The sequence below is a fragment of the Mya arenaria genome, chromosome 5 (assembly GCF_026914265.1).
Source record: "Mya arenaria isolate MELC-2E11 chromosome 5, ASM2691426v1".
Taxonomy (NCBI): Eukaryota; Metazoa; Mollusca; class Bivalvia; order Myida; family Myidae; genus Mya; species Mya arenaria.
The window spans coordinates 15,786,716-15,908,611 of NC_069126.1; the positions used below are offsets into that span (position 1 = coordinate 15,786,716).

The 121,896-nt window shown below is 34.6% G+C and overlaps 5 protein-coding genes across 8 annotated transcripts; 3 read left to right on the forward strand and 2 right to left on the reverse strand.

The window, feature by feature from the left end:
• Positions 1 to 44,854: 44,854 nt before the first annotated feature.
• On the reverse strand, positions 44,855 to 63,285 carry LOC128234113 (E3 ubiquitin-protein ligase Mdm2-like). Of its 2 annotated transcripts, none has more exons than XM_052948129.1 (10): positions 63,140 to 63,285; positions 59,936 to 60,049; positions 57,469 to 57,543; positions 56,597 to 56,730; positions 52,516 to 52,936; positions 49,885 to 50,191; positions 49,118 to 49,389; positions 48,432 to 48,605; positions 47,736 to 47,834; positions 44,855 to 46,866 (listed from the first exon to the last, which is right to left on the reverse strand). In XM_052948129.1, the coding sequence occupies exons 2-10, from the start codon at positions 60,011 to 60,013 to the stop codon at positions 46,141 to 46,143; spliced, it is 2,286 nt and encodes a 761-aa protein (XP_052804089.1). In that variant the 5' UTR covers positions 60,014 to 60,049; positions 63,140 to 63,285; the 3' UTR covers positions 44,855 to 46,140. The 2 variants fall into 2 exon arrangements, with proteins under 2 accessions (XP_052804089.1, XP_052804088.1); XM_052948128.1 differs by lacking the exon at positions 63,140 to 63,285 and adding an exon at positions 62,477 to 62,742.
• Positions 63,286 to 63,357: 72 nt separating this feature from the next.
• On the forward strand, positions 63,358 to 79,646 carry LOC128234114 (meiosis-specific coiled-coil domain-containing protein MEIOC-like). Of its 3 annotated transcripts, XM_052948132.1 has the most exons (9): positions 63,358 to 63,463; positions 67,589 to 67,739; positions 68,205 to 68,424; positions 69,120 to 69,349; positions 70,439 to 70,604; positions 70,806 to 70,890; positions 72,164 to 72,298; positions 72,935 to 73,115; positions 73,392 to 79,646. In XM_052948132.1, exons 2-9 carry the CDS (start codon positions 67,631 to 67,633, stop codon positions 73,598 to 73,600), a joined length of 1,335 nt encoding a protein of 444 aa, XP_052804092.1. In that variant the 5' UTR covers positions 63,358 to 63,463; positions 67,589 to 67,630; the 3' UTR covers positions 73,601 to 79,646. The 3 variants fall into 3 exon arrangements, with proteins under 3 accessions (XP_052804092.1, XP_052804090.1, XP_052804091.1); XM_052948130.1 differs by having other exon boundaries at positions 69,120 to 70,604; XM_052948131.1 differs by having other exon boundaries at positions 63,385 to 63,467; positions 69,120 to 70,604.
• A 537-nt stretch (positions 79,647 to 80,183) lies between these two features.
• On the forward strand, positions 80,184 to 83,023 carry LOC128233519 (BTB/POZ domain-containing protein 6-like). The gene is made up of 3 exons (XM_052947226.1): positions 80,184 to 80,406; positions 81,037 to 81,131; positions 81,777 to 83,023. The coding sequence occupies exons 1-3, from the start codon at positions 80,242 to 80,244 to the stop codon at positions 82,840 to 82,842; spliced, it is 1,326 nt and encodes a 441-aa protein (XP_052803186.1). The 5' UTR covers positions 80,184 to 80,241; the 3' UTR covers positions 82,843 to 83,023.
• A 459-nt stretch (positions 83,024 to 83,482) lies between these two features.
• On the reverse strand, positions 83,483 to 96,570 carry LOC128235025 (UBX domain-containing protein 4-like). The gene is made up of 11 exons (XM_052949706.1): positions 96,414 to 96,570; positions 93,838 to 93,966; positions 92,380 to 92,498; positions 91,204 to 91,349; positions 90,852 to 90,906; positions 90,227 to 90,396; positions 89,167 to 89,289; positions 87,586 to 87,688; positions 87,111 to 87,233; positions 86,180 to 86,385; positions 83,483 to 85,919 (listed from the first exon to the last, which is right to left on the reverse strand). Exons 1-11 carry the CDS (start codon positions 96,493 to 96,495, stop codon positions 85,820 to 85,822), a joined length of 1,356 nt encoding a protein of 451 aa, XP_052805666.1. The 5' UTR covers positions 96,496 to 96,570; the 3' UTR covers positions 83,483 to 85,819.
• A 4,721-nt stretch (positions 96,571 to 101,291) lies between these two features.
• LOC128235383 (STE20-related kinase adapter protein alpha-like) lies at positions 101,292 to 121,188 on the forward strand. Its single transcript, XM_052950193.1, has 13 exons — positions 101,292 to 101,386; positions 108,148 to 108,235; positions 109,687 to 109,767; positions 110,061 to 110,175; positions 110,577 to 110,695; positions 111,439 to 111,547; positions 111,938 to 112,061; positions 114,028 to 114,199; positions 115,293 to 115,397; positions 116,308 to 116,401; positions 117,315 to 117,447; positions 118,062 to 118,186; positions 119,948 to 121,188. The coding sequence occupies exons 2-13, from the start codon at positions 108,224 to 108,226 to the stop codon at positions 120,019 to 120,021; spliced, it is 1,263 nt and encodes a 420-aa protein (XP_052806153.1). The 5' UTR covers positions 101,292 to 101,386; positions 108,148 to 108,223; the 3' UTR covers positions 120,022 to 121,188.
• The last annotated feature ends 708 nt before the right edge of the window (positions 121,189 to 121,896 follow it).

A 121,896-nucleotide genomic window follows, 5' to 3' on the forward strand; every position in this document is an offset into this window, starting at 1 on the left:
ACGTCACCTTGACGTGTTCGAATGGGCCGAGAAACTACGTCACCTTGACGTATTCGAATGAGCCTAGAGACTTCTTTACCAATCTAGTTTCAATCAAGCTGTCTTCATGCTTCATCACTGAGATGGCATTATCTGTTTCTAGGTGTGCTATTTTACCCAAACGAAACTTACATGTTGGATTTAATATATAAACGGTTCGACGTTTGTAACTTAAGAGTTTATGAAGGTCTGCTCGTGGCCAATTGGCTTCATAATGATATCGTCGTCAAAGTAACGGCATCACGACTTAAAGGTGTTTTAAGTGCCATAAGAGACATGAGGTGACGATACTGAATCTAGCAGTGATATAAATTGATTAGTGAGGGTGAAACGTACTATGAGCTTTGCGTAACGAATATTCCGACGCTGCGTAACATATAGTTTTTATCACCTTAGATTCGACGTACTAAACTGTCAATGTTTAAGTTCCTGGGTATTGCGTCCCACCCTATCGCGTCCCTCCGTCTTGCGTCCCATCCTCTTGCGTCCCACCCTATCGTGTCCCTCCGTCTTGCGTCCCACCCTATCGCGTCCCTCCGTCTTGCCTCCCATCCTCTAGCGTCCCACCCTATCGCGTCCCTCCGTCTTGCGTCCAACCCTATCGCGTCCCTCCGTCTTGCATCCCACACTATCGCGCCCCAACCTCTTACGTAACAAATAACCCTTGAAAATCGTGAACAAAAAGGGGTTTCGGCCTCAGTTATATAACACTCGATTTAATAAATGCTGAAGTATTTTTCCCACGCAATGCAATAAATAAGCTTCTGAAAAGTGTAAACAACGATATTGCATACTAATACACTTTTATTTACAGCTTAAATGCCGAAAATCAATTGATTGTGACGATCTTTGTTCTAAATATGGATTTAAATTACATTTTAAAATATGTTAATTAAATAATTTCAGAAGGAAAACATGTATTGTATTTGATACCTGTCAGCAATCGTGTGATACTGAAATGGAAGTTATCCATTTATGGGGAAATACTTCATACACTCGACTGATTTGTTACCGCTATGCATACTTGATCACAAGGTCGCAATAAGAGGAAATAGGCAATAAAAATTCACTACATATTTGTAGTTAAGTCAAATAAGATGTTAAATGACGCTTTTGATAGTATAACGTTACTACAAATGATAAATACTAAATTTGTCACGTTTTTATTATAACATTTAAACCATATTGTGACCTTGTTCGCCTCTCGTTCAGAGCCTGAAAGACCATGTATTGAAGCGGTGTGTGTCTCCCGTTGAGTGTTCTTAAGACCATATTTTGAGGCGGTGTGTGTCTCTCGATGAGTGTTCTTAAGAAATTGCCTGTAGGACCATGTCTTGAGACGTGGTGTGTCTCTCGTTGATTGCCTGTAGGACCATGTCTTGAGACGTTGTGTGTCTCTCGTTGATTACCTGTAGGACCATGTCTTGAGACGTTGTGTGTCTCTCGTTGTTTGCCTATGTTTTGAGACGTTGTGTGTCTCTCGTTGATTGCCTATGTTTTGAGACGTTGTGTGTCTCTCGTTGTTTGCCTATGTTTTGAGACGTTGTGTGTCTCTCGTTGATTGCCTATGTTTTGAGACGTTGTGTGTCTCTCGTTGATTGCCTATGTTTTGAGACGTTGTGTGTCTCTCGTTGTTTGCCTATGTTTTGAGACGTTGTGTGTCTCTCGTTGTTTGCCTATGTTTTGAGACGTTGTGTGTCTCTCGTTGATTGCCTATGTTTTGAGACGTTGTGTGTCTCTCGTTGATTGCCTATGTTTTGAGACGTTGGGTGTCTCTCGTTGATTGCCTATGTTTTGAGACGTTGGGTGTCTCTCGTTGATTGCCTATGTTTTGAGACGTTGTGTGTCTCTCGTTGATTGCCTATGTTTTGAGACGTTGTGTGTCTCTCGTTGATTGCCTATGTTTTGAGACGTTGGGTGTCTCTCGTTGATTGCCTATGTTTTGAGACGTTGTGTGTCTCTCGTTGATTGCCTATGTTTTGAGACGTTGGGTGTCTCTCGTTGATTGCCTATGTTTTGAGACGTTGGGTGTCTCTCGTTGATTGCCTATGTTTTGAGACGTTGTGTGTCTCTCGTTGATTGCCTATGTTTTGAGACGTTGGGTGTCTCTCGTTGATTGCCTATGTTTTGAGACGTTGGGTGTCTCTCGTTGATTGCCTATGTTTTGAGACGTTGTGTGTCTCTCGTTGATTGCCTATGTTTTGAGACGTTGTGTGTCTCTCGTTGATTGCCTATGTTTTGAGACGTTGTGTGTCTCTCGTTGATTGCCTGTAGGATCATGTATTGAGGCGCTGTGTGTCTCTCGATGAGTGACCTTAAGACCATGTTTTGAGACGGAGTGTGTCTCTCGTTGATTGCCTGTAGGATCACGTCTTGAGACGTTGTGTATCTCTCGTTGATTGCCTGTAGGACCATGTCTTGAGACGTTGTGTGTCTCTCGTTGATTTCCTGTAGGGCCATGTCTTGAGACGTTGTGTGTCTCTCGTTGATTGCCTGTAGGATCATGTCTTGAGACGTTGTGTGTCTCTCGTTGATTGCCTGTAGGATCATGTCTTGAGACGTTGTGTGTCTCTCGTTGATTGCCTGTAGGACCATGTATTGAGACGTTGTGTGTCTCTCGTTGATTGCCTGTAGGATCATGTATTGAGACGTTTCGGTCTCTAGTTGATTGCCTGTAGGATCATGTATTGAGACGTTGTGTGTCTCCCGTTGATTGCCTGTAGGATCATGTCTTGAGACGTTGTGTGTCTCTCGTCGATTGCCTGTAGGATCATGTCTTGAGACGTTGTGTGTCTCTCGTTGATTGCCTGTAGGACCATGTCTTGAGACGTTGTGTTACTCTAGTTGATTGCCTGTAAGATCATGTCTTGAGACGTTGTGTGTCTCTCGTTGATTGCCTGGAGGATCATGTCTTGAGACGTTTCGGTCTCTAGTTGATTGCCTGTAGGACCATGTCTTTAGACGTTGTGTGTCCCTTGTTGATTGCCTGTAGGACCATGTATTGAGACGTTGTGTGTCTCTAGTTGATTGCCTGTAGGACCATGTATTGAGACGTTGTGTGTCTCTCGTTGATTGCCTGTAGGACCATGTATTGAGACGTTGTGTGTCTCTTGTTGATTGCCTGTAGGACCATGTATTGAGACGTTGTGTGTCTCTTGTTGATTGCCTGTAGGACCATGTATTGAGACGTTGTGTGTCTCTTGTTGATTGCCTGTAGGACCATGTATTGAGACGTTGTGTGTCTCTTGTTGATTGCCTGTAGGACCATGTATTGAGACGTTGTGTAACTCTCGTTGATTGCCTGTAGGACCATGTATTGAGACGTTGTGTGTCTCTCGTTGATTGCCTGTAGGACCATGTATTGAGACGTTGTGTGTCTCTCCTTGATTGCCTGTAGGATCATGTATTGAGGCGGTGTGTGTCTCTCGTTGAGTGACCTTAAGATCCTGTTTTGAGGCAATGTGTGTCTCTCGATGAGTGACCTTAAGATCCTGTTTTGAGGCGATGTGATTCTCTCGTTGAGTGACCTTAAGATCCTGTTTTGAGGCGATGTGTGTCTCTCGTTGAGTGCCTGTTTGACCATGTATTGTGACGTTGAATGCCGTTCGTTGATTGCCTGCATTTTGTATATTGTGACTCAAAAATTCTATACAATATTAAGCATGAGAATCGTTAGATATTTTCGAAATCATGAAACCAAGTCATTGTGAAGTATGGAAATTTTTGGCCGATTATCATATTTTAAACAATACAACCCGTTGTTTGTTTTGTGCGTTTTGAATGCATAAGAGCTACATTATTTCCACTTTAAGTGCACGATTTTGCAAATTCATCGGTCCACAATGTGTTTAAAAAACAAAGCCTTTATTAGAATGTGTACCCGCTCAGCACCAGTACCAAACCTATCAAAAAACGGAAAAAACAACGCCTTAAAATTTGTAATAGCCATAAAACTATTGACGCCATCTGCATTAGGCTTTACGATGCCGAGATAACAGAATAAGTAAATTAAACATATACTGTGGTATTTATATTACATCCACCCCCACAAATGAACGCTTTTATGGCGTGTTTATTAACTATGTTAAGAATTTCGAGCTAAACGCTTTATCGAAAATCAAATTTTTGTATCCGACAATAATGAAAAAGTGAGTTGTCGCAAACAAATAAAAGTTGTTTGTTTAAATTAAAAATAGAAATTAACAAAATATTTGTCTTCCCATGTATGAAGACAATTCAACCGTTGCGACCGTGTTGTTATACATTTAGCTACTTTTGACTCATATTTGTCAACATGTTACACACAGGTGCAGAATGTAAAGAGAAATGACTTGACAAAAGGCTACCTTTGAAAAGTGTTTAAATTTATAATAATATTATTCCCATATGTTGTGCCATGGACGTCACTTGTATGCGTCCACTTTTCTATTTAAACCCTTATATCCGTGAAATAAATCGGTCAATAATGGCAATGATCGATTGTTGATTGTTTAAAATAATACTATTTTGATACAAACATGTTTGTGTCTTCATTATATACATTTGGTATTCCAAATATTGGCATTTTATTTTATTTCGTGTCCTAATTTAAACCTTTGCAACCTAACTTATGACCAGCAATTCGCTTCTATGAAATAGAGGTCAGTTTGCGTTCGCCTGTTTTTGTTTTATTTAAGGACGTCGAGTTGGTGTTGTTGTCGTCCAGCAATGTAAGTCATTATGCGAGATCCCTTCAATGTGTTACTCTGGCACGTGATTGGTACACGTGAGTACAAGGTCAGTGTACCTATAACAAATGTGTAATACTATCGCGTACATCTAACTACACTTAAGAAACGCACACGCACCCGCACCCGCACGCACACGCACCCCCCCCCCCCCCCTACACACACACGCGCCCGCACCCGCACGCACCCCCCCCCCCCACACACACGCACCCACACCCGCACGCACACGCACCCCCCCCCCCCCCCACACACACACACAACACACACACAACACACACACACGCACGCACGTACGGCACGCACGCACGCACGCACATACACACACACACACACACACACACACACACACACACAGTATCAATACTGATATTATCCTTATCCTTAGACATGCCTCAGTGATTCCACTCAGTCTATTGGTCAGCTTAATATAAAGGCCAATCAAAACTCTTAGTTTCTAATCTTAAATTTAAGTTCAATCTATGTTGCTTATTGAATACGGCCTCTAAGTGGTGTTGTTAACGTTAATAACGGTTTTAACGTAATCGTTGTTCACTTTCAAATCTTGAGTGTCGTGGACGTTTCATTGATATATTTGAGGAATGAATTGCGGGGTTGATGTCATTATCGGGGTATGAACGCAATTGGGCTGGTCTAAGTGTGTGGAGTCCGAATGACTCCACGCGTACTTTGACCAGCACATTTGCGTTCATATCCCCGATAATGACATCAACCCCGCAATTCATTCCTTATATTTACACCAATAGTTCATTATTTTATTCAAGAAACGTTAAAAACATACTTCATTTCATTTCGGATTACCTTTCAGTAATCCTTTCTTACCCATTCTGTAAATAGGACTGGGTTACCGGAAACATTTTTTTTCAAATGACGTCACAATAACGCGGGAAAAGATCAACCACTTGAAATCACTTTTAAACGTAAAATTGAAACACTTTTGGCAACAAAACGTTTAAAATATAATAACTTAACACTTTCTAAAATGTTGATTTATATTTTACGGGACCTGCTGACACAATACAAACAATAACAAGATCATTAGTTTTCATGTATATTGTTATGCGATGAATTGCGATCCGAACATATCCGATGATGTTGCGTTCATCGATTGATGAACGCAATTGCCTTAAGGCAGTTCATTTAAGGAATGGAAATTGAGGTGTAAATATTGTTTTGTGATATGCAGTATGCGTTACAAGATTTGATTATATTAGCACAGCGTCAAATATTTCAAGCTTAAAAGTTAACAATTTTTATTTATTTTTTGTTCTTTATTTTAACTCACTTATACTAATCTCTTTTCTTTGTATTTAGGCCATGAATCGTTGTGGCCATACTGAATATTTATAATGTGTTTTTATTTTCTATATTTTGTCAAGAAATTGTTATATAACATGTTTACGACAATAAACATTTCTGTCTGTCTGTCAAATATTTCAAGCTTAAAAGTTAACAGCGATGTCGTTAATCACGTTGTTAGCCATAATTCTATGAAAATTAGGTCCTCTATTTACTCAATAGCCGATTGAATTTAGATTGTATCAAAATGTAAGTGCTACAAAAGCGTTTGGGATTATAGTGTTTCACTTTGTATTTATCAATTTTGAAAAAGCCTCTCTGAAATACGTTCATATTAAAGAGTTATTTTGGTTTAAGTCTCTGCGTAAAATATGACATAAAACATAATACTTGGGTATTGGAATAAAATTTGTTGAACGTTGATTGCAGAAGTATTAATGTTAAAACTAGACTGTTATTTCTTTTGTTTTATTCGCACGAATCATTGTTTTAAAGTCTTTATTTACATTTCAGGAGTATATTCTAGATCACTGAAATATTAGTCAGAAATAAAAGACCACGTTAAAGTGACTCGCTCATGTTTTTGGGCTAAAAATTAGTTTTCCCAGTATTGCAGTTTTACTTTATGATATCGAAATTGCAGAAAAAAACAGTTATAGCATAAACAGTATTTGTGTTCGAACCCAAGCCGGTATAATCAAGAAAAAATAGAAAACAGCCGGCTAGTCCACACGGCCATCGGGGCTTCAACATATAAAGCGGAAATGTTAACCTGTTAATGTTACATTGATAACATCACGTGATAATGTCAATCAACCAATCACGCAACACCACAACAGAAATTAATTTTCAATCGCGTTATAAACGCTAATGAAAAAATGTGGTCTTCAAAGACGATATTTGAGCAAATATCAACATTTGCTGAAGGGTTTCAGCTATTGGTATTTGTTTTAACACTCCTTATGATTTGCCACACTTTATTTCGTAATTAAAAAATTGCATTTAACAAACCATGAGCGAGTCACGTTGAGTAATGGTAGAACCGGAATGACATTTGGTTCAAGCTATTCCTTTATGGACGTCAATAAATTCAATTGACAACCAAACGAAGGAAATCCTAAAGTATTGTTTGATACATTTTTCAAATATTTCCAAAAGAGCAAATCGTAATGTTCGACATGTTTCCTCATAAGCCTTTTGTAATTCAGCAAGAAATTTAAGAAGCATGTTTGCCTGCTTTGTCATTAATCATGCTGTTAGTGATTTATTTTCACTTCTATTTAAATTTACGTTTCATATTAAATGGGATTATGTTAAAACCCGTTGTGCTCGTTCAATGGCCATTTTGTTATTTATAGCTCTTATTTGCGTATGGAATATGATACCATTTTTTAGCACTTTTGCTATTTAATAGATTAATATTCAATAGTTATGAGTTTAATTATATTAAGCAGCTGTTTTGTCTCCTACTTTTATCCTTGGGCGTTTTTACCACACCCTTGGGCTTGATTTTCACCTATTATATTATTAAAAAGAAAATTATAAGGTCGTTTTATTAAGTCTTTGAGACGAATACCACATCTTTGTTAAAGCTGTTTTTAATTAGCTCAGTCCTGTCATGTATTAATTAAAAGATAACATTGTAAAATAATAGGATACAGTTTAGCAAACTATTTAGGCTGGAATGTCATTGCTGACATAGATATTCATGTTTTGTGTTTACCTGTAGCAATGGGAACCAGAAAAAAATCACTCTACTCATCTAAAATAAAATTAAGATTGATATTCAAAATTAGAAATGATATTTTTTTTGGTAATATATTTAGACACCAGACAAATAGTTGTTGAATTAAGTACATATCGACTGTCAACAAAATAATGAAGGTAGAACTTCGTAGGCAAACGCCTTTCTATCATCATAAAGTTGAGCATATTTCGGTCACACTTACACTCACCTGGTAGAAGAATTTATGAAATGTTTTAGTTAATAGTTGTAAGCTGTTAAGAAAAAGTTAAGCTACTTGAATATCGACACATGCATTGAATATCTCAGCGTCCGATCAAAATAATATAAAAGCAATTAATTGTTTGAGTTTATTTTTGGAAATGCTGAAACTATTTCTAGCTTTGAACCGTAACTATTTGGTAATATCTAGTTGTAGGGAAGATTTTAAATACGTCTTATCGGAAATGTTCGGAATAATTTAGCTTCGTATTAACTATTTAAGCTGATTATCGGAAATTATGGGAAAAAGACATAGCTGCTAGCCGTAAAATACGGGAACTAGTTTAGTTTTTTTTATCGGAAAAGTAGGGCATATTTTAGCTACTTATCGTTAAAAACGGGAACTAGTTTTACTTTTTAGAAGTATGGAATGCATAGCTACCTATCGTAAAATACGGGAACTAGTTTAGCTTTTTTCGGAAAAGTAGGGAATATTTTAGCTACTTATCGTAAAATATAAGGAAATAGTTTAGCTTTCTACCGGAAAAGTAGGGTATAATTTAGCTACATTGTACTTATCGTAAAATACGGGAACTAGTTGAGATTTTTATCGGAAAAGTAGGGACTATTTTTGCTACATTTCGTAAAATACGGGAACTAGTTGAGGTTTTCATCGGAAAAGTAGGGAATATTTTTGCTACTTAACGTAAAATACGGGAACTAGTTTTGCTTTTTAGAAATATGGAATGCTTAAGCTACTTATCGTAAAATACGGGAACTTGTTAAGCTTTTTATCGAACAGGTAGGGAATATTTTAGCTACTTTCGTAGAAATATGGGAATTACACATGTAGGTAAGGTTCTTGACGGCAAAAGAGTTAATATTTTAACCGCTTCTGGTAAAATGTGGGAATAATTAAGCATTATTTTAGAAAACGCAGGGAATATATAAGCTTTATATGGGAAGATTATTTTCGAAAATATGCATGAATAGTGTACTTTGATAAGAAAACGAAAAGTAAAAAGAATATTCAAAATCGCTTATGACCTTAGTATTTGATACTGGCAGCTTTCTTAAGTAAGAAACAAAATGGAAACGTTGAGCTACTTTTTTCAACACGTGAATCTTTGATCATCCTATCCAAATATATACTAATTATAATTTATTACTTTCGTTCCGTCATTCACACCGGTATCTGTAGTTCGGTTTTTGCATTTCGAGGGTTGAACGCGAAAAGGTTCTATCTTCTTCCTTATTTAATGTCACTTAGAACCTAGCGCACCACCCTTCGATTTGTGTGTGGGCATTTGGCAATTGGTGATTTTTCAAACGTTTCGTTTATTAATTTTACGTAGTTCGATTCTGACGAATGCACCAAAAATAGATTCCTAGAGTATAATTTAGTCAGTCTATTGTTCTATCAATGCATTTTCATGTGGGCCTATGCCAATCGAGAATTTTTTTTTTCAAATTTTATGGGCATTTATTTTAAGTAGATCAGTTCTGACGAGTGCATCTAAGACACGAAGTATGTTAAGACTCCAATTTAGACGTTCTACAGGCCCTGCCGCCCCCAGCCACCATCCCCCCTTTGTAAAACCGAGGTAAGCCCACTCTATTTTCTGTTGATCGCCAAAATTGAACACCTTATTACAAATATTAACAGAATACTGGTAACACTCAAGTATGCTCCTTCACTACGTTCATATAACGTCAAAATTATATGCACATATTTTTGCGATACATACGATGTTTAAATTGCTGAACCATATAGATTTGTATTGTCGCGAGTAAGGAGCAGAGCCAGGGAAATGGCACAAGCCAGCGGCTATTAAAAACAGTCTTTAATGTAATGTGTTTGACGATGAGTACCCCTTTTTCTTAAACACAAACTATAAGTCGATATTCTGGTGTTAAAAACACTTGAAAAGTTGTATTATATATGACGAAATGTGATAAAAAATGTAGACTTATTCCCTCTAACAATACCGATGTAAACAGAAGAAAACTAGCAATGCATATCTGCGAAGCTTACGAGTTGAGAAAACCCTATAATAGTTTAATATACTGATACATATGAACTCGCCTCGCGCTCGATACGATATGTTTATTGTATTGTTAACTGATGATAATATGTGCAAACATTTAAAATTTGTATAACTTAATATTTGGCTGACCATCGGCCGATTGTTCAGGCCTTTGTTCAAGTCAACAACGTGGTCAACGTATTCGTTGTTAACTTTCGAATAGTAACTGCGCTGGAACTTTACTATCTGCTTCATTTCTTACAAGATTTGAGACGACTGTTTCAGCTGTACTTGTTAATATTTAAGTATATGAGCTCATCCTCAGATATCTCAAGTTGAACAATTAACAACGATGACGTTAATTACGTTGTTAACTTAAACACATCCTGAACTACCGACCCCGTGCAGTATAACATAAATCGTGTATTGATAATGTACGCATGCGCATATTAGCTGATAAATTAGCTCTATAATTATCATCAAAAGCTTCATACCCCATCCTACTGTAATGTAACGTTCAATCTTAATTTCATAGGTTTTATTGTAGGCGTCGTTAATGGTGATAGGTTGATCATGTCGCCACAGGTATACGCACTCAAACGCACGGTCAGCGCGCTGTGAACTATTTCAAGATGAGGATCTTCTATTTGCATTCATCAAATCTATTTGAAACGTATTGAAATGGAGTTTTTTGGTTTAGTCGACTGATGAATTATATGGTCATACGTAATTGCATTAAGCTCATATACTTATGATTCGCGTAAAACACAAGCAATTACCAGTTCCATTGACGAATGGCTGACTCATTTAAGATATAACAAATCTGCAATATCATCTTCAACAAAGACCAGTTTCCGCTGCATCTGAACAATGCTTTAATATAAACAGGTTTTTCATGTATAACTGATAACTTGGTTATACTTTTATTGATATTTTGGTTACAAATTAGCATTATTATTTATAGTTTTCAGAAATCAAGGCGGCATGTAAGGAGTTCAGAAGATGACTGCTATTTTATAGATTTTTAATTCCTTACTGTTATTCCTTTAATATTTTGTGGTAAATGGGGAATCATAAAACGAACGTTAAACTAAAAAATCACCGTGATACAGCAGATAATTCGAAAATATGTGAAGAATTCATTTTTAACGAAAGCTAGACCGCTTTCAATTTGAATTATCTTCAATTGCATTTAAACCTTTGACTATTTAAAGAGAATCGGTGACCGAAACGAAAGAGTTTCTTAAGTGACAGCAGTATCAGAATTGGCAAAATCATTTCAGTTGAAAGTTTATTCCATGTCATCGAGGTGAAATTCCTACACGACCTTGTGGTTGTTCTCACACTAAATCCGGTTAACCTTCACCAACTGTGCACCTTTAATTAGTATTTTAAAACTGCAGTGAGCAATGTGATTTATTATGACAAGGCTGTTCTTGGGTTCGATGTATCCATGAATTTAGCATACGAGATATTCTTTAATTAATCGAATTTTAATTAATGGTTTGATAAATGATAAACTCATCATCATCGGCAGCAGCAGCAGCAGCAGTAGTAGCAGCAGCAGTAGCAGCAGTAGCAGCAACGAAACGTAAAAAATATATATAAAATGTTAGTATTAAATAAAAACGTGGAACGTTGTCGCCCAGTAACGGTGCTTGACATCGGGCATATAAACTTCTATCTCATGTCATTTATAGTTGTAAATACGCTGTAAGTTGTGATGGCAAAAGGGGTAAAGTCATTGAGAGTCAATGGGCGAGGACTGACAAATATAAGCTTTTAAAAACGAAAGAATCACGAAAGTTGTTCAGATGATGCATGCGTCGTTCAACCTGTGTTTGTGTGCATTTTGTATCATTCGTGTATGAGGTGATTAGTTAAGCTTTTACTGGACTTTTTGTCCCCCTAGTTTCCTTTGTATTATCATACGTTTAATTGTGCACGTATTGATAAATGTTGGGGCAAGTATTAGGTAAAGCACTTGTAAACCGGCTTTACCCCCAGTTAGTCCTCATAAAAAAGATCCCTATACAAAACACATTTAACCTATTTTCTATACGGTTTAGAAGTTTGGGGATGTTCAAAGCGATTGCCAGTTAAAAGGATACACACTCAAATAATAAAATATGTACTCTCGGTTAAAAATAGTACACTTATTGATTTTTTTATATGCATATGCTGACAGACTAGCTTTCATGTCGTATTGTACTACTAATATTATTCAATACAGGTTTAAAGTATGCAAAAAGATTAAACTCTTAAGACTCTTCTTAACATTTTGGAAAGTATAATAAGAACATTGCATGCACGTTTTTGGTGTCTATAAATAGTAACAGAGAGCTGATAAGTATACCTATATCAGTAGTTGGCAAGAAATATTGTAGTTGATAAACAGCAAAACCTTGTAATTTTGATTTTGAAATAATTCAGTCATTTTTCTTTTATGATTAAATATATTGCATCATTGCAAAGTTCTTAAGTTCATATTTTGAATGCGTAATTCATTTAAAAAAACAACGTTGTCTTTGAAAGTTGCAAGAAGTTAAAATAAATACACTGCAACTAATATATCACCACAGTTTGAATCTTTGCTTACAACTTCAAGAGCTTTATACAGATATGAAATGCGGTCCACAAATAAAAATGTCAATGCATAAGAGTTATGCTGCTGTTTATGTTTATTAAACAATGGAAGGATTATCAGAAGCAGGTGCTTTTTACGTAACATATCAATTTGCTTATATCAGACTAAAAAAGAGTTGAATTCCAATTTTACCTTAAATGAAATAAGCTTAATATTGAAGTTGGTAGGTGGTAACAAAAAACAATATATCTGCGCAACGCAAACCTCAATATATATAGAGAGAGAAAAAAGAGCTGTTGTGAGAGTTGGCACGAACTATTGTAATGTATTTTTTCATTGAATGCAACCTTTATAAAGATATTCAACTAAATATCAAGATTCCATTTACTTCGTTCTCATATGTATACAACTATCATGTATAAACGTTTGCACGAGTACTCCTAAATCAATGGGCCGATTGTTAAGAAGTTTGTTTAAGTTAACAACGTGCTAAACGAAATCGATGTTAACTTTTAAACGTGAACTTTTTCATGATGTGCTCATATATGTAAATAAAACACGTACAGCTGGCACAGTTGCCTCAAATCCCGTTCGACATACTGCAGATCAAAACTGTATCCACTAAACTTCAAGAGCGGTAAAGATTTTACGAGTTACAAGTTACAAAGTTAACACAGATCACGTCAACAACGTTGTTTACTTTAACAATAAAAGTTCTGAAGGATCGACCCATCATATAATAATTTCTAATATCATTACTGAATTCTAATTGTTTACATACTTATTCAAATATCTTGTAAAATGAATTCCAGTTGCTCATGGATTTTATGAAAACAGTTGTTAAATAACTCAAATTAACTTGGATTTTTACTTCCTGTTTCATTGATGTATTTTTAATTTTATCTGTTATTATAAGTGTATGTTTTTTCTACAACAAATTGCAATAATAACTTATAATTAAACCCGTTCATGAATTAACCAAAGGCTATATTTGGCCAGATTGCGTATTTAAATGATTTGATTGGTTGATTGTAATTATTGAATACATACTGACCAATCAATAAACCGAAGGGTTAACAATTGGCTGCTGTTCTTACAAGCATGAGAACAGCAGTATATGGTCAGATTGAAACTGTTTATTTGCAGTAGTGTAAAATGGCACGGCTATGACGTTGTTCTGTCGGTTAAAGTTTACAGGTTGTTCTGCAAATCTTCAAAATTAAAAATATAACAACAACAAACAACAAAGTTCATTGCCGCAAACAATCCTGATGTTACCGGTTTGGCCTACGAATACCGAAATATGATAATACGAATTGATAGCTATATTTTTCATAGATAACGTAAACAGTATGATATTATAAGTTTTATTTTTCTTATATTGCTACAATAACAAGTAAGTCATGCCAGTTGCATTGTCCTTAAACATTCTCATCAATATGACACTCTTTGCTATATCACAGACACGTTAGTACTTGATGACATCTCTCATAAATCAAGCTAATATCTCGTTCTGGTAATACTAGACATCTTCAGTTCCGGAAAAAAGAAAATACTGATATTGAATACTCAAATGTCAAAACTGCATAATTATGTAGATTGAAAAAGACTTTATTGTTATGAGGTTTTATTTTAGAAATATCTGTTCTAAAAATATTCCCTCCGATATAAACAATAATGAAATGCATTCTTATGGTGAGCGTACTTTTTTATTCAAACATAAACTTAAACTGTTCGAAATAGGTAGGCCTAGTCCGCTATAGCTACTTTAAGCCTAACTATGAACTCATCCGGTCAACATCAGTGTTACTAAAAATAGAACTCAATAACTTGAGTAACTAAGGTCACCAAGGAGAACAATGTGAAGGTCACTGCTTGTATCTACCTAACCAACATTTCAATTTGCGAATTATTCTGGCTCTTTAATTTTAAAACCAGATTTCGACGAATTGTGGTGTTTCTTGTTGTGTTATGACCCATACCTCACACGTATTTAACTTAGGTTCCTTCTTAAATGACCAAACATTGTTAAAGTCTTGTCTAGGATCTTAAACATTGACGAGAATAGTTCATTTGTAAATAAAGCACTTTACTTTTTAATAACGTTACGATTCCTTCTTATCACGCTAATTCCGGTCTAAGATATATAACGACTCGTTAAATAATCATTTTGTTCATTTTACAGCTCAAATAAGGCTAATGGGGGGGGGGGCAACTCTATTTCTACATAGTTATTTTGGTTAATTCTCATTTGTGTATTATTCTATATATTGTATGTATATTGGTGCGTTTCTATTCGAATGTGCTATTTATATATTGTTTGTAAAATACAAACTTTAGAGTCTTGTTTACATTCGTAATAAAAATGAAATTTACCAACTACAAATAGCACTCCCTTACGCCTTCAAATTATATCAAGAAGTATTCAGACGCGATCTTAGAGTGAATGATAGCTTCCCAACAATACAAATTCTATCTTTGTCACGACGATCAAATATTGTTTCTCTAAATGTAGCATCATAAATAGTAAATTACATCTCCATATTCCATATATGTCTCCAGCGTACCCTGCGGACAAGCATGCGCTATTTAACGTCTTGTACGATGTTGAATCGTACACTAATTTGATCAGTCTTTCCCACATCAAACCAGTTGTCAACATCGTTATTTGCTCGCCCACAAGGTGTTCTCGGAAAGGCCAAGATTTCCATCAAATACGTATCTTGATAACGCGTCACAAACTTCATCAGTATTTGAAAATCTTGATTGCATCATTTCATGAAAAATAGTTACAGTCTATTGTGTTTTTCTCATACATATTCGCTCATATCGATAGTGACCTTCAGCGGCTGTTGCATCTATAGTAGACCAATACATTTTTTTCTTATTCCTGACGTCACTGGGGTCAAATTTACTTCGCAATGAATCCAGATATAGCCCTCTGTTCCCCCAAGGGAGTTTTGTGAGATGCTTCTTCATGCATTAATGAAATCATTCGCCCTTACTGTTTCCATTTCTCCGCAAATCTCGAGAATTACACTCAAGACACCAACGCGCTAATTCAAGCTTTGTAAAGTATCATGGCCTTTCCGTAATTTCAGAATGGGACAAACACAATTACACCCAAAGGACAGCATCTCAATAAAAGCAGACCCTCCCATAAGACTGTAGAAAGCGGGTAATTCAATATTACCTTCATGATAGGTCAACTAGCTATATTTAGATAACTTGCTTTATTTATAGTAACACAATAATCGGTTTTGTCTGCTTCGATCATAGCCAAATACAAACGTCCATGGTGCGAATAAAACAAAATTAAAGAAAATGACATGTCATTACAAGACGGGTCTTCATGGATTCTACTTATGGTCTGAAGGCTTAATATGAAATGCTTTCAGAAACTGTTGAATAATTCACAAATGTGATGCACCAGTCCTATATGTCATCTATATGTTGGTTCTAAATATAGGCTGACTTCAAATCTAGACAAGGATTCAACAGCTACAAGTCGACATATCATTTGTCTGCGTTTACCATGACAATTACTTTGTGTTTCAATAAATCTTTGTTATGTTGTTTGGGTATAACATGTGATTGAGAGTGTGTATATTAAGAAATGCCACGACAAATACAAACGGACCGACGGACATGAAAAACACGATGTAGCACACAATTTAACGAACAATATAACACACAATTTTAATGCACAATATAGCTCACAATGTCACACACAGGTAGCACACAAACTATAACACACAATATAGCTCACAATATACATAACATTCAACATAACACACAAAATGTCACGAACAAAATATCACACAAGATAACACACAATGAAACATCCAAACAGCAGACAACATAATATAGCACACAATATAACACACAGTATAGCGCACAAAATAATGCACCCGATAAAACACAAGATAACACACACACTAGCTTACAAGATAGCACACAATATAGCATACACGATAACACACAGTATAACGCACAGTATAGGATACAATATTACAAACAATATAACACACAGTATAGTACAAATATATAACACAATATATAGCACCATATAGCATTCAATACAGCACATACTATAGCACAGACTTTAGCAAACACGATAGCACACGACATAGCACACAATTTAACGCCCAAGATTACACACAATATAACGCACAAGATTACACACTATATAGCACACAATATAACGCACAAGATTACACACTATATAGCACACAATATAACGCACAAGATTACACACTATATAGCACACAATATAACGCACAAGATTACACACAATATAACGCACAAGATTACACACGAGATAGCAAACAATATAACGCATAAGATTACACACTATATAGCACACAATATAACGCACAAGATTACACACTATATAGCACACAATATAACGCACAAGATTACACACTATATAGCACACAATTTAACGCACAAGATTACACACAATATAACGCACAAGATTACACACGAGATAGCAAACAATATAACGCACAAGATTACACACGAGATAGCACACAATATAACGCACAAGATTACACACGAGATAGCACACAATATAACGCACAAGATTACACACGAGATAGCACACAATATAACGCACAAGATTACACACAATATAACGCACAAGATTACACACGAGATAGCACACAATATAACGCACAAGATTACACACGAGATAGCAAACAATATAACGCACAAGATTACACACAATATAACGCAATCTACAACACACAATACAGCATACAAAATAGCACACAAGATAGGACACAAGATAGCACACAAGTTTACACACAATATAACGCACACTATAACACACAGTTTAGTTCACATGATAGACTACAATATAGCGCAAATGATAACACACAATATAATGTTCATTTTAGCTCAAAAGATAGCACATTATATAGTGCACACGATAAAAAACAAGATAATACACTATATAGCGCACAAGATTCGTAGTTTGCTGATAGCATCTATTACAATAAACCGTGTCAAATCGACAATATGCCTGGACTACATTAAAAAGGTTCTAGAAAGTACATTAGTCAAGAAAAATAACTCACGTATTAACATCTTAATTAAGTACATTTTAAAAGGTTGGTATTTCGTTGATATATAGATATATATATATGGTATATACTAGTTTTATTTACATTCTATATTGCACAGTTTGCATCTTTTTCTCAATCTGTTTGTTTTTTCTCATCTCGAAAATATTGTCATCATCAGAAAAAAAAAATGTATCTTTTTTAGATACATTTTGCTTTCTCGTTTTCTTAAATGTGTCAAATATCGAATGGAAATAACCCGGTCATGACGCCAAGAATTCAAAAATATTGAAAATGATTTACGTACACTATAATACCCATCCTTTTTAAAATGCCTAATATCGAATAAAATTACCCGGTCATTTATGTACAACGAAGTGCCATCCTATTAAAACTGACTAAATCCGAATAAAAATGGCCCGGTCATGACGCCAATACAAAAAATATTGAAAATGTTTTACGTACAGTGAAGTGCCATCCTATTAAAACTGACTGAATCCGAATAAAAATGGCCCGGTCATGACGCCAACACACAAAAAAATATTGAAAATGTTTTACGTGCAAAGAAATACCATCCTTATAAAAGTAAGTTATATGGAATAAAAATGGTCCGGCCATGGCGCCAATACAACGAAAAATATTGAAAATGTTTTACGTACAACGAAATACCATCCTTTTAAAAATAAGTTAATATCGAAAAAAAAAGGCCAGTCATGACGCCAATACAACAAAAAATATTGAAAATGTTTTACGTAAATGAAAATGAAATACTATCCTTATAAAAATAACCTATATGGAATCAAAATGGCCCGGAAATGACGCCAATACAATATATTGAAAAATGTTCAACGTACAATCGTCTACCCATCCGCCAATTTAGTAGCAGTTGTGACCAGATGATGAGCCAAAGACAAAAAACAATCTTGAAAAAAATGTTTAACGTACAACCGTCCACCCATCCTCCAGTTTACTAGTAGGTGTGACCAGATGATGAACCAAAGACAAAAAACAATTTTGAAAAATGTTAAACGTACAACCGTCCACCTATCATCCACTTTACTAGTAGATGTGACCAGATGATGAGCCAGAGAAAAAACAACACAATCTTGAAAAATGTTTAACGTACAACCGTCCACCCATCCTCCAGTTTACTAGTAGGTGTGACCAGATGATGAACCAAAGACAAAAAACAATTTTGAAAAATGTTTAACGTACAACCGTCCACCCATCCTCCAGTTTACTAGTAGATGTGACCAGATGATGAGCCAGAGAAAAAAACAATTTTGAAAAATGTTTAACGTACAACCGTCCACCCATCCTCCAGTTTACTAGTAGATGTGACCAGATGATGAGCCAGAGAAAAAACAACACAATCTTGAAAAATGTTTAACGTACAACCGTCCACCTATCATCCAATTTAACAGTAGTTGTGAAAAGATGATGAGCCAAAGAAAAAAAATCAAGAAAAAAAATCAACGTACAACCCTCTACCCATCCTTCGTTTTACCAGTCACTTGAGGATATTGCGAGACACAATTTGTCAATTGTTACCTGTTTTTAAGCACTATTCCTCAGGGGATTCCGTGAGTTTGGTCATAACATTGTAATCGGAAATCCGACCTGCAAACTACCGGAATCCTTGTCATTTTCAAGGTATGGATATGTGCTTTATATGGTATACTTTTAGTGTATTACATATATAAAAGCTTAAAAACACTCCAAACAGTCTTGAAAGTCGGTTATTTTAGTTTTTCACAGGGGATACCGGTAGTTTGGTTCTACCATTATCGGCAATCCGACCTGCAAACTATCGGAATCCTTGTCACATGTATGAATATATGGTAATAAAGTAATACTTCGGGTATATTATATATATTAAACATTAACAACACCATACACAATATTGAATTATTATTTTTTTTATCTCAGTATGTCTTTGGGGATTCCGGTAGTTTGGCCATATTATTATAATCGGCTATTCGATCTGCATCTTACCGGAATCCTTGTGACTTTCAGTGTATGGATGTATGATTATAAAGGTATACTTTTAGTATAGTACGTATCTTTAAACTTTTAAACGCTGCAAACAGTATTGAAATGTAGCTATTTTAGTATTTCTCAGGGGATTCCTGTACAATCCGGTAGTTTGGGTAGATTCCGTTGCTTTCCGGTAATTAGCGGGATCCGGTAATTCTATGGACCGCTACACATGGTTTACTACCTAATTTTAACAGCAAGTGAGTGAGAAAAGTTGAGTATTTAATATTACTTTTATTTACACTGAATAACACGTTTAAAGTAAATTGACTTACTATACTATTATATTCATCAACAAAACACGGCCTTTTAATTCAACAGCATGTACCAATTATAAACTGTATAGCAGTTACACTAACATGTTGTGTTTGTTTTTACTTTCTTAAAGTTTTGGCACCAACAACTATGTTCCCGGTAATGCACATGAAAACATTATATAATGATTATTTTACTCTTTTATACCGAAATTGTAAACAAAAAGTATAAAAGAAAACAACCTGGTTATAGTGGGGAGATAACAAAAATGTCAAGAAAGAAATAGCAAACCGATACATCATCCACACGCACTCAGGGACTCGCACTGAGCTGACGGATATTTAAACCCTTATTGAAAAAGTATATTGGTAGCATCACGTGACAATGTCAATCAACCAATCAGGCTTCAACCTTTTGTTGAATCGCATTAGTAACGCATTTAAAATTATGGACTTCAAAGACATTATTGAGCATATATAAACATTTGTTGAAGGGTTCCAGCCATCAGAATTTTATTTTAACACTCCTAATGAGTTGCCACACTTTATTTCGTATTATGAAGAAAAACCGTAAAAAGTGCATTTCACAAATCATGAACGAGTCTCTTTAAAGGTAGGTATACTGTTATTTCCGTCTAAAGTTGGTTATTAACTGTCAGACATGAGTTTTCCTGACATACAATACATTTCTGTATGATTGGTTTATTCACTTTCCAATCCTTTCTTGCTCATGTTATATGATCTTATTCTATGAAATGAGAAGTAAAAATGATGAATTTTGCCAAACTTCAAACTGGACTGTAATAGCTTGTTAAACACTGCAGATTCGTTGTCTTTTATATACGAGCAATAAATCTTCCCCAATGAACTTTTTAAAATCACGGTTCTTGTGTTCGCATGATATGTCAGCTTACACGGTAATTTGTTAAAATTCAATTAATTGCTCATTTCTACGTAAGCTGGAACGTTGTTCATAACGCCCATCATGAGAAGTGAATGTTTTGCTGCCACCACTTTACATGTAGTGCGCCCAAACCATCATCGATAATTGAAAAAAAAATGAATTACAACTACCATCAATTTTATGCATTTTGCAAATCAAACGCTCCTATTTTTCATACATATGCTTTTATATTGCGAAATCCATATGGCTAGTATTCATGTTCAATTTTTCTACGCTTTTTGATTTCGAATGCGAGTTCCAAAGGGTAAATTAAGGAAGAAATGGTCATAACTTTATTCCATAAAAACGACAGTCGTCTGCTTTGACTTGTCTTTTTATGAGTCATATCAATACTCTAGAATCTATCGAACCTTATGATTGACGCTGACTTAAAGGATCAGCGTATTATAATAAAGGCGCAAAGATGGATAAAACCATTACAGAATACATCAATCAGAATATTATGAATAAATAAAGGCTTTCATATAGGCTTCTCCGGAATAACGTAAAGCTGCTGCATTCCTGTGGTTTCTTTCTTGCCAGACAACTAAATATTAATTCTTTTTTTCACCCGCATTTAACAACAGTCTGTCGCCAATAAATCGTAAATTTCCATTGATTTCTTTAAAACTGTTTTATCTCTAATCATTGTTTGAATGCATAAAAGTGTTTTCTCCACTTAGATATATTTAATTAATTATATTTTATTTGTTTGGAAGTCAAGAAAATACTTTATAATATGCGTTTAAAGGAGCTGTAAAATCCACATCGCACATAACAACTATACTGTTCGCAGGTAGATATAACTCTTTTTTATTACATGGAATAATTTCATGATTTCAATAAATAACATTAAATCCACACACACAGTCCATGCACTGGCGTTTTTAATGTCAAATTGCAATTGTTGTTTCAAGTTGCGTAAGGTAAGATTTTCTGATAACAAAAACAACACCTTCCCGACGAACCTATATTTACGTATTGGTAATGGTTTCCAATAGAAAATGTTGATGAACTTTTCCGTAGCGTTCAATGACTTGTTAGAGAAAATAGAAGCTATTGAGCATGGTGGACATTGTATAAGACTATCAGATTCCGATAAAGACGCATTGGAATATTGACGGCAGTGATGTCATCACTACTGTTTTGGGCATGTGGTGACAACTGGATCCAAATCAATCGACTATGGTGTAATCACATGCCCTTAACACTGTATGATCTCTCGCGCGTAGCTGTTGATATGCCCTACCCCAGTAGACAGCAAAATAAGCCGAATAGATCTAATTAAACATGGGAAGGAGCAAATCACTATTTTTAGTTCCATTAATCACATTCAATATTAGAATTTACCCGGAGGAAAATTCCTATCATTTTTTGAATACCAACAGATTATCGCTTCTTTGGTCCTAATAACACTTACTCACGTTATTATTTAATATGCAACGCAATCATATAAATCATTATGACAAGTGTTTTCTAAGTACCATCCACTTCAGTCACAGCCATTAATGATTTACTAGGCATGCATTCATAATTGAAACTAAATTTCAAATTCACCTGCATAAGTTTTATATTTTTATTGCAAAGAAGATGGGAAAGTTAAAATGGCAAAATACTTCATCTCGCTAAAATTCATGTTTCCCATGAGATTCAGTAAAGTACCTCAAGTAAAAAATAAAATAACCGAGGAAAGATAAAATCTCAAAATGCACATTCCTATATATCCGTCGTTTTAATTAGTTGAGAGTATTTCCTTAAAAGGCGACTTCAGCTTATCCTAATTTAAAATTTAACCTCAAATCTAGTGAACAGGAATAGAGTATTGTATTAGGTACTTCACTACATAACAGCTCAGGAGATAAACATTCGTTGGTATTTTATGAATGAAACCACGAAGAAATACGAGCTTAGACCGGGAACTCCCGATGTTAGACATTTCATTCCGAACTATGACTGACAGTAGTCAAGAGTATTAAATGGGCGTGAATAGCATATCTGAAGAGCTTTGGTTAGTAGTTACGTCGTGATATGGTAATGAGGTATCGGCCTTCTCCTATCGATATAGTACGAAGGCATGCGCGAAATACTATATAAGAGCGTTGAAGGATATGATCGATCAAAACTTACTACGAGCTCAAGCAATATTAAACTCTACGAAATTACACAAGCTACTACCAAGTTACGCTAGCGAACTTCACAAGAAGATTACGAAAGAGATTTAAAAAAGAACAGTTTGATACAAAGTTATTTGAAGTTACTACAAGCCAGAAGAAATTATGTCGATCGTTTTGCCTAACGTGTGTGCTGCCGTGTGTGTGTCTGAGGAGTTCCAGACCGCTCAAATGTTCGTCCGGGACGCTGACATGTCCGCAGTGATGTGTTCGTCAATCCAGGATTTCATCCCTAGGCGTCGTGATGCCGTGTCCAACTTCGGACTTTGTGCGGATACGGTGGAAAAGTTTTGTATCCATTGACACTCTTAACAGAACAATCTGGCTAAACTCTTCCAAATATGAGTTTGGGACCCCATACCGGGTGTTTACGGAGCCAGAGAGACACAATGAGTGGATAATACATACAACTCACATTCCAGTCGCTTTTCCCGGTTACGGAGAGAACGATACCTCAACCTGGGAGGACGACGTTTCACGACATGCCAACTGCTTGCCTTACAGATATATTATTATATTATTTAAAGTTTACAACGAACTTGTAGAATCGCTGGGGTCGGGCACTATAACCGGTCCCAACGTTAAGCTGGAATTTCTACACGGACGAATGCGGGTAAAACACATTTTACACTACCAACGAGATATTAAATCAACCGATGGCATATCTACGTTGACACTTGACTGCCATATCGAAAACGGCCGACCGATCGTGTGTTCATATCATGTGCAATAATTTTCATTATATACACACTTTAAAACGGAGGACTAAATCTCAATTTACACGAGTCGTTTATTTATCAACGTCTACGCATGGCTGTACAACATACCAGTGCTAACGAACATTTTACGGGAATCTCAGTAGCAATCTCGAGGGAAAGTGGTGTTCGCTCACCACTTACAATATTTCCACGTGGGTCCAGACTTTCGCCAGTTTCGAACGGATCGCACAATGGATATTGACTTTATTACGAAAACAGTCGAAAAACAACAGCTGAACATCATTCTGACTTTATTGTTGATGGTGCTTCGTCAGTATTATCATTACAGTGTATAACTAAACATTGTCTGTATATTTCTGTAAATAATCTGTTATTTATTATACTTAAACATATGTCATGTTTTCATTTTACTCATTTTGTGTTCTTTCAATGATCAAGCTTTATTTGTTTCTGTTTTGTTGAATCTCAATTGTTGATGTTTTACATGCTCTGTTTTGTTATGAAAATCAGGCAGTACGCTTCTATGTTTACAAGTCTTGTGATACAGTTCTCGTATTTTAACGTATGCCGTATCGGCTTTAAGTATTATGCCCTTCAACTGCTTGCAAGAATTTGGTACTTCGATCGTTTATACTAAGGAAGTACAAAATTCGCAAAAGGTTGAGGGCAATGTGAGAAAGGCGACTGAGCGAAAGGATGAAGATGAGAGCTTAATGTAATTGAATGAATGTAACCGAATGGAAACGTTTAAATGCGGCGGGAGAAACTGTGAGCAAGAAACATACATAAGTTTCGTTTGTTTTACACTGTTTAAGGATGAATTCAGTTGTCGGTATTATAAAAATAGAAAAATGTATGAAAATGCATAAAAACAGAAAAATGTAAAAAAAAATGTGTAAAAAAAAAGCAAAAACAATTTACCGTTATATGTACCTGCAATGTGATTGTTTAAGATCATTGAAAGTCATTCGCTATTGTTAATAAATTGCATTTATGTTATTTATGAATTTAAGTGAATTGTGGAAAAGAAAACAATAAAAAGAAGGAAACAAATATGTTCTCTTGTTTTCATTTTATGGAGACAGTTGCCAATACTGAAGTTGGTCAAATTGTTGAGTTGTCAAAAGCTTTTGAGTTCTTATCATGATACCCCCCACGAAAGCAGCGCTGACTGAATGCCACGGATTAGACCTTATATGATGGTTAGAAATATTTCTAAAATGGTAATCAAACTCAAAAAGCATGTTTAGTAGAGAAAACATCAAGGTTATCAAGTAATTCCAATGGAACCAAAGTATTGAAGAAAAACATAAAATGAAAAATACAGGGGTACTTTATATCATCGAATATAGTGTTAATATCTACACTACAGCGGCAACGCCAAGGACGATTATTATTAAATATCTTTCAATATGTAATATTGAATCACTTGCACAAGGCGAAACGTTCATTAATTTCATACAAATATGTATGTGATAATGAGAATCCAAGTCTTTGCAAAGATGCTCCAAAACCAGGGAGTACATACAGAAGTTTAAAACCATCAGCGAATGTTGTGTCCTACAGATTCTGGTCCTACTTGTGGATTAAAATTAAATCTTTAAAATATAATTATAAGTTTAATTGGTTTAAAATGCTATGCACATTCCTGACAGTATTATTCAAATTGTAAAAGTGGTTAAAATTCTGCTCTTCGCAGTGCGAATTGGATTAGAGAGGCATACCAATTTTGCACTGCGATTGTATACTGCTATCTAAGGCTTTAAAATGCAGATTTGAAACTTCTTACGGCTTATGACAAGACAGAAGAGTAGATACTTGAAATACCAATCATTCCCGCTGTAACCTTTTCTTGGCAGTTGGCTACACGATTATTACAGATTTGGTTATAAAAGAATCTCATCCCATAAGATTGAAAACATTTAACTGAAATTTAAGAACACATCGAATATTAACGGAAATATATTGAATATGCTCGTAAACTATGTTTTTGTACATAATTCTAACGCAGCTAAATGTTAACGCGGTCTTCAAACCCACATGAACGTATACCCATAATGTTAGAATTTCTTGGTTTTTGGCGAAAATAACACATTTGCAAGAAGTAGATGCACGATTATTTTCTCGTAGAGTTCTATACGCACTTTTAAAGAAGTGAGTAACAGTTTAATGAGCAACTTGGTCAAAATCGGAAATTTCCAACAATGGCTTACATTGATTTGTATTATTGAATGAATAGCGGGAGGGATTATTCCAAATTATGACTAAGCCAATGAAACGTCCAGAAAAAAGAAAGTGCAAAACTAATAAAACTAATGTCGATAGTGCAAATGTATATGTTTACGTGGAATAATGTACAGCTAATAGGTAGGTGGTTGGACTAAGAAAGAACAATATATTGTCTTCTCATGAGTTCATTTTCGTTTTATCTGAGTTATTCAAGTTGATGGTGACTCTAGTTGTCGTTTCTGAATTTTGATACAAGGTGGAAATGTGAGTTATGGGAAATAGGGTCAACAATCAAGAACCAAAATGACCATCTAAGATGCTAACCCCTTGTTTATTTTTAATGATCAGATACTGCTCCGAAGATAAATGTTTGCTCGTAGTACGGTGCATGTCTGCTAAGCCGGAAAAAGGATCACACTTGTTTCAACATTAACGTGCTTGAGTTTGTTTTTTTCATAATAGGGCCATGATATTTATTTAATTATTTGTTTGTATTCAGAAGAAGTGTAACATATGTATGTATACTCAAAATATTTTTCGTATATCGCTTAATGCGCGAACAAAATAACTAAGGGAAGGAAAACGAATGCGAATTCATTGGCCAATATTGAAGTAGTTGTCCCTGTATTTAAGTTGTGACTACATTACAAAGTAGCAAACTGATCTAAAAAAGAATGGTAACATATTTGTACAATAATTATGTTTTAGTAGCTCCTATCTTACGTGTTTCTAAACGAGTGTGTTGTGTTCAATATTGTGTAAAATATAAACAAATATTTGAAAGCATTGCCAGTTGCTGATAGTAACAGACTAAGGAAGGCCAGCATTCCCGAATAGCATTGTACGGGGATGGTCACGTTACCTTTTAAATCAAAACTTTAAAGCTACTACAAATCTAAGTCGCTGTAAAGAAAAAGAGAACATCCGAAATAATGTTTACTATTACTATTATGTTATGGTGCAAAAGATTTGTTCGTATTTTTAAGGTTTTTCATACGTACTTTAACATATGCATATCGCATAGTATTTACATGTATAAGAATGACTAAATTTACCTGTCTCTAGTCCTTCGCACATTAGATGTGAATTTTACCCAAGTCCAGAGCATTTCATTGGAAAACAAACATATATATGTAGCCAAAATATCATTACAAAAAACTGCTTTAAGAGGCTTAAATCATTGGCTTTGTATTTAAACTTTTGATTGCGCAAAAGAAGTGAATTTTACAAATTGATTACAAACATGGCGCCAGCACACACGTTGCTACTGTATCTCTATTGCGTTGTATGTTTTTTTTTTAAATTAAACTTCACTCGTTTGCTTTAATTCGCTGTTTCATTCTTAATGCATATTGGTTTAAGCGATACATGTTGATTGTATTTGCATAAAATATAATATCAAATCATTTCAAGCAGCTTAAAATAATTTCAAATAATATTTTACATCAATTAAGAAAAAAGTTCCACGAGGATGACCGTGCCCCGTGACCCCTATTACGGGAAATTAAAAGGGATTTCGTGGCCCAAAGAGATTAAGTAACTTAAACTAGCTATTTGATATAAACAGGCTTTAAACAGCAAACTTAAGTTGGGCTTAGACTGGGAACTCTTTAAGATTGATTTTTCGTAACAAACAATGAGTGACAGTAGAGGAGCGTTTAACTGGGCGTGAATAATATGTCTGAAGCGCTTTGGTTAGTAGTTCGTCGTGATATGGTAATGAGGTATCGGCCTTCTTCGTTCGCTATTGTAGCAAGACATGCGCGAAATACTATATAAGAGAGCTGAAACGATATGCCTGATCACAACTTACTGCAAACTTTCTACGAGCTACTTAACGCCTACTAAGTTACGCTAGCGATTCCAAGGAAAGGATTACGGAAAAGATTGTAAGAAAGAACACTTTGCTACAAAGTTACTACAAGCCAGAAGAAATCATGTCGATCGTTTTACCTAACGTGTGTGCTGCCGTGTGTGTGTCTGAGCAGAGCCAGATCGCTCCGGAGTTCATCCGGGATGCTGACATCACCGCAGTGATGTTTTCGTCAGGCCAGGATTTCATCCCTAGGCGTCGTGATGCCGTATCAATCTTTGGACTTTGTGCGGATACGGTGGAAAAGTTTTGTATCCATTGATACTCTAACCAAAATAATCTGACTAAACTTTTCCCGATATGAGTTCAAGAAATGAGGAACCCTATTCCGGGTTTTATGTGGCCAGATCTACAGAGAAAATCATTTGAGAATACATACAGCCTACATTCCAGTCGCCGGGGGGACGATACCTCATGTCAACAATGGAGAACGGCGTTTCACGACATGCCAATTCCTTGCCTTACTTATACATAGTAGTATATATTTATATATACATCGAACTTGTAGAATCACTGGGATCGGTCACTACTACCGGTCCCAACGTTAAGCTGGAATTTCTACACGGACGAATGCGGGTAAAACACATTTTACACTACCAACGAGATATTAAATCTACCGATGGCATATCTACGTTGACAATTGACTGCCATATCAAAAACGGCCGACCGATCGTGTGTTCACATCATGTGCAATAAGTTTCATCATATACACACTTTAACACGGAGGACTAAATCTCAATTTACACGAGTCATTTATCAACGTCTACGCATGAATTTACAGCGTGCTAGTGACTACGAATATATTACGGGAATCTCAATAGTAATTTGGCGGAAAACTGATGTTCGTTTTTTTATTTCCATGCGGGGCCATTCTTTCGCCAGTTTCGAACAGATCTCGCGGTGGACAAAAAACAAAACAGTCGAAAACAACAGTTGATAATCATTCTGATTGTATCATTGATTATGCTTCGTCAGTTTTATCAGTATATTAGATAAATTAAGCATTATCTGTATATTTCTGTAAATATTATGTTATTTATTATACAGCATACGTTTATCATGTGACGATTTCAGTTGTTGGTATCATAAAAATAGAAAAATGTATAAAAATCCATAAAAAAAGAAAAATGTATAAAATTGTTTAAAAAAATAGCAAAATATGTTACCGCCATTAAAATATCTGTTCCTGCAATGTGATTGAAATGAATGTTACGCATTTCGCTATTGTCAATAAATTGCATTTTATATTATGTATGAAAATTAATTGAATTGTGAAAAATAGAAAACAATAAAAGAAAGAAACAAATATATATTCTTGTTTTCATTTCATGGAGACAGTAATGTTGCAAATACCAGTTGGTCGAGTTAATGAGTGGACACAGGACGAAATTAAACCGAATGCACCATACGTTCCATTTGTAATCACGGCGCATTAATTCTTTTAACATGTCATGTTAAAAGGTAAATCTGAAAATACCTGATTTGGATTTGCGGAACAAAAGTCTGTAAGCCTTTCGTCTACAGCCTTAAAACGAATGAGTAAGGTATTTGCTAAGTGACGGCTCTTTCCACTGAACAATTGATACGAAAAAGGCGAAGAGTGATTCGTTCTCCATCAAATACATCTAATTCTACGTTATGAGTTTAAATTTTAACCGAATTCTTTCAGCACGTTTTTTACGTTTTAACGTTAACAAATGAATTGTTATTTCAGCAGTTTTTCTCCTGTATTCGTAAGAATCATTTTGACAAACACTTCAACTAACAGACCCTTGACGTGTCCCGTTAATTGACGACCTATCTTAACTTACTTAACACCAAGGCGCATATTTTCATTGATTAAGTGTTAATTTTGGTATGCAGGGTGGAATAGTAGCAACATTATTTTCGTAAACAATTATTTCTAAATAGTAAATTTCAATCTATTTATGAAATTTCTCCACGCTTCTGAAGTGTTCGCTAAATAAGTTTGTTTGATATCTACCCTCCCGCATCATTAAATGCTTTACTCTGGATTAAAAACCGATGATTTTTCATTCAAAGGAATTTAGCAAGGTATATTTCAAGGCACGCTATTACTAAATCATCCAATTGGTTGCTAATTACTAATTTTTGTGGAAGAATTACAAGTGAAGTACTCAAACATTCTTGAATCAAATTCTCGATCTAATAAATTTATTTCCAATGTGTGGCGTCGTCATAACAGGAACTTGTCGGCATTCCGAACATAAAACAAGTTTGAAAACCAGTTTTGATTGGTATATACCTGGAATTTTTGCAATTCAAAATAGTTTTGTTGCACATTGATAATGCGCAATGTAATTCCAATGGAACTCAAGATACAAATGCAGCAGCAAAAAAAGACAATCGCAACCATTAGTCTAGTTCAGTGACACAAACGCACTTGCAACTACAGGGTCTTTTCCGGTCTGTGGCACGATATCATACAACACATGCTTAATAAATGACAACGAAATTAATTGTCGGGGACGACGTTACTCGCAACCACGGGATTCTCGCGCCGTTTAAGCCGATGTACGTGGCGTTAAATGTCCGTCAATTATACGGTAACTTGATGTTGAATCATTCGGTTGAGTTGTCGTCACTGTCCCATAATATTAACAATACAAAGTGAACACAATAAATTGAAAATGCAGGGCGAATTTGAGCTGCTCCCACAATGCACTTACAAAACGAAAACAAATGATATCGTGTGGAATTCGTGAAAGGCGGTAGTTATAAAACAAAATGCACTTTCAAATCACATGCACAACGCGAAAGCGTCCTTCGATTTTACTAAACTGTATGCGCTCATGAGATTCATTTTTTATGTGCCAAACAACATAAGTTTAAAACCATCAGTGAAAGTGGTGTCATACTGGTTTTAGTTCCTCTGGCAGATTAAACTTAATTCTTCCAAATATATTTATAAGTTTAAAATTTTATGCACATTCCTGACAATATTATTCTGATTTCAAAAGTGGTTAATGTCCTGTTCTTCCAAGCAGCAATTGGATTAGAATTTCATACTAATTTCGCACCGCAAGAATATACCGCTATCTAATCCCTTTTAATGCATATTTAAAACTTCTAAAAGGTTGTTTCAAAATAGAACAATAGATACTTGAAATGCCAACCATTCCCGTTGTAACCTTTTTGTGGCTTCTGGCTTATCGAGCTCAGCCCATAAATTTAAAAACACTGAACCGCAATCTAGTCTAAAATTTATTGATTTTACAAGAACGTTTATTTATTTATGAAAAGTGACTGTCATTGACCCGATGTTGCGTGGGAGTGCGGTGGTGGGGGGGGGGGAACCGGAGCACCCGGCAATCCCCCCTTTTCCGGGTCGGTATCCATCAACCAAACTCACATCCACGAACCAAAATCACAATCGCAATGAAAGGGCTCATCGAACGTCAACGGGAAGATACTGAGTATACTCGTACATTTGACTTAAGTGACCTTTTTTGTCAAAATTCTAACCAAGCTATGTTAAAACACGGTCTTTAAACCTATGTAAAATGATCCCAATTACGTCAGAAAGCCTCGGATTGGATTTGAGTTGACTTTTTGTTCGAAGGTTACATATTGGCTGGAAGTAGATTTATGATTATTTTCTATTCGCACTTTCTTGAAGAGATCATTAAGAAAACATCAATCAAGTGATCTTTGATTATCAAGATGGGATCGAGGATAAGTGAGTAACAGTTTTATGAGCAACTTGGTCAAAATCGGAAATTTCCAACAATGGCTTACATTGATTTGTATTGTTGAATGAACAGCGGGGGAGAATGGGATTATTCCAAATTATGAGTAAACCATTGAAACGTCCAGATGAAAGAGAAGAAAAGTGCAAAACAATGAAATTTTATGACAATCGGGCAATGATATGAGTACGTGTAAGTGTATTATGTCCAGGGGATAGATGGTGCGGCTGGGTAAGAAGAATGTATTTTTGAGCTCGTCAAGTCTCATTTGGCCGTGTTACAGGAGCACCTTGATTTCCTCATATATTACATTTCCGTTTACCCATCTGGTATTCTTAACGAAAATGGGGCTATGCTAAATGCATATTTTCAATTCAAATTAAGAAACTTAAGTTTATCTAATGATAGAATATGTCCAGAATACTAGGCTCTTTTTTCAGAAATATAACATTTCAAAATTATCCCTTCTGATAAAGTTGCTTAAATTGAAATAATGCTTAAATTGCAACTGTGGTCCCAGATTCCATAACCTTTGTTTAAGTTGACGATGGCTCTTTTCGTGGTTTCATTTCAGTTCGAAATTTTTGGTACCCGGGCGAAATTTTGGCAAATCGATTTGTCATCCAAGAATTTAGTCAACATGCCATACAGGGAACGCTTATATTTAATCGTTTAACTATCTAATGCATAATGCTGCCTCGATGTTTGTGCGCTGTACGATTCGTGTTTGCTAGGACTGAGGATTAGATATGATTCATCCATAACTGAAGATGCTATTTATACTAGGTCCATTATTTAATTATTTGGTTGTATTCAAAGGCAATATTAGAACAATATATTTACAATGTTCCCCTCGTATATCGTTAAATGTTAACAGTAAAAACTGGGAAAACAGTAAGGGAAAGAAAGCGAACAAGAATCCATTGGACAACACTGAAGGAGTTGTCCTTGAATTTATCTTGTGAGTACAAAACAAGCAATGCGCCAAACTTATCTCACCCAAGAGTGGTAACATATTTGTACAATAACTATGTTTTGGAAGTGTCTATTTTAGGTGTTTCTAAACGATGCCGGTGTTTTGCTGTTATCAAAATTATGTCAACAATAAACAAATATTTGAAAGCATTGCCAATTGTTAATAGAAACGTCTAAGGAAAGCCACCAGTATGGCTTTTATCACCCACATTGATTGCGTAATTTTAACTTTTAAAACATAACATTAAAGCTACTATTGACCTGTTTCGGTGTTGATGTTGTTATGAATCCTTTTTTCAGTATATTTGTATAATAACTATGTTTTGGTAGTGTCTATGATGTTATCAAGATTGTGTAAACAACAAACTAATATTTGAAGGCATTGCGAATTGTTAATAGAAACGTCTAAGAAAAGTCTTTTGTTTTTACTTTTAAAACAAGACAATAAAGCTACTACAAACTCGTTTCTGTGTTCATGTGTTTACATCATTCTATCTGAAGTTTATTTCAATAAACGATCGAGACATAAAACATAGGATTGAAAAAATATGTTTGCATAGTAAATATTTTTAACGGATACTTTATAATTACGTGCTCATTTATAAAGCGCTGGTCCTTTATACATTGATTTTATTGTACGATGTTAAGTGGGATCTATGCGATCTAAAGCTTAATACCACTTTTTCATAATTTACCCGGTGTGTATCAATATCAGAAAATGTTTGATAAAACCATTTTATATTAGAAACCCAAGTATGTACAACTTTATTGAACAAATGGAATCGCAAAACATCGCCATAACAAGAAACCTAAGTAAATTTATAAACCAAGCATTTGTTCCAAGGAATTCAATAATAAATAATATGATTTAGATTGTAATAGATGATATTAGCCTTCCAAATCCGTATGATCCTGCTATCTCAGATATGAACCATTTACGTTTTGATTTCGATATTTTTAAGACATTTTTCTTCTCTGTTTGTTTTTCTCTATATTTTATTTCTTGTATTATACAATGAATCATTGTGATCACATTATTATTATTTTTTGTCAAGAAACTGTTACTAACATGTTAAACAATGATGTTTGTCTGTCTGTCTGTGTCTGTCTGTCTGTCTGTCTGTCTGTCTGTCTTTGCCAATGCACAGAACATTGCAGTGTAAAACAAAAAAAAAGATCAAATTAAATCATAATTCTTAGAGTACCTGAATAGTACGTTACATGTAAGTTAACTTTATTTTTAAGTTCCTGATTGCTCGTAAGCTCTCGTAAGGTAAAATGTGAACCTCGCTCTAAGTGCGCTGTCAGCCTATATAAGATAAACTCTAACCAAGGATATTTCAAAATATTTAAACGTAAACTTCCCAAATGTCATTGAAGTTCTATATTTAAAAATGTACTTTCCTAAAGATAAAGTTTGAAGGTTATATATAGATATGTTTCATAAGCTGATGAGTACTGTACTGACCCAAATCTTATGGAGGCTTTGCATTATAATGTATCTAAGATAAATCCAAAGAAAAAAATCGGCGAATATAACTTCACATTCAAGGACGTGTTTATTTTTACCCTTTTTAAACTTGTCAAAGATATAGATAAACTATTAATTCGTGAACTTGGATAACATAAAATAGAGATGACTAGGCCCATTAAAATAGCATAAACCAACGTATGATTTATTAATGAGAATTTATTTACTAGGAAATCGTAATATATATTTTTTTATTTCGAACCTTAGATTGTTTGGGGGGTTTTAATGCGCAATAGTCCAGACGCTGTTACTGCAATTCAAATAAATTATGGTGTGTTTTGTATTGATGTGCATTCGTTTGCAATAGCTTACTGCGTCATGTTAATTGGATGTTGGTTTAAATGATAGGTTTGGAATGTTTTACATAATAAATTAATGCAAATCATTTCAAATAACTGAAACCACTATATTCATATTTTGCAAGGATTCATTGAGTACACATACATGAGATACGCCTCGAAGGGAGAGAAAAGACCATGTTTTAACAGCATATATGAACATGCTCGCAAGTAGGAAATCATGGCATTTAATGAACATGTATGCATAAACGTCAAATAACGTTGTGCATTGAAATAAAAACAAACTTAATAGCAACTTTATTTTTACCAACAATATTGTCAAACATTCAACTTCCTCTTTCAATTTGTTCGATATATATGAATGGAAACAAATCGGTAACATACGTAGTCCGAAGTTAATAGGTGTTTTTGAATCGGTTTTCGAACACCAATAGTGTACTTTCCAAATTTTGTTTTGTTTCAAAATGTATTAAGAAAACGAGCTTTGTACTTTCTAATTTAGCTACTGTTAATTAACTTCAGCTCGATTGTATAGACAACATTTCAACTTTTTTGTCAAGTAATACTGCTGCCACTTTAATTGCAAATATAAAACATAATGGCCAAAATATACCCTTCATGGATTGCTATCAAGAAGCAGCTAAAGGTCAGAAACTACTTAAGGAATTTCCTGTATGTTCTATAGACAATTGACCAATTTGCACTCGGAATAGCACTGATTTCTAGTGCTTCAGGACCCCCAACACCATATGTGGCAAGATAGTTCCACATGTGTAAACATAAATACAAGGTTAGAAAAAATGTTTCTGAAATTGGTTTAAGGTAGCCACTGTGTATTCGGTAAAGTGACAAAATCCGGAGTAGGAGTACAAACAATGCGGTGAAAATGTTAACAAAAGTAGACCAAGTAGAACCAGCATGTTCAGCCTGTTTTTGAAATCACAAACCATTCAGTTTTAAAAGCTATAAAGATGGATGTGAATGTTCTGAGATGGTATAACCATGCTTTGATTCACTGGCATGAGTTATTAAAAAAAAATAGCCATAAACCAAAGTGTAGGCACTTCCGAATTGGTGTTATTTGCCCTAAAATCCTCGCTTATAGTTTCGATGCTTCAGTTTTATGTTTAGATACTGAATAAAACGTATTAACATTACAATGGGATATAAATGATGTGAGTTTCTGCATGTTATTCAATATTTATTAAGTATGTCAGTGTTCAATGGACAACATAGTAAAAAGTGATATTCAGATTCACGAACATTGTGGTTATATAGTTTACTTTTACGATCATGTCTGACAACACCATCATATCCAGTAAAACAGTAAAAACAGTCAGTTTATTATCTTAATTTAGAAAGCTCATTTCTACATTTATCGATAGGAATTCAATTAATATAGTGTCCGTAATTTGATCATTTTTATTTTTTAAACAATTTATAACTATAGAACCTTTCAGAGGGATTTAATGTTAAATCATTCCACTAATGTACATATAGGCCTCTAAGACTTTCATATATAATATATATACAGTCCAGGGCTTGAACACCAAGGATAAATAAATCAGTTACAGTGATATCGCTGTTTGTTTGTTGGTGTTTCGCTCTCTTTATGGCTACTTTCGACTCGAAATCATGAATAAAAGAAGTTGTAAAATGTTTTCTGAAATCCAAATTCACACCATGTCAATCCTTCATGAGCTATAAGTGATCAATGCTCTGGTCAATGTCCTTATTACGGTGAGAATCCAATGACCGTTAATGTCAAAACAATACCAACTTTATACACATGCGTGGATTGATAAGTGACTCAATCGTCAAATTAGATATGTCAATGTTCTGGGGTATGATGACTCTTTTTTTGTCCAATGTGTATAAGAATCATAAAATTACTCCTTATATAACTATTGTGAACATGGATGTTGTGATTGCAATTGTACATAACTTATATGCTCGTAATAGCATGGACATTAAATGATATGCCTTAAACAAGAATGAGTATTTAATTGTTTAGTTCATTCCATTAGACGTTAAGAATGCCTAAGGTTCACGATAATAGGGTCACCCAGCAGAGTCATTCTACGAGTCTTCTTGTAAGTTATTTCTTTATCGGTTTCGAATTTGAAAGTTTCCAGCTCTTCATTTTGCTTAATTTAGTAATTGTATAATGGTACACAGCCATTCAATTAAGACAGTTGAAATAGCGGACAATAGGGTAGATTTGCTAATAAAGCTAGAAACGACACGATCTACTTTACATTCATTATAAACCAACAACTCCCACGATTTTCATCAACAGAACTTACGGTATAATGCCACCTCCGCATCTCACGAGAAAAGCATTTGAGATGCAGCTTTTCTCGGAGATTCAAGAGTAAGGCAACAGGCGAAATGCCTGACGTCGCTATCACGTCTTTAATGATCGAATATAATACCAGGCTGACAGCTTTTCCATTAAAATCCTCCTATGATAACTGTGTCGACGCAGCACTGGAGGTGTACGAGGATAATTTGGTAGAAGAAGCGATAATGGCAGAGGCTTCTGTCTAATGCTCAAAACTGATAGACTGGCCTTTCCCAAGAAAGCATCTCGTCACTATGTATATGTAAGAGTTCATTTTGGCGATCTACAGAAAAAGGAGCGAGCGAAGCAAAGCCACAGGCCGAAAAAGCCCGCACAACGCACAAAAAGAAACATTATAAATCGACATACAAGCACGAGTCATGTTGGTACTTTTATCTTGTTAGTATTAGTCTGTCAGCATGGTGCTTCATTTTGTGAGAATCAACCAACGCCTATACTGCCAATACTCGTACTACTCAAGGTCAGATTGCGCCTCTGTTGGGACCACCCACACATGGACTGTGCTTCTCTCATGCACGGATTTTCGGGCTTTTAGAAATAATTCACAATTGTCATAAACAGAATCCAATCTAGTTACCTTTTGGGTTATTCAATTGAGTCTCATGTTCACCGTCGCCTCTCCGATGACTACTGGTTGCATGTGAAAATTGTCATGTAATTAAACATATTCCTATGGCAATATTTTATTATTTTATTGGATCATACTCCTGTGGTATTTCAATTTTCCTGGTGTTGGAGGGTCCCGGAGGGCAACTTAAGTCAGTTGTCTACATAAATGACTGCCCTGAAGTAATAATATGTCACATGACGTCTGCGACAATGAGCTATTCATTCTTTTCAAGATATAATTTGCCCTTCAAGCAGATTTACATGTGACGCCCCCTTTAATTTTTCAAATTTTATTTTAAGTACGAGTTTTAATATATAAATTACCCCATAATGCAGCGTTTTTACACGAAGGTATTTCGAATTGCTGTGTTATTGAAGAATAAACTGTTTCAACATTACACAAATCAATGAAGGGGGGGGGGGAGGGGGCGTGCAAAGAATTTTAAGTGTTGTTGTTTGTTTACACTTATAAACTATTCAATATTATAAATGTATACCAATAATGACTGAATGGAGATTTTCGCTACTAATGGCGGTTGCAATCTGCTTAATGGATACTTTTCGAAATGATGATTAAAAGTCAAATCTGTCCGGCAAAGACGTGACCCCGAACACTGGAGTCGGTTGCTATTAGTTTTAATAGTACTAGTTCTATTTAATATACACCTAATTTTATAAGCTCGTACGTTTTCAAAGGAAAACAATCGGGGCATATTGTAAGCATTGGTTTCGTCCACATGGTCGTCGCCGTAGTGCATATACTTCAACATCGGTCATAACTCAAACACTGTTGAAGGCAGTCGAATAAAACTTGGCATACGCTTTGCTAGAGACTTAACACGCAAGTACTGCAATGCACATACCGTTGGTTTCAAACGCTCTTGTGAAGAGTGTTATTGCCTGTGATATGTTTGATGTGATTGATCTGTTACGGGGATTGTGGGAGGGGGGGGGGGGGGGAATGATTCTACTATATATGTAGATTAAAATATTTGCACATCAAAAGTGTTTATGCTAGAGTGATAATATTTTAACATGTTCCAGATGTTTCCAAGCAACCTCGACTACTGGTAGAAGTGATGTTTGAGGTGATTGATCTATTACGGGGATTGGGGGAGGAAATGATTCTAATATATATGTAGAGTAACATATTTGCACATCAAAAGTGTTAATGCTAGAGTGATAATATTTCAACATGTTCCAGATGTTTCCAAGCAACCTCGACTACTGGTAGAAGTGATGTACGGGGATTGGGGGAGGACACAAGAATACCGTATATGTTGATATAGTTGCACCTCAAAAGTGGTAATGCTAAGATGATAATTTTTCAATATGTTTTGTGTTTTGCCAGGGGACATCGACTCAGGTAGGATTGATTTATTGCCAGGGGACATCGACCCAAGAAGGAGTGATGTTTAGAGTACGGTGTGGGTGCAAACAAGAGAATACATGGAAGAAGACATTGACTTTGAAATCAAACTCTAGAAACGTAAGCAACATGTTTTATTAATTAAATTGAAATGTTGTTACAAATCAAGTAAGTTTTTGTGTAATTAAATTCATATCATATTTCATTTTTTTTTTGTATGGATTTTAAAGAATTTTTCAGTTTTGAGTTCAGTTCATCTATACAAATTCAGATTTTAATAACCTTTATGTATTTTTTGCATTCGTCTTTCATGATGTATTTAAGTTAATCTGCTTTAGAAAGAAAAGAAGTAGGTATTGTCAACGCCTTGAAGTCGTTGTCCTTAGCGTCGACATTGTGCTATTACATTCAACACCATTGGCCGTAACTCAAATACCGTCAAAGATATTAAAATGCAGTTCATTGAGTTCATGTTGCAAGGATGATAATATGAAATGCAATATGGAGTTCATGTTGCTATATAAATACACGAACATATGTTGCATATAACACTTGTTTTATTAATTGTCGAGTTGTGTCACTCATTCGACTGAATAACAGACAGACGTGCATTGACGTTCCCTCAAGGCGTTCTTGTTTTAAGTAGGTAACTTCTAACTATCCAATTTATAATAATACACGCTTCTACAGTTTTTAATTTTTAAAATGCAATAATAACTTTTTTTTAATTACACTTCCATAGTTTAGTTGTACTGCAGTATAGTTTTTATGCTGCTTTGTGGCACACATATTTCGAGTTGTATATTCCCCCAGGTAATGTATTTTTTAGGAAAACATTGTGTACGAAATGCTAAAAGTCTAAAAGAAAATGGAATGCACGATGGCCATATCTGATGTACAACGTTGTGGCCTAACAGTAAGACACATATCGATATAGTTTTATCACAAATCTGCAAATATATGTCACGTAATCGTTTGTATCTGATAGTCAAATCAACAAGAAATACCAGATTAAAAGGAGTGACGTACTATCTGCACCTTGCTATGCTCCAAGATTATCCATTGTTTCTATTAATCCAAACAACTTGTGTCACCATTATCATATTTATAAGAACTGATCAAAACATGGTATAATTTATTATCATTTATAAGTTTATTCACTGATATCATTCTTAACGCAGTGTGTGTATACCACGTGAAATATTACGTCATAAATGCTACGTCGGAAGGATATATTTTGCATAAAATGAAGACTTTAAACAAAGATAACTTTACTATTTATTCACCATTTTAAATCAAACATGGCGTTGTCTACACCGCTTACATAACCCAGCCGTCGGTCGTTAACTAGAGTTTGGTTGAGAGTTTAGTTTCTTAAAACACTTTGACAAACCGTTTCACAAAACCGCCGCCTGACGGAGCACTGTCAAAACATTATTTTGGAAATAGGTTTGTCGAAGTATTTGATGAAACTTATCACCTTATCCAACCCCGACAACAAAAAAGAAGCGGCATAGACGGCCGTTTCATTTAAAATGGCGGAGACAAAGAAAGTTATCTTTGTTTTAAGTCATCATTTGAAGCTAAATGTTGCCTTCCGATGTAGTATTTATGACCTAATTTATAACGTGGTAAACACACACTGATCCAAGTTTCTGTTAGTGGACCTAAATATAACCCCTGATATGTTTCACAGGATCCTCATGTATACTAAGATCCATATATCTACATGTTACTGAGTAAAACTTGTTATTTTTTCTATATCTAATATCGATGACAAAGACCTTGACCCCACTGACCCCAAGCAATCCGAAAGTACAACTTGATATGAGTTTGCTACAGACCAAGTTTCATTGATATAAAAGCTTGCAGACCATAAACAGCTACAGTGGCCTTCATCCGACTGACACCAAAAGCAATCGCATGATATGTATTATTATAAGCTTTCGGCGCAAATGTATCATTGTACATCAATTTTATCTCAAGTTCTTGAGAAGAAACCATTTTAGATTTTTAGTCACAGCTACCTTGACCTTGACCCCACCAACTCTTAAAAACAATCTCAGGGTATGTCTTTACATCATATTCCTTTACAAATGTGTCATCACTACACATAAAGTACATCTAAATAGTCTAAAAGTCAAACTAGCGGAAGACATTTTTTTATTATTTTAACAGTGACGTTGACTCTAGGGACCCCAGAAGCAACCCCAATGTGTGTTTTACATAGTGTTCCAATACAACATATTCCATAACTAAACATCAATTACTTCAAGTTATAGAGCGGAAACCATACGTCTATCTTAATGACAGCAACCTTGACCTATATACCACTGACCCTAAATACAATGCAAATGTCTTTATATTACCATGCTCTATACATAGTTTCAACATTCTAATTTATACCTTACTGAAGTTATTGGGCAAAAAACATTATTTTAGTGTTAGCTGCAGCTACCTTGAACCCACAATCCCTGAAGCAATATCAAACTACGTCTTCATATAAGCTACCAACGCACCAAGTTTCATCAATATCCATTGATACTAATTAAATTTGTTGAGCGGAAACAATGTTTCTATTTTAGTACGTTTATCTTAACCATACCGTCTTAGAATTTAGAAGCAGCAACCTTGACCCCAGGTTGTGTCTGTTAGGCCTTAGCCATGTGTCGTTAAATTGTATAGAATAATTATATTCAAAACATCAATAGTTCTTGTATACGAATGTATAAGTGCGATGCAGATGTTTTATGATTTAACAATTGCATTTTGTTTTTGTTTGTTTATGTTTCTTCATAGAAGGCCACATTGTAAATATGATGTTGTTATCGTTGAACCTGTAATTATGTCATAATGTGTATATTCCTTCTCTAAATAAAGTTCTTTCAGTACTATTTTGTAGAAACGATGCCATTTCTACGGAATCCTATTAGGCACGTAGTTAGCCCATATCTCCCCTCATTATTTGCCTAAGAAAAATAAAACGGCGACATTTGTTTTCTATTTTCTTTCCAATTTGCAGTACTTCGTGTGGGAAAACTATTGTTTTCATTTGAAATTCGATAAAGAAAGTTGAGAGATTTGATATTTATCTCTTCACATCTTTGATAATAAGTCTGTCTGGAGAAAAAAACGCGATATTTATTGTTGCATAGGTGCATTTCTTTTCATTGACTACCTTAGGTTTTTACTATATTAAGTACTGTACAAATTCACTTTTTTTGTTCTTGGACATTTTCAAAAGGCAAGGGGCGGGATCGCGATGTTTCGCGATATTTCTCATGTTACTAAAATAATCAAGTGAATAGCTTTCGAGGATGACATTCTGAAATTGATCTTTTAAACGTTTTTGTATAAAATCAAATTAAAATATATCAGTAACATCGAGAGAGAATCGAGCCAGTTACAGGAGCTGAATAAGCACACAATTGTTCGTCAAGTGTTACAAATGTCCTTCTTGGTATGAAACATGTCTTCCTATCTTTTTAGGTGTGTTCGGTGTAAATCGTTCTCTTATGGTTCTGGTCCAAAGATCTAGTTTCACTTTGAATTGTTTTCTTAAACGCATACCAAATATAACTTTTCCAAAACCTGCCATATTTTAATTATAACTGCTATTTTTGCAATCTTAATAGGCTATGCAATGTAGACCGAAGAAATGATCAAATAAAACAGAGGCAAATAATTAAATAAAAATGAAGTAACAATCAATAAATCTGTAGCACTTATTTCTAACTCAACAAGAATGGTTTCTATGAATGTAAATAAACGCACAGCTGAGCAATAGCTTAGCACCGGGTATTCGATTGCTTTGTATCTAATAACAACATTTCAAACAACTGCTTTGTTGATAAACACGTTGCTCACGCTGTGGGGAAGGCGTTCCAGAATCTATGTATGACATATCTCCTAAGCCGCGCCCATTTTCAATATGACTGGAGATGAAAAGAACGGCTTACCGAACCACCATTCCTGACGCACAAATAGTTGAAATAATTATAATCGAAATTCAAATATTTACTAATCCAATTAAGCAAACTATGGTTTTATTATTTGCCATTCGCTCCTACAAGTATGAAATCAATTGAACTCAGCATTCCGCGGTATGACTAGGTGCCCTTTAAAAGGCGATGTTAATTTTATACAATGTAAAAGTGAAATTATCTGTGCGTATACAATTTAAACATTTTTTATAAAGTACGATGAGGATGCAAAATCCTTCTATTGAGTAAAGGTACTATGACTTAAGTAAATGCAAATAATGCTTGGTACTCATATGTCTTAAGTAAATGCAAATAATGCTTATTAATTTCAACAGAAATACAAGTATGTGGATAAAACAGAAGTTAAGTCGATTGTTTCGTTAGGCGGTGGCTTATGGGTCGTCTTCGTTTTGCCATTTAAAATGGGGTCGTATGTTTACGTACTCGATGTTCACTTTTAAGACTTAACTGCTCTGGAAGTTACATGGATAAACGTGTGATCAAAGAGTGAAACTGAAATTGGCATTGTCATTAATTCATCATGGGAAACAAGGTTTTGCAGAGAAACTTGCTATGACAAAAATACAATGAAACTACAGGGGCAAGCCGAGTAGCAAAACATCGAGAGGATGGCACTGACTGACGATGACGACGGCAATGATGACGACGATGATGATGATAACGACGAAGCCATTTATGAAAATGATGATGATGGTGATGATGATGGTGGTGGTTGTGGTGGTAATGACGATGATGATGATGGTGATGATGATGATGATGGTGGTGGTTGTGTTGGTAATGACGATGATGATGATGATGATGATAATGATGATGGTGGTTGTGGTGGTAATGACGATGATGATGATGATGATGGTGGTTGTGGTGGTAATGACGACGATGATGATGATGATGATGATGGTGGTGGTGGTGTTGTGTTGGTAATGATGATGATGATGGTGGTGGTGGTTGTGGTGGTAATGACGATGATGATGATGATGATGATGATGATGATGGTGGTGGTGGTGGTTGTGGTGGTAATGATGATGATGGTAACGAATGTCCCGTTTAAATGCACAAAGCTAAGGCTTAAAAATGCTTTTTGCTTTGATAATTTTAATATACAACATTTCCCTTGGAAACACGATATTAAATGGAAAAGCTACGGGCGGATCTATTGTATTCGAAAGGAACTCAAGTATCTTCAATATTTAACAAGTATCCTAATTTGAAGATAGAAAAAGAAATAGAGGCTTAATCCTGTTGACAAGCCGTATCATAGCCATTCAGACAAGGCCCATAACCAGTTTACCAGTGCATGTGCAGATTTGACTGATTCTCCAAATGAGCAGTGATAAAGTCAATACCTAACTACGGTACAAGTTTGATAAACATCGGGTTATAAATGGAGTAATCAAAACTCTTTAACAAAAGCAAGGCAGAAAACAAACTGCACTCTCTGAGTACTGGTTGTCTCTCTTAGAATGTAATGTTCACGTCCTTGATCCAAGGTAAGGGAGTGTATTACAAAAGGACTGCACTATTTCAGTACAGGTTATCATTCTTAGACTATAATTTTCACTTTGCTACAATAGAAACTTTTGATAATTTCAAGGGCCATAATTCGGTCATGCATGGGCGGATCTGGCTGGTATAAGTAAGGAACCCATCTCACATGGCTAACTCCTGACAAGTTTAATTACCATACAATCAAAACTTAAGACTAAATTGCGTTCACAAGCAATTGTTTACGGACGACGGACAACGCGCCATCACATAAGCTTCAGAGCTAATACAATACTTGGCGAAATAGTCATCTAATGCAACATGTTGTTGATTAAATAAACAACTTAAAATGAATATGAAAAACCAGCAGGAAATTCATTCGACTAGAAACCATAGCTGTTGTGCGACATGCCCTCCATATATACTAGTCCCAATACCTCAGAAATACTCATGTCGAATTTTGGTCTCTTGTACTAAATAAATTACGATTTCCAAATCCTCTTACACATGTACATGTAGGTTGCTGGGAACTGGGATAGGGTCTGTAATTTCTCTTGGATATATTGAAAACAAACATGAATTAGCACTATTTATTTATTTTTCAATACCAAAATAATACTTGGTTTACAGTGAACACAATATGGAAGTAGTGGTTAACAATCTTAATAACAAAGTTTATCAACATGGGCTTCTAATACAACATGAGCGCAACAGGGCAAAAGTCATTGCTTGTCTTGTTTAATCAGTAGAAAAAGGGGCATAATATATCAATTATGAAAGACAAAGTTGTGGGCATTGTAGTTATAAACATTTCCCTACCAACATGTGTACCAAGAGTCAGATGAATATCTTCAGCATTTTTTAGTGATGGCTGAGGTCAAAATGTCCACGACAACACCCAGGCCATCACAATACCACAACATTTTTTCTTCCAAAAAATATGTTTTATTAAAAAAAGTTTAATGGAACAAGGCATTTGAACCACATCAAATTGTTTTCTGTGTTTGTCAGATTTATTGCTATTCTTTTTATGCATTTAATTTTATTTTTTTGCAAGTGAATGTTCAATTTTTTTACGAGTATATTCAAATCAGTCAGTCCGATATTTTGACGGACCAAATAATGTTGCATCAAACAACACAAAAACATGTTCTTATGTCTCTGGCATACTCAGTTTTACATAAATGAAAATTTTGTGAGGTATTCCCATAAATATACACACTAAGATGGGAGAATAAAGTTATAATTGTTCAGGATTTTCATTTAATTGAATAGGTAAAAAAATTGTTTATGTTTCACCTGCTGCTATTTCTAAACTAAATAATAAAATTGTATGTTTACTTTTATTTTGCCTGCTTGATAAAATAATTTTCAGACAAAATCTTCCAACACAAAATAATTTGGTGTGGCCTTAATTACATGAACAGCAATCAATCTCAATACAATTTTTTATATTTGTACATTTGACTTCAGTGATATAAAATGCATGTGATAACATGATATAATCAAACCATGATGACCATGTGATTGAATCGATGAGATTGTGTCTTTGAACCTTAGTATGTATTAAATGCTAAAATGATCGAGATCCAATAAGAAATGTCCATACAGGAGAAACAATCATAAATATGGCATAAATACTAACTTACAAATAAAATAATTATACAGACATTTTATACATATACATATTCAAAACCATGGCCTAAACCTGAAGTCACAAAACAATTCATTTCGCTTATTACTATTATTCATTATCATATCAAAATTTACATCCAGATCCTTTAACATGATGATTTTTAACATAAGTTAATGTTAAAAAAAAGCCATCAAATAGTACAGAAATTGTTTCAGCAGCACAAAACTTATAAAATATAGTTTTTTATCACTTTTTGAATAGGCCTGCGGCACACCGGACACACTTTCCCACGTCTTCGTAGGCGTTTGGCACACGAAAAACAGCAGACTTGATGACCTGATGACCCATGAATCAGGCTTGCAGTCTTAGGACGCATCAAACAAATCATGCAGGGGTCGTCAAGAGCATTACCGCCAGTCACCTTTGAAGTTTGGGAAACCCCATGCAAGTCTTTACCAAGAACATCGGGTGACCTACTAAAACTCTTCCTTTCAGAGTCTAGCGATGTTTCAGATCCACTCTTCATATTCAGATTAAGAAGCGAGTATCTAGGCTCTAAATCCTGAGACTCTTTTTCCAAAGCCGTCAAATGTTTCCTTTTGTCAGGAGCAGACAACACATCAGGTAAATTCTTCACTTTCCTGTCATTTTCTCTAGCAAATGACGAGTTAACAGTGTCTTGACTGGAAGGCTGTGTACCTAACCCTGAGTCAGTCAAAAGCTTACTTTTTTCAAGCAATAACTCCTTCATACAAGTATCAGCAGGGTAAAAATCTATCTTTTCGCCACTGCCTAACCTCCAAGACTTCACTGCATCACTAGATTTTTTGCGTATTTCACCCATTTCTCCCAGGGGTTTGGGTAACCAATCACTCCTGATTTTCCAACACTTTCCGCAGTATCTCTGGAGCGGGTAGTTCACATTGCTGCATTCAGTACACGTCCAGTTGTCCTGAGATATAACATATCAGTAATGATAAATAACCAGGCATAAACATAGATATTACATTCATTCCACTTCTGTTGACTAACAAGATAATTTTTATTGAAGTCAAGAATATCCTAGTGTTATTTTGTATGCAATCACAGCTAGATCCCATTAAGGATCTATTCCTCTATTTTCGCTTTAAATAATTAAAGATATGAAACCACCAAGTAAAATCATGGTTTTCAGAATGTTTTTTTCTAATTATAATACATTTTTTTGCATTTCTTCCTACTAGCATACCAGAAGGCAGTCATAATAAATAGTTGGGGGTTTTAACAGCTGATTATTGTCAATTCTAAACATTAGTCGTGTATAACTATAAAAATGCTAGAAAGAGAATTTTATGAGTGGTCATTAAAAAAGAATTTTATCAAACAATTATTAGAACTTAAATTAATGAGCCTTCGAAGACTTCTTTTCTATTTTTTGATTTTCTTACTGAAAATCAAAGAATGTGATATTCTAATTAAATAACGAACTCTAATTAATGATTAATAGCGTTAAATGCATGAAACATCTCTATATAGTATTTACAATATGCTATTCATTTAAGATGTCACATTAAAAGTTATTACAGTACATTTGTTATATATAAAAAAACATTTGACATTATTTCCGTTAGTTTAGATTTACAGCAATTTTTTTCTTTTATAGAGATTTATGAGTTCTATTAAGCAACATCGTAGAAATAGCGTAATCTTAATCAAATATGTAAAATCAAATTTACAATTTTAAGGAGTGCAGCTATATCAAATTAAATCTGTATTAATGAAGATTTTATATATTTTGATTAATTCTTGTACATCATCTCATATAATGATTACATTATATACCTGTTCAGAGAGTTCCTGGTCACCGTCGTGGCTCTCCATGTCACTGTAGTCGGCAAAGAACTCTACGTCACTCTCCTTGCACACCACCAAAAACCCGCCCTGAAGGGAGAGATTGATGTTTTACACTGGGAGGTACTTATTATCAATATTATTACTATTTAAATCTGAATGATCTAGAAAATTGATGAATGTTTTTTATAAACCTTAAAATTGTTTTTCTTCATGTTCTGCCTCATGCTTCTGCCAAAGGGTTCCCAGACAGATTAACATTCAACCATTTAGAAGAGCTATGACAACCCAAAATCTATTAAGCAGATTACCAGCGCCAAATTATCTACAAATGAATTCAGACATAAATAGGTTTATTAATTGAGTTATTTAGAAGCTCATGCATGAGCACTGGATAGTATAGAGGCATTTGATAGGCTATTCATGATGAACACTAAAACAGTTGGCTTCTTTCAGTAAATTAGCAATAACATAGGGGCTCAAATTAAGCACTCCGAAAATCCATGGGCAGCTAATTCTAGTTTTAAAAGGAATACTTGAAATGTACATGAACTAATATGGTTTAAGATAAAAACCAAAAGCAAATTCAAAGGATTATGTTATCAAACACCATGAAAACATATTCCCTTCTGTTTATCAATGATTCTTTCAACAAAGCTATAAATTCTATCTAGTAAAAAAGAGTACCTCTGTTGACTTAATCGAGCTCAAATCAGAGTCTGACAAGAGTGATGTTTTCTCTGAGGTGACATCGTATTCCACGGAGAAGTCAGTATCTGAGGGCATCTCCACAGTAACGCTGTCTTCTTCCAGGAACCAGAGGTCGTCAGTGGAGTCCTCAACACGCACAGTCTCCTTATCCTGGATTTGTTATTGTTTGGTATAAAATAGATATATATAGGCTATATATCTTATACAGGTTTGTTTTATCTTTTTTTCCTCAAAGCTTACCTCTTTATAATCAGGGATTTTATCAACCTGGCAGCTGAAGGGCTAGAACTATTTCCCTAATTTGTTCTTGTGGGCTGCTTCATTTTAGGCCCCAATAGTGGTCAAATGGGCAACAAAATTTTCTGACAGGGAATTGTTATATAATACTCAATATCACTGAATATTTTCTACCAAGTAAATAATACATTGTAAATGCTCATGAAATGACCTTAATGCATTTCTTAAGAACTCACCAAATTATGACATATGGCAAAATTATACTATATTATACTATTATATAATTATATTATTGGTGCTACATGCTAGTTATGATCAAATTAACATTCTGAGTGTTGAATTCCTCACAAGAGTATAGAAATAAACTAGACCTTTTTTTCAGTAATATAATAAATGAAAATGAAAAGGATGAGAGTAGATCTTACCTGTATACTCAGAACCTCGCTTTCTGCATCATCATCCTCGCTGCCATCATCCAGCTCCAGCCTGATGTACCATGGAAAACCCTCCTCCCTTGAGGTCCCTTCAGGCCCTTGATCCTCTCCCACTGTGATGCTTAATGATGTGCCACGCCTACGGAGGGAGGGGCCAGGTTGGTCAGCTTGTGTGGGGGATTTGTTATTGTTGGAAGACGCTGTGTTGATTGGTTCTGTTTGGTGCCGTTTTCTGGAAGGCTCGGCCAACGATTGCTTTTTTTCTACAGAATTCACATTTCATCATTCATTTCTACCATATTGGAATCAGCGTCTTGATGCATTAATTTTGATATCATAAAAGTAACCAATAGGTGGAACTCCTACCATGCAATACGTCGCACAAATAATAAATTTCAACAATATTTCAATATATACTCATGCTACATATTACACAGTAAGATTCACATGGTACAAAACTACACCAAAGATTGCGCTCATTGTGTGTAATTTTAATGACTCAGATAGTGTGTGAAGTTTCCATTACAAACCATCACTCAAATGAGACTTTGTTCTTTCAAATATCACTAATTAACACCAGTCAATTTTACGTTCACCAGTAGAACATCACTCTTATATTATTTTTCTTCATATTTTTAAATGCTGTCAGAGCTTATGTAACATTAAAATACTTTTTATTTAATTGTCATATGATCAGATTTACAATTGTGAACATTCATATATTCTAACAATATATTACACAAAGATAACATAATTACCTTTCTTCTTCTTCCTTTTCCTGGTCTTTTTTGAAGACTTTGGTTTGTCCATGTTATTACTATGTGTGATGGCGGACTGAACACTGCTTGTACTGCAGCATTTAGCGCTCGAGGAATCCGACACTTTGTCACTGGAAGACGATGACTTTCGGACATTCCTTTTGTTTACATTACTTACTTCTGGAGTGTCTTTACAAGATGTTTTGAATTTGGCACTAGAATTTAGCACTTTGGGTGTCTCTGGAAGATCGACTGTTGATGGTTCAACACCAGAGGTAATTTCTGGTTGCTGGGAAAGATCAAAATGCTGAAAAATGAACAAAACTTCACATTATTAACTAGAGCTGTCACAATAGTGACGAATACCCCCAAATGCCGCCTGGACACAGGAATGGCAAACCATTCCTTTGAAAAGAGGCCATAACTCCAAGGTTACTGCAAACTGCATCTTCTTTTATCATGCATGTACTGTTTTATTTAAATATGTTGAGTAATTTAGAAGTTACACTGCTGACAAGAAACACTAGCCTTTCATGAGTTATCGTCCGGAAACTGTTTTTCTATTTTTAGTAACAGTGACCTTGACCTTGGCCCCAGCAGCCCCGATATCAAACTTGACCTGTATCTTCTGATGTTACACCTGTGTACCAAAAATTGTTCAAATCTGTCTAGCCTTTCATGAGTTATCGTCCGGAAACCGTTTTTCTATTTTTAGTAACCGTGACCTTGACCTTGGCCCCACCAGCCCTAATATCAAACTTGACCTGTATCTTCTAATGTTACACCTGTGTACCAAAAATTGTTCAAATCTGTAAGCCTTTCATGATTTATCATCCGGAAACCGTTTTTCTATTTTTAGTAACAGTGACCTTGACTTTGGCCCCACCAGCCCCAATATCGAACTTGAGCTGTATCTTCTGATGTTACACTTGTGTACCAAAAATTGTTCAAATCTGTCAGGCCTTTCATGAGTTATCGTCCGGAAACCGTTTTTCTATTTTTAGTAACAGTGACCTTGACCTTGGCCCCACCAGCCCCAATATCGAACTTGACCTATATCTTCTGATGTTACACCTGTGTACCAAACTGTATCTTCTGATTTTACACCTGTGTACCAAAAATTGTTCAAATCTGTCTAGCCTTTCATGAGTTATTGTCCGAAAACTGTTTTTCTATTTTTAGTAACAATGACCTTGACCTTGGCCCCACCAGCCCCAATATCGAACTTGACCTGTATCTTCTGATGTTACACCTGTGTACCAAAAATTGTTCAAATCTGTCTAGCCTTTCATGAGTTATCGTCCGGAAACCGTTTTTCTATTTTTAGTAACAACTAGACAAAGCTGTATAATTTTTGCCTATTTTAACTTATTCAGGGGCCATAATTGGAGACATGATCATGTGATTCCAACCACAATCACAGGGGCAAATGTTCTCACCATGGCTAAAAGTTTGAAAAAGATTCATTCAAAAATGACGAAGGAGTAGGACGAACAAAACTAATTTTACCCAATTTAACTCATTAAGGGGCCACAACTCCACTCAGGATCATGTGACTCCCACCAAATTCATGGAGGCAAAGGTTTACATCATGGCCATTAATATTTGAAAGTTTGAAAAAGATTTGCTCAATAGCTTCAAAGAAGAATCCTGGACAAAGCTAATTTTGCCCAATTTAACTCATTAAGGGGCCACAACTCCACTCAGGATCATGCGACTCTGACCAAATCCACGGAGGCACAGGTTTACATCATGGTCATTAATATTTGAAAGTTTGAAAAAGATTTGTTCAATAACGACAAAGATGAATCCCGGACAAAAAAAAAACGGACGGACAGACGGACGGACAACCCGATTCCAGTATACCCCCCCCAAACTTTGTTTTGGGGGGTATAAAAACGAACAATGTACATGTATGCTCATACGGGAATGGGTGAATATAAAAATGTTTAAACTATAGATTCTATCAATTTTTCATACAAAAAATATGTTCTATTGAAATAAACAGCAGAAACTGACTATACTTGATAGGAAAAGTGTTTATTTTAGAAAAACAATGTGCTTGGGGCACTTGGTTCTACAAACTTTAAAAGTTACAGTTAAAGTTGTGTGATCATTTTTGTCAATTTTTAGAGTTCATCGCAACTGGGATGAAATATGTTTTTTTTTATGCTTATCTCAAGCAGAGATTTTATGCATTTGTTTGTTAACATTCTAATTGTTAGTTTTCTGTGTTAACCTGAATAATACAGACTTGTTTCCATTAAAATCTTTGTTGTTATATGCCTGTTGTAGTGTCTGTAACCTTACACTGACCTGTATGTAAAAGTCGCCAAAAAAATAAATTTATAAAAGCGACTGTAGGAAAACAAATATCATTTCCAATGACTGAAACTTTAAACTAAAAATGGACAAAATTTCATGGCCCTGCATGGAAGTTCATTTTTCCACCTTGGTGAGACACTTAGGTGGACAAATACCGTGTTTTAGCCATATACTTATTTTATACTGTTGTTATGTCTTAATATTTTGTAACTTTAAAAATGAAACTTTACCAGACCCATTTTTTTGTATAAATGATGTATAGATTACCTTAATAAAGAAAAATACATTACAATGAGAATACAGCACCTGAGTGTCTCTGTTGCTGGTAGTACTGGATATCAAGCTGCTATCACATGGCAACTGCTCATTCTCCCCAGCCATATTATGTTCAACATTATCTTGACATTCAGTCAATGCGGAGGGTACTCTCTGCTCAGATACTTCTAGGTTTTTGCCAGTTGTCTTTACTGTTGAGTTTCCTTCAGGGATCACAGGGGCTGTTAATGGCCCCATGGTTACCCCTGCAGGACTTGTCACCTTGGTAACCGCAGCATGACAGCCCGAGAGTGTTTGTACACTCTCCGGTACCCGCGTCAATGCTACAGTGATGGTCGCTGGGGTCAGGGAGGCTGGACCGGCGGGTTGGGTGAGAGGCTTTGACACGAGGTGACGTCGTCTCTTCAGGCATGTATCCTGGACAGGGGTGCATGTCTTCTCCAACAGGGGCCTGAAATAAAGTGAACCACCTGTCTAAAGATTTGCCTTACAGTATTATACTAGATATTGGTCCTAGGTCATTCATCAATCATGAAAGTAGGTAAACTTTCTCTTTGAAGTTAAACATTGGTATGTTTGCATATATTTAAAAAAACAAGAGCTGTCACAGTATGTGACGAATGCCCCCGTATGTGACATTGACCAATGAACAAGGTCAGTACATGAAAAGTTGATCTTGCCTTTACATGTCAAATACATATGGCAAGTCATTTTAAATTGCCTCTGAACATAAACAAGAGCTGTCACAGTATGTGACGAATGCCCCCGAATGTGACATTGACCTACGAACAAGGTCAGTACATGAAAAGTTGATCTTGCCTTTACGTGTCAAATACATATGGCAAGTTATTTTAAATTGCCTCTGAACATAAAAAAATACCACCCATACTTGACAACCTACACTGTTATGTCCTTATATTCAGAATTCCCTTGTGAATAAACACTTAGTGTATCTTTCACCTAAGAGGTAGGGACATGGGTCTTGCACACGACACGTTGTCTTCATATGGGGAACACATGTAGCAAGTGATTTTAAAATCTGTCCATACAAGGGAAAGTAACAGCCCTGACACGACAACCTATACTCTATGTCCTTATATGCAGCACTCCATTGTGAATAAACACTAAGTGTGACCTTGACCTTTGAGGTAGGGACACGGGTCTTGCACGCGACACGTCGTCTTGGTATGTGGAACACATGTGTCAAGTTTTTTTAAAATCTGTCCATACAAGGGAAAGTTACAGCCCGGACACGACAACCTATACTCTAAGTCCTTATATGCAGCACTCCATTGTGAATAAACACAATGTGTGACCTTGACCTTTGAGGCAGGGACACGGGTCTTGCACACGACACGTCGTCTTGGTATGTGGAACACATGTAGCAAGTTATTTTAAAATCTGTCCATACAAGAGAAAGTTACAGCCCAGACACGACAACCTATACTCTATGTCCTTATATGCAGCACTCCATTGTGAATAACCACTAAGTGTGACCTTGACCTTTGAGGTAGGGACACGGGTCTTGCAGGCGACACGTCGTCTTGGTATGTGGAACACATGTGGCAAGTTATTCTAAAATCTGTCCATACAAGGGAAAGTTACAGCCCGGACACGACAACCTATACTCTATGTCGTTATATGCAGCACTCCATTGTAAATAAACTCTAAGTGTGACCTTGACCTTTGAGGTAGGGACACGGGTTTTGCACGCGACACGTCGTCTTGGTATGTGGAACACATTTGGCAAGTTATTTTAAAATCTGTCCATACAAGGGAAAGTTACAGCCCGGACACGACAACCTATACTCTATGTCCTTATATGCAGCACTCCATTGTAAATAAACACTAAGTGTGACCTTGACCTTTGAGGTAGGGACACGGGTCTTGCACGCAACACGTCGTCTTGGTATGTGGAACACATGTGGCAAGTTATTTTAAAATCTGTCCATACAAGAGAAAGTTACAGCCCGGACACGACAACCTATACTCTATGTCCTTATATGCAGCACTCCATTGTGAATAAACACTAAGTGTGACCTTGACCTTTGAGGTAGGGACACGGGTCTTGCACGCGACACGTCGTTTTGGTATGTGGAACACATGTGGCAAGTTATTTTAAAATCTGTCCATACAAGGGAAAGTTACAGCCCGGACACGACAACCTGTACTCTATGTCCTTATATGCAGCACTCCATTGTGAATAAACACTAAGTGTGACCTTGACCTTTGAGGTAGGGACACGGGTCTTGCACGCGACACGTCGTCTTGGTATGTGGTACACATGTGGCAAGTTATTTTAAAATCTGTCCATACAAGAGAAAGTTACAGCCCAGACACGACAACCGATACTCTATGTCCTTATATGCAGCACTCCATTGTGAATAAACACTAAGTGTGACCTTGACCTTTGAGGTAGGGACACAGGTCTTGCAGGCGACACGTCGTCTTGGTATGTGGAACACATGTGGCAAGTTATTTTAAAATCTGTCCATACAAGGGAAAGTTACAGAGCCGGACGGACGGTGCGATTTTAATATGCCCACCTTCGGGGGCATAAAAATACCACCCATATTTGACAACCTACACTCTTATGACCTTATATTCAGCATTCCAATGTGAATAAACACTAAGTGTACCTTTCACCTTAGAGGTAGGGACATGGGTCTTGCACGCGACACGTCGTCTTGGTATGTTGAACACATGTGGCAAGTGATTTTAAAATCTGTCCATACAAGAAAAAGTTACAGCCCAGACAAGAAAACCTATACTCTATGTCCTTATATGCAGCACTCCATTGTGAATAAACACTAAGTGTGACCTTGACCTTAGAGGTAGGGACACGGGTCTTGCACGCGACACATCATCTTGGTACGTGGAACACATGTGGCAAGTTATTTTAAAATCTGTCCATACAAGGGAAAGTTACAGCCCGGACACGACAACCTATGCTCTATGTCCTTATATGCAGCACTCCATTGTAAATAAACACTAAGTGTGACCTTGACCTTAGAGGTAGGAACACGGGTCTTGCACGCGACACGTCGTCTTGGTATGTGGAACACATGTGGCAAGTTATTTCAAAATCTGTCCATACAAGGGAAAGTTATAGCCCAGACACGAGTTATTGAGCCGGACACACGGACGGACGGTGCAATTTTAATATGCCCACCTTCTGGGGCATAATAAAAATCAATTTCATTTAAATTTTTATATACTAAGGCATTTTGTTTAGTTGCTTATGAAACAAATAATTATAATTGCTTTATATATATTCATAGTGTTTTATTACAAAATCTTAGTTGTTAATTATAAAACCTTATAACTGTACGAGTGCCACAGAAATCAACAAATGTGTTTACAACTCTAATTTTAGCTGAAATTCTGTTTTTACAAATTAAATCCAATAATGAAAAAAATATCCTAAGGACATTTCCACTTCATGACTTGAGATACTTAATGCGCCCGCTACAGGCTATTGAGGAAGGTTTTGCATGAAAAATGAGAATGAGATCCCTGTGAGACTCACTTTCCTAACCTCTTGGGTGAGACGCGGACAATCACCATCAGACCACTGATACTAAATCCGGTACGTAGGTAGCAAATTGACATTGGGGCTGCGGAAGGGTAGGGGTAGGGAGGGGTTGAAATTTAAGCATTGAATGACTCGATTTCCAGCGAGTTCAAGAAAATCGGAATCAAATATTCGCAGCCCCATTGCTGTTAAAAGCCAGAATATTTGGGCCACAGCTGCAGCCCCAGCTCCTACGCGCCTGTTATATGGCGTTATTCGCACCGCAGAGAAAATACCAATTTTGATATCAGGACTCTTACAGATTTTGGTTCCCGTTACTCTTAATGAAAGAATCATAGCGTTCATTATGTCGGGTTATTTTTTTTACTCTGTGATCACAGAAAATTATTTTATCACTCATGTCTGAGTCACATAAAAAATCATTGCTTTCTACAATCGATTAGTGAAATAATTTTTGATCTTATACCATTATTCAACAATTATCCACTACATTCTTAAATCTAGTGAGCTGATGACAATTTAAGGTCTGTGTCTTACAGGCTATTTCAGACATGTCCTACCATTCCTCATACTTACAAAACATCATCTATTGTGAACTGCTTCACCCCGAACACATTGTACAACTGGTCACCCTCACAATGCACAATACGGGGATCTGTGACGTCAAACAACTGTCGAGCTATTATGTAGTTCTTCAAGTATCCAATGATCTGAAACAAAAAATATAAATTGCTGATAATTTAATTTCTTGAATTCATTCCTATGTTGAATATAATGTCTGTTCCATATTGCATTCAATTAAAACATCCTTTTTTTAAGATCATAAAAAAAATCATAAGGTTGTCCGGTTAGCGCAGTGGTTAGCGCATTGCTTCTCACCTAGGCGACCCGGGTTCGATTCCCGGCTTGGGCGCATGTGAGTTTGGTTCGTGGTCACCAAGCCGGCCAAGTGGGTTTTCTCCGGGTTCTCCCACAACACAAGACTACACTCTCGCATAAAATCGTGCCAACGAGAGTGATCAATATAATGTTGTAATAACTTGTTTCACAATCGTTGCTAAATAAATATGTTTAAACTAAACTAAGATCATAATTTATTGTTTTAACAAATATCAGAGTGACTTGATGTAGGAACAAATGGGTATATTTCCATTTAAGGATCAACATTGCACCAAATTTATTCCATCCAATAATTATATAGAAAAAGAAAGGATAAGTAATGCAAGACCTGTAATGTTTCAACATTTCGTGATGATTCTCACTATCATGGTTAAGCTTTTTTTCTCTGCCAATGGAATCACTCCACATTTTCTTCATATAATAAATGATCTGACAAAAATGTCCGCTCATTTCCCATTTATACACTTTAGTTTTTTAAGCTGATTTGACAGTCAGTTTATTCTGGATATAATAATTACTTAATTGTCTATACTTATTGTAAACTTCACCTCTTTTTTAGAGAACACTGCGGCCGTTGCTCCAGCAGATTTCAATACTTTTAACAACTCCAATTTTGGTCGAACCTGAAATAAAGACAGCCTTGGTATCATACTACCTAGTTATATTCACATATACAGTGTAAACTAATTTACTGTAATACAGTACCACAATTCTGGCATTCTGGCCACAATTTTGTAGAATTTCAAAAGTTATTAAAATGTTATAAAACAATTATTAAAATACAACAATAAATTTGCTTGTATTATTTACAGGAACAACATTTTAAATGCAGCTATTAAGGCTATCACACAATTAACAAAAACACAATTACGATACCTCTGACATTTTCAGTTCTTGAAACTATTGTAAATTCAACAATTTGATATAAAATGCTACCCCTTGATTTGATATAAATACAGCCATTACCAATTTCGTAATTTTACAGGTGTGTAAAAATCTCTGCTCTATTAAATTCATCATGAAATTTACTATTCCACATGTTTCTAAACAATTTAATTTGTGAAAAATAATAACTTAATTGGTAACATTCCAGCAATATGTTCATTAAAAAAAAATTGGTTAGCAATTTTAATATTTAAATTAAGTAGTAAAATTCCCATCTTAATTATATGACGAAAATGTGATATCTCCCCTGGATTTCCTACAAAACAATTTTTAAGGACATTCAGTACTTATGATTATATTACAAAATCACAGTGCCATTAAACTGACAGTGATCACGGTGGAGAACCCACGTGACTTATTTGGTAAAGTGCACGGCAAAAAATGTCAACAAGTCTCGATTCAGGTAAGGTTTTTAAAGATAACTTTCTTAATATTTGGAGAATTTTTGTGATTTAAAGACCATAAACCCCGCATTTAAGAGCTCTATACATGGTAATAAAGAACTTTCTCTAATATCCTAAAGTTTTCCTGAAAATCTTGACCAACTGATTTCTCAGAGTTGAAATCTAAGGCAAAGTACACGGCTTTTGACAAATCTATCGCTTTACTTCATGTAAGCCGTAAATAATTCATAAAAAATCTTATTTTAAGCAAAGTTTATGTATTTTATAGTTTTCAGCATGTATTGTTTAATTTCTAGTTATTTCAAAGGTAAAAATGAACTAAAACCAAATTGATAAAGTACACGGACATATTAGGATGATAAAGTACACGGTCATTTTAGTTTATGTTTGAAAGTAGAGTGCCGTTTACAATCTCATCGTTATATAAGCATTTTCTATTCATGAATTTTCAAATTGTATTTTACTGTAGATGTCTTAAGCCTTATTGAATAACATCTTAGTATTTTGCTTCTTTAAAACGAAATTTAACTAGAGATTCATTGCTTTTTGAAAAAGCTCTCGTCTCCCCATTGTGTGGTCGTAGTATGAAGTTCCTGGGTGCAAGCAGTCTTTAGTTACTGAGCGGTAACCGTTTCTTCACCTCAAGGTCACGGGGAACATGACCTTTGACCTACTGATCTCAAAATCAATAGGGTTCATCTACTAGTCATGACCACAGTTATTGAGCAGAAACGAAGTGTGACTTACAGACTGATGGATTGATGACTGACGGACAGGGCAAAAACAATATGTCTCCCCATGAATGGGGGAGACATAATGATCATATATATATATCATTTTTAAACACTTCTAAGTACTACAGTATTACTCCACAATAAATACTGTGGTAGAATTGACTGACAAAATCTGGTTTTAATGAAAAATGCATGAGGCATGGGATACAAATCCTCTTCCTATGATTTTTTATGTAACAAACGAATACACTTTAATGACCCTGTATGGTCAGCTGTCTCCATAGTTGAGTGGTCTAAGATGCTGTTAAATTTTGATGTAATTTGGCATATTGAATTCAATTCTAGCTATCACTTAGTCTAGAATCATTTTTCAGTGTCTTTGCATATGTTTCAGAAACTGCCTCATTAATCATTCATGTTTACAAGATTTGCCTAGCCAAATCACCCACGGGACACAATGAAGCCTAGCACAGTAGTGTATAAGGGGTATCCAACACTGCATGTAGAGCAGGAGATGGCATTTCTTTGTGATGTATAAGGTCTTAGGTAGGTCTTAATTCGTTATTTCAACAAAAAGCTTAATATAAAAAGACAACTACTACTACACAGTCATGTACACTATGTATGACAGATCCTATAATTCCAAAAAATATGTGCTATGATATATATTCAAAATCTTACCTAGATATTAAACCATTTAATTGTATTCATGTCATTAGATCATCAATATTTTTATCATTAGAACCTTAACATTGATTTTGATATGACAAGGAAAAAGAGCTGTAACATTTCTTAAAAAGTGTCATGTTTCTTAAAACAATTTAAATGAAACAAATGAGAAATATTTTCAAAAGTAGCCAAAATTATGTCATGTAGCAAGACATGGTACAGCAAGTTACAATGATTACATTTTTTCCCCATTTTTTACTCACCAGTGGTATGGAGATTGTGTATTCTTCCTCAACAAGACAGTGTGTGGGTGAGTTCTGTGAGTGACCTCTTGTTTCCATGCCAACAGGGGACAACAGCGATAATGTGGTCTCTACCTGCAAGTCATTTAGAATAAAATAATAAACTGTGAGACATTGACAAAAGCTATTGTAGGAAAAATTTCTTTTCGACAGACTATTTTTTCAGAACTGCTGGCAGTATCTAAGGACTTTGTGCTGGTTGTCTATGCCGAAAAACTAAACTTATAGTCAATGAAATTTACTACTGTATAACTATCTTGATTCATAAACAAGACGGCAAGCAATGACTGATGTCTATTGGGTAGAAACAATGGATGCTGGAGTGTCAATGGTTTTTGAATATTTGACTTAATTCAAGCTTGTTTTGTTGGTACATGAAGCACTGTCAAACTTTTATAATTGAAGATTTTATGAAAACAAACATTCTGATCAAGTTTCATTGAATATGGGCAAATATCATGGCCTGTCATGTTTTAACAAGATTTTTCATTGACTGTGACCTAGTGACCTTGGACCCCACATGACCCATATTTGCACTGGACTTACATTTTTGGAAAGAAACATTTATGATTCTGGTCCAAATTTGTGACCTCTGAACCTAGAACAAGATTGTTTGATGATATGCCATGATGACCCTAAGGTTTGGACCTAACACAATCCTCTATCAAACCTTGGACCTAACACAATCCTCTATCAAACCAGACCTAGATTTTAAGAAGAAAACATTCTGGAAAAGTATTAGTATCATTAATTTTGGGCCAAAATTGTAGCTTCAACATTGTTTTCTTGGATTGACCTTGTTGTGATCCCCATGTGCCCCTACAATCAAACTTGACCAAAAATTGGGTGTACAAACAAACAGACCAAGTTTCATTGATTAGGGGCTAAAATTGAGAACAGTTATTTCTTTGATATGACTTAGTGACCCAGCTTTGGATCGACAAGACCCATAATCATACTTGACCTAGATGTAATAGATACAAAGAGCCTAAGTAGGGGAGAAATACTTTTTCAGGAGGGGAATAGGTTGGTTGATAAGTGGATTAATAGTTTTTCATGATATTATCTTTCCAAAAACAGATAGAACTTGTATAAATGAATAATGTATACCGGTAGGTCAATGTCTTTTTTAATTAATTGTGAAACCGTGATTGTGAACATTATTTTCCAGGAATATGCCAGATAAACCTTAAGCAATTATATTGTGGGGGCAGGCTGATTTTTTTTTTAGAACAGTCAAGGGAGGGGATATATATTTTGTATTGTTTTTAGATAGGGGTGAATACAGGAGTGCATACTAATTAAATAATGATAACTGTTGTTCTCAGTGCATGACAATAACTGATCTTATGAGGATGACTGAACAAACTAAAATGTAATGGATTTTATCTCTTTGAATAATTTACAAAGGCAATAAAATGCAAATGACTAAACTTCCTCCTACTGCTAAGATAATAACGTTATAAGTTTTTCTTATATAATTATTTTTCAATAACAAAATAAGAACACAGAAGTACCATAAAAAGAATGATTTGACGAGATCTAAAACGAATTCAGACAGTTTTTAATGGAGGGCATGCAGCAATTACTAGCCGACGTGGCACAGATATGCTTCACATGAACATTCTTATATATATGCCCATCCCATTGTCACATGTTCAAATCTTTATTTCGTCACTGATATTATTTTTAAACATGCTCAATATAAGTCCATATAAACAGCCGCTTCAGAGTCTTTGACGATATTTGTTTTGGGGACTCTGTGCGTCCATATACCACTTGTTGTTTTCCTAGCCAAGAATGACAGATCCCAGCGCTAAGTATATTTAGCAGAAAGATAACGGGCACCTGCTTGATGGTTTCAAAATGGTGATGCTTTATTGACAGAAGTCGATCTAAATTAAACTAATTATTTGTGTTTCATAAAACACTTAAGTGTAGTAAGTAAAAGGTATTGGCTAAAATAATTAAAGAGTAACTTTTGTGTTTTAATTTAACAGTGAAGTGTTAAGTATTGTGGAGTAATAGATGAAGAATAAATTTTACATTGGTACTGCTCAGTTGACTTGTGGCGTTTAGGGAACAAAATTAATATCCAAATGTTAAAAAAGTCCCTAAACGCGCATTATTTTGGCTAGCTCAATATAAGAATTCTTTTCGAAGTTTTGCTTAAAACTTAAAACTACATTTCCTTTCATTCATTGTTCAATATTACTTGTAGATGCAAAAATATCATACATCTAAATACAAGATATTAAACTTCCAAAACCTCCATTCTTTTTTTTAAAATCTCTTGTATAAAAGTTATAAACAGTCAATAATTTAAAAACAAAAGACTGACCAATTTTAATTTTAAATTTAATATGTGACATTTATGAAGTTTCAAAATTAAATTACAAATATATTTAATCTAATATTTCTTTTATTATATTTCCAACTTCTACACCTAAACAAATGCCGCTCTTCGTTGTAAACAGTTGAGTATATTTAAAAACAGAAAACCTGAAAATGCTGGAAATCCATTTTTTCTTCTAAACTCCTCCAACACACGCCACGCTCAAACGTTTCCGCCTCTGTTTTGCGCCTAATGCGCTCCACGTCGGATGCATTTTGCATTCTGCGCATGTTATCTAATACATTAATGTACTACAATAGCCCTTATGGCAATAAGCCTTTACAAACCACACACTTTCATAATGCCTATAAATAGGACAGTAAAATCATGCTCAATCATGAAGAACACGTTAAAAATAATCCTTGAACCTAAAATGACATCCAAAGTCAAGATATGTTTTAAACCATTACAATGCATCCTTGCCTTGACCATTGGATGACCATTTCTTGTTATTTAGGTCCACTCCGCTTTATAAATCATACAATGCCGTTCACTGTTAGTGTCAAATAATGTATGTATTCTTATCGTATTCAGACGATAACAGAGACAAATCTAATTGTTGAGAGTTATCAAAACACATCAAAAGTAACAAAACAAAGCAAAAAATATCAAGTACATTTATTAAAACTGACAACAGAAAGAAAAAAAGTACAACGAATAGGGGTACGAATCACAGATTTCAACGAAATAATTTGTGTACGAAACTGTCAACAACCCTATACATTAAAACAAAGGAGAAATGAGGACATTGTGCCCTCGAAAACAATTACCTTTTTTAAAATAGAATAAATATGATACTGGAAAAGCAGGAAATAGGCTGACACTCAAATATTGCTTAAAATAACCACGTTTGTGTTTATGTAAAACAAGTCTGGACAAGCAGGAAGGGCATTCCGTGACGTCACGAAAGGTGTTTCCTATTCGGAACCTACAATCGGTCTTTTCCGTTTTTATCCTTGTAGCACTGCAATCACTTGTACGGAAATTGTCGAATGTATTGGAAACGAGGCTTCGATCAGCTGTTTAGCATACGAGAAAATGTTCTTCTGTTGAGGATCTCCGCAGAAGACTGAAATGAAACAAAGACGATTTTTGTAGGTATATTGAAACGACAGTATTGCTGTTTAATAGTTCAGTAGCTTTTAAGTTTGTTTTAACAATTTTGAATAACTTATGCTGAAGAATCACGTTTTAAACCGACAAAAATAAGGTTCCAAAAATGTAGCATTAACATTATTGATTTGTTTGTTTATGTTTTGACAGATGCCATAACATTCCGTGTTCTTAGATAAAAAAATAAAAACACATAGAACCTTATTTATATTTGATCAATCTTTGCAATAGGAGAAAGCTATTGCGTAAAATTACGGAGGCGGAGCGAGAGAGGCAAGATTAAGATTTTTCCCAATTTATATTTTTTACTGTTAAACTGACAATTGTCAGGGATTGTAATGTGTTTTCACCAGATGGTTACAAAATCATGTCTGTTGCAATTCTCTAAAGGATTAAGGCTTTCATTAAGCCAGTTACTTCTAAGGTGCCAATAGACGATTATACGATTGGAAAAAACATGCCATATTTTTGGGAGACTTTCAAGTGAAAACCAGGAGATTTTTACATTAGCCCTGGGTATTATGAATGCATCTAAAACCAAGGCAATCTGCAATATTACACAAATGCTTTCCAGGGAATTTAGCCCCCATGTAGGTTTATATTGTCTTATTGCCTGTGTAGACATTTTTTTGGTGTGTTCTACTTGTTTTTAACTGAAAATCACTGTATAGTCTTCACGATTATATTTTCAGTCTGTTTGGGCAGAAAGTCATCCAAATGAACTTGTCGAAGCCACTTTACACATTAATAACAAGTTGTTTTTTCTCAACCTGCTTTAGCAAGATTTGTTACCTAAAGTCGTTGCAGATTTTAGTGCTTTAATTACCATGAAAAAATGTTCCAAAAATTTCAATAGCTTTGGCAGGACCATTCCTATTGCTCATATAATTATATATAATATTAAAATTTGCAAAATTTGCAAGTTGGATATCATGAGGATAGTTTTAAGTATATATCATATATTGTAAGAAAATGTATTGCAAAAAACAATTTTGTCTTCAAATTTCGTAAACTGCCTCCCACATACATGCCATATCCCCCGGCGGGGGGGGGGGGGGGGGGGGGGGGGAAATCCCCCGGAATTATGATACATCCCCCGGTCTCCCAGCGGGAGATAAATATCCCCCGGATTTTTTTATTTTAAATATTTTACATCAATTAAATCAAGGGGATTTTTTCCCTGCCAGGGGTATGGCATCAGTGTTTTTTTCTACCTTTTTGTGAATGGAGCCAGGGCTCTTAAAATTGTGAAAATATTGACAAAATGCCTAAAATTATGCTTTACGAAAGAATATTTCAAACAAGGAAACAAAGCAAAGGCACTTAGATATACAGAATTTGAGGAGTATTAAAAGGTTAGAAATACATTTAAACAAAACTGTACTAGATGACATAAATACAAGATGAGAAAAAATAAAATTGGATGGTGAATTTTGAGTCCATTTTTGTGAAAAAAGAAAACCTGGATTGTCAACGTGGCTGAATTAAGGCCTCATTTTTCAGTCAAAAAGAGTCATTGGCCATGTATGCTAGATGGGTAGGCTGTAATCTAGGATGTGTTGTTATCTCACCCCCTATAGCAATGCCCAGCCACTTCCAAATATAAATAAATGCATAAACATAAATCCCGACTCTGTTTGTTTGTTTAGGTCGGAAAATGGTGTATGACACAACATTTTGAAAGTACCGTAAATGACTGGTTGTAAGGCAATAATGGTTATAAAACACACCATGTTTTTTGACAGTAACAAATTTATTTGCTTTAAGCAAAATCGTTGTAGCATTTTGTTCAGTTTGTTATATTTATGCCCCCCTTCGAAGAAGAGGGGTATATTGCTTTGCACAGGCATGTCAGTATGTCGGTCGGTCCGTCGGTAGACCAAAGCTTGTCCGAGTGATAACTCAACAATTCCTGGACATATGGTCATCAAACTTCACATGAAGGTTGGGCCTGACCAGTAGATGACCCCTATTGATTTTGGGGGTCATCGGGTCAAAGGTCAAGGTCACAGTGACCTTTAAAGGTAAAATAATTTTAAAGCTTGTCCGAGTGATAACTCAACAATGCCTGCACCCATGGCCCTCAAACTTGACATGGAGGTTGGGCCTGACCAGTAGATGACCCCTATTGTTTTTGGGGGTCATCAGGCCAAAGGTCAAGGTCACAGTGACCTTGAATGGTAAAAGGTTGTCCGAGTGATAACGTGACAATGCCTGCACCCATGCCCTCAAACTTGACTTGGAGGTTGGGCCTGACCAGCAGCTGACCCCTATTGTTTTTGGGGCTCAATGGGTCAAAGGTCAAGGTCACAGTGACCTTGAATGGTAAAAGGTTGTTTGAGTGATAACTCAACAATGCCTGCACCCATGGCCCTGAAACTTGACTTGGAGGTTAGGCCTGACCAGGAGATGACCCCTATGGTTTTTGGGGGTCATTGGGCCAAAGGTCAAGGTCACAGTGACCTTTAATGGTAAAAGGTTGTCCGATTGATAACTCAACAATGCCTGCACCCATGGCCCTCAAACTTGACTTGGAGAATTGGCCTGACCAGGAGATGACCCCTATGGTTTTTGGGGGTCATTGGGCCAAAGGTCAAGGTCACAGTGACCTGGAATGGTAAAAGGTTGTCCGATTGATAACTCAACAATGCCTGCACCCATGGCCCTCAAACTTGACTTGGAGAATTGGCCTGACCAGGAGATGACCCCTATGGTTTTTGGGGGTCATTGGGCCAAAGGTCAAGGTCACAGTGACCTTTAATGGTAAAAGGTTGTCCGATTGATAACTCAACAATGCCTGCACCCATGGCCCTCAAACTTGACTTGGAGAATTGGCCTGACCAGGAGATGACCCCTATGGTTTTTGGGGGTCATCTGGCCAAAGGTCAAAGTCACTGACCTGGAATGGTAAAAGGTTGTCCGAGTGATAACTCGACAATGCCTGCACCCATGGCCCTCAAACTTGACTTTGCGGTTGGGCCTGGCCAGAAGATGGTCCCTATTGATTTAAGGGGTCATTGGGCCAAAGGTCAAGGTCACAGTGACCTGGAATGGTAAAAGGTTATCCGAGTGATAACTTGACAATGGCTGCACCCATGGCCCTCAAGCTTGATTTGGAGGTTGAGCCTGGCCAGAAGATTGTCCCTATTAATTTCAGGGGTCATTGGGCCAAAGGTCAAAGTCACAGTGACCTTGAATGATAAAAGGTTGTCCAAGTGATAACTCAACAATGCCTGCACCCATGGGCCTCAAACTTGACATGGAGGTTGGACCTGACCAGTAGATGACCCCTATTGATTTTAGGGGTCAAAGGTCAAGGTCACAGTGACTTTGAAAGCAAACTCGACAATTCTTGGACCTATGATTAACAAACTTGACATGAAGGTTGGGCCTGCCCAGTAGATGACCCCTATCGACTTTAGGGGTCATCAGGCCATGGTCAATGTCACAGTAACCTTTAACACAAAAAAGTTAACAAATCTTCCCCCTCTGATATCTCAACAATGCCAGAACCTATGATCATTAAACTTGACATGGATGTTAAGCATGACCAGTAGATCACCCTTATTGATTTTAGGATTCATAGAGCCAAAGGTCAAGGTCACAATGATCTTGAATGGTAAAAGGTTGTCCGCGTGATAACTCAACAATGCCTGAACCCATGGCCTTCAAACTTGACTTGGAGTTGCATCTGACTTGTAGATGACCCCTTATGATTTAGGGGTCAAAGGTCAAGGTCACAGTGACCTTGAACGAAAAAAACTTGTCTTGTGATAACTTGACAATGCCTGCACCCATGGCCCTCAAACTTGACATTTAGGTTTCTGGTGACCAGCTGATGACTCTGGATTTTGAGTTCATAGAGTCAAAGGTCATGACAGTCATAAAACACTTTATCCTCACACTTTAATGGTCATAATCTTAAAACAGCAACAAATCAGCTGTCATTTCGGTCCATGCATATTTCATTCAATTGTCCATATAATCCTGACAACATGGCGCTCAGGGGGGGCATAATGTTTGACAAACATCTCTTGTATTAGTTGGTTTAATATTTGAATATTCTCTGATATTTTGTATTTTCCATTAAGTACGTTGCTTTCCAGTTTTTAAGTGATGGGAGTGTAAACATTAAACAATTGACCACCATGACCAATCTACACGAGGCTGAGTCTTGCTGGGAAAACTCCCTACCCTCCTTCCATGGGAACAGAAAACACCAATCTCTCAACAGCAACTATGAAGATGCAGGAAAATGTAAGTAACCTTAATATGAATAGTTTAGATGTTTTACTGGTGAATGATTGGAAAATAATAAAAGGGTGCCTAGAACTCTGTTTGATAGGGAAAAAACATCAGTGGTTGAAATAAGAACGTGACTGCTTTCATGCTTGCGCAAATTCTGGGTTTTATACAGCAGGGTTTGTTAAAAAATGTAATGCCAAGCAGTAGTGTATGAATTCAGGCATGTACATCCCAAAGAAAAAAACTTTAATCTTAATAATGAAAAATTGTTTAAGATATTCAAATGTAACTTTGTACACATATTACTAAAGAAATTACTCACATGTATATTAAGGTCTATAACTCTGGCTTTAACACCTATTCTAGAGTTATGGTCCATTTTCGACTGTACAATGACAGTTGATGTTAGCTTGATGGTGCTCATATGTAACATTATAATAATTCATTATTGAAATGATAGTGAACCTTATTTTTCAGTGCACAACCAAACTTCAGACTCTGGATTCTTCGAACAACTGAGTTTTGGGGACAAATTTAATCTCAGCACAAGTTTGAAAGGGGACCAGTCTCATGTGTTAGGTTTGGAAGATCTTGTGAACCAGATTGTGGATGATGACAACTCACTGTTCGCCTTTAACAACATTTGCAATTCTACAAGCAATGCAAACACACTACTTTCTAGTCTTCAAAGTGACAGGTTTGATTAAATTAGTCTGAAAATATTTTTATATAAATTTATTAATCAGCTATTTCAGGCTTTGGCTTCACTATTTGATGCATAATCATAACCCCCCTTACTGTAAGATAGTATATATAAATTGCAACTTTAGTATGTATTTAAATTAAGGTCATTTAGATTTGAAAACTGATTTAGGTTGCATTACATAATATCCATAAATAACATGAGGTCAGACTAAAGCACGATATAAAACAAATGGTTACATCCTATTCTTCTGTATAAGTCATTCCTGATTTGCATCCAGGTAGGTATTCTGATAATCTGTATCGGAATATGTGTGTCCGAATTTAGGACAGTTGAGGTCGAAACAAAAATTTACCTTATATTGACCTGGAAGCGATTAGTGAATATTGTTTGCATGCAAGTACGTTGTTACCATTTATTTTTTGCCTGTGAGTTTTCATGCCCTGTCATTTGTTATATTTGATGAAACGAGCAAACTTTTTTTGATGAAACAGATTTCAAATGTGATTATTTATTCATTCACTTTTTCATGTCTTTTGATAATGAAAAGAAGATAATAATTATTTTTTTCTCCTTGGCCTTATTTAAGAATTCTTCTCTTTAAGAGTGTTTCAAAACGTGCCACTTGGCAGTAGAAATGTTAAAAAAAAGAAAAATTAAATTTAACCAACAAATATACTTATCTACAGGAGAGATGACAGCAGTTTGAGCAGTTTGTGGTCCTCCAGCCTTGATGATAGCGGCCTCCATGATTCCTCCAACATCCAGAGTCCACTCACTTTCCCTGCACAATTCCACAGCACACCAAACTACTGGGAGGATAGGAGAAGTTCACAGTTACAACAGAGTGGGGCGTTGAATAAGAGCAGTCTGAGTCAGAACTCAATGTTACATAATGGTACTTCTGTGTCACAGCCTGGTAATGTTTATGTTCCACAAAGAAATGGAAATGATGATAATACATACAATGGTGTGGAAGAACTGAATAGATCATGTGATGTAATTGAACGTGGACATTTTGATTTTGACTTTTTTAATTCTCAGACAAGCAGTACTGATGGAAGAAGATTGTCAGAACGAAGCAGTGTTTCATCTCTTGCTTCACAGACAAGCAGACAGTCCTGTGACAGTTTGATTGATTTGCAAAATATTGTAACAAAAATGGACATTTCAGGTCTAGGTGGTAGTTTGCCTCAAAATCAGTCGCATGCTATTTTGAGTAATTCTGGAGCAATGCAAGAATCATCCTTCCACCCTATGCCTGCATTCAAAACCACACAGCTGACAAAGGGCAACATGCGATTTTCTGATGAAAATCAAAATCTGATGAAAAATGTAAAATCCATTGCCGAGCAGTTGTCAAATTCTTCAGTAAAGAGAGCTTTGACATTTGTAAATGACAGCGTGAATGGCAAACATGATAACATTAGATACAATTTTGAAAGAGGAGAGTACTGTGAAATGTATTCTCCAATCAATGAACCAGAAGGTAGATTTGTAACTCAACCTATGAATATGAAAGTTTTCAAACCTATAAGATCAGCACAACACCTAGTCCAAGATTCACCAGTATTATTGAAGTCAACAGAAGTGAAACCTCCCATACAGATTTTGAAGAACCCATTGACACAAAATCTCAAAACTGGTGATCAAAACACGATGGAAGAGCGTGTTATGAAATCAGTCCATTTATCTTCCACTAGTTCGCCAACATTTTTAACACAGACTGCTACACAAAACCAGGCATATCTCCAACAGCAGCAAAACACTTCAAAGCTGGGAACGTTTCCAGCAAATGGATACACAAATGACAGTTCGTACACTCTTGCACCTTCAACAGCTTCAACAACCCCATTACACCTAACAATACCAAGCCAGCATATGCCAATGCAGGTTTTTACCAATGGTACCAGCCCAGACTTTATTCGCCATGCCCAGATACCAATGGCCCCTCCACACCCTCAACTTCTGAAGTATGGATCCAAAATTCCGTACATGTTTCCTCCAGGGACATTGTTATCCCAACCAGTTATTCCTCCGGATGGCTATGATCTGGTGGCCATTGATGCGTTTGGTCGTATGATTCCAGTACAGTACACTGACATGGTTTATGAGATGCCGCCCAGATATGTGCAAGGATGCCAGCCAATGCTCTCAACAATGAAAATGCAGCGGTAAGAATGATGTTATTTTTGGGGTATTATATTATTTATTGTTATATTTGAGTCAGCGTACTCTTTGATGGCAGTTTTGTGATGCTTGTTTAGTCATTTATTCATTTTAAGTTATATCTTTGAAATACAGTGTCATATTTTATTGAATACATTTTAAAATTGAGGAACTATACACATGAACATGTCTGGGTACAATTTTAGGAGAAGTGGTCCAGCCAATGAATTGCATACAAAGCTTGAGGAGTGCTACGACCAGTATAAGCAGATGGAAACTGAAAGGAAAAAGGTTGCTGTTCTGAACACCTTAATGCTATTTTTCATACATTAGTCATTCATATGTAAAACTTAATCGCAAAGTACAATGAATATTTTCAACAACCATGTTGCATCAAATTAGACAGCAAAACAGATTACCTGATGCATTTTAGAGAAAAGAGAAATAACAATCTCATTAAAGTTTAAATATAAATCTTCCGTTTGGATATATTCCTCAATTGATTATAGAGTTCAGTTACTATATATGAAAAAGTTAACAAGAGTTTATATTGTTTAGTTTTAAACAAGGGATAGCAACGAGTAGTAAAATTAATACTCGAGTACTCAGACGATCGTTCAATCGAGTACTCGGGTACTCGATTACTCGGAAAAATTGAATATGTGTTCGCAAAGACAAGATTGTGTATAAATGTATCATTAATGACGTATATTGTGCGTTGGTCGTATTATTGGTCATTTTCACCTTTAAAGTAAACTTTCATTACGTATTTTAACAAAAAATGATATAAAAAGAAAACAAATGTTGTTTCAGGCTTTTAATTTGTCTTATTCGTTTCATTTTATACAAGTATGCACAGCAGAAATGAACAACAACCAGAATTACAATGAACGAAAATTAATAGCATACATAAAAATAGTGAACAAAATTCAATACGAAGTTCAGTTGTTCAGATGTTTACTCTACAATTTTTATTTTTTTTAAATGATAGTTTTTCGTACTGTGTAATTGTTGTTTACCTCATTAATATTCATAATTCTTGATTTAAAATATCAACCAATCAATTGTGATAATCATTGCAAAAATAGTTAAAATACGCCCATTAAGAAATGAATTCTCGTAACGGTCAATACTCTCGTAAGCGTCCATTGTTTGGTGAAAGGTCTCTAATTGGTAAACAATAGAATTGTGTAGGTGAAAGTACCGCTATCAAAACTTCGCTAATTGACATCAGTGCTAATTTGAAATAGGGGTCCTTTGTTGACAGTTTGCAACTATCACAACAACTGTCAACTAATTGATTGAGGTCAATTGTGTACACAGCGGGGATTAGAGGGAACGTAAATTGTCCTCTTGGCAACTTACAAGGTCTGATATTTTGTCTGTAGTTGGTGATTTTTATAGAAGTTTTTTTTTAAAAATTCCGAGAACTCGAGTAGTGATTTGGTACTCAAGTACTCTGACGTTCGATCGAGTACTCAGGTACTCGTTGCCATCCCTATTTTAAACACATAATATCATAAAGTCTTAAACTTCACTATTACTGATCTTGCTGTGTGTTTAGACTGAGGCTGAGCTGGCTAGACAGAATCCAGGCAAGAAGGTGTCCAGTGCCAACAACATCGTGGTGCCCCGCCTCCCTGCCAACCCTTCACGTGTTGATAGGCTTATAGTGGACTCCTTCAAAGAACATGCTAGGGTATGAATACAGGGCTCAACACTTACTTATTTATTTTATGAACCCTAGAAAATTACAGGGTGTCCTGCAAAATTTCATCACAAAACAAAGATGTGTTTTGCCATTAAATATATTGTTTAATTTATATTTAGAATCCTTTATTTGTCAAGATTTTTTTTCTATTGGGGAATCAGTTCTGAAGCGCTGCTTTCGAATCGCCACATTATGAAAAATTACTGACAGAATTCACATCACAAAAATTCTGTGTTTTTGGTGCGGATTGAAAGATCTGGTCCTAGGGCACACTGTATGGCCATTAATGTGCATACCCTTAAGTAGGATTCTTAGATCCAGACCAGAAACACAAGATAATTATAACTATACTTACATAATAGTTTATACTGTTTTGGCATTTTAACTGACATTATACATGATGATGTGAGACTTATTTAGAAGGATTATGAAATAGTCTGGACTTAATTTAGAAGGGACTGTTTAAAAGATTTGAGTTGTGTTTTTTTAGAAGTTTCTTATTCAAAACATTTCATGTAAAATAAGCCATGTACATAAACATAATTTTGTGTTCAAACCAAAATGTAAGCAAACAGTTGTCAGGAGGTTTTGGAGACCTTTTTAAATTGAGTATGTATTGTACAGATAATAACACTGGTTGAAAAAATGGAGCGTTTACGAGAGTTGAACATCCACCCAAGTGTACACTCAGCCCTGGAGCGCTGGCTGGAGGGGATACGTAAGGTTCAGGCACGACGAAAGGAAGAGATTGTTAATGCTGCCAACCGGCACCGCAATGGGTCCACTAGGAATGACAATGAGAAAGGTACAAACAATTTGAAATGAACATGACTTTGTTTCATTAATCTTTCAGTTTGTGTAGTATTCCTGTATATTTATTGTAGATATATTATAACCTTTTGGATGATTATTTAATATGGTTCGAAGGTATTATCAAGAAGGTACCAACGAAACACTTTAGTCTTATTTACCTCCGTTTTCGATCACGAATACATCTGTGGCGGGTCCAGGATTCTATTTTAGTTGGTGCATTAAATTTTAAACTTAATACATGTATGTATGAGAAACATTAATGTTTCAGACATCACTGCTCTAGCTGCTGCCATTGCTGAGTTGACCATGCTTACCCGTAAAGCGCGCACAGCCAATTGGTGTGCCCTGCAGATGGCCACTCTAGATAACCCGGACCTCTCACACATGGGCATTGTTCTCCAGAAACAGGACGGGGTTAACATCTACAGGGTCCAACAGCCAACAATGACATTGGCTCCAAGACCCAATTCCCAGTAAAACGGACCAGAGTTTGCTTCTTTAGTTGTACAAAGCTCTTTGAGTCATTCTGGCTCTTTGGCCTTATACTCAGTGAAATTCTTGTCTGAGGATGTAAATAGGACCACAGCTGGCAATAACTGGCGGTTACACTTGCCACAGGACCAAATTTTTAGCAGTTCATGTAGGTGTCTGCTTGTCAATATGAGCATTAGTTTGATTTGTCTCTATATATTTTCAATGCTATGTTTTTACCTTGCTTTCGAAGGCCTTATCATGATAATTGTTTTGTAAGCTTACAGTTCTAAATACTGAAGTAGTGATGACTTTTGGTGTATTTTTTCCTTTATGTTGTTAGTAGGAATTGTGTTTAAGATCATTAAATGATCACATAGAGATAGATTTTTAAAGTGGCACAATCACATAGAGATAGAGTTTTAGATTGCTTGATCACATAGAGATAAAGTTTTAAAGTGGCATGATCACATAGAGATAGAGTTTTAAGGTGGCATGATCACATAGAGATAGAGTTTTAAAGTGGCATGATCACATAGAGATATAGTTTTAAAGTGGCATGCTCACATAGATGTAGAGTTTTAGGGTGGCTTGGTCACATAGAGATAGAGTTTTAAGATGGCATGGTCACATAGAGATAGAGTTTTAATGTGGCATGGCCACATAGCGAAAGAGTTTTATAGTGACATGGTCTTATTTGTGATGTATTTTTTTGTATCCGAATCACGGTTAAGCTGAGGCAGTATTAATTAGCAAAGACAGTTTTGTTCAAATATGATTGTATCAGAATTCATGATACAATAAGTTGTATTTTCAAGTTGATGAATTAGGAGTGTGTATTTTACAAGATAATATTTATAATTCTAATAAGACAAAATTATCAAATATGTTCATAAGTTTCATCCTTTTTGCCATGCATTTCAACCCTTTCAACCAAAGATCTGACATTGTTTGGGCATATTCTACAGTTATTATTTGCTTCTTAGCAACTTGGAATGTTATTGGAATGATATGTTTTTGATCAACTGCTTCAGGTCATTATTCTTAATGATTTATTGTTGATTGGATACAATCTGCATTTTAGAAAAGATAATCATTGCTCATGTTTTTGATCTGATTTTGAGACATGTCATATTCATGTACTTCATCACTCATAATATGTTGTTGTTATGTACAGAGTTACCATTTGTCTATTGTAACAAGCTTGATATCTCAGTGTAAAGTTGCTTTCTTCCTTGTATAGTGTATGCAATAGCACTGTTGATCATGTTTCTTCCATATTGTACATAATATACATTTATAACTTTACACTTTTTCTCTTGGTGCATTTGAAATGAGATTTCCTATTAAAGACATTGCACATACAGCTTTATTTCTGTCAGTGTTTTGATCACATTGTGTCTTTTAGCGTAGTTTTATCTGTTTGAAAAAAAGGGCTTATAATCTAAAATCATATAATAGTTCCCATACCGACCTGTGTGCTGCAAGGCTATATAATAGTGCTCCTCAGTGGTTCCTGAATAGTTGCAGGCCTATGCTCACTTATTTTTTTTGAAAAACTATCATCTTTACATGTATTGCCTCATCAAAATCTGTTTCTTTTGCCCATACATATAATAATTGATTTCAATCAGTAAAAAAGGTAATTTATTTCACTTGATAAGTTTATTTATTTCTATATGAGCTACTCTAATACCAAACATGTCTAGAGGTAACTCTGTGCATTAAATTTGGTGTTTTTGGCCTCACCATTAAGAAAAGTCATCTGAGAATGGAAACTGTATACTTTAATTTGTTGGCAAATTGCTATATAATTTATAAAACCTGTGTACTGATTTTTTTTTTTGAATTTATTGTCTTTCACATTATTCAAAACAGTATTGCTTTCAGATTATATATTCTACCTAGTCATTTATGATCTATGATATTGAAACTGTTGAGTGACCATTGTCATTATTTAAATTGACATTATATTAAGCATTCACAAGAATATATTCCACAGAATGTGTCAGATATTTGAGTTCATGGCTCTTTATAAGTAATAAGTCAAACATTTCTCAGGCGTTTATTTGTTTGGCTTCATTTTCAGTAACATCCAACTTTTATAAATGCTTGGATGTTTTCCTATGTAAGACACTTAAGTTTTCTAACAAAACCTATTAAGTATCTTTTTGTTTTTGATTGTTTTTGAAGTTAAAAAAAACCACTTTAACATTGCATATAACAAAACATTAACTGATAATATTTTGGCAATACTACCATTATTTTACATATAATACAATAAAGTAAATTGTGTATAGATTCTCATTATTAAAGTATCCTTCTGTTCTAAATTCTTAAAAGAATATTATATTGTTAAATATGTTGATAACATGAAATTAATGAACAACTGATACTCTCTATTTTTGAGGTCAGAACATTTTCCCAGAATGGCTGGATTTGATGGAAACTATATAAATGTGCTGATACATATTGTTTGTTTGCTTTAACTGTATTTGAGTGTATATATAAAAGTGCTTAAGACTGTACATATGTGTTTATTACAATGTGTAATACCCTTAACTGTGATATTTAGTGCTGTGATTATCTAAAATATAATGCTGGTAGAATGTATTATACATTGAGGCTTTTGAGAGCTTATAACAAACAGGTCAATTTAATGTTTGGACATGGCCAAAATTATGATCTCATGTTTATTACAAAATTTTAAGTATCCTAAATAATTTTCATTTAGCAAATATTTTTGTAAACCTGTGTATTGACTAGAAATGTATTTAAAAACTAGTACAGATAAAAATTAGTTAAACGTAAGATTGTAAAAATACTTGAAATAGATTAAGTTAATTTTACTAATGATACTACTTGAAGAAATTTTAAGGTAATGCATCCATCATAAAAACTTCAAAATTGCTACTGGTAAAGTTTCATTTTGAGGTTTGAATATTTGTTAAGTTTTCACAGAGAGCTTTTTATATAAGCATTATGGTGTTTAAAAAATAAAAATAAAAAGTGCTATGGAATGATAGTAAATTTTGTATTATCACCTCCCTTTGATATATCATTTCATAAAAGTAGCAACATATTGGCGTTGATCAAAAATAAAATACATGCAAAAGTAATATAATGGTTAATCAGTTGTATGAATTAAACATAGAAATGATCTCGATGTTAATATCTAAAATGCACGAACATATCTTTGCATCCTAATGATGGATGGTTTACCTTAAAATAGATCAATATGATTAAGTTAAATTCAGTATTTATAATGCAAGAATAGCAAAAATAATAATGCCTTAGTGACATTAGTGAAGTCTTACCTTGGAACTTTGCTTATGTAATATAGTCATACATGTAGCTTTTGTTTACTGCTGAAAAGCGTTTATTTTTTATTTGAGATGATAGCAATGAATTGATTATGATGCACTCCATACATTTTTGTTACATATTATTATTCTGTGTTATATAGCTTTTTGGTGTCAGAGAAAGATTACATTTTAATGCTGTTGCTTAAATAGTCTGTGATTAAAAGTTTTAGTTTATTATTGCTTTAACAGTATATTAGATACAATGTACCTTTGTTGTTGAACATGGTTTATGTAGATTTTCATCTCTTGTGCACAATTATTTCTCAGGTAGCAGTGTACTATGTAGTTATAATATGTTTACATATTGTTGTGTTTGTTCCTAATTTCTGCAATATTAATTATGTTGTATTTTCCTCTTTGATGGCATTTACGGTATCATCCTTTCTTTCATGTTTTCTTCATCATTGTTAAGACCTTGTATCTTACATTTTCATTTGAGGACATATTACATAGGGACATAATCGTTTCAACTGTATCATTGTATTTGTACATGTAGTTGGTGTTTATTATTGGATTATAGTTAAAGCCTATTAAGAAATGGAGCTAGAATTGTTATAGTTATAGTTACTTTTATGTTAGACCTTTAAACTGTATTTTGCGCTTCAGGTACCTATAACGGGCACAAGGTTTCCTATTTTAGCACGGACGTGTATTCATTGTTGTTGTTTACTATATACAAGTAACAAGTATATTCAGCATTAAGTGTTTTGATGTATTGCGTCTCCACAGTCTTTTAAACCTAGATGGTTGAAAAGACCATGTTTCGATCATAGAATATTTTCACAATCATGACATACATGGTTAGTCCATGCCAAAGTGATTATAGGTTTAGGCGTCATCTGGCAATAACCAAATTATCAACTGTTTTCATAATTCAAATATAGAAATGATAACCAAATTTAGGAAGCTTACCATATATAATAATGAAAGTATATAATGAGTCATAAATAGTTTTTTTTGTGAACCTGCAACTGTTTTTTCTACATTGCTGGCTTGCTGTTTGAACTTTTGGACTGCCTCCAGACTACCTGCTGTATAAATCTTGGAGGTTAAATTAATGATGATACTGGGTATGCTTTTTTACAACAATTGTTTGGTTTTTCTTGCCAGCAAGACAGGTTTGAATATTAGAAGTTTGGAACCCAACATTAATCTATTATGGCCTTATGCGACGGTAGATTTTTATCCTGAGATGGTAGATTTTTATCCTGTTGTACCGTTTAAAATTCTTGACTTTTATGTATGGCATTTGTTTTTTGTCACATTACAGCATCAAAGTATAAAATCTTCATCCACAGTTTGTCATTTATAATGATTGACAGCTTGGCATTGGTAATCTATTAAAGCTTGAAAGCACAGTTAAGGAAGTAAGTTTTAAAAAAATATTTTAAAAAATGAAATAGTTATGTCTCATAGTCGCCTTTGTGAAATATTTTGTTTTTCTCATTCAGTTTAGATCTCTACAAAAGTCAATGATCATTTGTTCTAATATAATTATTAGTTTAATTTAACAGTTTTAAAGAAACTTTCTGACCTATAATTTCACCACATAAAGATAAAAAAATATAATGGCCATACTGGTTACTGATTTATACAATGATACTTAATTAAGAAATATCATCCTGCAATTTTTTCTTGAAGAAAAAACTTCATTTTGTTAACTGAAGAAAGTGATACAAATAACCATTCTTAGTAAAGAACCATCAACCTCGATAAAGTATTCTATATTTATTAGTGAAGCGATATTAAAAAGTACGTTGATTTGGAGTAAAGTTCATTATTGTAAAAGAGAAATAGTATTTTTAGTTAACTAGCCATAGTTATGATGTTAGAATAGCATTAAATATCTTAGTGTTCCTATTCATTTCTTTATAATAATAGAGTATACAGACTACGAGATAGCTGGCTATCTTGAATTACATTTTAATTTATGTACATACAGGGCTGTAGATAGTTTATAATGAAATAGAAGTCTAATGTAGTTAATATCTACTGTATTGCTAGTTATCGACTTTTCCTTACATAGTTTTAAACTTCCTTACATCGAGTGTAAGTTTCAATGGTACTCTCAAAATCATGTTTTTGTGACACAGTTGTATGTTGTGTCTACAGCTTTAAGGAGAAAACGATAGTACCAAAGTTTTTGTCTTACAGCTTAGGGTAATAGGTGTGCTAAGAAAATAGAAGTGCTTTTATGATTTGTAAAATTCAAAATTATGTCATATCAGAATAGTTTTTAAATATCAATGTTATGTTGAACTTTTTAAAGATTTTTTTTCTGATGTTTAGGATATACAGACATAAAACATGTATGAATATGACTTAAGTTGATACAGTAATTAGAAATAATGCAAAACTATAATTTATGAGTAAACCACATATGTGCCATATCTTGAATGCTCAGAAATGAAATTTGCTGCGTTGAAAATAACACCCAAGTCTTGTAATTTTGGCCTTATAATGTTTGTATTAGATTTTTTATGGCCTACAATCCAATGCAATGAAAATAAGGGGTTGTTTTATCAAATGAAGATTGTATATAATTATAGAAAGATTTACCTTGATGTTCAGATTTATTGTTAGAAAGGTTATAACAGTTGGGTTTATTTACTAATTTATTTATTCTCTTTATTACTATGCTAGTTCACCTTTATCTTTTTTATTTGAAAAATAAATCTTAAAACCTATTCTAGCTTGTTTTAATACTACTCCCCATGAACCCAAGTATATAAAAAAAATAATTAAATATAGAACTTTAAAGAGTTATTTGTTAGTCGAATCGTAATTTATGACCATGATGGATGAAATACACCCTGAGATAGTCGGCCAAGTTCTGAATAGTAAGTTGAAAATTCTGATGTTGTCATATCCTAGAAAACAACTTCATCCAGTTGGCACCTTAAAAAGCAATACTTACACCCTTACCTCAAAGGTAATTTTTGAATGCAGTGCCATGAATCCAGTTTCTTTGACCTCTTTTTTTTATACTTATATAATATTGCACGCTCTGATTTTACTTTTCACAAGTAATAATGCGATATTCAATGAAGCAACTTAGTTTGAAACAATAGCAGTGGATTTGAACTAGGATATTAAATTACAAATGTTACACTGTTAAGCCTATAGAAGTAGTTATCTACAATTGAAAATAACTTTAGTTAATTTGTTAATCAATACAAGTTCATAAAACACTCGAAAAACAAAGGAAATTAAGAGAACAAAATTTGCCAGTATGTAGTTTTTCTCCCTATTTTTTAAAGAATAAAATGAGCTATCTGCATTATGGATGCAACTGATGGAGTTATAGATTGGCAGATTGGAAGAAGTCTTGCAGAGACAAACCTGCACATGTTTGAGAAGGGCCTAGGCACAGATATTGTTCTCAAAATGGGAGAAAAGGCACAACAACTTCCATGCCACAAGTTTATTCTAGCAAGCAGAAGTCCTGTAAGTATTTATTTCCTATGAATGACTTCTAGAAAAAGTTTACTATAATTATTTAGAATTATTCAGCTCAAATGGAATACACTACAGCCTAATATACGAATACCAATTCATAGGATTTTATGAGGCATTTTTAAAATGGACAATTAGATTTAAATCTCTTAAATTGAATTATTTTATAATGTACAAATGCCAATACTAATAGTGAATGATTGTTGATAAATATTTATTTGAACAGAAAGTGAATCCAAGCCTAAAAGTTACCAATCAATTTCCAACAGTGTAACTACAATTTTGGCAAAATGTAGTATTTTCTGACATGATTTCAAATATTTATCAATGCTACAAGCTATTTGATATACACAAAATTAATATTAAAACTTTTTAATTATAAAACGAGTGAGTGACCCTTAAGACTACGCTTTTCAGCAGATGATAAAAAACACTATTTGATTGGTTAAAACCAGACAGACTGATTAAATGAACAATCATTTTTTGTTTATACCAACATTAAAGAAATTAAATGAACCCTGCCATACTGAAACAACATAACTTGTACAAATGGTGCGCTTTTTCCCTTCAGTTATTTGCTTTAGCATACATATTTATTCTCATACATTATGTATTGTGCAGGTATTCTACACCATGTTCTATGGAGGGTTGCCAGAGACAGGAAGTGAAGTCATTATCCCGGACATAGAGTATGACATAATGGTCGACTTTCTTAGGTACTTGATAAATGTTTTTTGTAAATGAAACAGCTAAAGAAGGATGGAGCTTGCAAGGTCAGAGTTAGGGGCCTTGTAACACATGAATATGCATGTCATCAATAATAACATTTGAACTAACATTTCTTACGCTAAAACTTTAAATTGATATTTTTGTCATAATCTGAGTTATTGGAGTATCTATTTCAAAGCTAATATTTTGATTAGATCTAATATCTTGAATATAGGCAATGTTTATATGATTTTGCAAGTAAAACTTTCAATTAAGTTTGAGATCCACACTTTTGGCATGGAAAAAAACTGGTGGTCAGTTTTAGAGTATTATAAACTGAACAAGTGTCATAGCTAGAGTTATGTGCCTTGTTATGCATGTGTAGAATCACTGGTTATGTGGGTACATTTTTCATGTGGAAATCTTCATTAATAGTGTTAAAATACCATAGCTATATTTTGTGCAAGATGACAGAAATACTGGCACAAGGGCTATAAAATACTTAGAAAAAAAAAACAGGTAAAAAACATGAGCAACATATCAAACACCGATTTAACTGATCAATCTGCGTACCTTGGTTAAGTCACAAAATAATTTAGGTTCCTCCAGAAATTACCTGCAAAAAAATCATTTTGATATTTTTCTACTTTCAGGTACCTTTATAATGGAGGAAAGACGGAAATCATGCCAAACAATGTAATGGGTCTGATGTACACAGCTAAGAAGTATGGTGTTCAAACACTGACAGATGAGTGTCGGGTATTCCTCCAAAATGAGATCAATTCATCAAATGTTTGCACAGTTATGGAGCAGGCCCATCTTTTTGATGAAAGAAAATTGTGGGAGAACTGTTTAACAACAATATTCTCCAATGCGTTTGATGTGCTAAGGAATGAGGACCATGATTTTCACAATCTTTGTGCAGACTGTATGAAAAAGATTGTTGAGAATGACAGATTAAATGTTCCTGAGGATTTGATATTCATAGCTTGCAAAAGCTGGGCAGAAGAAAAATGTGGGTCCATGAATATTGATATTAATGATGCAAACTTACGAGAAATATTAGGTGGTATTTTGTTTGCAATACGATTTCCATTTATGAATGAAATGCTCTTTACTGAAATGGTATCACATGGGGACATTTTGACCCAGGAAGAAAAGTTGTCGGTATACCAGCAATTCAACCACTCACCGCGGGATGGTGGACCCAATATCAGTGAGAAGACAAAGTTCTGCTCTAAACCTAGAGTTTCTGCACCTTCATACAGAGCTGAGAGGTTCAAGGAAGTCGTTGGAGGGACATTGTTTGATTTCTGGGAAAATGACAACATGATTGATGCCATTTCATTCAAAGCATCCCGAGATATATCTCTTGTTGGTATTACTATATTATCGCCATTCCAAAATGGAATTATTCGAGGATCACTGAGTATATATGATGAAACCAATATCTGCTTAGCAAGCCGAAAACATCTAGAAATCCTCCAAGCTACAAATGACAAAATGGTTGACATAAATTTTCCTAAGCCGGTAGCCATCTCAGAAAGTTGTTGGTATACCGTAACCCAGCAAATGAGTGGGGGAAGGTCATATTTTGGCACAGATGGGCAGAAGGAAGTGAAGGGAGAGGGGGTTGTGTTTAGGTTCAGAAATAGTCCCATGTACGCTAACAATACCAACGTCGAGTCGGGTCAGATATATGCCCTGCTATACAAATAGACTTATTTACTTTTGCAGTGATCTCCCTTTACAAGTTAATAGAGGAAAACAAATTGTTTTAGTGTATGAATGCAATAGTTATATTTCATGATTCACTACTATGAAATACACAAATGTACTTGCTTTTGGTGTTCATGAAATGAAATCTATTGCATGCCCTTGCACGTCTTGTTATCTTTTTTATCAGGTTTTATCTGCAGGCTATAACTATGTCACACAAAAATAAGAAATTTGTTGGTATACTTTTGGATTTTATAAAATATCAAATATTGTTAAAGGATAGCTTGAAATCAGAAGCATAATAGAGCCTTGCATGACACAGACTGGCTGAAACACATTTGATTATAATGAAATAATAAAGGTTTACACAACAAATGTTACTTAATTATTAATGCCTTAAGGTTGAATGGTACACAAGCATTTCATTTTCTGTATAATTTGTTGAGTTTTGAATTAAACTTATACAAATACATGTTATAACAATTTTTTCCGAAAACCCCAAAATATCGCTTTACAGCTTGTACCATTATTATCAAAATGCTTCTAAACTATTTCAGCGCAACCAAACTTTGCATTTCTTTACAGTGTAATATAATCCCTTAGATCATGTTTGCTTCTTAAATACAAAATACAAGGCTAATTCCAGTTCTATGGATTTATTTTTCTGTATATAAATATCAACAAAAATTTACAACATGACTGTATATTTCTCTCAGATGTAGGCATTAACAATAAACAACAGCTTTAGTAAAGTAAGGACATTTATGGTACTTAAACAGTACATGTATTTTGATATATCTTTAACCAAGCAGGTTCACTAACTTTAAAAATGTTGAAAAACTGATTTTGTAAGTTTTATGTAGGTAAATAAATGTGCTAGCAATAATGTTTACCCAGATCCAGTAATAACAAGGCCACAGAACAACTATAAATGAGAATTTTAAGGTGAGTGATGAATGAAATTAAAATTAACAGCACCTCAATGACTAAAAAGTGCAAAGCACAATGCAAAAGAGATGAACGTGTTTGAAAGAATGGTACAAAATAATAATGGCTATAAACATTTTAATATCAATCAATATTTGATTTCAGAGTTTTCAAGTTGTGATAGCAGAAACAGGATTCTATTATATAATTTAAATACATGATGACCAGATAATAAACTTAACTGTTTGATGCCAAACAAGAAAATCTTTATAAGGTTTAATCTTCTGGTCAAATTCTTAAATATTTATATTGAAAAATATGATGTCATTTTAACCTGTTCATGAAATAAAATTTGTAGAGCCAATGACATGATGAATGTGAAACGGATATTAGAGGTACCAGTATTTTTTTATTTTTTTTTAAATTACACAGTTTAAGTAGTCTAATAAAATAACATAAAAATTATGCACATATTCCAGCAGTTGTGAAAATAAATTAGGGCTAATTTTCCAGCAATTCAGACAGAACTAATTTTAAGGTTAAAATTTCAGATTTTTAGGACTCCATTCTTAAAAATTAGGGCTTTTCCGGGAACCATTTCCCTGTGAATAAATAAGACATGGTCCTAGTAGGTCAGTGTGAGAGTGCATTACTCTTCAGCAGGCTTTAGCTTTCAAGTGTGTACTCAAGAAACAAAATATTGTACAAAACTCACAGCTTGTGCCAAGTTGAAGCTGTTTGCAAACTGTATGAAATCACTTTGATTTAAAAAAACTAGACAAACAAGAGCCGTCGTAAGACAGCGCGCTCGACAACGCCGCTTTGACTTAGAATACAATAACAATGTAATAATACCAAGTTTGGTCTCTATGTCAAACCTAACTAAAATTATTCGATACATAAGGTGACTTTGATGCTGCCCTCCCACCAGCCAGCCCAAACAATGATGCAAGTCATTCAAATAACTTGATTTCCCATTATGAAAATGTGGTTAAGAATATACAAATATGCCTTTCAAATAAAATTTAAAAAAAAAAAAAAAAAATTAAAGGGCCATAATTTGTATTTAGGCTTAAAACAGAGTTATGTTTCTTGTTGTAAGATGGTCGTAAATAATTTTGAATTTTATTAAGTGCATTTAATGAACGGTATAGAAGTTTTTTATTAAAATCCCAACTTGCCCTTAACTTTTACTTGCCTAAAACTTTAACCTAAGTCAATCAGGGGCCATAACTTGTATTAAGGATATGGAGTTATGTAACCTCATTGGGTGATGGTCCTGAACAATTGTGTGAAGTATTATGTCAATTGAATGAAGGGTATAGAAGTTATTAAACAATATCCCAACCTGCCCTAAAACTTTAACCTAGGTTCCATAGTCAATCAGGGGCCATACTTTGTATAAAAGATAATATGGAGTTATCTAACCTCATTATGTGATGGCTCTGAACATCTGTGTGAAGTATTAAGTCAATTGAATGTAGGGTATTGGACTTAAAAGTGAAAATCCCAACTTGCCCTAAAACTTTAAGCGGACGCCGACGCTGGGGCGAGTAGTATAGCCCACCTATTCTTCGAATAGTCGAGCTAAAAATGTATACCTGTGATATATAATCAAGGCAAGAACTTCTATCTGAACAGACATGTGCCTTGAGAAAAAAGTGAAAATCAGGAATGTCAATGATTAAGTAGTGCTTTTTTGGATCGTTTTGCACTTTTTAGAAATTTTAGAAAAGCCTTAAAAATAGGAATTATAGGGCCACTGGAAATATATGCATACAAACTCACTATGCATGTAAAAATGACACACCATATACTTTGCATTTTCCAAAATTTGAACATTAAATATATTTAAGCATGATTGTGGTAAAAGCTTATAGCTTATATTATCACATTTCATGATTTGAGTCCTTTTTCTGGCTAGAAACCAGTCCTGGTGTCCACTATGGGAGGCCTTCAGAAAGCATCGCACAGAGGGATCATTCCAGTGACCACTAGGGTCAGTCACAACAAATAAATAACATGGATAACATGGCCACTGTTTGATATATCACATCTGTTGTGTAGAATTGCCGTTATATGTGGACATATCATCATCATCATCCCTCAAATCAGTCATTCGACTCATGTTTCCTCGCCTCTGATGTGCACTGAAACAAACAGTATTCAAGTTGTTTGGGTGACATACTCATTACTTAACCTTAACATTTTATCAAGTACAATATCATAACTAAACTTTAACGAACTATTATGTACCCACTAATAAGATAGCAAGTCTTAAACATATTGTTCACAGGGTGGACTTAAATAGAGGAAATGATTAATGGTTTTTGTGTCTCCAAAGTCTATCAGGCTGGCCCTCAACTAAGAGGGAAGACACTACAATAAGCAAACACTACTTTTTACTTACGTAGCAGGTCTGTTCGATCGTGTGTTCTGTGGTTGTGACTGTTGTGAAGGCCGATTGGTTGATTCCCCTGGTTGACTATTACTACCTCCTCCATAGAAGAGTGAGCAGAGAAATCTCCAAACGAAGAGTAGAGGAGAGAAGACAAGGGAGACAATTCCTGCTGACTGAACAGACGAGGAGGAGGCTTGACTGCTGATGTAGCCACCCTGCAAATATCGATAGAGATTTGTCATAAAAAAAAAACACAGCAAAATTAAATTGTTATCAATATCATATAGTACCATTTTGGAGACTATAAACCTGCACATAAAATAATAACAGTGAATAATTAATACATGAAGCTATATTTAGTGTACTGTGAAACATTATCATAATCAGTATGCTTTTCTTAGTGCCTAAGCTTAAAGATGGTCATCAATAAACATGTTATAAGACCTGATAGAATATGAAAAAACAATTTGCTGATAAACATGAATGCTCCTTTGTGTGTTTCACATATTGTAGGACTGAGGTTTTGGGTGATAATAAAGGGTTTTTCATCCAAATTTGACAGAAATGTGTCAAACCTGATCATGACAGTTTTATGGTTAAATACAAATATTTTATTTTAGAAAGTGACTGTGAAAAAGGTATCTTTAAAAGGAATTGAACAAAACACATGAAACTTTCAGAATATCTTTGTTAGGACATATATTATTTTTTGAATTTTCTTAATTCTTGGACTCTACATGGAAAAGTACCTATCATGATGAACTTAAAAATCTGAATATTTCTTATAATTTATATGAACAAATTTTTCAGTGTCAGTTGCAAAATTTTAAAACATTTAATCCTACAAATTTCACTGGTTTATAACAGCAAAATTAAGAAAAATATTGGTTTTACAGTATATGAAACACACAATTTAATCCTGACAATGTTTTTAATTTACCGGCATTGCAACAAGAACAGCAGACGGAGCAAGCTGAAGGCTGATGAATGACTGGTCCATCTCTTCTTCTGTAAACCGCCTCTTGGGGTACGTCTGACTCAATGTTACACTCCCTCCCAGTCTCTGGAATTATTTTCAGGTGTTATTGAGCAATAAACATTTATCTCAGAAACATTAATTACTTATTAGAAATTTAATAACTTGATTCCTTTACATATGTGAGGGTACCACAAAATTGATATCTTAATACAAAATAACTTGCATGAAACTGAAAAGAGGGCCATAAACTGTTAGCATAACCACTTTCCATTTTGTTTGTAAAAAACTTAAAGAATGCCCCTCATTACTAAGAATCTGGTCCAAGCTGTGCTATAACATTGTAGTGATTGTTAGGTGATTGTGTGGAGGGTAATGTCTTTCACTCATAATGTATTGATCTTTTATATTTGTACAAAATCATGAACTCTGACCATACCTGTGAGACAATGTTGTGGAGGTCCCTCAGTGGTTGTGAGGAAGCGAATGTCTCTGTGACTGATGAACCATCTGGCAGACGAACCTGGATACGGGCCGTCTCACTGTAAAGGGGGAATGTAACATGACATAATGTATAACAACCATAATAACATTGTATGTATACATGCCTTTCAAGGAAAATGCATTTGTCTCTAAAATCAATACACTTCATAATTATAGAGGTTATTAAACAACACTGGTATGCCCTTTGACTATAATGGCATACCTGGTTGGTATTTCGACTATGTAACTATAATAAATGGGTCATTTAAGCATAAGTAAGCAGAGGCCCTCAATATTGATAACACCAATGCCATGAAAAATGGCAGTGATATCCAAACTGTATTGCTCAATCTTAAACATTTTATAAGTATAGTTTGAACAAATTTTCCTTGTTTTCATCTTTCTTTTTTATATATTTAATATGTAAATGTTACATTTTATAATCTATAACTTATTTTCATAAGGATCTGTATTTGAAGATATTACTTACAACATTCAAGTTTTAACCAAGAATGTTTTACATGAAACAGGGAAGTTTCATGTTTTACATGTAAATAAAAATAAACAGAAATGTATATGATTTGAGAACATGTACATGGGGCCTGACAAACCATAATAGGGATTTCACCATAATTAATGTCTTCTGTAAATACAAGTATTTTCCCTTGCAACATTTCACCAAAACAAAAAGCAAAAAAAGAATGATCATCGGGTTTGGTATATGCAACAAATATCCACATGAGCCAGCACCACCATCATGATGAATGTTGGGGCTTATTAACATATTCTTACGCAAAACATTCTTCTATGACTTTATCCGGGCTGAAAAAAGGACCACAGACTGGTCTACAATGTATGCATATATCAGGGGTCGACACTAACTATATTTTCCAGGGATCTTGAAGACACCAACATTAAAAAATAAGTCAGTGGTCAATTTGTTTACTTCTTTGTGTTTTGTTAGCCAAAAAATACGCTGTCCCATCAAGACACCTGAGTGCCGGTCTCCATCAATGACATTTGGTGTCCTCATGATCACCTTTGGTGTTAATGCTGTATATACATATATATCATTAAATGAAGAGACATGGACTGCCCAAAGCACATGTACTGTAACAAATATTTTAACCAAGCTCACTCAGAGTTCCAACAAACAAAGATAAAAAGCAACTACCCAGTAACTACTTGATGAATGCAAATGCCAATTTGGTACAAATAAATATTGTTTTAAGTCCAAGTTGGATAAAACTACAGTGTTCATAATGACCCCAGACTGGGAAACATTAACCTCTGCATACATCCATAGTATTAGTTATTACTAATTTACCTGATCTCTAATGCTTAGACAGCAATAAGTCTATATGAGTCATATGGCGGTAAAGAAAATCCTTGGTAGAAAGCAGTATTCGTGTCAACAACTATGATACACTAAGTAGCATGAGAAAATGCTTCAGCTATGAATCAAATTCGGGAGTTTTTCACATACAATGACATGAGAGATGTTTATCAAAATGACAACAAAATATAAGCTGTGTACCTCTTCCTGGCCTCATCTGCCACTGCCTCTGCCTGCTGTTGTAACAGTTTCTCCCGTTTCTTTGATTCCATGGCCTCTTCTTTCTCTTTCTTCTCCTTCTGGAACCTTTCATTTCTCTCCTCCCTGAAGGATACAAGTCAACATTTCTAATATGGAAGGTATTGTTTAGTGATTGCCCGATAATTGAGCATAATAAAACCTAAAAAAAAATATTCATAATATCCTAAAATTTGAGTCATATTATCATGCTATGAGTGTACAAACCATAATTCACACATTTATCTTGAATTATATATGAAATTACACTTTTGATAATTTCTGATTTTACTATTATAAAATTTATAGATTATCCAACAATAGCATTGTAGTTGGTGGCAAGGCTTTGGATCAGAAGATGGTCACAGTTTCAAATCCTACTCAAAGCTTATTCTATGATTTAAACTGGCTTGCACCCAGGAATTGTCAATGATTCATAAACACATGAAAACAGCTTATATTAAAAAAGGTGTATAAAATTGTATTGTAGTTTTCAGGACACAACCTCTTAAATGTGATATGCATAACCATGTAACCTGTCACTTTTTTAAACACAAATAGCTAGCAGAAATATTAAAAATGTCCAGCAAACAAGACACACTATGACTATGAGTATGGTGATATGGCTTGTCCCTGAAGTTTCCATTGCAACATGACCTGAATCATCCTAACAGCTGCACTCTCACAGATTTACCATTTTTACAACTTTTTTATTTTCTGTGTTGGAAAGAGCAAATTTTTGCGTAAATATCTGCAAACCATTGATATAAGATCAGATCACAGATTTTCAAATTTCCATTCGAAAATTAATGTTTTATGGCTTAAACCGTTACACAGGTTTAAGAAAAATGCATAAAACATGATTTTTTTAACTTAAATATAAAAATCTGCGATCTATTTTTTTGTCAGCTGTCTTATATGACTGGTTTCCATGTTTTTTTCGCAAAAATTGGCTCGTTCCAAGACAAAAAATAAAAAAGGTGTCAAAACGTTCAATCTGTGAGAGTGCAGCTTTAACACTAACCTGTCCCTGGCAATCTGTTGTTTGACTCTGTCACGGGCCTTCTTCTCATCGTCCTTGTCTTTTCTCATCTGGTCCTTCAATTCTTTCATCTGCATCTCCTGTTGTGTGGACTTCAACTTCTGCAAGTCTTGGCCCAGCTTTCGACGCTTTATCTCTTCCTCACGCCTTTTCTGAAACAATATGTTTAGGAATAAATATATAATTTAATTAAACTGATTTATAACACTTTATAATAGAAGGTGGTTTATTCTTAACCTTCCTGTCATTTTCTACTTTGCATTAGTCAGTAAAGCTAGTTGTATATAATAACAGACCATGTCAGCTCCTGTTTGCATGACTTAAGCATGTGAAGGTCCTAGTCCAGCGAACAATGTTTATTGACCTCTAATACATGTTTGTATATAGTGTAAATCATACTCATACTAATATTACATGGAAACAAGTCATCACATTTTTACCCAACTTAAATATTTGTGGCTTTCTGGCTTTGTCTTGTTGCAAATTGTGCATTATATTCGACTAACAAACTAAGAAAGACAAAAATGCAAAACAAAAAATGTAATTAACTAAACTGGTATATTATTCCCACAAATTTCCTTGGTCTCATATCTTAGTTTTAATATACCTCAAACTCTTTCTGTTCCTTTTCGGTTCTTTTCTTTTCAATCAGCTCCTTTGCCCTGAAATTTAGTGTAAAGTCATCTTAAACATTAGACTTGTTAATCTTTTTTGTTTTATTTTCATTCTGTGACCTTAGACCTTATACCATGTAACTTTAATACAATAGTTTCAACACCCTAAGAGCTATCACTGGACAAAGGCAATCGCTGTAAGACCCTAAATCAACAACTGCATGGGAATGTTGAAAAACTATACATGTATCAGAGTGTCCTTATAGATGTTCTAGTGCAATTCACTCTAAGTTATACACTGACGAAAAGGGTAAGTGTAATATTCAGGATTATTAATAAGGATACCTTTCCAATTTCGCCTCATGTGGGAGTGAGGACGTAGACTGGTCCCCAGCGTCTCCCTGCCCTTCTCCTCCCACTGCACCACTGGTGCCTGGAGTAACGGGCTTGTTTTCACCAGCCATGAGGCTCTGTTTCTGGGCTGTGTGCATCTGAAAAAATAATGCCACATTCGCAGGTTATGTTTTAAACACATTTTTAGTATTTCTGTTTCATATTCAAGCTCACAGCACTAATGACAATTTAAGAAATTTGTAAAAAATAAATTATAATCCCAGAAAAAACAACATGTCAGAAATATAATTTGGATCAAATGAGTCGCCTGTCGGGAACGCTGGTCACTATGTCCATATCATCCAAATTAGACTTTGATTAACAAGCCTTAATTCTACCGTAATTCTATTGCTTGGCATCAAATTTTTGAACTAGCCCTGCTAAAATAAAATTATGAATTTCAGCAAGCCTGGAATTGACCTACTGATACCATTATTGTTAAGGTTACCATGTCCTTGACCTACTGAAACCATTCTTGTTAAGGTCACCAAATCCTTCACCTACTCAAACCAATGTTGTTAAGGTCACCATGTCCTTGACCTACTCAAACCATTCTCGTAAGGTCACCATGTCCTTCACCTACTAATACCAATCTTTAAGGTCACCATGTCCTTCACCTACTGATACCAATCTTTAAGGTCACCATGTCCTTCACCTACTCAAACCAATCTTGTTAAGGTCACCATGTCCTTCACCTACTCAAACCATTCTGGTAAGGTCACCATGTCCTTCACCTACTGATACCAATCTTTAAGGTCACCATGTCCTTCACCTACTGATACCAATCTTTAAGGTCACCATGTCCTTCACCTACTGATACCAATCTTTAAGGTCACCATGTCCTTCACCTACTAATACCAATCTTTAAGGTCACCATGTCCTTCACCTACTAATACCAATCTTTAAGGTCACCATGTCCTTCACCTACTAATACCAATGTGCATGCCAAGGTTGAAGAATATAAAGCATGCCCTTTCCAAGTTATTGATTTTAAAGGCAAGTGATAAAGATGATGATAATAAATATACTCTCTGCAATAAAAAGGGTAGCAGTTAACAGGATCACCAAGCTTAATCAAGTGTGACTAGCCCTAGCATTATAATTGTAGATGACCTTAACTCTACTCACCTCTTTGACCTGATCAATTCTGGCAACCAGATCCTCTGGCTTCAGAGGTCCCCCTATTACCTCTAGTGGCACACCATTCTCTCCGATACAGAAGGTCGATGGCAGAATTACTACAGGGTCTAGATGTGGGTTAAGGTTGATAAAGATTGAAACAATAACTAAAACAGCATTACTCTGCAGGAAGACTTTGAGAGAAAACAGGGAAGAGGCCAGACATTTCACTTCCAATTCGGAAAATAAACAAATATTTAAAAAGAAATGGAAAAAATATAAATACACTATTTCTTAAGTAGGAAGCAGACGAAATAGGGCTTCTGCTTATGATGGTGAAATGGCCCAACCCTGAATTAAATGGTGATGCTATTCTTAATGTGTTGAGAGCAACTGCCCTTCAAGGCAAGAACTTTATAGTACATGTACTTGATAAAACATATCAACATAATGACTTTAAAAGGGTTCTTTTAAGCTTAATAAATATTAATTGTTATGCCTTTTATACAAAATCCTTGCAATTTCAAATGCCACCTATCAAATAAGTGCTACTTTTTTAATTAAACTAGAGCTGTCAATAAAGTGACAAATATCTCCAAATGCCACCTGGACACAGGAAGGGTACACTTTTTGTAGAGGGGCAAGAACTCTGTCAAACATTGGTGGATTGTAACCAGACATACCTGACCTGTACATTGTAGTGTTAAACATGTGTACCACTCAATTTATTTGAAATCCACTTTACCTGTTATAAGTTTTTATCCAGACAATAAATTTTGACAAATTTAAAGTTGAAAAAGGGCCATTACTGCCTCCAAAATTGGTAGTTTGTAATGAAAGTCAAACTTAAAGTGTATTTTAAGGTGTTGAGCATGTATACCATATATCATCTAAATTTGTTAACCCTTTCATGGGCTAATGTCCAGACACAAAATCCAAATTGAAGAGGAACTTTAATTCAATAAAATTATGTGAACTAAAAATCAATTAATTCTTTCAACCATTGATGAGTTATTGCCCAGTTAATTTAGTGATAATTGGGAATGATTAATGTAGAAATTATCATGTATGGAGTATGAAACAAACAACTCTGTCACATTTCATCCAATTATGAATGTCTATTATGGTAATCTAGTGATTAGTACAACATTTCAAGTTTTGTGTTTGAGTAGCACTATGCAAGCCTTCCCGGTTCCCAGTGACACAGTCTAGGGATGCTATCATCTAATTGGTTGTAACTGCTAGTGGTGTGGATGTCTACAAACTTACTGATCTTGTGGGGTGGTGCTAGCATTCCTATAGCTATGGGTTTTTTCCAAATGTTGTGCTCCCACAAAGAGGCAACATATTATATTTATAATAAGGCTGACAAGAGTCTAGTAGCACTGGGCCTTAATTGTTATTGGGCGGCTTATCATGTTTCTGTGCAGAATAGAAAAATGAGTCACAGGGCACCAAAAAGGATACAAATCTGTGAGAAATGTTTGCAGTCATCACTTGATGAGTTGATTTGAATTGCCACAATACCAGTCACTTCTGTGCTTACAGGCTCTGATTCCCAACTCAGATCCATTTCTCTGGACAGTTCATCATCACCTGAAATTAAAAAAAATATACTCTTCATTTATTTGATTATCAAACAGTCTTTGGATTTAAATGAAGTAAGTGTAGTCCAAATTAAAAGATGCACAGCAGCATTATTGTGATTTTTGGTATTTGTAAACTTGTGTGTCCATACAGATGTCAGAGACTTTGTTCCATTACAGGTCGTCAAATATGTGCTTATGTAAGTGTTAAAGGAGACAATAGGGTACTTTTAATGATGTGAAAAAAGGCTGAAAAATCTCAATACAACACGATGGTGTATGGTGTGAAAACATGATAGCAAGAGTAGCGTTATATATATATTTATTTCAAAATCAATATTGAGCAGCTTTATCGCAATTTACAAGCTAGTCCAAATAATTGTACGTTTACGGATTTTTTTACAATTTTTGATATGGCAAATCCTTCATGTACAAATTGTTTAGTATCAAAAGTGGGTACCGTATTTTCTCGACTATAAGGCGATTCGCTTATAAGACGGCCCCCTAACTTTGCCCATGAAATCTGGTGCTTTTTGTTTCGACTCGCTTATAAGACGGGGTCAATTTTTAAGCAAATCTAAAATGCTAAAATTCTTCCTAATGTGTAAAATTGTTCAAGCTCAACGGACATTTATCGACTTTCGCGGTAACTGTTTTTGTTTTACTCAAAGAAAATGGCGGTCAACTGTGAGATCTCTATTTGGAGGTAGGTTAAAAATGAGTACATAAGTTTGCAGGACAGGTCGTTATTTATCGAAATTGTAATAATTAATCAATAACAACATATGTTTGTTTTAGTTTATTTTTTTATTGAAGACACCAATGAAGTTCTTCGGCAAAATAAATGGCTTCAATAACATAACTGCGAAAAGCCGAGGCATGAATAGGTGTTTGTTTAGCAATAATGCTTTAGGCAATATTGTCCCTTGATTGGCGACGAACATAAAGGATTCATAATCGCATTGTCATTTGTTTGCTTAATCAAATTGACAGTTAGGTACCTACATCATATTAAGATTCCAATTTATTGATCTGATATATCTGTCAAACTAATTATACTGACACACGCCATGAGAAAAAATGCAGATATAACGGTACACTTTCTGACGTCAGAGCACGCGCGGTGAAGAGATTTTGTGTTGTTGTTTACTTAATTGCCCCATACTTATATCAGCAGACGATAGACTGGATAGATGAATACCCTATGTAAAATTTAACTGATTTTGACTTGAATCTTTTTTTTAATATTTTATCGACTCGCTTATAAGACGGGTCCCCTACTTTGGGGGTAAAAATCGGGACCCAATTTCCCCGTCTTATAGTCGAGAAAATACGGTAGTTATTCCGATCGGGATTCTGGGTTCAAGCATTCAGCATCTAAAAAAGATCATAAAAACAAGAAATATTACCAGATTATGTTATTTTATATCAGTTCCATACATATAAATGTCATATCCTACGAACAATTATGAGTTTGACGTGTTTTTTTCATTTCTTGGTGTCAAAACATAACGATATATACATGAAGGGCACCTGCAAGGCTTCCGGGCACAATTTTAAAACTATCGGAACATTTCGGCCATGGCCGAGTTGTTAAGATTGTATTTACGAGGTCTGTTTCGAAGATTGTCGGAGGTGGCCGAGTTATTACGATTGGGTCAAGTTGTTCCGCTTGGCATAATTGTTGTCTGTGTCAGTCAACTTTCGTTTTATTGGAAAGGTAAATAATTGTGTTTTAATGCATTAAATGCTTGTTTTGTGCAAAATAACCTTTCACTTACATGGTAAAATATGAATATAAACCTTTATGATCAACTTAAACCATAAAATACTTCACTTAATACAATTTCAATATTTTTCAAATCACCCCCGGTTTTTGCACAAACCCATTTAGACATTAGGGATTGGAAGAATCCTGTATAACACGTCTTTTATTTTAGACTATTTACAAGCATGTTACAACTTAGTTTTTTTAGAGGGGAGGTGTTGCGGGCGGCACTAGGGTGGGTCCTTTTAATGTTCATGCCACCGGTAATATTGACAGGGTGCTGGTAAATATATGATTGTGAAAAATAATGTGTGGAAATGAAATATGATAATTTGGCATAGGAATTCGAATATGGTGTTAACAGGGAGGAAAAAATCAAAATGTCCAAATGGAAAAATCCCTAAGGCACGCCCATTCTTGTGACTAGAAGTAATATACAGTTTATACTACAGGGTAAAAACATCAAGAGAAACCCCTATGGAAGTAAGGGCAGATGTAATCAGTTTGGGCTACCAGAAAAAGATACTCACAAAATGATTTATTTTGCATTAAGTTATAGAATACAATTCAGTGTCTAATAACTAAAAAAATAAGAGTTTATTTCAGAGAAAAAAAATCGATTTTCTAATTTCTTTATCGCGAAATAATATGACAAACGCGCAAATAAGAACACTAGTTTTAATATTCACCATGTACGTATACAACAAAGAGAAATCCTTTCTCTTTGGCTAATTTAATAGCTTCTGGGATAGATCCTTTAAACCATTTCATCTTAAATTTGATTGTTTTCCCTATTTGTGATATATCATCAGAAACCGAAACAGGAAGTTAACGTGTCTCTATCAAAGCCGAATTATATTGTCGTCATCGACTTAAGAATAATCCCCCCGCAATCCAACGCAGTTTTCTCTCCATGTCAGATAAAGGATTAACTTTAAGCAACCTCTCTATATATGTGTAATTCGTTGTTACAATAAACAAATGAAAACTTAAAGGATAACCCCAGTAGTCGATCGAAACTAAAAAGCACAAGCCGTGACAAGGCAAGGACCTTTACGACTAGGAACTACTAGAGACATAAACCACCACATACACAAATACAAACACCACAGACGGACCACACACGTATCCAAATAGCTTAACATGATATATATATTTTTAGTTGATAAAAAATCTCGAGACATTTCTCCACCCCCTATTTATAGCCATAACGAAAATGCATAAAAAAATGATTTCTTTTAAATGGAAAACCATGTACAAGATCACTTTGGCGGTACAGTGGATGCTATCATTTTGTCATTTTATTATTGTTGGCTAATGTAGTGCGATCAAAAAATGTCAAACGTAATCAAAAACGGAATACACTTCGACGAATTTCTAATTGGCCAACATATAAAATATGATGCTAAGCGACATATTTAATCCAAAAATCTAAGTTTTGGTTTGTTTTGTATTGTACACACCAATCTATCGATATACACAACGAAAACTCCTATGCATGTACAAAATCATCCATGCGGAACGGTAGGTGCGAAACTAGCCTATGTGCTCGAGTTCCTCGTGCACGGCATAATAGTTGTCTTATATGGTAGGAATGTATTCTTCGTGGATTGTCTTTTATGAAAAAAACACATTAAAAATGGCGAGAATGAGCATTGCAGATCGCACTCAAGCCGTCAGAATGATTCGTGCCGGCACCCCCACCAGACAGGTATGTTATGTGTCGTTATAAAAGTTACAATATGTGTTATTATTTATAGCAATATATTGACATACACATGTTTTTATATCAATCTGTAGGTGATACTTACGTGAAAACAGTGGGAAATGTGGTCAACCATACAATACCTGTGTCATACCGTCAGACTGACCAATCATACAATGAAATCCATTGCATCTTATTTACATTCAGCTTTGAATCAACTTTAAGTGGATTTTATTATTCTTCAGGTTGCACGGCTTTACAATAGGCAACATTTCAGTATTGAAACGCTTTGGGCGAAATTCGTACAAACCGGAAGTGTTGCAGATCTCCGACGACGCATCAAAAGAAGAGTGATGACTCACCAAATTAAAGGACATTCAAATTGTCAATGACCACCATTAAAATCGTTTTACCTCGGGAGCGACAACGGCACGTAATACAGTGGGCAGAAATAACCGCGCTATCTACTCACAGACAGTGCGCACTCGCATGAGGGTCGACAAGATTATTGTGGGCCAGGCGACATTTGCGATTTACAAGGGCGGACTGGGCCAATGTTTTATTTGTTGACGAGACACGCATCTCACTAAGTGGGAATGACAGACGTGCTCGCGTTTCCATGCACACGAACACCCCAATTATGACCATTCAAGGCAACATGAACGCGATTATAGGTATCAAAATGACGTCATTCGACCGGTGCTTCTACCTCATTTCCGTGCCAATCGCGGTATGATGTTGGCACAGGATAACGCACCATGTCACGCAGCTAGAAGCACACAAGTAATGCTTGTATAAAATAACGTGTGAATACGTACTCCAATGGCCTAAGAAAAGTCCGGATTTGAATCCGATCGAGCACGTGTGAGACCTTTTGAAGCGCAAGGTGCGTTCCCAGGCGCCTCAACCAAATCTCAGCTAGGGTACTCACGCATGTTATTCATCAGATTTGGGCAGCCATTCCACAACAGTATCTTCACAGCTACATTATATATATATATATCAATGAAGACCTAGGTGCCTTGCTGTAATTGCCGCAGGAGGTGGACAAACAAAGTATTAAAACAAAATCAAATACGACGTGATTTGATCTTGCAGTTTTTGTTTTAATGCTGTAAATGTTAACCCTCTCTGTTAAGTTTGTTCCCGTGATCAAATTTCAATGAAGTTTTGTTTTACGTATAAGGAATATACTGTATCGTATCTAACTTATATTTGGTTATTTGTATTTCTCTCCGAATACTTTTTCTGAAATTTGATTAAAACTAGGTGGCCAATGACAAATTTCGCTGACACGTCATCTCAATATTTCATCTCAGTGCCGATTGTTGGACTGCATATCTCCAGTTTGGTGAATAGTCTGTAATGTAATGCAGCACTTATTTTGGCTGTCAGACTTTTCAACCCCAAGACTTTTCAACCCCTTTGTGATTTGTGAAATCAAAGACTTTTCAACCCCTTTGTCATTTCAACCCCTAAAAGTGCTAAGACTTTTCAACCCCCCTCAAAACAAAGACTTTTCAACCCCTAATAAACGAAGACTTTTCAACCCCTTAAATTCTCACCTTTTTATATACTATAAAATATACATAAGAACACATGCTCATACAATAGTTCATAAAATATTACATGGAAATAAATATAAAAAAGAATGACTGTTCATTTAAAGCTGTTTAGTCGCATAGCAATAAATCTATCTCCCTAAGGAAATTCTCACACATTATATCATGTGCATGGTACTGCTCCCACAATAATTGAAACAGAATATATATTTCTTTCTTTTAGTTTGTCCAAAATACATAGAATTAATAAGCATTTTTTAAAACATATTGTTTCATCAATAAAAAAATACACCTAAATGTGTTGAACTTCAAAAAAAAATTCTTCACAATTTTTCAAAATATCTATATTCAGCAGAAATACAAAAGTATACATAGAGTTTCAAATGCTTTCAAATTACAAATAGAATAACATAGAATAATAATTATATCAAGCCTAGATGAAACAGTTTTAAACAGTGAATAAACAACATTATGGCCGGAAGAGTAAAAGGGGGTTTATCTCTTAGTGCTAAATGCTTTTAAAATGTGTTGATAAAATGTTACAAACGTAACTCAGTGTGACATAAGATTTTATTACGTTTTTTTCTCAGATTAAAAAGAATCATTCTATTATTAAAGCTGCACTCTCAGATATTGAACGTTTTGACAACTATTTTATTTTTTGCCTTGGAACGAGCCAATTTTAGCAAAAATCCATGGAAACTAGTGATACAAGACTGCTGACAAAAAATTAGATATCGCAGATATTTATGTTTAAGTTCCAAAATTGATATCTTATGCATTTTTCTTAATCCGTTAGAAACGGCTTAAGCCATAAAACATTAATTTTCAAACGAAAATTTGTAAATCTGCGATCTGATCTTTTGTCAGCAATTTTTTATAATTGGTTTGTAGATATTTACGCAAAAATTTGCTATTTCCAAGACAAAAAATAAAAAAAAGTTGTGAAAATGGTATATCTGTGAGAGTGCAGCTTAAAGTGGTTTATATGTAAAAAATGCTATAAGCATTGTATTGTTTTTTGCAATTAAAGAATGGGATGAGGGTCGCACATCCATTAATGGGCAGCAAGTGTGACATGGTCATAAATTCTTAAGGGATTAAGGGGCTTCATGATACCTTTTTATTTAGGTTATAGTGACTTGAAAATGACAGTTCAAATTAAGGTTGCAATACCCTGATGGCCATCATTTTAAACTATGAGCAGCTTGTTAAATGTTGTGTATGATTTCCGGATTTAAAAACTGAACAAAAATAATTTTAACTTATTTACCCTATCCCCAGTGCTCAGAGTTATTAGATAATACTTTATTGATTTCATTATTAGCAACTAAAATTGAACTGTACTGAAATAGCAATATGGTACTACAACAAAATCTTTTGACTGCTGACCTTTTTTTAAAAGCAATAAAAGTTTAACAAATGTTCAAGTAGAGGTTTAATGGGTGTTCTACTAGCAAATTATGGAGATTGCTCCGTAAATCCTTCTATGCATTTATTTTCTTTTGCAATTTTCTTCTCAATTCTATTATTTAAATATATACTCACATCATCACGTCAGGTATTGCAACTAATGGCTAGATGTCAGCTAGAGCACATTTAAAGTAATATATATTCTAGTTAAACAAATCCACTGTTTAAAAAAATCATATATTTAATCGATGGTATCATTTGCCTTCAGCAAACAAGTGATTAGTAAATCAATGCAACACCTTTGTCTAAATTTTATCCAATACTTTGTAGTAAAGAGTAACAAATAATGCTAACAAATCTTTAATTGTATTTCAAAAACAATTTGTTAATTTGTAATGTTTCTTGCCAAAAAAAAAAACAATGAAAAAGACAACACCTGGCTGACAAAAAATAATAGGGGTTGAAAAGTCTTTGATAAAGGGGTTGAAAAGTCTTTAATATTGCAATTAAAATATGTCAACTAGGGGTTGAAAAGTCTTTGATATAGGGGTTGAAAAGTCCAAACAGGTAGGGGTTGAAAAGTCTTTGAAATAGGGGTTGAAAAGTCTTCGTTTTGAGAAGGGGTTGAAAAGTCTTGGGGTTGAAAAGTCCTGCTCCCCTTATTTTAAGCGTTTGATGGTGTTTATCTCTATTGTGAACGAAGTTGCACAGTCCAAGAAGTTTGTTCTCAGTGAAAGTAAAGGTTATTTATTAAACATTTAATTTACTATACATGTTTTTTTTTTAATGTCCATGTATGTGCATTCATTCACGGACCTATCCATGATTCCTTACTGAAATAAATGTATCTATCTATAATGATGAGACGAGCACTACTAGTACGGGCACTGATAAAATTTAATGAAATAAACTGTTGTCTGGTCCGTTAGACTCTAAAAATTATAATATAAATTGGATAAAATCTTCGAAAAAGAAGACAACGGTAAGATAAAAGTTTCAAATAGCACAGTACATATTTGGTTTTCGAAAGCGTAATCAATATGTGTGAGTTAATTACGCAGCTGACCACCTTTCAATATTTGTAATCATTACTATTATGCGGATGTTTGATTTCGGATACTACAACATATTGCATACAATAATATTTATTTTATAGATGTGATAATGCACTTGTGTTTTTCTTGTTTCATAGTTTTACCATCAAAAACACCTTTTCCCCCAGCTTAAATGTTATTTATTAATTAAGATTGGAATGAAACACAGGTGTTCACCATTTTGTCTTTAATGCAATGAAATTGAGTACACTACTACTTTCTTTTTGTTAACATGAATTAGGAAATAACATTAACAATTTATAAGTTTCACTTAACACCCAAATTCAGTAATAGGACACAAATAAGTGTAACAAAACTGAAAAATATAAACTTTAAGTTAATGAAAAACAAGGTTTACCACTTGAAAGTATAGTCATTTCTTATTAAGGTATATTAATAATAAACAGCACCATAGTCTTCGCATTTTCGGTGTAAACAGCAAAACAACAGCTGTCACAGTAACGAAATATCCTGTTAATACATACGTTATTATGATACTTGTGTCTTATTATCACGGGTTAATAAAAGTATAATTTGCCACAAACTTATGTTTTTATCTGTTTTCCAAGAAAATAGATATTTACCATGAATATTTATCTATGACAAAGCATTTAACGTAGAACAGATCCAAACAAGGGTATACGCAGAAAAAAAACAATTTTAACGTTTTATGACAACTTTATTTGGCAACTAAGAAACGTACTGACAACTTTATCAAACATACTTATTATAGTCAAATTTATATTATTTGTTTTACAACTATAATTGATATGATCTATATTGCTTTATATAAACTAAAGTATCAGTTAGTCAAACATTGTTTTTATAAGGTAAAAATCACATTTTCTACGAATGTTTAAATGTAACGTATGTATCAGTATACTGTTATATTACACAATTGATGGAGAACATGTTAATAAACAGTTAGATAATACTGCTATAACGTTTTTAACGTGGGATATTTGTTTTAAATTATTTATCATTCTGTTGTTGACACATGTTTAGTGTACTAGCATTTTATTTCATGAAAATATCTCAGTTTTGATAACAATAATTGTACAAAACATTGTAAACGAACAGTTCAACTAGGTATTTAAAAAAACTGTGATTAAACTATGAAAGTGAAACACTGAAACAACTACAAAAGACAAGGTTGAATCTAATATTAACACAAAATCAAAATAAACTTGCTTAAATGAGCAAATACAATGTAACGTATGTATCATAAGAACCTTCACTTAATACTTAAATGAAGTGCATATGTTATGAATCGCCAATAATTCATTCCTATGTCATGAAAAACTTCACATTAGCTCATCAATACTGTTGAAATGTTTTAAACGTGCAGAGTTGCACATGGTAAGCCATAGCTAACAGTCACATTTGGTGGTAACGTATGTATTATTATGTAAGTCACTCTATCAGTTTACATGAAAACATGTCCTGTATCTTCTCTGCTTCTTCTGTGGAAAGTCTGAACAGTCTTTCCGATTTCCCGGAAGGAGAAAGAGACTGTACACGGCAAATTATGTAGGGATGGAAACCGGATACGAAATCGGTATCCGGATATTCGTATCAAGTATTCGAATACTATCCGGATACTCGTATCAAATTGTTTTCATAATAAGTAAATTTCCTGTCATATGTCACCCACCTTCTGTTATTTGACATAATTGTCCACTTAGTTTATAATTCGTCATATGGCAATTTCACTTTTTCATTCATTCTTTCTCAGTCTTAATAATTTATAATGTTATAATCAAAGCTAAACAACTCATTTTACGTCATAAAACTCATGATGAATACCACATAAACACCTCCCGAATTTGATAGTCACTTCAGCCGAGGTGGTTGCTTGGTTACTGCCACTTGCTTTCGAGTTTGTTATTTATCAGCAGGTTTCATGTTAAATGACGCTTTGATTATTTGATAGTTGATTGTAATTTTATTTCATAACATTGTTTGATTTAATGCAATACCTACAATTTCTGTGGTGTTTTGTAATGAAGGATATAATTGCGGAAAAGATAAGAAGACAAAAAGACGACAACACTTTTACCATCCTCGGATTTTGTGAAATACTTCCAAACACTCGAAGTCAATGTTGGAGGCATATTTCCGTAGTCGTGATACAAGAATAACGATTAATTATTCAAAACACAATTACAAGATGCAAAATGATGGACATTTGATTGAAAAGTGAAAAGATAAACAAATTTGTATTTATTGTTTAGATAGCAATAATTTCTTCATGCATATTCATCAAAAATACGATTGGTCATTAATAGCTTTGCACGACCCTTAACTTGTGATTGGACGATCAATTCCTACGGATTAATGATCAATCAGTTTAATATCAACTAGTGCCAATTAGTGTCTATTAAGCACATCTGAGATTATAAAACAACACTTGTCATAGTAAACAATGTTATAGAACTTCACAGGGTGCTGCACAAGAACACAATATCACGCCTTTTGCAAACACCCAATTAGCAGACGATTTGTGACACATACCCGCTTCGCGACAGACACTGTTGATCACCTGAAAAATTTCATCTGAAAAGTTTTATAACAATTGCTATGTCTCTGCTAAGCTATTTCATTGAAGTTTTAATTCTTAACGAATATTCGAATACCCATTTTGGTATCCAAATACTTGCGTGATATCCGGATATCCGGATACTCGGATATTCGCTTCCATCCCTAAAATTATGTCATTTGATTCAATCCAGATACGGTCTTCATGCTGTGGCCATTTGTACATTTCCTTCGCGCGTGTCATAAAATTGATTTCTAACTCAGCTTTGTCAATATCATTATCAACGACCTGGCCGATGTACCATTTGCTCTCATATAATGAACTGCTTTTTCAGATTGATCTGTTTCTACAGTTGTTTGCCTTACCCCTACTGTGGTTTTGGTCTCTGGTCCATTATCTTGCGTGACACAATCTATGGCATTGTCCTCGTTATCATTCTTCGTATGATCATGTGTATCTGCGGTTGTATGTGTGAATATTTGTTTTTGCCATGTGGAACAGTAGTTGCCTGAGAGACAAATATGACAATAACATGTTTCCCTTGTCATTATTATGTTTACTTCTTTGGACATACCGACTGCATGCATTTTCATGGTCCCTTTCACTGGTTTTGCAGTGATTAATCCCATTGCATTTTGTTTTTTCTGTGTCTCTGTCTTTGAAACATATATGAATTTGACACCTTTCATGCTTGACATTATCCCCCATTTGAAAAATTCTTCAGCGTCTTGTATGATAGTGTGTCCTTGTTTTATGGCATCGTCTGCCATACGCTTGACTGTGCCGCCTAATCCGTCACAGGGGCCCTTCCCATGGCTCAAAGTAGTTCCACCTTGCCCCTGACTGGTATATGCTTAGATGGTTTACTATGGTGTAAAAAGTGAACCTATTTCTGTATTGGCTTGATGGGGAATCTTTCCAATAATGAATGGTAGACAAGTTCGGTTTCATCAATTTAAGTAATGGCATCAATTGGTCAAGGAAAGCACACACTGTGCTTGCTGAGTGGGACATCTCATCACTGACAACGACGAAACTCTGATGGTTGAGTTCACCAGAAGCCTTGTAGTAAGCCACTATTGGATGTAGTGTAACAGTTGCTTGGTTCCAATAGGCTGTTTGAACCTCATTCAGTGATCGGCAGGCAAAATTTTCTGCGAAATCCATTTGAAGCATGATATCGTCATCACCTAGGTTTTCCTTGAGAGTTCTAACTTGCTTGTACTGTTCCTTGACACGTGAAACGTGATCAACAAATGCCTTTAGCTGCTGTTTCATGTCCTGTCTGAATGTATTGCAATCAATGTTTTGTTCGATCACTTTCATTCTCATCTTGCCTTTGCTCTCAACCTTTTTCCAGGTTTTAAAATTGACATTTTCTGGCAAATTCTCGAGAATATTATCTAATTCATCTTGTCGGGCAATAAGGTGTTCTGGATTTTGTCCAATTTTGATACCAAGTTTACGGAGGGACTGGATCTTTAACGCCATATTTTGATGATGGACACACTGGCATGTATTTCTTGATATGAAAGATGTGAGCAAAATATTCTTTGGGCGCAGACGTTGAAATGTTGTTTTAGATAGTTTTGTTCCAGGGTTTTCTGACAAGAACTTGTCATACAGATTCCCAACATAATCTGTCAAAACTCTTGTTTGCTGCTTTTCTCCTGACTCTGTCTTCTTAGCATCGGCCTTTCCTGGTTGGGAACGGCTGTTATCATCCCGACTTAGAAACTCGATTACCTGACTTTTCAGATTTCTCGCTATGCACAGACGACTTTCACTGTGCGTGATATTGACCAAATTTTTGTCCATCACTTTAGCCAATGATTTTCTAGACAGACCTGTCTGTCGCTGTATTTGATTCAGACACCTATATTTTCTTGCTATTCTACCGGATACAATTCAGTGCAGCCCTTGTTGCCTTTTTGCTGATGTTGATTCTCGTGCTGATTTAATTTCAGACATGACAGTGTTACTTAACAATAATTTTCTTCTAATAGCTTGTTTGCTTTTAGGTGTAAGTTTCAAACTTTGGAGGTCTGCTTCTGTCTGTTTCTTTGGTGTACTATTCACAGTTGTATTGTGTTTCACTTCATTTAGTCTCTTGCTTATGCGTGATATCTTGCGATTCCGGACTTTAAGTTTCTTTCTCAGACTCTCATTCAATTCCTTAAGTTGTCTTACTTTCTTGTTAGACCTTGCAAGCGCTCTGGCTTTCACTGTTTTTATACCCCTTGATTTATTACTATATGTTGGTAACCTAACGATAATTCAACTTGGTTCTTGTAGCTCTTGTTGTGTTCCTTGAGGAGTACCGCTTTCGTATCCACTAAGTTTCGTTCACTTGAGATAAACCATCTTGTTGTTGTTGTTTACGCATTCTGGATAATCGGTTCCTTAATTTGTTTTTTGAGTTTCTTTCAACCCTTTTTCTCTCTGATAGTGTGAATGCAGGTTTATAGTAACCGCGCTGTCGAACCTTTTCTTTCTCTAAAAACGCTGACCCTTTAGCCTTTTGTCTCTCTCTATACGCCTTTTGTATTTCACTCCTTGATTTCGCCATTCTGAAAGACCAATATAAAAGTAACGTAAGTATCGATACATACGTTTCCAACATGTTTGGCCAAAAGTTCCGCCTGTAAACTTTTCTTTGAATGTCTTACTTATTCTAATATGATGTCAGCAGGTTTAATAAAAATATTAAAACTAGGTTTGTGATAAAGAAGTGCAAACAATTAGAAAAATTGGCTCGATCTGTCAATATTGTACTTCACATATTTCTGTACAAACTACTATCAATGAAATAATCAAATTTAATTCAATTATAATCAATGACGTATGTTTTTTCATCACTACTGCACATATCAATATGTATATGCAATTAGTATTACTAAAAAATAAAATAAATCACTATTTTATTACTTATATCAGTGCTTTAACATAATGATACATACGTTACTACTGGTCACATATGTATCACTATATTGTCATCCTTAGCTCCCCTTTCCTCTAAGCTTTAGACTCCACGTGAGTTGAAATCATAAAATATCATTGTTTTCACATTTAAAAGACAGTTTTTATATAAACTAAATATTAAAAACAACAAAATAGTTCATACCTGCAAATCAGCCTCTCTGCTTCAAATTATGTTAAGACAAGAAACGTCCGAAAAACATACAGCTAGTAAATATGACCTTCCATATTTAAATCATGGCGGTTTACAAACTTCAAATCGGGTAAAGCTAGGTGATATTATGTTTATCGATTGTTTCGAATTAGTTTCGAATTATTTGGTATCGTAAGTATCGGTAACGTATGTATTATTTTATCATTTTAATAACAATATATCGGCTGTTAAATACCAACCATGAAAATGTGTTGATTTTGAGACAATCACTTTGCCATTAGCTATTCATTGGAGCAGAAACGTTTCAATAAATACTTCATGCCTATTAGAAAATAGTCAGTAACGTATGTATTATAATTTTTCAAACCATTGAATTGCTTGTACAAAATCGGTTCCATATATTTTTGACATACTAAGAACTAATTAAATCAAATTGAATTATATTTGGTATGCTAGAAAGAAATTAAATACTGAATTAATAGTGTATTCTTACTGCCTTTAGATAACTGAATGACGTGCTGCATTTTGTGGTAACGTATGTACTGATATGCTGTCGTCACGTTTTTACAACCTTTTTCAATGAGAATAATATGATGTATCAAAGATTTCTGATTTTGATAACAATGGAAATGTTTATTTCTTTTGAAAACTGAGTTTAAACGTGTTTTATATGCATTTTTTAACTGTTGCTTAATGTCAGAAGATTAAAAATCACAACTGGCGTCAGTAACGTAGGTATCGTTTTGGTGCAATTAGAAAAATAATATTTAATTACCAGCAAACTGATATAAACAACATTAGTTCTCCAGTAACTGGCCTATGGTCCTCTACATGTGTGACTTGTGTTATCAACACTGTAGACCTGTAGAACCTTAGAGACACCAGAACACCTGTTTGGGCCCTATAAATGAATTTGGGTGTTAAGCCACCTGCTTTACCTCTCTACATTTTCACTTATGAATCGTTTAATTTTGTAGGGTCCTGTCTACTGATAATCGACAAGCAGTAAAACATCACAGAGTATGAGAGCTTGATTAGCCTAAATTGGGCTAAATGTCATTCCTGGTAAGTTGGCAGTTTTTGCTAATCTCATTTCATTTATTAATTCTTTGATATGAAGACAAGGAAGAAAATAGCCTGTATACATGTAGTTGAGCTGCGCCGACAGTAGGTTACTGGTTGACTGTACATTTCCGAACCGGGCACAAATCCCGAACACCTGCTAAAATACTCTCTAACCATGATCAATGATCTAGATCATACAGAGGCTTGCCTGAGTCACACTTGTGAAATTTGTGTTTGTAAGTATTTTTCTTAAAATGCTATTCAATGTGAATACGCTTTAAGATCAAAATGTAGCACACGGGGGAATAACGTCAGAGGGCGCATGTGTACCTTTGAGGCTTTGCAGTTATGTTAACGTACATTTAAGATATTTATGAATAGAAATCATGCTTTACATTTGAATCACATGTTTTAAAAAAACATAGGAAATAATAAATAACTTTGAAACTAAGTGTTTATTTAATGTAGCATACCTATTAATTATAACTGTATGACCATGTAATTTTCAATTTTCAAGTGTTCGGTATTCGTGCCCTCCATAGCATAAATTTAAGGGTGATTTACTGTCCATAAAATGGATGTTTTTCGACATAAAATCGATGAAATCGTGAATCTGTACTTTGTCAGATGTTTTCACATTAACCAAAGATCTTTCATACAAAATTTTAACTTACTACAACAAAAACTCTCCAAGATAATTGTAAAAGACCTCAAAAAGTGTTCAGATTTGTGACCTTAGCCAGTAAGCATTTTGACAAATTGTTTTTCATTGGGACTGATTCAACTACTTAAATAAACTTAATTTTAATAGATATATCACCATCTAATTAAAGGGATTTCATGCCTTTCTGGCCTTTAGGAAGATTCATAAATCATAAAGGCAAGCCGCATCTAACTGCAAAATGCGGAGTAAATAGTCCAATGAGAAAATGTGTTGTATCATGTGATCAAAATGTTGAACAATGATTGGACATCTCACAGAGAAGCAAAAATGCCAAATCTTCAGAAATCATAACTACAAAAATTGTAATTTCTGCTAACTACAAAAATTGTAATTTCCGCATCTTGTAAAAAGGTGTGTGACCAAATTACCAAGATTAAATACTAAAACCGTTGCTACTGAAAACATGGGATTTTGTAGCTTCCACATTTGGAAGTGAGGCCATCGATATCACCTTTAAGTCTCAATATTTTGAGATGAAGCCTATAGCATATACTTATATCAAAATATAGTATACCGTAAACTACTAAAAATCTTTGATTTTTTTTGTCATAATGCATTGAAAATAGTTTTACTTATTACAATCTTAAAAACTGACTTGCTTAAGCAAGATTAGATAGATAAGTCAGGAAGTGAGATAATTACTTGTTTATATAATTATCAAATGCAATATTTGATTTACGGTAAATGAAGATTTGTTGTTTTATTCCCTCAATATTATTGAAATCAGAACTGCAGTAGATCCAGAGAAAAGGTGTCAAGCCCGACAGATTCACCACCTTATGACACGGAAACTTACCTCAAGAAACCAGTGAGTTAAAGGTTTTTAAACCCAATAAGTAAAATAACTATTAATGCATATTCATGGTCGTATTTAATGTATTATATATATATATCTACTTTTGAGTAAATTTTAGTTTACGTTTCATAATGTCTTACTTAAACAATATACAGTCTTTAAACAAGAAAATCAATATACGGTAAAGTACAAGAATTACTGTATATGGACATTAATAGGTTTTATGGAAAACTTTGATCTGAGAATAACTTGTATTGTTTGTATTGGTGAACTTTTAAGCATTATTTGTATACTGGTACTTGCAGACTGAGGCTGATGCTACTCCACTAGGCAGCCAGCATTCATCACGAGGGGAATTCCCCAATATAATGCTGGAATATGGCAATGAGCCACTTCAGTACGATATATACACTACCATAGGTGAGGGTTACCAGTAGTTTAAGCTGCCCTCTTCATTGAGATAAGTATATTATGACATCTTTATGACATAATCAGACTTGTTCAATGTGTTTTGTAAAGTTATGTGTGAAGTCCATGACTGTTATTTAAAAGAAAAAGCTGTCTTCTGTCTGAATGGCAGTGACTTAAATGTTACTTTTTCCTGAAGTAGTCTTTTCTTCTGTTTTAATTATGCAAATTGAAAGCATAAATTTACAAAAGAATCATCATTTAAAGCATTATTGAAATCTAAGCTTTCACCACATTAATTTTTGTCATATAAATAAACTGAACAATTTCAAAGCATTTACCTACATTTCAATACATGCAAATACATTCAGCAAGTTCAACTAGAATTTTTACTTGGGTTGTTTTTTATGTAGGTAAAGGCTTGAATGATGCAGCCACAATATCGGTGGCCAGACACGTAGCATCTGGGCATAATGTTGCCATCAGACAGATAGATCTCGACAGTCCCGAAATAGACTTTGAAACCCTGCAGGTATGTTGAATGATACACAAGAATTTATGATTTACATGGACATGTTTGTAAGGGTATTCAAGCCATCTTTATATTTTACCTTTTACTGCTGGAAATACTGTAAAAATTATCTTTACCAGTAAGGCATCTTCATAGAATGATAAAGGACAATCAGTGAATTTATCAAAATATAATTTCACTGTCTCTTACATTAAAGCCTGTAACTGTTTGCTTTCAAAAAACAAATGTAAACACACATATAGTCCTTGGAAGAAAAATTAATTACATCATTTCCGGTATGACATCATTCAGCTACAATTTGGCGCAATTTTAATTCAATTTGGAATTAATAAAAAATTTAATGGATATCAAGCATGAAATGATAAAAAATGATAGTTTCAGTGTAGGTTTACAATATGTTTAACTTCGTGAACACCAAAAGTAAAAATTCACTGTTGGCAAAGCAATTTGTGAAATAAAACTTGGTGCTCAAACGGTGAAATGTATTTCTATCTTACAATGAAACAAACAATTATCATCTATATAAGTTGTAAAAACTGGTAAAGTGAGACTTAAAAGGCACTCGTCATAGGCATTGCTGTTGGGGCTCATTTATTGAAGTTTTTTTATAACTTATAAACCCATGTACATGGTTAATTCTCAAAAATACAGAAAAAAAATTAAAAAAAACGCCTCACATTTAAATCATAGCAAATATAATCATATGAAAAAGGTGGTACCGGTAGTCCTTCTATCCATTTCAGCATGAGATAGTTGTGTGCAAACAACTGAACCATGAGGCAATCCTGCCCTACTACACATCATTTGTCCATAACAACGAGGTCTGGACTGTCATGCCTCTCATGGCATATGGTGAGCTTTACTTGAGTACAACTCATATGCATAATTTAAGTTTAAAATTCTGAAATAATTAAATATTCAAAGGGTTTGACTGTTTCTTCAAATGGATTCTTAGAAAAAGATGTCTTAAAGTCTCAGAAGTAGAAAATTTCAGGTATGCAAGAACAAAAACCAAACATGTGTGTCAGATCCAGATTGAAAAATCTGACCCTCAGGCTCAATGTGTTGCTTGTAACTGGGTGAGCCTCGTTACTGTCTTCTACACATGCCCTCGGGTGAAATTGTTTGATGCAGACCATAAACACATCACAAAAAAATTTATTCTTAATAAATTCATAAACAAAATTATTTCATTAAAATGAACCCTATGTGGAATCCTTTAAATTCCAATTTAACTTGCAGGATCTTGTCGGGACTTGATGCACGCCTACTTTAACAGTGGACTACCAGAGCAGAGTATCGCTTACATACTACGAGACATTCTCAGTGCCCTTGAATATCTGCATGGTCGAGGTATCATTCACAGGTAAATAGAATAATCAACGAGTTGCCAGTTGCCAATAAAGCAATCAGCTGACCAATGAAAGATGGTTTCGGTGTATTTTTTGCTCGACTATTCGAAAAATATGGAGAGCTATTCTACTCACCCAAGCGTCGGTGTTGGCGTCACACCTTGGTTAAGGTTTTGCATGCAAGCACACATAGGTTAATATCTCAGCAACTACTTGAGGTATTGCACTGAGACTCTATACAATGGTACTCAACCATCCAACCTACTTAATTAACCAAGTTAGAAAACTTTAGTTTGCATTAATGCAAATAATAGGCCTTTATCATTCGACTTAGAAATTCTGGTTAAGGTTTTGCATGCAAGCACACATAGATTAATATTTCAGCAACTACTTGAGGTATTGCATTGAGACTTGATACAATGGTACTCAACCATCAGACCTACTTAATTAAGCAAGTAAGAAAACTCTAGTTTGCATTTAATGCATATCATAGGCCTTTATTATTCCACCTGGAAATGCTAGTTTAGGTTTTTGCGTGCAAGCACACACAGGTTAATATCACAGAAACTACTTGAGGTATTGCATTGAGACTTGATACAATGGTACTCAACCATTCAACCTACTTAATGAACCAAGTAAGATAACTCTAGTTTGCTTTAATGCAAAAAATTGCCCTTTATTTTTCGACTTAGAAATTCTGGTTTAGGTTTTGCGTGCTAGCACACATAGGTTAATATCTCAGCAACTACTTGAGGTATTGCATTGAGACTTGATACAATGGTACTCAACCATCCAACCTACTTAATTAACCAAGCTAGATAACTCTTGTTTGTATTAAATTTAAATAATAGCCCCTTTTTTGACATAGTAATTCTTGTTAAGGTTTTGCATGTAACCACTCTTAAGTCAATACCAAAGTGAATACATCATTTATTGCATTGAAACTTTACACACAGGCTCCCAACCATTTAACCTTCTTCTTTAATCAAGTAAGATAACTCTATCTTTCATATTATATAATTTTTGCCCCATTATTATGAGACTTAGAAATTCTGGTTAAGGTCTTGCATGTTAGCACACATAGGATAATATCTCAGCAACTACTTGATGTATTGCGTTGAGACTTTATACGATGGTATTCAACCACCCAACCTAATTGAATAACCAAGTTAGATAACAATATTTTGCAAATAATGGCCCTTTATTATTAGACTAAAAAAATCTGGTTAAAATTTTCCATGTAACCACATTTATGTTAATATCTCAGCACATCATGTATTGCATTGAAATGTAATTTAACAGTGATTCATGCATGTTTCGCCAAAACTTTTTAATCCTTACATTGAAAAGCGGCGGAATAGTCGAGCGCACTGTCTCTGTGACAGCTATTGTTTATTTCAGTATTTAGGGAAATGACCTATGCATTCAGAATTGTTAATCTCGCATGGTTTTTCACCTAATTCGGAGTTTATTTTCTTAATTCATTATGGATGTGAAATATACCAAAAGACTCTTTTTAGCCAATTATTTGCGAGCTTTAATAACTTCAATAAGGATAAACAATATTGATTCAAATAGAACATATTAAATTGAAAATAGATATATGTTTGGGAAAAAACTGTCCTTTTGTCATTGGGAACTTAACCTTATATTGGCTACAAAAATGTCAACCCAAACCCCTGGGTATTTTGTAAATAAATGATGGCACATGGGTGCATAACTAAATAGATGTGTGAAAGACCTTGAAACAGTGCAAGTAAATCATTTGAAAATGACTTCATACATGTGGTAAGGGGTGTTTTTAATTAAAATTGTTTTGAATTTTCAGGAAATTTATGTAACTATTGACATGTAAAAGTCTACAAGAAACATTTTAAACATGTTTTATTCATGTGATATTTTAATTTAAGTTAAATACAGATGTATATAAAGCATGTGCAGTTACTGTTTAAACAACGGATATTTCTATTCTGTTTGCAGAAGTGTAAAAGCTAGTCATATATTGATATCAGCTGCGGGTCGCGTCTGTATGTCAGGTCTACGTAACTCCTGTCGTCTCATAGAGCATGGAGAATGGAACCACTCCATCTATGTGTACCCTAACCACCCACAGAAAATGCTGTGCTGGTTCAGTCCGGAAATATTGGAACAGGTTTGTAGTGTTGTAAGACTTATTATTAAAATAAGTATGTTCGTTAAATAAGTATGTTCGTTTTTGTTTAAGGTCTGCCTGCACTCATTTGCTGCATAATGGCTTGACTTTGCTGTGACCCTCACACTACTTAAAGAGTTTTTTTAAGTCATAGGTGACATGAGATAGAAGTGAATGCAATTTCCAATCCCATCTAGATATTTATAAGCAGAGTGGAAGAAACAGAGTGAGATACAAGGTACAGAGTGAGATACAAGGTACAGAGTGAGATACAAGGTACAGAGTGAGATACAAGGTACAGAGTGAGATACAAGGTACAGAGTGAGATACAAGGTACAGAGTGAGATACAAGGTGATGCAGGTGGGATACTCTAGCTCCTTTCAAAGAGACCTCTTAGTTCTTTGACGTGCCCGGTGTTTAGAACTTATACTCAAAAGACAGCTGTCAAGGATGTAACCAGTTACTGAGCACTCCAAATTTCTCAATACTATCGTCTTATGCTGTGAGCTAGGCAAAGAATCTACTGAAACAAATTGACATGTTTCAGTATGACCTGGGACCTTTCTGTGACCCTCAAAGCAGATGCTTAAGACTTTAAACCAATAACACTTAGCTCTAACTTAATTACTTTGCATCAGTAATTGTTACACTTCTGGCTGTGTAAACTGCAAAATTTGATATTAAGCCAGCCAAGGTAAATTTTACAAGAGCGATGCTTTCAGGCTTTTTTTGGCCAATTACAGCATTTATTACTGTTTTGATACATGCAATTGTAGCTATAGTTTATACTAATTTCCTTGAGCTTGATGGTTACAACAGCTGGTAGTTTATATCACACTACAGTCCCCCATTCCTGGCAGTCCCCCATTCCTGGCAGTCCCCCATTCCTGGAAATCGGTACTGATGCCCATATTGAGAGGCCATGAAACCCATCCCTGGTAGGGATGGAACCCACGACCTCTTGGGTCAGTGGCGGCCATCTATACCAACTAGATCAATCTCAACCTCAACCATATTGTAGATGTAGCTTTTCTTTCTTTATGAGAGCGTATGTTCCTTACCTATATTAGTATTTTCATTTGTTTGTTTCAGAACTTGACAGGTTACGACACAAAGACAGACATCTACAGTCTGGGTATAACAGCGTGTGAGCTGGCCAATGGTTATGCCCCCTTTACTGATATGCCTCCAACACAGGTGGGTTAGTAAGATGTTCATGCATCTGCAAAAGCCAGGAATGGTAGTTGGACTTGGCCCTTTTATTTAAGCAAAAATAAACAATAGCTTTTAAGCATTTAGGTTGTGGTGAATTAACCTTTTTTTAACTGTTTAGAGAACCGGTACAATCATCTAAAAATGCAAATTTAAGTTCATAAATTGATATTTTAAAATATAACTTCTAAATGCAAAAATCAGATTATCATTATAACTTCTAAACTCACATTTAGGATTAAAACTTTTAACTGCAAAATCAAGATTATAGCTTCTTAGCTCAAATTTAAAATTGTAAGCTATAAATTCAAATCTGAGATAATAACTTCTTTATGCAAGTGTAAGATTTATTAAATGCAAACTTTAGATTGAAACTTTTTAATTCAAATTTATGGTTATACAGTAACTTTTAATTTCAAATTTAAGATGAAAAGTTCTATAATCAACATGTTATGAAGATTGAATAAAATTTCCTCCAGAGTGTGTTAAAAAATCTTAATTTTTAATCTGTCCATTTGTTTTTGTAAAATTGAGATTTATTTCATGGAATGATATGCAAGTAAATATCAGTATACTTTTTGATTAATTTCAATTTCCTACAATGTTATTTTCCAAAATTAATAAATTCGTGCAAATGTTCATTCTGTTTTCTGAAATTTAATACAAAACTTAACTATCATCTTCATTAGAAATAGTTTTTATGGCATGTCAATATCGGTCACTATATAGTGCCTATTTTAAAAAAACTGGTAATCTCTTTTGAGATATTGGTTATAGTTTATTGTTCGAAAAAATGACATCTATTTGAAACATGACATCTATTAAAAAAATGACCATTGAACTTTTACCTTTACCATGATGTTATTACTGATTTTTGTGCCTTTTTCCTGTTCAGATGTTGCTGGAAAAGTTGAATGGTACCAAGCCTGTGTTGGCGGACTCCACTACCATTGGCGATCTGACTGCCGATGAGAATGTCACTGACCCTGGTGAGTCTGAAACAGGGGTTAGGTTTAAAAATTTCACTGGGAATGACATACAAAAACTTGACTGTAAGGCTATATTCTGTGTCTTTAGACAAACTGTTACTTTTAATCACTAAGTTTAAAGTAAAAAGATGTCCAATTTTGGCAGGAATTAGTTCGTTTTATATTCATTTAACTTGGTGCTTGATCATTTTATACAAAATCATAGCAACAATTTTTTTCTAATTTTAGTGTTACTTTAAGAAATATCCTTTTGGGAAACAAAGTCAAATGTTGATTAATCTCCATGCATCTACATTTTCATGTTCGTGACATCAAATCATGCATTAAGTTTTAACATCAAGCTTTTATGCTGATATCCTTAGATCTTTTTTAAATGTTGAGATATTTACTTAAAATATTTGCGATTGATTCCTACAAAATTAATAAACATGAATATTTATCAAAATTGGCATAAGTCATTTTGACCGAAGATCTTGTGTCACTGCCTGATATGCCTTAAAGATTAAGTGAAGGGTTGAATGATTTAAAATTCCGAAAAGTTTTTAATAATCTGCTTTGAGTTGGTGTTCTGGGGCGGTATTCATAAAACTTCTTTATTTATTTCTTAACGTGGGTTGATTCCCTTAAGTCTTCATATTCAAATTTAAAGAAATGTATAAGTGTGTGTAACATAAAAGTATGTATCTTTTATAATTCTATTAAAAAGAAAGTATTTCAGCTATAATTCACTTATTATATCATATAATTGGAGAGATACATAAGTTAGAAAATGCCTTTAAAAGTTTTATGAATACCACCCTTGATATGACAAAAAATATTCACTCCTTTGCAGTTTTCACATTTTTCTAACAGTAAGTTAGAATCTAAAATTCAATTTTATTTTAAACTTTTCTATACATTTCTGACATTACAGAAGACTCTGGTATAGACAATGTGTCTTACGCCCTCCAGAAGAACAGCGCCCTGGGTTACGCCTACAGTAGAACTTTTTCACCAACCTTTCATCACTTTGTGGAACTGTGTCTGGAGAGAGATCCTCAAATACGGTATCTTGTTGTGTTACACAGAATATGTGGATTGTTTCCAGGCAATTTTATTAAACTTAAAACAATGATGAAAATGTATGGAACTGTATTCAGATATTATTTAACATACGGTCATTGTTAACCAGGTTTACACATAGTGAAACATGGTTATAAGAATGATGAACACCGTTGTTAGGGCAGGCGGACAGCTGGGCGGCGTCACACTCACCTATGAAACTGAATAATTTCAGTAAGAGTTGACCAAACTTGGTATAAAGGAAGTGTTTATGGATACCTTTCATGGGATTGCATTTGGGGTCCCTAGAGTCATGCTCAAAGTCACTGTTACTAAAAATAGAAAAACGGTTAAAACAGAATAACTTTAGTTCGGGTTGACATATCTTGTTATTGTTTTGAAACCAGTAAAACTATATAATTATAATCATTTTGTTTTAAAACATAATTGTGTCACAATAACCCCACAATTTATTTTAATTTTATGAATTTGGTTGTATTAAGCTACAAAATAGTTATAAGTAAGTGTAAAACAAGCATGGGAATTCAGGGGTATAAAACCACATAATACGTCTCTAGTCAGTCAAATTGGATGTAATATAGCCAACACATGTTTTCAGACCAAGCGCTGCAACATTGTTGACCCATCCATTCCTGAAGAACCTCCGAAAGAAGAGTACTTCAGTCCTTCCGTCCCTTCTACATCCTGTTACACCACTACTGGACGCTTCAAAATTACCCAAAGGTACTGGTCATTGGCTCTTCTTTACTTCTATTATTGTCCTTAAACAACTCCAAAAGAAGAGTACTATATGCTAGGTCCTTTTCTCCCTACTTTACCCTTTTACACTGCTTCTGGAAGCTGCAAACTGGCAAAAGATGTGGTAACTTGTATTGACTGTTCTTAAGGGAAGATTTGACTTTAATAATTTGAGCATGAGCTGGTATTTTTTTTCAAAGTTTTGTTGGTCAAATGTCAAGGTCAACAAATATTTTTGGGGTCAGTAGGTCAAATGTCAAAATCGCAGATATGATATTAAATTTTGTGAAATGTTCATTTTGGCAGTATCTGTGAAAAGGTATTATGTAGGATCATTTAATACTGAAAATACATGCAATCTTCCTCATGTTTTTGGCAAAGCAGGACTTGGAGGGCGTAATGTTTGAGAAACATCTCTTGCTTCCTGGTGGGTTAGGAGATTTAAAGTTTGAAAAACAACTCCTTGACATTCTTGTAATATTGTTACAAAATCAAAATGACATAGCTTTGACATGAAATTTTATCAATCATATGTTTAGTTCAAATGACTGTGTTTTTACGAAAATGTTATTTGAATAACTTGCCATAAACATTGCTTCAAAGCATGTTTGTTCAACCAGAAATGATTTAGGTCGTGATGAAATGGAGCATTTTTGTACTGCAGTAGTTTCACATAGGTTATAATCATAAATTCACCGACTGTACTTATATTTATTAGTGCAAAACTATAACATTTTATTTGGACTTTACGTTAATAGATTTAATTTCATATCATGATAAAATGGTCATGGTTTATAAAGTTAAGTCTTATTTTAACTTTATTCTTCCAGTTAAATGCATACCCCATGCATCAGACTTAACGGGCCATTCTGTTTGATAAAACATCTCTTGTAAAATATTTTGTTTAACCGATTTAATGCATGAAATATATTGTGTCGGAGGAGAAAAAAAAGAAGTAAAAAAGAGTTCCAATAAAACTGTTTTAGACAAGTGTCACTCATTTTTTTTAAAAGAAAAAAATCCCAATAATACTCAAAAATCACTGAAGAGTGACAAGACTGAAAATAAATTACATTTTCCATTACATAACTAGAGAAATGGTTTGAAAAAATATCTTGGGGTCATTTCCCATTTTATGTTTTTTCTTCTTTTTTTTTCACACCTCCTTAGCCTAACTACCTCAACTCCTTGACAACATGAAAGCATAGTATGGTTTAGCTTAAATGATTAGACTCCATTAATAGCAAATTCTAAAATTCATAAACAGGTCATGAATTATTCATAATGATTCTGCTACAAATGCTCATGTTATGATTATTCTTTTGAACTAATAAAAGTTTAAGAGCAAGAAATGTACTGTATAGGGCTTCAATTTTTGACGCCTGATTTTTCAGGATTGTTTATGTTTAGCCTGGGGGCTGTTTTGTCAAGAACCCTAGGAGTATTTTCTTACCTAGGAGAGAAACTACACAGTAGAACAGCACTGTTGAAAATGTCTCCTTGGTATGAAATCACTCCTAGGGTTCTTGGAGGAATAACCTCTGGTTTGTTAGTTTTAAACCAACAGGACCATCATCAGAGAAAAACAGTAAATTGAATATATTTTCTGGTTTAGAATTTGCTACTTTATCATAAACTTAATTTTGTGCAATTTAAATGATATACAGTACTTAAATTGTAACTCAGATCATTTCCATATCAAAAATTATGAATTGTACCTCAGTTTTTATATGCTATTATTTTCAGATGACTCTGCTGTGGATGTTCTTGCAGAGGAGATGGAAGACCTACACTTTGATGAAGACTGGGACTTTGATTAATTTAGATAAATTCATTCATTTATAATATATATATATTGTGTAAATAATCAAGTAACATCCTAAAGGATCTACTCATTATAAAGGAAACTGAGGCTTTAACTTATAGTATTTCAGAGGACATACACTCTGATAAACTGAGATTTTGGCTCATAGTTTTTCAAAGGACCTACACTTTGATAAACTGAGACTCTGACTCTTTGATAAATGGAGACTTTCATTGACTCATAGTTTTTCAGAGGACCTACACTTTGATAAACTGAGACATTGACTCGTAGTATTTCAGAGCACCTATGCTTTGATAAACTGAGACTTTGACTCACAGTCTTTCAAAGGACCTACAATTTGATAAACTGAGACTATTTGAAACTTTTGACAGTTAAATTCATGTTTGTTTCACATTTTCTTTACATTACATATTTGTTTAAGATTTACTCATCTTTAAGATCCTGTGGTCTAATCATCTGAACAAAAGCTGAAAAAATGTGCAAATGTATAATTGTTCTGAATTTAGGTAGCTTTGGTTTTTCAGTCAGAAATCCTATATAAAAGTCAGATAAGCATTTTTTTTTCAATATGCAAGGTATAAATGTTCTGCTGGTATAGCCAACAATCAGAGATCTTTTCAACTATAAGTATTTTCTTCGGATTACTTTCTTAAAAACATAATTTGCGTTGTTTATGTCGTAAGATTAAGGGATTCTTCCTAGATATATAAAATCTCTGACTGTAAAGAGCCCCAATAAAGAAGTGGTGCATTTCTTATTGAAATTGCGAATTTATACAAATAATCTATTTATTGATTTTTTTCACTGAAAGCCAAAGAGTGGAAAAAAAGAATGGATATATCAGAAAATCCATTGTCAACAGTTATTGCTACATAAACAATAAAATAAAACAAAATTGAGGCCCCACTACTTGCCCCATATGATAAACAAATCATAGATATGTTGAGAGTTTGCAAATTATTGTCATTGAACAAGTAAATGAGTATTCTTGTTAAGCTAATGTAAATTAGTTTCTCTCTATTTCAATGTGTTTTAAAGAAATAAAATTTATGAGCATTATTTTTTTCACATGTCGCATACCATGCTTTGTTTGTTTATTTGTTAACAGTTTGTACATGATGAGTTTGTAATGCTTAGGTCAAAATAAAGCTTTTGTTCTGTTCGGTATAGTTGTTACTTTTATCATGTTATTTATAACCAGAGCTTAGGCAGTGCGAATGAGCATACCCAATAGTGAGATCTAAACACCTTTTACGGACATTTTCCAGTGATAACAAACTCAGATGTATATGTTTAGAGGTTTACTATGTCAGAAATCTTTGTATTTAACCATGCTGAAAGTAGATCAGGTGGTTAATTCAATGAAGCAATGAAACATTGGGCCTTTCATCTTGGAATTATTCATTTTTAATGCAATTAAAACAATTGACTGGGAATCAATTTGAAATTATGTATAGAAATAACAGGTTAAAACACTATAATTAATTAATATTAATTTTCAGAAGTACTTCTATATATCTGAGGTTGTTTTTGCTAGGAAATGACTGAGGAATTCTGACTGCAATAATGATTTAGCCTGAAGTACCGTTGTTATGTTGATGTTTAAAATAGTGCAGAATATAATAAAATGTGTTAAACTGTTTTATTTGTTTAATTTTTATGTTTTATCTAAAACAATTATTTGTATTTGTGTATGAGTTATTTGAATGAGATTTTGGATAAATTTATGAAAATATGAAATCAAAATAACTCGCAGTAAGTTATAGTCATGAGAGATAATAAGTGTCCATTCATCAACATATTATTAGTATTTTGGCAAAGTGACACCACTGAAAACTGTCGTACAAAAAGCTTCCCAACACTTGCTTGA

Excerpts from the sequence above, each read along its gene's own strand:
- LOC128234113 (XM_052948128.1), bottom strand. The coding sequence starts at position 62,599 with ATGCGCAGAATGCAAAATGCATCCGACGTGGAGCGCATTAGGCGCAAA. Across the intron at positions 60,050-62,476 it reads TGGATTTCCAGCATTTTCAG|GTAGAGACCACATTATCGCT; the intron begins GTTTTCTGTTTT and ends AATGACTTGCAG. Across the intron at positions 49,390-49,884 it reads GAAAAGGAAGAAGAAGAAAG|AAAAAAAGCAATCGTTGGCC; the intron begins GTAATTATGTTA and ends TGAATTCTGTAG.
- LOC128234114 (XM_052948130.1), top strand. The coding sequence starts at position 67,631 with ATGACCAATCTACACGAGGCTGAGTCTTGCTGGGAAAACTCCCTACCC. Across the intron at positions 70,891-72,163 it reads TGGAAACTGAAAGGAAAAAG|ACTGAGGCTGAGCTGGCTAG; the intron begins GTTGCTGTTCTG and ends CTGTGTGTTTAG. Across the intron at positions 72,299-72,934 it reads CCTTCAAAGAACATGCTAGG|ATAATAACACTGGTTGAAAA; the intron begins GTATGAATACAG and ends TGTATTGTACAG.
- LOC128233519 (XM_052947226.1), top strand. The coding sequence starts at position 80,242 with ATGGATGCAACTGATGGAGTTATAGATTGGCAGATTGGAAGAAGTCTT. Across the intron at positions 80,407-81,036 it reads TTCTAGCAAGCAGAAGTCCT|GTATTCTACACCATGTTCTA; the intron begins GTAAGTATTTAT and ends TGTATTGTGCAG. Across the intron at positions 81,132-81,776 it reads ATAATGGTCGACTTTCTTAG|GTACCTTTATAATGGAGGAA; the intron begins GTACTTGATAAA and ends TTCTACTTTCAG.
- LOC128235025 (XM_052949706.1), bottom strand. The coding sequence starts at position 96,495 with ATGAAATGGTTTAAAGGATCTATCCCAGAAGCTATTAAATTAGCCAAA. Across the intron at positions 91,350-92,379 it reads GAATTGATCAGGTCAAAGAG|ATGCACACAGCCCAGAAACA; the intron begins GTGAGTAGAGTT and ends TTATTTTTTCAG. Across the intron at positions 87,689-89,166 it reads GCAGATGAGGCCAGGAAGAG|TGAGACGGCCCGTATCCAGG; the intron begins GTACACAGCTTA and ends CCCCCTTTACAG.
- LOC128235383 (XM_052950193.1), top strand. Across the intron at positions 115,398-116,307 it reads CTGATATGCCTCCAACACAG|ATGTTGCTGGAAAAGTTGAA; the intron begins GTGGGTTAGTAA and ends TTTCCTGTTCAG. Across the intron at positions 116,402-117,314 it reads TGAGAATGTCACTGACCCTG|AAGACTCTGGTATAGACAAT; the intron begins GTGAGTCTGAAA and ends CTGACATTACAG.